This window comes from Pleurodeles waltl, chromosome 8 (genome assembly GCF_031143425.1).
Source record: "Pleurodeles waltl isolate 20211129_DDA chromosome 8, aPleWal1.hap1.20221129, whole genome shotgun sequence".
Lineage (NCBI taxonomy): Eukaryota > Metazoa > Chordata > Amphibia > Caudata > Salamandridae > Pleurodeles > Pleurodeles waltl.
The window spans coordinates 13,782,854-13,927,032 of record NC_090447.1 but is presented as its reverse complement, the minus strand read 5'-3'; the positions used below and the strand labels follow the sequence as shown (position 1 = coordinate 13,927,032).

The following is a 144,179-nucleotide window of genomic DNA, read 5'->3' as shown; positions in this document are numbered from 1 at the left end:
GTACCATAATCCATTTTACCTAGCGACGACTTCTGGCTATGTGTAGCATCTAGCAATCCCAGAGTACACTTTTCTGCCCACTCCCAAGTTGTCTGAACTCTTACTTGGATGTCAGGAGCTTGGTAGCCCACCCTAGAGGTGTGGCCCCCTGTGGGCTACATACCCACTGGAATATCGGTTTGGGCACTTATCTACCCTCTCTGCTTCAAAAGCCAGCATGTCTACTTGAACAAAATGGCAACCCTTCAAGAGCCTGATAACCATTTGCCCAACAAATGCGGTTCGCTTTTGAAGCTCACTCGTTGGACCAACACCCTGAGTGACTTCCTGCAAGGAGGAGGTAACACCTCTTCCTGTAGTAGGGTTCTATTGTTCCTGAGTGTTAGTATTGTTCACACAACTCCCAAGGAGGGCAGAAGGCTGTCTGGTGTTTAATAGTTGTGTGAGGCCACTGGACAAACTGGGTAACAAAGAGACAACTTTCTAAACGTAGCCTTTACTTAAAAGTGACAATAAATTGGGTTTAATGGCAAGATTAATTTGATACCTTGAAGTACTCATTTTAGTAGTCCCATTCAGAAATTAGCTGGGTTGAATGTCAGCCAGTATCTCTGAGCAGGTCGTTGAGATGATAAACTTTTCCACAGCAAAAATGACAATTTGGGTGTTTTGCTGTTAAGGAATTTTAAAATATATGTCCTTCTTACTATTATATCGCTCCCTGCCTTAGCTTTGGTTGGCCTTTATTAGCGGAGAAATATATATTGTTAAGGGAAGTGGGGGCTTTGCCATTGGTTTAAATGGCAAGGTCGAACTAGAAGTCTTATATCTGCTCTTCAGGCTGCAGTGGCAGGCCCGGATCCATTTTGTACTCTGTCACACATGGCGTAGCACAATTCAAGGCTGCAACCCTGTGTAGGCACTTTGCCTTACGTGCCATGGGTACAATAAACTAGGGATTTATAAACAGGGCCACAGGAATTAGGGGGCAGTAGAGGGTCATATTATGCAGCAGGGTTGGGTAAACTATGCGTGAAGAAAAGGCAAATTATACAGCATAATGCGCCACATTTTTTTATTGTCTAACTTCATTATTTCATCATTTTTTAACTTGGGAACACTGTCTGGATATTAGTTGCACCTCATTAGTACCAGTTTAATGCCCAAATATAGCAATAAGCAGCAGAAAATTGACCATCCCGGCTTTGCTGAAGGGCCTTCCATTGCACAGTAACACATGTTGCGGCATTTTTATTAATGTTTGAGCTGTTTCAGCTAGAAATATATATATTTTTTTGTTGTTAAAATCTTCCTATTATGATGCAGAAAATGGATTATGTGACAACTGTGGCAAATCAATGATTCTACGAAAATCGAAAATCGCTGCAGCTGCGCCATCTCATAATTCCAATGGCCCTGCTTATAAGTAAGGCAGTCTGTGCCAACTGGGGTATCCAATTCAACATACCTTTTGTAACGGGTTAGAACACTGGCACTGAGCCTGGTTAGCAGACCTCAGTGCACTCTCAGAATAAAACAAAAAGCACCATCATTCCAAAATTGTGGGAGTGATCATGCAAAAAGCGGATTTTTCCTTATACTATGTAATTAAATATAATGAAAATGCCAAAACATACTGGAGTGGAGGACTAAACCAACACCGCCCTTGAACCATGTAGTCCTCTAACCCTTTTAATGTTGGGAAATACCAATACTTACCGTCTTGTAGCACTTTTTGTGTACCTAGTTTGAGTGTAAATGTAGATTGACCTGTGATACTAATATAATTTTGAACAAGTGCAGTTTTAAAGCATCAAAAAGGTGTCGTAAAGAGTCTTACATTGTTGTGTTACTGCTAAACTAGGAGTAGATGTTGATATAATGCGTTCAATAGTTTGTGTCAGAATATGGTACAAAGAAACATCTTCTGAGAAATATAATGTGGGATTCTACATTTCTTATCCTGCAGTCAGAGTTTCTGATAAGATTTCACAATAAGTATCACTGGTTAGGTGACTGCCTGGTGTGACTTCCCAGGCTGGCCCACTGTGGTACAGAACTGAAGAATGTGTATTGTTCATCACGTGAGTGAAGTAATTTGATCCCTGTATCACTACGCGTGCCTGTTGCAGCCTGTCTGAGCCTCCCATTGGATAAGTACAGCGGGGGCTGGCTCATGGCTGAACTGAGGCGCATGCGCAGGACAGACTTGGTACGGCGGGTGTGCGAGGTATAAATAAAAGCACGCACCATTGCTGCCCAGTACACAGTGCTGGACATAAAACGACTCATAGCCCACTGGACCGCCACTCCTCCTGTTAGCAGCATGTAGGGGCACGAGCTGCATGATTGTGTGGCACCACAGTGGCACCACAATGCCGCAAGCAGGGCAAGCGAGTGGATTGATTAATTACACCAGCAGCACCCGAGTGATCTGCTGTGAGCCGTCATCACTAGGAGCTTCCTGGAGTCATTCTGAAGTCATCCGATGGCTTTGGCTGGATGCTTCCTATAATTATCTAGGGAAGTTATCCCAAGCCCTCCTAAAGTATGTGTAGAGGGAAAAATATTTAGATGAGATGACTCCACTCCAGAGGAGTGTTCTGATTACTTCCTTCGAAAATGTGTGATCATCTTTAACTCGTACAGGGTGACTCTAGTACAACAAAAGGATGGGAGCAGATCATGACTTCATGATGACACGTGAAAACACTGCCTGTGTGTGACACACACACACTACAATACTGCTCAAGACCCAACCACTGAGAGAGCTGAGGCCAGGCGATGCTTGTCCAGTGTCCAGGAGTGACTGACCCTGTCAGATGGCCTGGGACAGGCCACCCAGTCATCGGGTCTTTTCTCTTGAGAGAGCGTAATCTAAAATATTACATATATTAAACATGAAACTGCTTATATTTAACAAACGCTGTGTTAATAATGTTATACATTAAAACGCATAAAGTACGAATTATCATATACGTGTACACTAATACCATACATAAAGGGCTTGCTTATATTTTGATTAATTGAATATGTTAAACATGTACAAACTGCACTTGTTAGAATACGTAGGCCTTAACTTAGCGTGAGTCGAAGAGCTGTCTGTGTAACTTCATTAAAAGCGTATTTTTCCATTTCTGCAGCAAAGCTGACTTTTGCAGAAAACTATGACCCAGCAATTGTTCTTGTTCTTAATTCTGCAACATTCCTAAATCTTCCCATCCGCATGCTAGCTGCTTTTATTATATAAAATTGTACACTTTTGTATCTCGGAATGAAATATTCAAGGACGTTTAACCATGCTCAAGAGAACTTTTGACCCGAAGAAGGTGCCAGAAACTGAAGTAACCCTGGATGCCACCTACGGAAGGCGTCAATCCTGAAGACCAATAACAACTCGAGAAACTATCAAAATGAAGGACAAGCGCATTACTTAATGTATAATTTGATAGGTTATAGATAGTGGGGTGTAGTTATTGTCCAATAGAAATTCGGGGAAGGTATTCTCAGAAGGGGATAAAAACCCATGACACGGAAGACTCGAGAGACCCAGGTAGGGAATGATATTGATTGCATCCAGAAACTCTGTCACTCTGTTTGGTGATTTGAGACTTAATGAACCTTCCTTGTCCCTAGTCGCCCCATCTCACTTTACCTCCATAAAAGGGAAGTGTCCCCGATGTTCTTAGACTAGATAGACTGACGGCGATTCATCTGATGTCCTGAAGACGAAGACTGATCCTGTATGCCGACTCATTCAGAGGAGGGTAACTATACTGTTTACTCACCTATATGCCTTTTCTTCTAGGTACCAACTGCTGTGTATATTTTGATTAGATTCTATAGCTAGATGTTTTCCAAATTGATGTTTAAATTGTTTTGCATGAAGCCCAACATGCTAATGCTAATCAGAGGTTAGATAGAATATTCACTTGACTGATAAACGGACATTGACTGACGATGCACTAATGCTAAACTGACATACATATATTACTGCTTATGAACTTTGCTTGATGTCTTAATGGTTTTGATCTTCACATTATCTAAAGCTTGTCGCCGCTATCATATTATGATTGTGTTCTTATGTTTCTTGGTTTTGAGATTAATACGTTTGATATTAGATTGTAATCAATAGGGAATAAAATTCACTAAACTTCTAACAAAGGTGTGGTTATTCATGACTGAAAGGTCATGTTCGCGTCGAAGATATAACAAATGTCTAAGGTGAAATATATTGTGGTGATTTATGTTGATAATATCATTGATGTATTACTTGACATATTGATCAGTTATCTCGTCTTACAGTGTCTCACCACTGGGTCAAAAGATTCATCGGCCTATAACGAGTCCTAATGTATATAAATTAACATATAAGGACGCGTTAGCAGTTCTGGTAGCAGAGCGACGGTTTGGCCCTTGGGGGCCCTAAGACGGAGTTTCATTGTTTAATTGTTTTTCTGAAATAATGCAATTCGGAGGTATGATGCGTTGCTAAACTTGCCATGGCTTTCCTGGGATCTCGGAGCCTGCCTAAATGAGTTGGGGAATGTTCTCGGCGCCATAGTATGAGTGGTTAGGGTCTTTGCGCTTGCTTAAGGCTTATGCAATTATGCAGGTGACTGTGAAAATGTGTGTGAATTAGGTCAAACTATATGTTGTTTAGCGGGAGTAGGTGTACTCCATGGTATGAAAGTAGGGAAGTCGGCGTACTTCATGTGAGTGTAGCGCTTATTGCTAAAAATTATCCACGTGGTTGGTTATTGGACGGACTTATTGAAGTCTAAGACTTCGGAGTATGAAGATAAATACGGTTTGTATTGTAATCTGTGCGGTTTAGTAGGTCAATCGAGTGCGGTTGACAAATCGAGTTTGAGTTATAAATGCATGAATGAGACCTTCGATGGAGATTTGACGAATTCTAAAGTGCACTAGAACGAGTCATTGACAAGTCGAGAGGAGAATTCGCGGGCCGAACTCTGCTTGCGTATGTGGGAACCAATAAAGAGAGAGTAGCGGCCGAGGCTTCAAGTGAAATCTCTGTAAAGTTCTGAAGCGAATGTGTTACCTTCCCTGTAGTAAACCGGCGGATTTGTGTTATTTTAAGGGCTTGCAATAAATTTGGCATTAGTTTGTGTGAAGTTGTAAGTGTTAGTGAGGAGCGGATGAGCCGCAAGACTTTGTCAGCTGCTGTGTGAGTGAGTGTGACGTTAGAGGTGCCGCGCTGAGATAGGTCAGATGTCGAGAAGGGTCGTGCACTGATTGGCTGCCGTCCGTGGAAGACAACAGGTTGAGAAAATGGCGGGTGAAGAGTGTCCTGGGAATTAAGCCATCTTTCGATCAAAACAAAAAGAAATTGCAAAAATGAATTTTATTAAAGCATTTAAGAGTGCTTTAAAGGGAGACGTGTATATTGTAGCAACAGATGGGGAACCTACACCACCTGAGGGTACACCGGCTTATATAGTTATGGAAGAAAAAGGTGTTGCGCCTTGTTTGTGGATGAAACAATGGCGAAAGCTAACAGAGAAAGAGGGGTGTCTAGTGTTTCCCGAACACGGAACGTTCAATACAAAGGTGTTAGAAAATCTGAGATGGATGCTGAGTACACAGCAACCACCCCCGAGACCGGCACAGTACGAGGCTTTAGCGATTTGGGACTTAATGGCTCTTAAACACAGACAAGAGAGGTTTCAGAGAAGACTGAAAAAAGCAGAAAAATACTATGCAGAGGCAAGGTGGGACAATGAGAATAAAATGTGGAGAAGGGGAATCGTAGATGGGCTGAAATTATTTCCAGCAATAACTTCGGGAGAAGAGACACAGGGAAAGAAAGCCTCTTGCAAAACTGACAAAGATTCAGGCAAACCTAAAGAGAATAAAAGATCCTGGGAAGAAGACAATGAGTCAGATGATGAAGAGTTCATGGATAGATTGTTACATGATCGTCTGCCACCGTATGCGGAGAGCGATAGTGCTCCAAGTACTAGTGTTGATCTTGGGAACCAGACGCAGGAGAAGAGAGCTACTGATACAGTACAGGCTAGTGATACAGATTTGACACAGAAAAATACCAATGTACTCACTGCACCAGACATGCAGATACAGTTACAACCTCCACCACAGATAAAAAGAATCTATCCAGATGTCCCAGTGCTTGAAACTACTAGGAATCTGATTGCACCGCCAGACCCAATATATACAAAGCCAAAACTGATACAGATTGAATCAACTCCGAAACTGGTGTCTCAGCCACCACAGCTGATACCAGGATACAATCCCGTAGCGGGACCACCATTAGTACCTGTTCCGGGAACACTGGAGCAGACCTATGGTGTTGCCGCTCCGAGAAGCCTGGGTCCAGGACAGACACCGGCTGCTATATCGTTACCCATTGCTGTTGGTCCTCCAGTACCGCTATATGCACAGGGTAGGTCAGGGATGTGTGATCAGGGAGTAATGACTCAGGAAGCCATAAGAGGAGGGCCCATGATGACTCCGCAGATAATGGCTTCAGGAGAGCAAGTAAATGTACCACCGAGACCCTAATGGACCTTAGTCCAGTGGGGGCACCGCTCGAAGCAATGCGACAGGCGGGATTAGGAGTTTTAACTCCCCAGACTTTGAGTACGAATACCTCACACTCTCCCATGATACATGCAGGAAACATTTCACTGCAGGGTTTTACCGTGCAACAACTAAATGAGTGGTTAGAAAAAACACACACTTCACAAAAGACTACAGTGACCGCAATTGAACCTGAAAAAGAAAAACAAGATGAATGTCTGAACTGGGTGCGACTAGGAGCAGAAGTTACTGAATTAGTGGAAGGAACAATGGGAGTGAACAGATTAGAATCATATACAGAGGCAGAGTTACGATATCTGTGTCCCAAGATTACTAAGGAGGTAGGAAAGGTACACCAGAGATTAGCCAATCTAGCAGATAAATACAATATCGACATCGGAAACACTAAACACTTGAAGAGAAGCTATAGATTAGATTTTGATTCAAAAGATTTTGAACACATGAGATCTACAGGCATGAAAGCACATTTGAGAGAATTGTTGCAGAGCGCACAAATTTGGGGTGCTTTGGAGAAATGGGAAGGCCGATGGGCAAAGAAAAGAGATAAGGGAAAAGGTAATAGTCCAGGCACAACTCAGACAGGGACTTCACCGGACTTGGAATCAGTACAAATGCTGCCTATGAGAGAGACAGCTGGTGGTGTTTTAGTACATATGCCATGGTCCAGAGGGGATATTCTCTCCTTTACGAACGATTACCCTAGATTAAGAGAGAAACCAATTGAGTGGTATCAACAGACGGATAGGTTTGTGAAGCTTGCAAAGTGTCTTTGGGAAGACTTGAATACCTTGTTTGAGATCATTGTTCCGCCGGACTTGTGGCTTGAGTGCAAAAGAGGCGTAGATTGGCCGACAAAAGAGCCAGCAAGGGACAAGGCAACTGGAGCACCGTCAGAAGAAGTAATGAAATATTATCATAAAGTAATTGAGTTTCTGAAACAAAAGGTGTCGCCGAAGGTGACTGATTGGCAGAAAATAGACCGGACCTCTCAAGAGGTTAAGGAATCAATACATGCCTATTATGAGAGATTGTTGAAAGCATTCAAACATTACAGTGGTACAGAGACAATTGAACCAAAAGATATGAATCACCTTGTGTTCAGATTCGTCGAAGGTTTAAGACCAGAAGTTAGCCAGATGATTAAGAATCATTTGATCTGTTGGCAAGCTAAGTCGATCGACGAGGTGTTGCAGTACGCAAAATATTGGTGCGATGAGATTGAGTTGAAACAGAAAAAGCTGAAAGAAAAGGTCATGGTGATGCAGATAAGGGCTGCACAGGCTGGAATACAGGGAAATGGAGTTCAACAGATGCTACAACAGCAACCGCGAATGAATGGTGTGTTTCAGGCTCAGCCGAGAGGTAGAGGTAGAGGATTTGTAAACCGCGGTTCGGACATGAATAATGTTGTTATTCAAAATGATGTGCAGAGTGCGAAAAAGATGTCACCATGTCACGCGTGCGGGGGCGTAGGGCATTGGAAGCGAGATTGTCCAAATATGGTGCAAGATGGTGCAGTTCAGCAGGGCACAAATGTCGGTGTTTTACAGAATTCACGAGGTCCGCGAATGAGATACCAAAACCCAAATGCTCAGAATAATATGGTTCAAATGCAGGGGGTACAGCCCATGCAGCAGATGCAAATGCCACGTTTTCAGTCAATACAAATGCAACCAGTACAACAGCAGACTTCCATGGTGCCTAGACAGCAAATGCAAATACCGATGGCTCCAATGGGACAGCAACAGGTGATGCTTCCTCAGCAGGTCACAGGTCAAGTAACAAGACAAAATAACACTGTACAACAGTTTCCATTACGGGGAGAAAAGGGCATGAACGAAGACTGGTCAGACGATAGCTCAGACAACGAAGAGTGCTGACTTGCAGCATCCTTAGAAGTAGATCAAAGAGGCCCATATGTAGAGGGAAAGGTGATGGGTTTTAAGGTCTCATTTTTGGTTGACACAGGAGCTACACGCTCTACAGTCCGAAGTATAGAAGTACCAAAATTACCTCTCTCAGGACGTACTATACGAGTAGTCGGAGTAGCAAATCAATACCTGACCAATCCGATCACAGATCCAGTGCAGGTTGAAATTGGCAACTTCCAGGGGCTGCATAGATTTGTAGTGTGCGATTCAAGTCCAGTTTCCTTATTAGGGAGAGACTTGTTGTGCAAGACAAAGTGCATGATTACCTGTTCCATTGATGGAATCGAAGTTCAGACAAACAGTGATGATGAGGGAGATGAGAAGCAGTTTGTTGAGGAAGAAACAGAGACAAATGAGGATTACCCTTTGATTACTTTGTACCCGATGCAAACCCTGATTGAATTGCCCGCTGAATTACAGGGAACTGTGACAGAGAAGGTGTGGGATTTGACCGGAAAAGAAGTAGGGCTAATCAAAGGAGTAGAACCAGTCAAAGTGCAGATTAAGCCAAATGCAGTATTCCCACAAATGTCACAATATCACATGACTCAAGATATCCTTATTGAAGTGACACAAATAATTGCTGACTTCCTCAGACAGGGAGTCCTGAAAGAAGTCCTGAGCAGTCCATGTAACTCGCCCATCATGGGTTTAAAGAAACCATGTGGGAAAGTTTGAATTGTGCAGGATTTACGGAAAGTAAATGACATTGTGGTAAAATGCTGCCCTGTGGTACCTAACCCAGCCATAATCATGTTCCAAGTTCCCTGTGATGCTGAATGGTTTACTGTAGTAGACCTGTCACAAGCCTTCTTTTCAATTCCACTTCATGAGGACAGTCAGTTTTTATTCAGTTTTAAATTTTTGGACAAAGTGTACAGTTGGTGCAGAATTCCTCAAGGGTTCTCAGAATCACCGTCCATTTTCAATCAGATATTGAAAAAGGATTTGGAACACCTTGTGCTACCTTTCAATTCAACTCTTGTACAGTACATAGATGATTTATTAATTGCATCCAAAACCAGAGAAGGCTGTAGATATGATACAATTGCATTACTGAATCATCTGGGAAAGAATGGGCACAAGGTGTCACCTCGAAAACTGCAATATTGTCGGAAGGAAGTGAAATATTTGGGACACTTGATTGAGAAAGGGTCCAGGAGGATATCAAAAGAAAGAATAACAGCTGTTTTGCAAATGAATCCTCCAACAACAAAAAGAGATGTCAGGATGTTTTTAGGAATGGTGGGCTACTGTCGCCAGTGGATACCCAACTTCTCAATCATTTCGAAGCCACTGATAAAATTGACAGGAAAGGAAATCAAAGATGAGCCGTACACAATAACCTAGTCAAAAGAAGAGCTTGAGTCATTCATAGAGCTAAAAGAGTGCATGTGCAGGGCACCAGCACTAGGAATGCCAGACTATGAGAAACCATTTCTGTTGTTTTGTCATGAACGTGATGCTTGTTCTTTGTCTGTCTTAACACAGGTCCACGGAGATGCAAATCGCCCGTAGCATATTTTTCAGCTACCTTGGACCCTGTCGCAGCAGCCTTACCAGGTTGTTTGCGAGCAGTTGCAGCAGTTGGTCAAAGTCTTTTACAATGTGAAGGCATAGTAATGGGATACCCTCTGACAGTAATGCTGCCACATTCAGTTGAAATTCTTCTGACACGAACTAAGACACAGCACATGACGAATGCACGTTTGACTAGATATGAGACAGTCATATTGGGGTCACCAAATGTTATCCTTAAGAGATGCACTGTGCTGAACCCGGCAACTTTGCTTCCCAATGAAAATGCTGAGATTAAAGATGGGGAAGAATTTGAGCATGATTGTCTTGAGGTCACCGAATTGTGCACCAAACCTCGTCCCGATATTCAGGACACACAATTGAAAGAAAATGACTGCGTTATGTTTGTTGATGGGTCCTGTTTAAGAGATTCAACAGGAACCTTAAGAGCTGGATACGCAGTATGTACCATACATGGCATTGTCGAAGCTTCCTGGCTCCAAAGGGTGTTTTCAGCACAAGTGGCAGAATTAATTGCCCTTACCAAAGCATGTCACGCAGCTGTAAATCTGAGAGTCACCATCTATACTGACAGCAGGTATGGATTCGGAATTGTTCATGATTTTGGTCAGCTTTGGTCACAGAGAGGTTTTATGACCTCATCTGGCTCACCTGTGAAAAATGGTGAACAAATCAGAGACTTGTTGCATGCTATTCAGTTACCTCAAGAAATTGCCGTGGTAAAATGCAGTGCTCATCTCAGATCACAAGATTTTGTGTCAATGGGAAACAGCTATGCAGATCAGGTTGCAAGGTTTTGTGCCTTGAATTGCATATCGTTCAAAGAACAATGGGAATTGTTACCACAAACTGAAAACGATGTACAGTTAAACATGGCATTACGAGTAGTTGACACATTGGATGAACTGAAAACATTACAAAGTCGTGCTAGCAAAGAAGAGAAACGCACATGGCAGAGAATGCAGTGTATACAACGAGCTGATGATATATGGGTTTCAGAAGAAGGGAAATTGGTCCTGCCAAATAGTCTATTGTCACAATTTGCTCGACTATAACATGGGCAAGCACACTTGGGCAGGGATGCCATGATCAGGTCCTTCAAAATTGATTGGTTCAATCCAAAATTCAGACATGCCGCAGAAATTACTTGCCACAGATGCGTCATCTGTCAACAGATGAATGCAGGAAAAGGGACTGTGGTAACTTTGAGCCACATTGGAAGAGCTGGCGGTCCGTTCAATAAAATGCAAATGGATTTCATTGAGATGCCTGTTTGTGGAGGATTGAAGTATGTGTTAGTGATTGTATGCGTATTCAGTCAATTGATTGAGGCATACCCCACACGAAGAAATGACAGTCTTACAGTTGCAAAATTACTACTTAGGGAACTGATACCAAGGTTCGGCTTTCCGGTTTCTATAGAATCAGATAGGGGAAGACACTTTGACAACGAGGTGATCAAACTCTTGTGTGTTGCACTCAACATTGAACAGAAGCTGCATTGTAGCTATCGCCCAGAAGCGTCAGGACTTGTTGAACAGATGAATGGTACATTGAAATCAAGAATGGCAAAAATGTGTGCAGCAACAAACATGAAATGGCCAGATGCCTTACCTCTAGTACTGATGTCTATGAGAAACACACCAGATAAGAAAACTGGACTGTCACCACACGAAATACTCATGGGCAGGGCAATGAGATTACCAGCAGTACCTGCAAATGCACTAGTGAATATTACAGATGATATGGTATTGGACTACTGCAAAGGTTTAGCTGACGTCATTCGCTCTTTCTCTCACCAGGTGGAAGCTAACACATTACCACCAATTGGAGATCCAGGTCATTCCTTACAAGCCGGAGACTGGGTGGTTGTCAAAAAGCACGTGAGGAAATCGTGTCTAGAGCCACGTTGGAAAGGACCACATCAAGTAATCCTGACAACTACCACTGCTGTGAAGTGTGCCGGGGTTCCCAACTGGATACACGCAAGCCATACCAAAAGAGTGTCGTGTCCTGTTGAAGAGGAACCTGAAGTTTCCGGTACGCCAACTTCAGGAAGAGAAGTATCAGGGTTAGAAGCAAGTCAAGAAGAAACTGAGACTGAAAGAGAGCCCGCTGAGAACAGCCTCGTCCCTCAAACAGTCAATGAGTTCGAGAGAGGTGATGAAGTGCCTATCTCAGTAGAGGCAGCAGGAGAATTAAGCCAAGGAGAGGTTCTCCCAGAAGTAGACAAATACGGAATAGAGTCTGAACCCAATGGTGAATCAGAAGAAGAAAGAGAAGAAGAGAATCGGAGTATAACAAATTCACCAGAACCTGTTGCGGGTCCATCAAGGGAAAATACCATATCACAAGAGCAGGGTGCTATCCAGGGTTCTGAAAGGAAAACTAGAGAAAAGACGCACAAAGGTGATAAATGGCCAGACAAGTCACATCTCGAATTAAGGAAAATATCAACTGATACTATACTGGAAGAAAGCAATACTACTCAAGCTGATGAATTAAGTGAAGGAGAACACCAAGGAGAACGTCGAATAAAAAGAAAAAGAGTCGCAAACAGAAAATACGCAGGTCCCGAATGGGCATATGCTACAACATCTGAATGGCAACAAGAATTCCTAGCATTCTGTTTTGATCGAGAAGTGCCAGGCCAGTATTACGGTACCTGAATAAATTCAACAAAAGATCGATTAAATTTTGAAAATTAAAAGAAAGAAAAGAGACTATAGAAATTACCGGAAGTGAAATTAAAACTGGATTTGACTTAAAACCTGATTATGCCAAGCTGCTAAACCTGAATTGACGAAAAGAGGTCCTGGAGTGAGTGAAGACGCTATAATTGTGCACACTTGAAAAAAAAAAAAAAAAGAGTTATTGTTATTCTCGCTTGTTAATTTCCTATTCTGATTCTATACAAACATGGCTTATAATAGTAGCAAAGGAAGTAAAGTGTGTGCTTGGTTAGGTCTTACAGTTGGTGTTGTGTGTGCAATAATGATTGTGGGAGTGATTGTGGGAATGCCATGGAAAGAGGGAGAAACTATTAACGCAACTTCTAAACCTGAGACTACTACTGTTAAACTAACTCCGTGGGAAAGATTTGAGCAGGATGCAAGAAACATGCATGAGGGAACTAACGCAAAAGGGGAACTTTCTACTAATGTCTTCTATCGCTTGTTAAATGAGTATGTGCAAACTATGGATGCGAAAGAGTGTTATGTATGTACTAAAATTCCTTCATCTGTTCAGGAGGGGGTTACCTATTATAGCCTTCCTCTCACTTATGGAATAAGTTGTAGTCTGCTATTAACAAGATTTTATAATCAAGAGCATGTACAATACTTTTATTCAAACCTGGATGTTGGGTTTTCTTTTGTGCCTGTGATTGAGTTTTTGAATGAACTAGCTAAAGAGTATAACATAAAAATAGTTAGAGGATTCTTTGAGCCGACTTTCACATTTGGAACTGCTTATGCACACCACAATAATCTGACTTGTTTGCTATCTCCTGTAGAGAAAAGCTTTCTAGATCACACAGATGATAGACGCAAAGCACTGATAGAGAAATTAGAAAAAGGATTAGAAAAACGCACTTATGCAAATGATTATGCTTATACTGCAATCAAAACACAAGGCAAATTAGCTATAGATGCATTACACGTAGGTAGGCTTTGTATATATAGGCCAAAATCCGAGCAGGACAACTTGTTTGTGGGAATGAGTGAATGTAGACATGTGATTTTGTTTCAGAGCAAATGGACCTTTATGTTGAATGGACAAGACCCAGCGATTCCAGGAATCTATTACATCTGTGGGTTAAATGCCTATTATCGTCTTCCTAGAGGATGGTATGGGACATGTTATTTGGGAATAGTTTTCCCAAAGATATACCAAATTGATGACTTAAAACAATTACCTAAAACATCTGAATTACAACATTCTAGACAAAAACGAGAATTAGTGGCGGCTGTCATTGGTGACATATTTGGAGCAATAATTCCTTCAGTAGGAGTTATTTTGAATTCTATGAAAATACAAAAGTTGTCTACTATAGTGGATAACATGTTAACAAATTTCACAGGGGCAATACTCCTGATGGACACTGAACTAGCTGCAGAAAGAGCCATGACTCTTCAAAATCGGCTTGCTTTAGACATTCTTTTAGCAAAGAGTGGAGGGGTCTGCAAGATGCTTAATGAGCGTCATTGCTGCACGTTCATACCTGATAATAGTAAAAAGATTAGAAGCATGTTAACTAACCTTACTAGAGATAGCACAGATTTGAAGGATTTGAAAGAACTCACTGTATGGGAGAAATTTGGAAAGGGAATTGCCCGAGTGGGAAGCTGGTTTACCAACATTTGGAATGGGGTACTTGCAAAAATAATGATGGGTTTATTAATTGTACTAATTTGTTTATTGGGATTGTGGGGAGCATGTAAAATAAATGTCAAAATTAAAAGAAATTGGACCAAAAGATCAAGAAGAAATGAAGAGCATGAAAGAGAGAAAATGTTCAATGAAATATGGGAAAGTTCTCATAAAGGGCAAGATGTTGAAATGCGCATTATGCGCAAGGTGAAAAATTAGAGGGAAAGATTGTGTGATGACGAGCGTCATCAGAGGAGGGACTGAGAGAGCGTAATCTAAAATATTACATATATTAAACATGAAACTGCTTATATTTAACAAACGCTGTGTTAATAATGTTATACATTAAAACGCATAAAGTACGAATTATCATATACGTGTACACTAATACCATACATAAAGGGCTTGCTTATATTTTGATTAATTGAATATGTTAAACATGTACAAACTGCACTTGTTAGAATACGTAGGCCTTAACTTAGCGTGAGTCGAAGAGCTGTCTGTGTAACTTCATTAAAAGCGTATTTTTCCATTTCTGCAGTAAAGCTGACTTTTGCAGAAAACTATGACCCAGCAATTGTTCTTGTTCTTAATTCTGCAACATTCCTAAATCTTCCCATCCGCATGCTAGCTGCTTTTATTATATAAAATTGTACACTTTTGTATCTCGGAATGAAACATTCAAGGACGTTTAACCATGCTCAAGAGAACTTTTGACCCGAAGAAGGTGCCAGAAACTGAAGTAACCCCGGATGCCACCTACGGAAGGCGTCAATCCTGAAGACCAATAACAACTCGAGAAACTATCAAAATGAAGGACAAGCGCATTACTTAATGTATAATTTGATAGGTTATAGATAGTGGAGTGTAGTTATTGTCCAATAGAAATTCGGGGGAAGGTATTCTCAGAAGGGGATAAAAACCCATGACACGGAAGACTCGAGAGACCTAGGTAGGGAATGATATTGATTGCATCCAGAAACTCTGTCACTCTGTTTGGTGATTTGAGACTTAATGAACCTTCCTTGTCCCTAGTCGCCCCATCTCACTTTATTTCCATAAAAGGGAAGTGTCCCCGATGTTCTCAGACTAGATAGACTGACGGCGATTCATCTGATGTCCTGAAGACGAAGACTGATCCTGTATGCTGACTCATTCAGAGGAGGGTAACTATACTGTTTACTCACCTATATGCCTTTTCTTCTAGGTACCAACTGCTGTGTATATTTTGATTAGATTCTATAGCTAGATGTTTTCCAAATTGATGTTTAAATTGTTTTGCATGAAGCCCAACATGCTAATGCTAATCAGAGGTTAGATAGAATATTCACTTGACTGATAAACGGACATTGACTGACGTTGCACTAATGCTAAACTGACACACATATATTACTGCTTATGAACTTTGCTTGATGTCTTAATGGTTTTGATCTTCGCATTATCTAAAGCTTGTCGCCGCTATCATATTATGATTGTGTTCTTATGTTTCTTGGTTTTGAGATTAATAAGTTTGATATTAGATTGTAATCAATAGGGAATAAAATTCACTAAACTTCTAACAAAGGTGTGGTTATTCATGACTGAAAGGTCATGTTCGCGTCGAAGATATAACAAATGTCTAAGGTGAAATATATTGTGGTGATTTATGTTGATAATATCATTGATGTATTACTTGACATATTGATCAGTTATCTCGTCTTACGGTGTCTCACCACTGGGTCAAAAGATTCATCGTCCTAAAATGAGTCCTAATGTATATAAATTAACATATAAGGACGCGTTAGCACTCTGTAAGACTGTGTCACTCCATGCGGGTCCTTCTTCACAGGTCCCACGGCGCTCTCACTCTGGGGTCTGTGTAAATATCTAAAGTAAAGAAGTGTCACATAAGCGGAAGGTCTCACCCAAAGCATGTTTTGTGGTACCCAGTCCTCACTTAATCATATGAAGTTCACGGTTAGTCCATCCCTGATTGACAAAGACTGGTTGCCTTAAAGATGTGCCCTCTGCTCGATAGTAGTTGCCTGACATCCTGCAGGTCACACACAGCCACCACCCAAGCAGGGCGCTCAACCCACCATCACCAATTAAAGAGATATTCGGTGCAGGACAGGCCACCACTGCCTCTTTCTTGTTGTGCTTCCTGCACAGGTTAAGCATTGCAGATCAAGGTCCAGGGTCCAGGGCATCAGTGCACAGTGTTATACCCACCCACCTGATCAGACGTGCTCTGCTCACAGAGTGTGTAGATGCCTCTAGCAGTTCTGTCTGTGGTGATTGGCAACACCTTCATTAGAAGGATGGACAGGGCATGTGTCCACTTGGTAGTTGGGCCTCTGGGATGAATGATATTTGTGAGGCACATCAGTGGAGTCGAGAGAGCACCAGTCTTCAGCTCATAGTAAAGGCGTTGGGTTTCTGTTCAGCCGTTGTCAGTTTGGTAGAAATGTTACCCTTATCTCGTTCAAACACCATTTGTTTTAAAGTGTGTTGTTGTCAAATAAGTGGACAGTTATAGTGTGTGCTGTAATAGTCAAACAATAAAACTTGTTGATTTTGGCTGCGTCCGCGCTCTCCTTCTGGACAGTGGGCGTGAAGTGCACACTTTAGTGGTGCCAGAGTGTAGGCGGCGGAGAACTGAAAGCAGTGGCGCAGACTCTTGAGAAGAGTTATGGGCACTGAGGTGGAGTTTTATACTTTATTTTATGGATTGGGAATGTTTTTTTTGTTACACTCAGGCCCGTATTTATACTCCGTTTGCGCCGAATTAGCGTCGTTTTTTTCGACGCAAATTCGGCGCAAAACTAACGCCATATTTATACTTTGTCGTTAGACGCGTCTAGCGCCAAAGTATGAAGAAAGAGCGTCATTTTTTAGCGTGAACGCCTTCCTTGCGTTAATGAGATGCAAGGAAGGCGTTCCCGTCTAAAAACATGACGGCGACGCAAATGCGTCGTATTTATACTCCCGGGCAAAAATCACGCCCGGGAGGTGGCGGGTCAAAAAAACCCGCATTTGCGCCTGAATTTAACGCCTGGGTCAGGGTAGGCGTTAAGGGACCTGTGGGCTCAGAATGAGCCCACAGGTGCCCTCCCCTGCCCCCAGGGACCCCCCCTGCCACCCCTGCCCACCCCAGGAGGACACCCAAGGATGGAGGGACCCATCCCAGTGAAGTACAGGTAAGTTCAGGTAAGTATAATTTTTTTTATTTTTTTATTTTTTTTGTGGCATAGGGGGGCCTTATTTGTGCCCCCCTACATGCCACTATGCCCAATGACCATGCCCAGGGGACACAAGTCCCCTGGGCATGGCCATTGGGCAAGGGGGCATGACTCCTGTCTTTACTAAGACAGGAGTCATGAAATGGCGTCTGGGCGTCGAAAAAATGGCGCAAATCGGGTTAAGACGATTTTTTAGCGTCAACCTGACTTGCGCCATTTTAAGACGCCCTAACGTCATTTTTTCCCAACGCCGGCGCTGCCTGGTCTACGTGGTTTTTTTCCACGCACACCAGGCAGCGCCGGTCTGATTGCGCCGTCTAACGCCATTCCATAAATACGGCGCCCGCATGGCGCTTCAGAATGGCGTTAGACGGCGCAAAATTTTTTGACGCTAAACTGCGTTAGCGCAGTTTAGCGTCAAAAAGTATAAATATGGGCCTCAGTGTCTGGTAGCTTACTCCTTGCTCAGTCACCAAGGCAGGTGCATGAGAGGGACCAAGACTTGATTCACTGTGATACTGACAGCACACATACAACACACCAAAGAGTCTTGCTTTGGCATTTTCAACCCCCTTCATTAAAACCGCTGCTCCCTGCCCTGCCTCTTGAGAGACCATGAAAAGACAAGTCGTTGTCTTCCCATGATGGTGGCACAAGCCAGTGTCAATGCCAGTTGAGATGATGGCAACACCACCCCTGTTAGAATACCTACCAGTCCCTTGTCCTGAATACAAACCTATCACCTGTATCCTAAATCACAGAGCCAGGGACAGTCCCCCAGGTGACCAGGAAGAGGGGCCTGATCCAATATGAAAAGAATACAGACATACTGCTGTTTCCAGAATATATTCACCTGGCGCAAAAACAGGTGTCCACCTAGATGCTGCAAGAGCTTTTCTTTCCCTTAAACAACAGAGGCAAATCTTTTTTCACTACTTCTGACCGAGCAGGAGACTGGTATAAACCAGTGTGTCAATTAATCTAACGGTTAGGTGTATGAAAAACTGAGTTTGCAGTTCTCTAATTGCAAAATTGTGCTCTTCAAAAATAGGAAATCTTGCACAGCAATATACAAATGTGTCTTAAGCACATTTAGCAATTCCCACTGGGTTGCAAATAGACCTACCTCATTAATATTCATGATGCGGGTCACAATTTGTGATCCACTTGGGAATGGCCAAATATCATAGGGAAGGTGGCCTGCTGGGGTCTGCAGAGCACCATGTCTGTGATTGCTTTTTCAATAAAGCAATCTCTTTTTTTTTAATGCAGCCCATTTTCCTTAAAGGAAAAGTGCTAATGTTTTGCAACTGCATTTCAGTCACAAAACATTCTTACATCCCAATGCGAGTCACTATTAGGGATGACCTTAACATGCCCCTTCCTAATACCGAATCACAGACCCTATTTGCTATTTGGTAATAGGTTACCGAATTGTGAATAGGGTTTTGTACATGCCAAATTGCTTTTTAGTGCTCTCGCAACCCGATTCTGTGGATTGGACTGTTTGTGACCATTTAAAGGTTTCCTACATCTGTCCCTAAATTTGTCACTCTAGAGATAGGAGCACTTCCACTCCAGTAAAAAGAATGGACTCTGCAGGAAGTGTGTGTGGGTGGGGTGGGGGGGAGTGGAAGGCACCACCATGAAGTTGGTACCTGACAACAATGACTGTGGAATATTGGTTGGATGTTTCCTGCGGAATGGGAATGGGGAGCTGTGTTCAGGGATTGTGGGGTTTGAATGGAGCACTCGCAGGCAGGGGCGTATGTATCAGTGGTACAGCTGGTGCAAGGGTGCCAACCCCAGATGTGAAAGGGACCCAACTTCACTGGCTTTTACACTTGAGACCTGCTACTGAGAGTAGAACAGGCACCCCCATGGCTCTCCCTGAAATTGTGAAGTTGATCACACAGTGTCACAAGTGGCATGGCTAATGTGTCATGGACCCTGGTGCAATGAAGGAAATGCCCCTCTTGACTGCAGTTTCAACTGCAAAATGCAGCATTAATCAGATTACTTGGCCCTGGTGCCACTGCACCTGCTGCACCAATAGAAGCTACACCCCTAGCCTGGAGTCTCTGACAGCAAGGAAGACAACCCAGAGGGTCTGCTATCAACAGCGACGGAAACCTGTCACTGGGTAAGAAGGTAACTACAGTGCAGTGGAATCTCCTATAGTGTTGCTTACATTTCTGCACTCCCTGTACCCTACAGAAATGTTTATATGGGGCTCTTTGGTCAAGCGGCTTCTCTGATTTTGTGGGGTTGAGGCAGGTGGAAAAGCCTTCCTGGTTATTCTCGTTTTTGTACTCTAGATCTCTGAAGCTACTGGCCAGAATTACAAGGATGCATGACAAGGCAAGGGCAGGACAGCACCATATCTACTGAGACATGACGCTCTCCTCCCCTCTCACTAGCGCCGGGACACAATCAGGCAGCTGTGCGCCACACACACACCTTTGTGCCATAGTGTAAGGCTGTGTGTGACAGTCCAGCATAGGTCCCTTCCAGTATAATATACAGTGCCTAGACTAACTTTAATACTTTTCTCACTTTTTTATGTGCACTGTACAATGCAACACATATTCAAAGACAGAAAAGAAAAGAGAGAGAAAACTATTTTTGTTTTTAATACCGGCTTTGAATTGGCTTTGTTTTTTGGTGCGAAACCCTGTCTACTATGGTTAATAGACAGAAAACCAGATTTATAAAACTTTCATGCAGTGCAGCACAGTCCCCAAAGTAGCTGCCCTGTATTGGGAGAGAGGAAGACAGTGCCATATCTACAGAGGTATGGAACTATATTCTTCTCTCCCAGCACTGGCGCAGAATTCTGCTACCAAGATCCATACACACCTTTGCCCCATAGTGGACCGGAGTCTGTGTGAGTCTTTGAACTGGAAGTGTACCTTCGCTTGTACTGACTTCATAACTTTTCCTGCTTTGCTTGTGTGCTGTACAGTGTAGCACACATGCAAAGTCGGAAAAAAACAGAGAAATGAAAACTTTTCTCTTTCTACCGCCTACTTTCAAATGGGGTTAACATTTGGTGCACTATTGTTAGTAGATCAGGTTTTCCATCAACAACTATAGTTGGTAGCGCCAGAATGCCCATGTACTACCCATGGAATGCCCCCTAGACAAAGAGTGATGCCAAGCAGAGCTCCTTACTTGTTCGAGTTACTTTTTCTTACAAACCAAAGCAAATACCAAATTGCGTTGGTTTGTAAATCACAATAAAGATTTTCTGTCGGGTCTGCATGAAAAAAGTAAAACAAACCCTAATGCAAAATATTTGTAAATACAACAGCTTTACATCAAGAAGCATGGGTGGAAACTCGGGAATGCGCAATGTCTCATCCGTGGAGCACCCCTCCGTCACAGCTGCTTATCGTTACTTTTTGGCAACTTTTCAACACAGAAAATGTTTTGCGCTGGAAAGTAAATCTATAAAAAAAACTTTTTGCACTGGTTTGCATCACTTTTGAAATGCTAACCCAGCACCGAAGGTTTATAAAGTTGGTCAACAGTCTCCAAGGAGAGGATTATGTCAGCTGTTTGTGTGGAGTGATGCTATTGGAGTCTTGGAAGATGTCTATTATGTAGAGGGTGAGCAAGATTTGTAAGACGGGTGACCCCACTGAAGTCAATGGGATGCATTTGGAATGTTGAAATGATGAACATGTTTCCAAGATTAGTGGCTCCTGGTAAATGAGGGTCTGTGACACAAGGTTTGGAGCTGTGGCTGTATTAATGGGGCAGTGTCAATATCTCTGATGTAAGGAGTATCATTAACACAAGTCCTGGGCATGGTTGGACTATCCTGAGATCACTGGTGTTAAGTGTATAATCAGCACAGGCCCTGTGCATGGCCGGACTATCCTGGGATCACTGGTGTTAGGAGTAGAACCAGCACAAGCCCCAGGTGTGGCCGGACTACCCACAGAATACCTGGTGGGAGGAGTATAATCAGCATAAGTCCTGGGCATGGCTGGACTATCCTGGGATCACTGGTGTTAGCAGTACAATCAGCACAGGCCCTGTGCATGGCTTGACCACCCACAGGATCACTGGTGTTAGGAGTACAACCAGCACAAGCCCTGTGCATGGCTTGACCACCCACAGGATCACTGGTGTTAGGAGTACAAGCAGCACAATCTCATTGCATTGCTGGACTATCCTGGGATCACTGGTGTTAGCAGTACAATCAGCACAAGCCCTGTGCATGGCTTGACCATCAACAGGATCACTGGTGTTAGCAGTACAATCAGCACGGGCCCTGTGCATGGCTTGACCATCGACAGGATCACTGGTGTTAGCAGTACAATCAGCACGGGCCCTGTGCATGGCTTGACCACCACAGGATCACTGGTGTTAGCAGTACAACCAGCACAAGCCCCAGGTGTGGCCGGACTACCCACAGAATACCTGGTGGGAGGAGTATCATCAGCATAAGTCCTGGGCATGGCTGGACTATCCTGGGATCACTGGTGTTAGCAGTACAATCAGCACAGGCCCTGTGCATGGCTTGACCACCCACAGGATCACTGGTGTTAGGAGTACAACCAGCACAAGCCCTGTGCATGGCTTGACCACCCACAGGATCACTGGTGTTAGGAGTACAAGCAGCACAATCTCTTTGCATTGCTGGACTATCCTGGGATCACTGGTGTTAGCAGTACAATCAGCACAAGCCCTGTGCATGGCTTGACCATCAACAGGATCACTGGTGTTAGCAGTACAATCAGCACGGGCCCTGTGCATGGCTTGACCATCGACAGGATCACTGGTGTTAGCAGTACAATCAGCACGGGCCCTGTGCATGGCTTGACCACAACAGGATCACTGGTGTTAGCAGTACAATCAGCACAAGCCCCAGGTGTGGCCGGACTACCCACAGAATACCTGGTGTGAGGAGTATCATCAGCATAAGTCCTGGGCATGGCTGGACTATCCTGGGATCACTGGTGTTAGGAGTACAATCAACACAGGCCCTGTGCTGGGCTGCACTCCCCATAAATGCGACGGACTTAATGGCTCATATTTGTGAGTCCTGCATTAAATTATTGGGGGCTGGTCCCTGACTGGTTCTGCCGACTTCAATGCAGGTTTCTATAATCCTATCTATTCGCATCTCTATGGGTAAATGTGTTTAGAAATCTGTGTATAACTCCCCTCCGGTCTCACACATATTCAGAAACTGGTCACTCAATGCCCTTCTGCAAACAGATACCCATGGATAGTCGCAGAGCGTAGGCCACATGAAGCCACCCCTGACCCTGCAGGATATTCTTGGTCTTATTTACATAATGAACTGATATCTTCTAGAGCTTAGACAGGATGTGCCAGAGAGACTGCAGCTGTGTGTTTATGAGAGAGAGAGAGAGAGAGAGAGAGAGAGAGAGAGAGAGAGAGAGAGAGAGAGAGAGAGAGAGAGAGAGAGAATCTTAAGTCCAGGTATACACATGGAGTGCATGACACTCTGTGAGAAAGAGTGAGGCAAGGTACACATAAGAGAGTAGGGAACGGCTTTTGCAGATGAATGTGTATGGGGAGGTCATGTGTCAAGCTTTGTTCAATAAAGATACTGAGTGAGGCATTTTTACATAAAAGTGTCAATGTATGATCTGGGTTTAATGTCACAAGCTTTTTGCATGTGTAGATTGTACTCACATGCATGGCATGGCTACCCCTTTAACAATGATAAAGCCCTATGCCTATTCAAAGAACTTGCCTTAGGCCACCAAAAGATTTGCTGTCACTTAGTTTTTCATGTGAGTAAATCCCCTATTGGGGAGTAGAGTGCTTGTTTTAAAGGATCAATTCCCTTATAATGTGGAATCATTCAGAATCATGCTTTCAAATTACTTTATTTACCTGGATATTTACTCAGCTGCTCAGCGATTTACGCCTGCCAATGCCATTAGTAAATCTGTGTCTGGGTTTAGAATGGGCTAGGAACACCACCAAAATTAGTGGGGATCAAGGGAAAGGCCTTTGTCCATAGGAAAAATATTTTTCTTGAGGAGGAAACAAAATGGAATTGCACTGAGATACATTGAGATAGGTTTTGAGTCATGGCATTGTTATGACTTAGAGCAAACAAAGTGAAAATATATAAAATAACTGCAGTGTAGGCACTGTTTGGTGCAAATTACCTAAAAACGTTATTCACACCATACCTGGAAGAATGTTGTTAGATCTCAGCCAAGTCAGACCCTTTCTTTCCAATACCTAGCATGCACCTAGAAACAGCTTTTAGTCAGTCTCTTATATGACAAGACAACTTTTTTGTCTATCTGCATTGCCTCCTCTTGATCTAATGGTGTTCCTCCCTATTCTTTTGTTTGTGCATTTTGTTTTCACAGTATTCTGTTTGCGTCAGTTGTATCCTTCCACTGCTAACTTCAGGGGACTCTTTTTGTTTGTTACCATTTAGAAAAAATATGTGGTTCCTTCCCCTCTTCCCTGCTTGTTTATTCTCTACTCTCTTTATTTTCCCCTACCCATTCACCACTTCCTGATGCTCCCATCTCTCTTCCGGTCCCGTTCATCACCCTGCTCATCATTTATAGTTTAAAAAAAAACATATTTATTTCTTAATGAGAGCCTGGTAGCTGCAACGTGCCACTGGGCTGCTCACTTCTGTTTTTTACTTATTTTTTAGTTCTGGTTTACAGATCTGACATGGCTGTCAGCCCTATTAGAACAACCATTTAAAAATACAAAAATGGATTCCATTTGTCGCAATACATAAGCATTCATGTGTCATTAGGCAAGTGCCCAGGTGCCTCAATACGCTTGTCACTTGTTGTAATTCTAATGTGCCTGTGTTTTGTGACAGATGTAAGAGCATCCTGGTGATACAGCACTTTGCACTGTGTAAGTGTTGATGCAAAGTCAAGTTCATTCTACACTTTAGTTTCTACTCAGGATTATATGACCATCAGTGCATTTATATAACGGGAAGCACATTAGGTTCCACAAAATGGACAGAAAGTATTAGAGTTGTAATTCATGAAGGTTTATTAAAGGATTAGCAAAGTTACAAGTCAAATAATCGAATAACTTGAAAATCAGTATCCAGCACATAAACCCATAATAGAAAAGTTGCAAGTCAGCTCATCAGATAACTTGAAAGTGAGTATCATCCAGTACATGAATCCATTTATCAAATATATACTTCAAAGCAATTCAAAATCATAAATCAAAGGCAAACTGTTATGAAGTTGTCTCAAAATAACACAAAGGAGACAACTTCCCAAGAAGGGAAAATCCTTCAAAGCAAAGCTAGGAGAAAGCTGGGGAAAACTGAGGATAAGTCAGGATAAAGGTGGAGCATGAAAGACATCTGAAAGACAGCAAGTATTAATCAAGCAAGGAATAAGAGTTATCTTTAAAAGTAAAGCAAAGCTCTTTTATGCAAGGAAGATAGGCATTTTCAAACTAACTCTGCAATCGTCTAAATCATTCCTTTTCTAAATTTCACTAAACCTTCACAGGGCTCCAACGAATCGGGAACTATCTGGTTACAGCGCATCTCAATTATGCACTTCCATTAACTTCACAAGCTAAAGCACAATGAAATCTCTCTCAGCATTCTTCAAGCTTCGGTTATTTGCAACATAAGAAGATGTTTTTATCGCAAGTGCTCGTCTCTGTATGCTCCAAAGATTGGGTAAAGTTTAACATTCACGTGAGAAAAAATGACCAATGATACATCATTTGAAGTTGTTTGTACATCTTCTTTCTAGAAAATAAAAAAAGGATACAAGACAAGAAAAAACATGGTAGGCAAATATTTGTCATTTTAATATGTGATCTATGTTAACTATATTCAGATAAAATGTGAAAAGTACACAGTACATACATTTGCATGTTATTAATATCCTTATGTATACAAAACTTTTAATTATGAAAACTGTCTTTCAAAGGCCATCTTGGAATAGGTTTTCTTTAACAGAAAACTCTTTGGAAGATTGCAGGACGTACATGCATGGGTCATGATCCATAACTCACACTTTTGGAGGCCAGTCTTATTGACTTTGCAGGGTTGTAGATGACTTATGCACTTTTGTTGGAAGTATTCAAAAACTAGTTGTAACACAGGATAATAGAATGTTCAATAAAGTATACAATTATATTGAGTCCTTCTTTTAATTATAGATCTGATTTTTTATTCACTTTCAGATTTTCAAGCATTAACCCAATGTTGTTAAATTCTAATTTGTAAAGGATTGTTATTGTTTGTATGTGTCTTAAATTGTGAACTTACCTTTTGGTCCAACCCTGAAGAAGTCTTGGGGGAATGTCATGTTGTGTCCCTTGCAGCCCCATGTCCTACAAAGAGTTAACAAATGGTGATTTGCTGCCAGTTCTTTCTCTTCTCCCACAAGAGCAAGCCACAATCTTTGTAATTATAACTTTGAAGTAAACCATTCACTTTAATTGTATATCTTGTTGAGTTGGCGTACGATATGAGTCGCTAGAAGAATTACATTGTAATTAACAGTTTTGTTGAAAATTAGAGCCTGTGTAAGTCCCTACGGCAGTGGGCATCAGGTGGTCCTCATGGACATAGTATAAGAACCGGTGTTTGAGGCACCAGTACTCTGTTTGATGCGAGATACGCCAGCAAGGGTATGACCAGGTGCCTGAATCTACTCATCTGTATAAATATGATCTGTTATATCATAAATTAAACACTTTCTTTGTCACAGCTGATAACCAGAGTTTATATTACATTCTTGAATCCCATTTTCTTTGGAAGACCAAGTGATGCTGAACATATGCCTTCTGTGTCTAGAATAAAAAAGAGAGACTCCACTGTCTTGTCTAACTGTAAGGACTACCAAGGGCTCTTTCCCTGAGCTTTGACTATGGACCTTTTTGTTCCTTTCCTGCTTCTCCTGATTTCTGATGTTGTTGGGGGATCCTTTCAACGTATGTGTAAACTCCCATCCTGGAAGCAGGAGGTGTACACCAGGGAAGGAGATGTCATCATTGGAGGAGTGTTTGTGGTGCACTCAGGGTTCACTGTCCCCAAACTTACATTTGCAGAAGAACCTCTTCCTGTATCCTGTGAGGGGTAAGATGCTGTAGTACGTACACCATGTGTAAAAGTGTATCTCCCATATCCTGTGAGGGTTGAGGTGCTGTAGCAGGTAAATCATGTGTAGAAGTGTCTGTCCTGTATCCTGTGAGGGGTAAGATGCTGTAGCATGTACACCATATATAGAAGTGTCTCTCACGCATCCTGTGAGGGGTGAGATGCTGTAGCCTGCACACCATGTGTAGAAGTGTCTCTCCTGTATCCTGTGAGGGGTAAGATGCTGTAACACGTACACCATGTGTAGAAGTGTCTCTCCCGTATTCTGTGAGAGGAGATGCTGCAGCACATACACCACGTGTAGAAGTGTCTGTCCTGTATCCTTTGAGGGGTAAGATGCTTTAGTATGTACACCATGTGCAGAAGTGTCTCTCTCATATACTGTGAGTGGTGAGATGGTGTAGCATGTATGGCATGTGTAAAAGTGTCTCTCTTGTACCCTGTGAGGGGTAGGATGCTGTAGCACGTACACCGTGTGTAGAAGTGTCTTTCCCGTATCCTGTGAGGGGTGAGATGCTGTAGTATGTACACCATGTGTAGAAGTGTCTCTCCCGTATCCTGTGAGGGGAGATGCTGTAGCACGTACACTATGCGTAGCAGTATCTCTCCTGTATCCTGTTGAGGGGAGATGCTGTAGCACGTACGCCATGTGTAGAAGTGTCTCTCCTGTATCTTTTGATCTTTTGAGGGGTGAGATGCTGCAGCATGTACAATATATGCAGAAGTGTCTGTCCTGTATCCTGTGAGGGATAAGAAAGGTTTGTAATATGACACATAGATGTGTTTTCTGTGAGATGTAGGAACAGTGTATATATACATTTAAAAGAAGTTATTACACCATGCATAGAACTAACATTATTTCATGTGCTTCGATTTTACTGTCGTCCATGGTATTATCTATACGTTTTGAAATAAAACATGTCTACATGTGTTTGCATTGCACCCAGAATTAGCAAGTATCAGTTGGTCTGAATTTCAAGCCCAACACAACAGACATGAACAAAACCTTCATATGAATATAGAATATTTTTATAATACAATTTTGACATTCTTCTGGATCATCAGATGGTTATACTTGCTGCACTCATACTATGCATATGCGTACAGATTCGCATTCCACACTGCATGAATAGTGTACTGTAAGAACCTAAGGGTCTTATTGAGAGATTAGTGGCGAGAGCAGTCCACCCAAAACACAGAAGAGTACCTTGTCTGCCAAACTTTCATTTTTTCTGCTCTATTTAGAGTCATGCAAAGTATCACGTTTGTACCGTCAGGGTCTCTACTGTCTTCGTCATTGAAATCCGTAAACAATATCTCCACTACCTTCAAGCCATCAGCCTAAGCACCTCAGACCTTCTGCCTGATTGAGGGTAAATGTTGCGATGTAATTGTTTTCTCTTTGATACTTCAAGAGGAAGCCTACATGTCCAGGGAAACCTAGAAATTACTCCATTGTGCTAGGAAAAAGGTCCCAGCATGTCAGGGTTAATTATCTTTTGTTTTACATAAATAAACTACTTTGTATTTTCAAAACATTTAAAAGTTTGTATCTTTGAAACAAAAAAATACTTTGTTTTGAAAAAATAAACTACTTTGTATCTTTGGAAGTTTGTATCTTTAAAACAAAACAAACGTTGTTGTGTGGTGCATTGCACATAGTACATACACCACAAAGCTACAGTGCTCTCGGCAGAGCTGGCAGTGGATGTTGCTCCTCTCTAGGCAAAGATATATCTTCCAGGCAAGTGGAGATCTCTAAATATGGTAGGCTGTAGTATGCCAGTGCACTGAAGTACAACACTGATGGTTTGGCAGAACACAGTACGACCCACCAGCATTTAGACACAAACGCCTTGATTTGGTTTTGTGTAGGTAAGCGTTGGTCTGTTTGGGGTCCTGTCGAAGAACATTACATAATGAATCCCACTGGAAGGAACAGTTATGATTGTATATTATGACTGTGTAGTGAGCTGCACAGTCCATTTTTACTTTTCTAAGTATCTTCTTCTGACAAGAAATAAATTAGGGCAAGGAGAGAAACTTGAGTAAAAACTGCATACTTTACTAGAACAGAACAGTTTAAGATACACCAGGTAAAAATAGTTCAAAGACAGACACAGCAAGAAGTATGAATATGCCATGATTTGATGACAAGTCCGACAATATCTAAGAGGAACTGACATTCCTTTCTAAATATCTACTTTTGCTATCGAACTACCACACCTTTCACACTTGCACAGTATGACAAGTAAACTCCTCTTCTGTAACCCACACAAGCACACATCTTCTGCCGCCTCGTCTAAGAGAACTGTCAACATAGTAAAGAAAAGTTGTGCTAAACAACAGGATCCTAGGTTGAAAATACACAGCTATTCTGAGTTGTGTCCTAGCAGAACAGCAGGGCCTTGTATGAACTCCAGTTTACCCTCTTGAAAGAAGTCACTTTTGTCCAGGTCCCGACAACTGAATGGATGTTGGCGGAACCTGCAAAGGTGCGACAAAAATGGCACATTATATGATGCATTTGACCATTCATTGCTCGTTGTAGAGCACTACACATGGTTTGAATGGAGTACAAAAAGGAAAATCCTGCCACGGGCATGCAAGAGTCAAAGATGTGGAATTCACTACAATGAGGACAATTAATAAAAAAATGTTCATATTGCATTTAACAAAATAACAGTTTTAAGTAGGTCAATGAACTAATCACAAACATGTGAGAAGAAAGGTGTAGTTAAATGTGATGCTACAGACGCAAGTTTTATTGACTTGTAATGGAATCACACTGAGGCAAGAACTTGAGGCCAGGTTTAGAGGTGGGCAGTAGAGAAAAGCATCCAAATTGTGAGAAAAGTGCTAAATCTAGATGGGAATCTGCCAATAGAAGGCACGCATCATTGGGCCGTGTGGTGGGGGAGTCTTCAGTGGAGTTTTCAATAGAGCACAGGAACTCAATCCTTGTAACAAGGTGGATCTCATCCTGAGGGCAGAAGCCAACCACCATTCCAGACTTCTCCTGAAAATGATACCACTCAAGTAGTTTTTTCAACTAAGTACCTTCATGAAATGGTGACTTCTGAAGAATACTGGATAGGAGATCTCCTTGCATCACGATTAACTCCAAATACACTGCCTAATTAGAACTATAATGCTGTTAAAAACTTTGTTTGAAATACAACATTTGTAAGTACTTCTGTTTATATATGTATATTGTGGCCTCCAGCTACTTTACTTTTACACTTCGTACTGGAAAGACACAATTAGTTTGGAGGAGACCAAACATTTTGGTTGGTGACCAGTATGGCTTCTCTGTTAGAGTGTCGCCCCACTGCTGAGAGCCAGCAGAGGCAAACCTGAAAAGAAAATGAAAATAAAACCATTTTATTATCATAGCTTTTTTCCAAGATACTAGTGAAGGAAGGTGAGTCCGAGGCACAGGAAACACAGGATACTTGTTTATTGCTGCTAAGTAACAATATAATAAAGCTCAGCCATAACACAGAGCTACCAACTACTGCTCACGCTGCTCTCCACTCCCTGTCCTCAGTATTCCACAGCCACGTCAGGGTTGACATCACCCTGGAATGCAGAGGATCAGAATACCACGCCCCCCCTTTATATACTACACAAATTATATACATAAGGATGATGACAAATGAGGGTACAAAGTAAATAAAAAAACAAGTTACATGTAGTCCTTTAGATAAACAGGTCTTTGCGTTTTCCGATCAGATCTCCTTAAGAAGTCATCAGTGGAGCCGTTGTCTTTTCCCAAACTTGAGTTGTCTTTCTCTTCTGCATCTTCTGCATCACGCATCTCCTTTCTTCTATATGGAACCACACGGTTAAGATTCCATACACGGTGATCGTCCGTTCTGATGGCATTGTTGAAGATTTTAATTACTTTCATTGGTTTCGATAACTTGTTGCCACCAGACTGAAAACCTGGATGCTTAATCATGACCCAATCCCCCACATTTACCTTGGTCACTTTAACAGGATGTTTATGATCAAAATAAATCTTGCGATTATTCGCTTTGACATTTTGGGCCTCATTCTGACCGCGGCGGGCGGCGGTCGCCGCTCGCCATGCGGTCAACTCCAAATGGCCGCTCCGCGGTCAGAAGACCGCGGATGCCATTCTGGCTTTCCCGCTGGGCCGGCGGGCGCCTGCCAAGGGAGCGCCCGCCGGCCCAGCGGGGAAGACCCTGCAACACAGAAGCCGGCTCCGAATGGAGCCGGCGGTGTTGCAGGGGTGCGACGGGTGCAGTTGCACCCGTCGCGATTTTCACTGTCTGCTAAACAGACAGTGAAAATCTTTCTGGGGCCCTGTTAGGGGGCCCCTGCACTGCCCATGCCAGTGGCATGGGCAGTGCAGGGGCCCCCAGGGGCCCCACGACACCCGTTCCCGCCATCCTGTTCCTGGCGGTAAAAACCGCCAGGAACAGGATGGCGGGAAGGGGGTCGGAATCTCCATGGCGGCGCTGCTTGCAGCGCCACCATGGAGATTCAGCCCAAGCAGGGGAAATCCGGCGGGAAACTGCCGGATTCCCTTTTCTGACTCAGAATGGGCATTGAAGCACCGCCAGCCTATTGGCGGTGCTTCCGTGGTCCCCGGCCCTGGCGGTCTTGGACCGCCAGGGTCGGAATGACCCCCTTTGTCTTGCCTTTCTGATATTATCATCAACAGTTAAATTTTCATTTCCCAAGAACACGTTAACCCTCGATGGCACAAGCATAGTATTGGGGTGTCTACCCCTAAACAACTCAAACGGTGAAAAACCTGTGGTAGTATGGGGTGTGAATCTGTATACGCCTACTCTTTTGATAACCTCACCTTGCCAACCCCTACCACTACCCCTCGCCAAGGAAATTGTCTCCTTCAGCACTCTATTGAACCTCTCAATCATTCCATTGGATTCTGGATGATATAGGGTGCACTTCTTGTGCCATATGTCACACTCAGCAAGAAACAACTCAATTTCTTTAGAGATTAGCTGCACCCCATTATCAGTAAGTAATGTCTCAGGAATGCCCTCCCTCATGAACTGATCTTTCAAAAACTTTACAACTTGCCCTGTTTTCAATTCCTCTGGAGAAACAGATTTCTGGCCAACGTGAAAACATGTCTATTACAACAATGACATAGATTTCTTGCTCGCCATTATGTATGGGCCCTAAAACATCCAAAGCAATATCTTCTCATGGTTTGTCTGGGCGATCTCTTATTACCATTGGTTGGACTTTGGGCTTACTTCTCTTCTCACTTATGGCACACTGCATACATTCTCTTACCAGACATTCAATTTGGGCATCCATACCTGGCCACCACTAGCTAGCCCGTAGTCTCTCCTTTGTCTTAGAGATAGCCAAATGACCCTCATGCGCCATATTGAGTACGTCTAATCTTAGCTTAACCGGGGGAAACAGCCTCGTACCACGAAGAAGACCCTCCCTAGAGGCCAGTTGATCTTTAACCATCCAATAATCCTTGCACAGATCTCCTCCCTGACCCTTGTGCGACCCTCCATGACTTATTAGATCAGTGACCTTTTGTATAGTGGCATCACCTCGGACCTCTTTGAGCCATATATCCTTTGAAATAGTTTCAGTACTAAGTTCACACACATCAAACTGGTCAAGTTCACACATATCAAACTGGTTTTCAATAGTGTCATTGCTCTTGCTCTCATCCACTAACCTGGACAAGGTATCAGCAATCACATTTTCCACACCAGGAATGTATCTCACTTCGAAGTTATCCTCTTGCAAGTCAATCACCAATCTGGATATCTTAGAAGATATGGAATAAATGCCTCTCTTATTGAAAACCTCACAAAAAGGTTTGTGATCAGTCTTAATTATGAATTCTGTGCCCCATAGAAATGTTTTGAGTTTCTTAATAGCCCAATGTACCACGAGGGCTTCTCTTTCAATCACTGCATATCTAGATTCAGCACCTTTAAGACTTCTAGACAGAAACATAATGGTGTTGTCTTGACCACACCCATCTTGCTGTAAGACCGCGCCCAGGCCCTTTAGGCTGGCATCCGTAGTAATTATGGATTTCTTCTTTGGATCAAAAATCTTAAGTTTAGGGGCCAAGGCTAACTTGTTCTTGATCACTTTAAATTCCTTCTCACACTCCTCACTCCATAGAAAGTTTGTGCCCTTTCGCAATAAACCCCTCATATTATAAGTGACCTCAGCGAAGTTCTTGACAAATTTATGATAGTATTCCACCATCCCAAGAAAACGCATAAGTTCTTCTTTGCAGGTGGGGGAAACCATGTTTTGAATAGTGTCAACCAAATCTGCTTTGGGTATGACCCCTTCACCCGTTATTGTGTGGCCAAGGTAGTCAATGGTTTCCATGCCAAATTTGCACTTCTCAAATGTAACAGTTAAATTGTGGTCACATAATCTCCTCAAAACCTGCCGAACTATTGCATTGTGTTAATTCCTGTTACTGCCATGTACCAAAATGTCATCTTGGTAAACACAAACCCCTTCTAGGGCTGCTAACACTTTTTCCATGACCCTTTGAAAAACCGAGGCAGCTGAAATTAGGCCAAAAGGGAGGCGAGTGTATCTGAATGTGCCAAAAGGGGTGATGAAGTCAGTGAGATACATAGACTCTTCATCAAGTTGAATCTGATGATAGGCAGATGCCAAGTCAATGGTGCTGAATACCTTGGCATCCCCCAACATCATGAGCAGTTGAGAAATATTGGGTAGAGGGTACTTGTCAACCACTACGCACTTATTGAGCTGTCTAAGGTCAATGCATAATCTAAGAGATCCGTTGGGTTTTCTAGCAGTAACCACGGGGGCCAACCAATTGGTACTTTCCACTTCCTCAATGATACCCTGATCCCTGAGTTTGTGTAGTTCCGTCTGAACCTCCTCTCGTAAGTTCACTGGAACACTCCTTACCTTGCTACAAACCGGCACAGAACCTGGACAAATTTTAATTTTGTGTTTATAACCCTTTAAGCAACCCAGTTCACATTTGAGAACCTTGGGGAATTCAGAACGTAGGGCTTGTTGTAAGTCCAAATCTGTTTGCTGTGTAACTGCGTTAACAGGGGTTAATTCTTTCAACACAATGGGATTATCCAGAGTGGGATCTAACATAATTCCTAAATCTCTTTGGTGCCACCAACTAATAATGCTATCGTCCTTCTTTGACACATAAATCTTACCAGAGATGTGGCGATCCTTATATTCGATTGAGCCTATGAAGTAACCATGCAATGGTATAAGCTCACCTCCATAGGCGTGTGGTTTAATATCAGGCTTTAGTAACACAACCGTGTCTTTTAGCTGAAATAATCGTGATTTTGGCACGAGAATCAAATAAAACTTTGGTTCTTTTGCCCTCAACCTGAATGAAATCCAGGGGACCAACACATTTGCCAGTTTTTATTTGCAAGATAATTTGCCCACAGTCGTAAACCGTAGGGGACACTTCTCCACCATCTTGGGTGTTAATTTCATATACCGATTGCTTAGACTTTCTTAGCTTGCAAACTGAGAAGTGACCCCGTTTCTTACAAAAAGTACATGTCGCATTAATAGCAGGACAGCTCTTATCATTTGCAAAGTGGCCCAATCTGTCACACCTGAAGCATGCATCTCTTATCTTTAGTACGTCCGTTGTTATATCTCTGTTTAACACCCAAAGAGTTACCAGTGTTTTTCGTAACCACACACACCTGATTGGAAACATCACTCTTGATTGCATCTACACATTTTAAGGAATGTTCGATTTTTTTAGCAATAACCAGCACTTCCGCAAGAGGAGGATCATCTCTAAGCCATAGCTCCTCCCGTATTTTTTCAATGTGACACCCCAACATAAATTGATCCCTGATTCTCTTGTCTGAAAGAATTCTAAACTTACAGGAAGAAGCAAGACGACAAAGATCAGTAACATAATTTTCAATGCATTCACCTTCTCTTTGTAAACGCTTCCCAAAGTAGTAACGCTCTAAAATTGTGCTGACCTTGGGAAGATAATGGATATCCAACTTGCCTATACTAGTTTCATATTCATTAAGATCTATTGCCTCACTGTTAGGAATGTCAGGCAAATGGTCAAACACCTCTTGCCCCTCTGAGCCTAGACAGGGAAGCAACAGGGCAGTTCTCCTTTCAGCACTCAAGGAGGTTTCACACACTTTTGCATACCGTTCAAAAACGTTTTTCCACTTAGCCCATTTAATGGGCGGCTCCCCAGGAGATGAGAGGAAAAATGGAGGTGCTGGTACGTTCTGCATAATGAGGAAAATATGTACGAGTTGCAGGAGGTACTAACAACTAAACAGATTACAAAGGTTCACCATGTACATAACAGACGCCAATTGAAGTTAATAGTTCAAGTGCGGCAGTCACATGCTAGAAAGTTTTGCACTTTGGGGAAGAAAAAGGTGCACCTCAGCGAGATCCTTAAAACCAGAGATGGTGACGATCCATGACGAAGCAAGTTAGGACTTGCGCACTCAGGTAGAATCCTTTGTACAGAAACAATGAGGTCAGTATTGAAGCACCGTATGACACCAATAACAAGGAGCAGGCAGAGTTCTTTGTATAATCCAGTGGGACAAAAAACAAACAAAAAAAAAACAGTATTCTAGCAACGTAGAAAATTGGGCAGCGACATGGAAGTTTCATCAACATATGAGGATATTACTCATTGAAGTCTCTCAGTATTTATTTCTCAGTATAGTTTCCCACTGTTTATTTTCGTTCTCTCTTAATGTCGAATAATATCTTTCACCTTTTTGTTGTTGTCCTCCATGCTGCGTGACCGCTTTTAGCTGACAGCAGCTGTCACTGTTGTTGATAACTAGGTGTGGAGAAACAGGGGTACAAAACGTTTTAATGGCTACTTACAAACCATTTAATTAGCTGAATCAGAGAGTTTCTTACAGCTAAAAATGATTGTTGGATTAACAAACCCATTTACTGATCCAAAACATTCTTTCCAAACCAGTAAATGGATTCGGAATCACAACACAGCAAGGTGACGTGCTGGACGTCCCTTCCAAATAGGTATTCAGTGGTTTCCGAGCCACCACCATGGTCTTTGTTGCCAATCGGAGTCAGTCCCTATTTTCAACCTGCCAAATTAATAATCATTAAGCAGGTCATTCTGCGACAACCTCTGATTCCATATTTTATGAATTACCTTATTAGTACATAAGTCAGTTTGCAAAATAAGTTACTGGTAGCAAAAAGTATTCGTGCAATGGACTATTGCTTGCATTCATTAGTACATCTTGTTGGAGTCCGATGAAGCAAAAATGCATGAGCGGCTCACATCAAAGTGACGCACAGTAGGATATTTCATGCACACAGATGCACAGGGGGATTGCGCAGTGAGAGACTATGAAGCTAGTATGCGTGTGTGTGTCTTCAGTGATCCTAAAGGGAGAAATGTGGTGCTGGTGACAAATGAAATTCAAGAGTTCATCTTTTTCACCTTCACTGAAACATAGATGTGGAGGAAGCTGAAATAGAGCTTGTTCAGGCAACTCCTGCAGTCGAATAGTTTCCTTTCTGTACTGCTGGGTTTCTGGACTGGACTAGACACAACCTGAATGTTCAAATAATTAGAATTCATTCAATTCTTCAATATTGAACACACACACATTCTGCTACAAGTAGCAATCTGGGTGATACAATGTTATACATTTGAAATTAAAGGAAGGTGACCTTAGAAATATGCCAACTTTTTAAAGTGAGAGGCAAGGAGGCAGTACATCTGACAGAGCAGATAAAGTGGATGTTGGTGAAGGAGGAAGAGCTGACAGAGCAGATAAAGTGGAGGTGGATACGGGAGGTAGAGCCCACAGGGAAGTGTGTGTGTGTTATAGGTAGATATTTCAAGGCGAGCCAAGCAGGGGTGCTCCAGCAGCATTTAGGTTGGGGAAGGGGTTGCAACATTTTAACTTGAAGTGTGCTGGGCTCAGGTGGAGGTGTGGGCACAGAGAGTGTACACTGGAGGTGTACAGACCTGCCAACTCCCACAGTGCCACATCGGGTCACACAATAGTGACTCCCTTCACACAGGCACCCAGTGAGGAGCCGATATCACACGACGGCAGGGAAAATGAGTTGGAAACCATTTCTTAGAGCGGGTTCCTGACCTATCTTTGGAGGCTTTGATTATCTGATACCCCAGGGCATCGGCACCAGCTTCAGCAACAATATTTTTTAAGGAGCAGCTTTGGTAAGGAGGAAGGAGGAAAATTCACCTTTACGTATTTTTCTGGCAAGGCCCCACCTTCTCTTCCGACAGTGAAATTTAGGGCCTCATTTACAAGAATCTGATGCATGGAATCCGATGCGTCAGATTTCTTGCACTGCCCTGCGACCCCCTAACAATGCCATTGATGGGCTTGTTTACAAGTCCATTGCACCACGTGCAATGACACAAGCAGTACCGTACACTGCGCTACATTTACAAACTAGCGAAATTAGATCATTGCTCCAGTTTTGAAGCCTTGTGCCATGTTTTACCTGCGCCATGTATAATTTTTGCAAGGTAGGCATTCCTGGGCAACAAGCCATGCAAAACTGGTGCAGTGAAATGTACTACTTTTCAGTCCGTTATTCTGTGACTTCACTGTGTCAAAAATGTAATGCCTGCTCAAGACAGGCGTAAAACTGATGCAGGGCTTTTTAACATGGGAGCCTTCCTGGCATTGCGGGAGTAGTGTTGTTTTTTTACGTTAGTCCAGCAATGAGAGGGTTTAGCGCCACAGATGCATCAGAATCTCTGACGCATCTGTGGACACATGTGCCATGGAGCTTTGTATTGTAAATACCGCGCATCCATGGTTCAGGGCCGCGCAAGAAACCTGATTCATCAGAGCCGATGTGTCAGATTCTTGAAAATGAGGCCCTTAGTTCTTTAGTTGACATGTCTAGGGGTAAGTCATAAACCTGTGTTGTAGGTTTTCCCAACAAATAAACTCATTCAGTATCCTTGCATTGTACTATGCTGTATCATATGAGCACTCCTTTTAGTACATGTTATATATGATATAGTCTGTACACACTTTTAAAGTCAAGCAACAAACAGCAATGGATCACAGGTGGAGGCTGAGTCCTTTGAAATATTACCTATCTGTTCGCTTTAATCTTTAAGTAAGTATACAGTGACTCTGGATACCCATAAACTTACCCTCAGAGTCAAAAATTCTACCTTCACCATTAATAGTGCATTCTTTTCCACTGGAAAGTACCTTAAAAGTAAGAGCCAGGGGGCATTACATGGGTGGTATATGGGCATTCCCATGCAACCACGAATGCCCTTTGATGCAAAATCCTATCTACTAACAATAGTAGACTGGGTGTAGCACCAAAAGTTAACACCATTTGAGAGGAGGCGTTGAATGGAGAAATGTTTTTATTTCTCCAATCTTTTCCGACTTTTCATGCGTGCTGCACTGTGCAGCACACATACCATGTAGCTAAAGTTTTAAAGTGTGTTTAAGCATATTTTTTTTACTTGAAGGCTATCCTTCCAGGACAAAACCTATGCTAGACTCACGCAGACACCCTAGCACTGTGGTGCAAAGTTGTGAGCATAGCACTCGGCAGCTGAAATCAGCGCTGACACTAGGGAGAGGGGAGGAGAGTGCCATATCTCTGTAGATATGGTGCTCTCTTGCTCCCTCCTTGACACTCATTGGCATTTGTGGCTGCTGCCCTGCAGTCTGTGACTGTTTTGTAAATCTGAGTCTGAGCCTCCATTTATAAAGAAATGATGTGACCGCTTCACTGTAATAACCTTTTTCAGTTGAGTTCTAACTTCACCATGCCTGGTGCTGGAGCCAGCAGCCGAGGAATGCATGTCAGATCACAGAGCCTAAGTAAAGCAGCTCCTTAAAGAATGAAAATGAAACATTGCTTTCTTTGTTCTGCTCTGCGTGTGGCCATTGACACTTGTTAATGAAATCTCATAACTTCACGCTGCAGGTTCCATATCCGGTACTACCGGGATGTGTTGGCCATGGTCTTTGCGATTGAAGAAATTAACCAAACTCCAGACCTGCTACCAAACATAACCCTGGGATTCTGGATCCTGGATTCCTGCATGTCACAGAGCCGGTCTCTCCGCGGAATCATTGACCTGCTCTCCGGTACGCGAGGCCCAGTTCCTGGTTATAGCTGCCAGCACCGTCTGTTGCCGGCGGGCGTTGTTGGAGAATTGATGTCCTCCATATCTGCCCCAATGGCCAGGATTCTGGGGCTTTATCGTTTCCCACAGGTAGGGTACACACATTTTTATCATTAAAGAATGCAAGGATACATTTATGGACACATTTTTAATACATCACTGTTACTAATTGTTTGAATGATAAATTATGCAATGGAACCCATTGGTTCATAGGATAGTGAGAAAAGGGGAGTAGTAAACACATCTTGTAAGGCATAGCTTCTTGTCTGCCTAAAATACACCACCTGCCAGGGGAATTATGTTGTAAACTTCCCACATAACACCAGACCACCACTAGAAACACTGGTACCCACCACATATAATGACCATGTTTATATCAGCAAACTACTTGCCTTAAACTGGGCAATGTTGGAAACCTCAAGACCATCACTAGGGCAATCTGGTTTGATTGTGAGGAGGGTTTTTTTTTCTCCATGGGGGCCTCACCTTCTGAGCATGTCTGTGAATGGCCCCTGGTGACAACATGGTATGGAGAAGTGGAAGGGGGTTCCTGTCAATGCTGTTGTTTATATGATGGAGAGGTACTCCTTCGGGCAAGGGTGACACCGACAGCTGAAGGGCACAACTGGCCTTTATGGAATGGAGTCCTTAAGATATAGATGTCTTCATTCATTTAATAAGTGACACTTTATATCAATTTGACCTGAAATCTGTATTCACTACATCAGTGGATTTGTGAAAAATCTGCAAAGGATTTATTTTTATTTTTTTCAGATTTTCAATTACTTTTGTAGCAAAATAACTTTCACAAATGGAATGCACGTGAAATGTTGCTTGCATAGGAAAATATATCTATGGGTCCTAGTGCAGTGCAAACAATCAGGAGAACAGAGGACAATTTGCTTTAATAGGCGATGGGGAGGATTCAATACCATGTATATTTGCAATATAGATTACACCACACATAGCTATATTTTGAAGTGTATGAAGATTAAATCATTTATCGGGTGGACCCAAGCCTTCAGTTTCCATGGCCTTATAGTTAGCTACCTGGTCACACCTGCCCCTAGCTGTTTATGTTGCTTTTGTATGTATGTACATATGTATGTGTGTATGCAGGCATTTATGTATGTGATAGTTCTATAGCAGAGACCTAGCCAAAAAGCATCAGAACTCTGCACAAGTCCAAACTCAAGATAAATTCAACAAGTGATAGGAGAGGCAGGTGGGTCTGAGAGAGAAGTGACTGTGACTTCATTGTGATGTAGTGATTGTTAATGAGGCATATCTTAAACTCTATCCTGAATTAGAGCAGCTTTGGGGAGTCCTGATGGATAAAGAGATGTTGCTCCTGATCCTTTTTCCACTTCTTACTCAGCAGTCTGATGGTGACCTGGCTGCGTGTACGCTGAGAACCACCAGAGATGGAGAGTTTCTAAGAGAGATAGGCGGAGGTGCTGGTTGACGGCTTTGTAAATGATGCAGATTGTTTTGAAGGTAGTGCGGGCCACCAAACTTTAACAGAATGGGGGTGATGGGATCATATTTCTTCAGACCCTTTCAGCATATGCGAATTCGCAATCTGAAAATGTGCGCATAGTATTGTCACAATCTGTTGGCAGTGTTTCTAGTTCCACATTTTTCCAAAATAAGATGAAAGAAGTAAGTCAGTTTTTAGATGGATGCCTTGCGTGAGTGCGATAGAGGACAGAAGGAGGGTGGCTTTGGCTTGCACAGCAGTCTGTACAGTGCGGTTCAGAGTTACAGTTTTGAAGTAAGGGCAGATGTTTCAGGAAGGTACACCATGCTTGTGTTTAATTTGGGGGGGTGCTATTGAGTACAAAAGGCAAATGTGGGTGTGATCACACACAGAGATTCTGTCAGAAGAAAGTACTGTGCACATTGATGCTATGTCTATCAATGCCATTACCTAAAACTGAATTTCCGCTGGCTCATAGGCTTCCTTTCTCATCTAGTTTTCGGTGCTAATTTTATGGTTAACAATCGGGAGGAAGCACCCACATACACTGTGTGTAATGCTGCATTATGGCCCTCATTAAGACATTGGTGGTGATGACTGCCTACCGCCACGGCAATGGCCACAAAAAGACCGTCGCCGTAGCTACCTACCAGCCTCCATATTATGAACGGAGCCGCAATTCCACCAGAAGGCTGGCAGAATTCAGGCTACGCCCATGGCCGCGGAAAGCAGTTAGGTGGCGCTGCTGCCAGCAGCAGCGCCACACCAGTAGACCGCCGCAGACTGTATCATGACCCCAGCAGCCCCGTATCTTGTCTCCTGCCAGAGGAGACCCTGCAAGTAGGTAAGTCGGGAGCTCCGACAGAGGAGTGGGTTGGGGGTGTTGTGTGTGTGTGTGGGGGGGGTGTGGGTGTTTGTGTCTGTGTGCGTGCATGCAGTGTGGGGCGTATGTAATGTATGTGTGGAGTGTTTTTTTGCAAGAATGTGATTGCTGGAGGGTTAATATTTCTTGCCAGCAAGCTGTCCTTGCTCTTGTCTATTTGATGTCGCTCAGGCCCACTCAGTGCAAAACATTCCATAACTTCACTGTTACCCAACTAACAATCTATACATAGTTACACACTATACAAAGGTCTCACCTGATTTAGGGTGCAGTGTTCAAACAGATATGTTCTCAATCTGAATTTCTTTTGAATTGGCATGATGCAGGGTTTTGTACTCCATTATTACATCTTGTTATAATCTAATACATTTGGGGCAAGAGTTTTGGTGCTGCTGCCCCCCAATGACCCTGCCAGATAGGCATTGGGGTTGTCTCCTCTCTGGATTCAGCAGCTCAATAATGGGGTTAGTTACGGTCTGCTAACTTCAGTGTCCACCACACAGGCTGAAGAAATCCTGTGTGCCCACGGCAAGGACAAATAATGAACTTCCTAGGGGGCAATGACTAGAAACTCCCTAAGAAAGTCAATTTGCTTCACCGTAATATATATATCTTCTCAGACAAAGAAAGTGCACACAGGTGTGCAAATCAAGCTGATTGCCCACAATCTAGCAAACAAAGTACAGACAAATATGCACATTAAGCTGAGTGCATACAATCCGAGTCAGAGACTTAATTTAAACTGAGGTTTTATTGTGAAAGAGTAGTAACTTTTCCCTGATTCCTAGGAATTTTATTGAATTTGATTTTTATGTGTTTTTACTGATCACTTGTGTTATTTATATGAATTTTTATCTTGTGTGATGTGTTATTTGCCGAAATAAAGTTGTGACTGACTGACTGATTAATTAAATAAGCTTCTAGTGATGTTACTAATTAATTTTTCAACATCAGGCTGCTACACAGTCTAAGTGTATTGTTCTGTTACTGTTTTTATATTGCACAGATGCTGCCTTTGGGTCGCATCAGAGCACCTTGCATGTGTGACCATTGAGAAAGCAGGAACTGCATCGAAGAGTCTGCAAGTTTACAAGCTAGCTGCTGCATTTGCCTTAGAGTGATTTCTAGGATATGCCGACTAAGGGCATTGCTTTTTGTGGCCTTTCTGGAATTTCAAAAAGGATGTTTAAGGCAAGGGGTTCAAGAAAGTAGTGTTTTGCCCTCAAAACATTCATATTTCTCTCTGCCAGTGGACAAATAGTTTATTATATGAAGCTTCCCTGCCATGCCTTGTTCACCTGTTAGGTTTGAGCTGGTTAGCGAGGTCCGGTGGTACATAGTATCTCAGGATTCTTTTCATATTTAATATTTTTTGTAGAAAATGTGCTGTCATTCCATCAAAGATCTCTGCTGGAGATTGTATTTACATTTTTTGCCATAGGCTCTTGGAGCAATTTGCAGGAGTAATATCCCCTACAGTAACATGTTTTATCTTAAATGAGTGTGTTCATCTTCAATTTTTTTGTGCAGATCAGCTATGGCTCCTCGCTCTCCACACTCAGCGACAAGCTTCAGTTTCCTTCCTTCATGCGCACCGTTCCTGCCAACTCATTACAAATAATTGCCCTGGCTCGGTTAATGAAACATTTTGGTTGGACGTGGATTGCAGTGGTCGCTTCAGATGATGATGTTGGTGTGCAGGGAGGCCAGGACATAAAGAAAGAAATTGAGAAAAATGGTGGCTGTGTGGCATTCATGGAAAAAATACATCTGAGCTACTCCACAGAGAAGATTCACAGAGTGGTTGAAATGATCCGTGGCTTTCAGGTTAAGGTAGTAATTATTAACAGCTCTGAAGTTCACACCAAGATGTTTCTCGAGACCCTTGCTTTTCAGAATGTAACAGACAAAGTGTTGGTGTTCTCAGAATCCTTCACACTGACCCCTGGCCTCTTCAGAAAGGAAGCCTGGAGGATATTCAATGGATCCATCGCACTCTCCCCCCATGCCATGGACATGCCAGGATTTGTTGGTACTCTCCACTTGCTCCATCCCTCCAGGCTTCCGGATGATGTTTTCATGAAGAGCTTCTGGGAGAAGCTATTTAATTGCAGATGGCGAGGTATCAATGAGACCGGACCCACCAACAGTGCAAATCTTCATAAGAAGACAGTATTTTGTGCGGAGAATCAGACCTCAGATGGTCTTGACATGTCCTTTTTTGAGCTGGATGATATGAGTTACACTTACCACACATACCTGGCAGTGCACGCCTTTGCTCATGCCTTACACACTATGGTATCATGCCAGCAAGGGAAAGGACCTTTCATTAAAGGCACCTGTGGAAACATTGAGCATCTTCGGCCATGGCAAGTGAGTAGGCTACTCTGTTCTTTCTGTGAATGTGACAAGTTAACTTATCGCTGTTGGCTGATGAAGGATATATGAAACAAATACTTTAATAATTGCGGTGTTTTTTTAAGTCTCAGGAAATGTCTACTCAGAAAGGAAAAAAAGAATGTTGTTCCTAGATTAGAGATTAGAATAATTGGATTTTATGCAAGGCACAGAGGTGGGAATGTTGAGTCTGAGATGAGAAACGCATTCAATATCATGATCTCTTTGTCTCCAACACAAATCCAAATTCTGGGGTCTAGAATAAATTAGTTAAGGAACAGCAGGTGAAGAAAGTGTTCAATAATGGTGACCACACTTCAAAGCTGACAATATCCTATGTTATTCCCAACAATCTTCAAATCAATTGTTCTGTCTTAAAACAATGAGGTGGCAATACATGCCAGGGGAGTCTTGTGCTCTTTGACAGGTTCCTTTCTGCAGGGTTGGTGATCAACGCCTGGAAGGATATTTGAAATAAATTGAGCATACCCCCAAAACAACATTTAAAAGATCATTGATTATTCACTTTTCACATTTGCATAGGGTGTGAATGATTCATCCGGTTGTGTTCTTCAGTGATGCACATATTTACTATATCTAGGGTTCAGCACCATAATTCTGGAAGTAGCTATCCAGTAGCTTTGTTTGTTATGTAAATGAAACAAATACAATGAACTCATTGTAGCACTCCTGGAAAACTAACGACCAAACCCAACTGTAGACTCTTTTTAAAAAAGTGATATACCTTCTGCAGAGTGGCTGGAAACGGACTACGCCTTTATGCAGCTGAGCCCTATTGGGACCTGTCAATCATAGTTGAGTTATTTCTTTGAAGACAGGTAACCATAAAATATACAGACATTTTTTGCCATAGGCTATAATGGAGTCAGAGCTTGCTCGTATAGCCTATCCATGTCCTTTTGTGAAAGGACCCAAACCTGCCTGCTGTCCAATCAGGCACCAGCACCCTCTAGAACCTTCTCCAGAGAAGCTCCCTTCCTCAGATTTTCCAGCACGGGAGTGAAAAATTAAAAACCTGAGAGGAATGCGAGGGATACCTGTTGCAGGGATGCGTATTAACACCTTCAGACTCCACCAAGAAGATATGACTGGATCCTTGAGAGAATGTGGACAAGACATTGACCAGTATCTGTCTTGTTGGACAGAATAAAGAACCTCATGCATATTCACTGCATCAAATTCAGCGGATCAGATAAAAGAGAGGGATGGTTCCCTTTCAATCAGCAATGAAGGTGCTGAGGTGGCAGCAGGGCCGGCTTTAGCGCTGGTGGTGCTCGGTGTGACAAATCTTGTTGCCGCCCCCCAGTGACCTTCTTCGCCACGTATTCCCTCACTACCACCCTCCAACAGCGCCACTCAAGTCTCCATAACCACTCTCTCTAAATTGTATTTAATTTGTTTTACAGCACTACTCAACCAGCGTAGGGTGTCAGAGACCTTAACACCGCACACTCATTACACAGAGGCCATCAATCCTACGGGTGTAAATCAGTGCACAGGAACTGTGACATAAGACAAAGAGGACCACAAGGTGCAAGCGCCACGTGTCATCCATACTTGTAGGCAGTATAGTTTAGGAGTGCTGAGTATGGAGAAGCACAAACTCCAGGTTTAAAACTTAACACAGTGGTTGGGGTAGGGTTTTACTATTAAGAATTGATTTCTAGCCAAACAAACCCATTTTAACAACAGTAGGATAATGAAATCTAAGGGTTGTCTACACCTAGGGACACCAACATTTTTCGATTGTGCTGCCACAGCATTTTTCAATTTATTATAGATTTGCAGCATTTGCCACATAATTCGTTAATTACTGCATAATCTGCAGATTGTACCAAAATGATTCTTATTAGCTCAAACAGATCAAACGATGCTGGAAATGTAGCAATACGTATTGCCGCACAGTAGAAGACCCTTTGAAGATGTTGAGTGGTCACCTTTCTGTTGCTTATTGCTATATTTGGCTGGTATACTGGTTCTACTGAGGTGAAGACAATGCCCAGACCATGTTAACAAGTGCAGAATGACAGAATAAAGAAATAATAACCCCAATGTGTGCTGATTTATGCCACATGATTGCTGCAAAATTTACTCAACCCTGCTGCATAATTAGTCGCTCCTCTGCCGCATAATTCCAGTGGCCCTGCCTATACCTTGAAGTTTACATGCAGTTCTTTGATGAAATGTTAGAGGTTTAATATGATATTATAGGACTGAAATGTATAAACTGGAGGTAACAAAAGCATCTCTCTCACAAAAGCAGTAATCCACCGACCTAGCAACATAAAATACAGTTCTGTGATCTGCATACTACAAGCTCTTTACAGCAGGCACATTACCCCTCTGCGCTTCTTGACGAGTCAAAACTGCAACTAGATATCTCAACATTTTTATTCTTGCCTTAAAATTGCTGAAGGCAAAAAACTCTGCAGCAGGTGCTTTTAATAAATCCTATATATATATTTGAAAGCTCTGTGCCTCCTGCACTCAGCGCCCAGATCGGTGACACCGGTCACTCCACCCGAAAGCTGGCCCTGGGTGGCAGATCAAGGATTGCCATTGCTTCTGTTTGCAGTGACATCTGTACTAACCGTCCAATAAGCAGCTGAAATCAACAGTTAATGTAAATGTAAAATTACAAAAAAAATAAAACTAAATTGAGTCTTGGTCTATGTTCCATTGACAAGAGGCAAACACAGATTCTCTAAATATCAGATTGCTGCAAAAAGGAGTAAAGTTGAGTAAATCTCAGCTACAATCAAACAATCTTTAAAAGCTACATTTACTCCAATCATAGCATCCATGACTTCCCCTGATCTGGGTGATTCTGCCAGAAGTATACCTGTAATCAGATTTAGGTTTTCATCCACCACCCTCCCTACTACTTGCTGGATATTTACCTGTCGGCAACTAAGTCTCCTACCCTGATCTTTAGTCCTCACTGAAGCTGGCCCTACCCACCCTTGTTTGCGTAAAATTTCAGGAAAATTAAAGAAAACCGTGAGGGGGTTATGATCACTAAAGTGCTTCACTACCACCTCAACATGCATGACCACGTTTTTTAAAGATGGGGACACAAAGATGTAATCAATTGTTGTTCCAGCCCCTCTGCCTACAAAAGTTGGGGCCTGATGCGAACTTACAACTTCCTTGTCACAAGTATGCAGAAGACCCAAGCTCCGTAGGCCCTTAATCAGGTCCCTGCCCCTGGGGTCCTGTAATCCCCCAGCTATATATACCTCGTGATCCAACTCAAAAGGATTCACCACTGTACTATGCAGCCCTATCTTGGCATTAAAATCCCCTGACACAACAGCACAGAACTCCAAATCAAACCCTCCAATCTACACTTCAAAATCTGACGAACTGAAAAAAGGACACTAATATGACATCCGGAGTACCAGACAGCATTGCAAAAGAAAAGTTTACCAACAGGACATTACATTTGTTTGGAAAGACTACCCATGCAATCAATATACCCTGATGATTGCAGATAATTTGATACGTTCTCGCTATTTTAGAGAATCGGATTAGAGTAACTAGAACCCCTTTAGGACGACCTCCTTGAGGCCGAGCGGCTGGGACTGCAAACCTTTGATATCCACCCCAGGCTGCCAGCCAATCCGACAAGGTCTTTTGAAGTAGAATGAAATCATACTGTACCAGAAACCTTATCCATTCACGATCTGATAGCTTAGTGTCATACCTTGCTATTTCCACCCTGATCTTCCATGTTCATAATAGCATTAGGGGGTTCTACCATGCACACTAAAGATCTCCATGCATAGCGTCAATCCACCCCCTCCAGGTCAGGAATAAAAAAGGGATCATTCCTCATACTAGTTGGCTGTTGAACACCCTGCCCTAGATTGGGATTCCTAGAATTCCTAATTGGAAAATCAACAGTCTGCTGAGTATGATTATAAAAGAAACCCAAGGGGACCATACCGATCTTTCCCTTCCTCTGGGAAGCTAAACTTTGTGTCAATAGGAGCCGCTGGGCCAGACCTGGATATCTGCAATTTACAATAATGCAATTCCTGTTTCCCACGTTTTCTCGAGGCCCAACCCAAACAATTCTTCTGACAAACAGAATATCTCCAAGGTCCTTGCAAGCAAAATCACAGCTTTTACTCAGCCAGTGAAATAGTTAGGATCAAGGTCCCATAGGAAATGCATTTTTTAGGTTTGCTTATATCTTTGGTGTTGTTTTACGAACCTTCTCAAAACTTTCCCAAAAAATGTTTTCACCTCAGAACCTTCCTGAAATGTTTTGGGGTGGTCCCTCAAGCAGGAGCTGAGAAAAAGGGGTGGTCTCAAAATGCTTTTTCCCAATTCGTTTTTTTCATAGGAAATTTAAACACAGCTATAGCCCAAACCACTGAACTGATTTACAATAGGGCTGGCGGAGCTCGCAGAGTTTCACGCCACGGAATTCAGCAGAATTACCTAAAAACTCTGAGATTCTGAGGAGTTACATGAGTGGTGGAATTCCGGTCAGTTGCACTGATTTTTAGCACCAGGAGCTTGTCATGTGCTGTAAAATCAGCATGAACGGCACCACACAGAGCGCCAGAGGGCACTGCCTCTTTCTGCTGCTCGAGTACATTTTCTACTCAAGCAACAGCTTTTGAAACATGGGCATCTTTCTCAACTTGAACCGTAGGACCTGCTACAACTGGCTGCATTGAAAAATCTCACCAGGAGGCGGACTAACACTAATTTTTTCTTGCTCGCGTCTGCCAGCTTCACGTTGGTAAGCAGCATGTGAGAAAAAACTCTGCGGCATTTGGTGTAGTTTTTGCCAAAGTCCGGGCAAAACTCTGTGAACACCCCTAATTTACACCACATTTGGCAGAAAGATCTTGGGCCACAAAGAGTGGTTTTCATGATTTTGTGAAAATCTGTTCAATAATTTTGGAGCAATTAATGTTCAAAAACTTTATATTTCACACCGCAGAAGATCCGCAGCCCAGCGATCCCATGGAGAGATCTGATTGGCTGCCACTACAGCCCGAGCCTTTAATGGCTCAGGGACCCAATCCCCTAGGGCCAAACATAACTTTAAGTGGAGGGGAGCCACATGCTCCCCCCTGAGCATCTTAGGTCCCCGGGGGTCCCGTGTCCCAGGGCAGGCTCACAGACTGTGTCCCGGGCAGCTCACTCTCAGGACACAGTAGTTTCCCTGCCCATATAAGCATGGCAGAGAAACATACATTTGCTCCTCTCTGGTGGGAGAATTTTAAAACCTCCCACATGACTGTAGAAAGCATGCCTTCCCTGCCTGGCATGACTGCATCCCTCCAATGTGCGATTTAAAAATGCTCCCACCATGTGGAGAAGACTTTGTTTCACTACCTTCACTCTTGTGGGCTGGGAAACACACATTGATTCCCCCTTGGCCTGAGCAAGCCTAAACGGCTGCTCCCTCTATATAGGAGCAATGCCGGCTCCTACAGCATGCAGGGAGCATTCTGTGGCTGCAGAGGCCATGGGGCTGCACACACATCACTATAGGAGCCCCAGGCACATAGCTTCTGGCAGGCAGGGAAAGACAAGCCAACCCCTCCCTCACAAGTAGAATATATCTCGAGTGGTGGACTGTCTGAAGTGTTACACCTAGGACACCTTCCTCATAAAGAACACAGCCTAGGGGCTGACCTTCAACTACCATCACACCTACAGATAATAAAAAGAGGGCCCAGAACTTCCTTTGGTGCCTGGCCCACCAGGCACAGTGGTGGCACCAATAATTCAGAAGTGTGCAGGTTGATAAGAACCTTAGGAGGAGGCATCTTGGGGCTTCAGTGGGTGGCTGGACTGGCTGATTGATCATGGACCATGTGGTAGTACGGCTAACAGGGGCCAGTCCACCACCAGCATCTGCTGTCTACCAAAGTTCCAAAAGACAATGCTAAATAAAGCAGGAAACAGATAGGGATATCCTCCAGTGATAGAGGCAAGGAGACCCAAATGCAAAACAGCAATCACGCACCTTCTTCAGGCTCCGCAAGCAAAAAGGGGAAGATGGGTACTACATTCTTCAAATAAACTGAGAATGTTCAAGAGTACAGATCACCCCTCCCCCAGACAATAACAAGACAATCACCAAAAACTTTATGCTGCAATTTTATGCAGATTGGGTAGATGAGACAGAGAACCTAGGCCACAGGGCCAATTCCCAAGATGAACAATGTCTGAAACTGGAGTAATATCACTCAGATCTCACAACAGTGACACTCATCAAACTCTAGGCATTTCAATATGTCACCTCCTTCTTTAATCACAATAAGATCCAATATAGATGGGGTTATCCCTCTCAGCTTCTTTTTGAGTGGCAGGCCGAACATTGACCTGTCAAATTGATACAGAAGACGTGTCAGGTACTAAACTTGCCCCACACCCGACACAGACACCAAGCTGCACCCTGAGCTGCTGAGACCAAAGTGTCCCAAATTGAAGAAGACTAGGGGCCAAGTAAGGCAGAATTCTCCAAAATAAGAGAAGATATTAATAGGATTCTCTGAAACAGGTCCAGAAAGTGACTGATGTGCTGGACTCTGATCCAGCTGGATGATTATCCCCAGTGCTAACATCAGAGAATTCGGGGGACTGAAATCCCTGACATTAGGGCAGGCAAAGTGGTGAACTGGACTAGTACATTCAGACATAGTGCTTCCTTTTCCAGCCTATATTGTTTGCGGAGTTGTGAAGAATGTAGCGATGGCTTACCTGCTGCTTAATTGCTGTTCACAGCATTCATACCAAACTCAAAGAGGATGAACACAAAATCAAGCCACCCTGCACACTTATGGCAAGTGATATACTGACTGTATCATATATAATGTTGACAGTTTTAACAACCCACTTAAACACTGCTCTAGTCTTCATGAACTAATGACATTAGATAGAGATGCAAGCTCATACATAAGGTCCACCTTTGATGCTTGCTCAAACCTGTGTGAAATCATGGGATTTCCCTGGCCAATATTTTTCCTCAGGATGGACGAAAACTGCAGGTGTGGGGATCTTGTTCCATCACAAATGTTTCCCTGACAGTAAAAGAGACTCTCAGCCACAAAACAGGGTGATGTATAACAATAAGAGGAACTCTAACAGATGAAGCAATAGCAGTGGCCTCCATTTTTAGCCCTAATAAGAGGCAGGAATAATCCCTGACAGAGATAGTCCGTTCCATTACAACCTGGTCCTCAGTGCCAATTATAATGGGGGGATTAGTTTATGGCCCAGAGATAGGCACAGATCAATCGGGCAGAGTCGGTTTGGCAACCCTGGCCTGTCCTGGATTCTACTAGGGACCTCGGCTTAGTGAATGCCTAGAGTGTTCACCACCCCCTGGGACGAGATTACTCACATTACTCAGGGGCAAACAGAACATACTCCAGACTACACTACCTCCTCTTAGATAAACAACTGACCTCTAAACGTAGCTGAGGCAATCAAGCACCTCTCAGAACATGGACAAATTTATTCTGCACTTTAACATTCAGACGGACTAAGCCCCAGGGGAATAGATGTATGTGGAGACTGCAAGATTTGGTTTTGAAAAAACAGTAACCATTTCCAACATAAACACTTCATTATTTCAGACTACATTTCACACATTAACACATGGGGAATAAAGGTATGTACCCCTTGGGATGCATTAAAAGCAGTATTTGGGGTAATTTCATAGTAGAGGGGCCTGCATGCATAAAATGCAAGCTGAATTGTAAGTAGAGCACAGTCAGGAGCTCAGTGAACTGGAGCTTGTTCAGAAACATATTCACTCAAAAAAACGTGGAGGAAAATTCTCATGGTAGGTGGCCAATCAGAACTCTGGAAATAGATTGGACAGCATACCTGCTGGCCATACTTGACATAAAATGGTATACAATGGCAAATTAATCAGGCAACTTGTTGGCCAACCTGTTAAAGGCACAACAAGCCTAAAGCACAATAACTGAAGTTAAATTCACAAATGGGAAAGTACGCCCTGTTGCGTATGTTCTCATTATCCTAATGAGGCTACTGGATTTGGGCTGCAGAATTGCATAGATTTGTGGGGTACTAAGTACAAGTCCACGCCATGTGACGCCTGTTGGCCTAATCTGAGTTTTACGGCTAAGTAGCAGTACCTCATCTCTGCCAGAGAGCAGGGATGATTGCGGCAACCGGCATGACAAGAAAGACTCCTCAGGAGAATCATGGTCAATCAGATCTCATCCCTTTCTCTCAGTTACATTAGTCTCACACAGTCAAAGACAACAGAGGTGGAATATAGTTCAATAAGGGTTTATTGAAGTAACTGTATCTTGGATAAAATGGCATGTACTGCAATAACTACGATGATAAAACACAATAGACACCCAATTGTGACAAGGAGAGTGAAACTAAAAAGCAACCCTATCATACTGTCACTAGGAGTGATATAGATATCTTTCCTACCTAAACTATGTTAGAGCACAGCATAATAAACCTAATCCACCCTTCAGACTTCCACCCTGGGAAGGCATAATCCCCCATACCTGAGCAAGGAAGCTTGTAGTCTATGGAGACACCGTCCCCATGTAGGCCAGGGGTTCAGCAGTCTAAGCAGGCTGCTGTAGAGAAGGCAATCAGCAATCTGCATGCAGTGGTGGTCAGCGGGCTGGAATCTCCCTCTACATGTATGGGACAAAAGAGTATTTTAATAATAAAACAGTTGACGTTCTAAGAAAGGGTCCCCACGTAGGAATGTGTATGTTTCTGCAAATGTTGGAGACACAGTGTACCACTTTCACCGGCAACCCTATCTGACTGCAGCCTTGAGGAAAGCACAAAATGAAATGAATGTCCTGTTAAGAACATAGGGGGTCATTCTGACTCCAGCGGGCGGCTGTCGCCGCCCGCCTGGCAGGAACCGCCATTTGGCCGCACTGCGGTCAGAAGACCGCTGGGGCCATTCTGACTTTCCCGCTGGGCCGGCGGGCGCTTGCCAAGGGAGCGCCCGCCGGCCCAGCGGGAAAGAGGCCTGCAACACTGAAGCCGGCTCCGAATGGAGCCGGCGGTGTTGCAGGTGTGCGACAGGTGCAGTTGCACCCGTCGCGCTTTTCACTGTCTGCTAGGCAGACAGTGAAAAGCATGCTGGGGCCCTGTTAGCATGCTGGGGCCCAGTGGCATGGGCAGTGCAGGGGCCCCCAGGGGCCCCAGGACACCCGTTACCGCCAGCCTCTTCCTGGCGGTGTCAACCGCCAGGAACAGGCTGGCGGTAAGGGGGTCGGAATCCCCATGGCGGCGCTGCTTGCAGCGCCGCCATGGAGGATTTGCCCAGCTGGGGGAAATCCATCGGGAAACCGCCAGACCCCGTTCTAAAGCCGCGGTCAGAATGGCCAGGGAAGCACCTGTTGGCGGTGCTTCCGTCATTCGCGGCCCTGGCGGTCTTGGACCGCCAGGGTCGGAATGACCCCCATAATGCTTTCCTAGGTGAAAGAACAACTAGCTAGAGAAAAATAAAACAATACCGCAAATGTGGCTAATGCTACAAAATAAAGAGATGCTGAATAAAATGGAACTGGGCTAAAGTACACAACGGAAGGTATAGTTTTGCTAAAATAACATGTCTAAAATGTGGCTAAAATAGCTATACAACAACCCATGATATCAAGAAGGTTTGATACACCATGAAAGAAACCACAAACCAGCAAGCCTGAGCCACCTACTTAGCGGGAGCTACATTACCCAGGGTACAACAAGACAATAGGGGATGCCTTGTCAAGCCCAAAATGAAAGAAGAGATTCCTATGATTATATCAATATTTTATTGTGCACTTCCAGAATCCCAGGGCCAGATGGCTTTACAGTTGTCTTCCATAAATTCTTTGTACCATTGCTCCTCCCGTTACTTTACAGGGTCTATTGTGGCCATCATTAAATGATCTAGGAAGGCCAGATGACCCCCACTATCACTAAATCAACCATCACCCTGATCCTCAAGCCACGCAAGGAATCAAGTGAATATGGATCATTTCGCCTGATCTTCCTCCTTGATGTCAATGTTAAGATCTTTACCAAAGTAGCAAAACTCAGCTTAAAGATGTTGATGGGGGAGTTGGTGCATCCCAACCAATCAAGCTTCATTCTGGAGTGACAGGTCATGCCTTCTAGATAGAGGGACCAAAGAGCCCAAACAATCTATCCTGATCACCCTGGATGCTGGAAAATCACTTGATGGGGATTACTGAGACTTCATGACAGTCATTTTTGGGGCAGTGGTATGTGGGAGGGATTTGTGAACTGGCTTTTGCCAGGATGCTATAGCCTGAGAGCTTGGATTCATAGAGAAGCCGAGAAGCAGGAGGGTCATGGGCACACACTACAGGAATATATTTGGCATATAAATCTCAGAAAGCATCTGAACTAATGACTGATGGAGAAGAGAAGCAGCCAGAGTAGGATATGCAGAGGCAGCCAGGGAAGGTAAGTAAAAATAGACCTTGAATGGCCAATGTGCATGTTAGTGGATTTCTGACTGTATGGTGTGTGCTTGTTTATGTCAGTGTATATGTGTGCCTACATGTTTATGTGCAGACATGTTTGTGTGTGTGCCTGTATGTTGGTGGTAATTCTTGGCATATTTGGAAAATCTACAATCATTATGTCTTGGTGCTCACTCACTGGCCAAATTCTGAGCATGGCATTTGGGAGATCATTTTTAATCTACTGAAACTATCCAGAGTATGGAGGTGCCCACCCCTGCTGTGGCTGGTATATATGTGGTACTTTGTGGCCTGTTAAGGCCACCCATGACATGGTAGTGCCCATTCTTTAGCAAAACTCTGGGCCAGGGATAAGGGTGTGGATTGTGTACCCATTGGAGCAATTAATGACATGATGGTTCCCACCCAAACATGATTGTATTTCTTGGCTAATTAAGGCCATCTCTGACATGATGTTGTGTTGCTCACCAATTGGTAAAACAATGACTTCGGCATAATATTAATTATTCTGGCCTAATGTGGGCATGCTTAGTATGATGGAACACACCCCAAGTATATTCCTGGTCCCTTCATAATGTTGGCAAATCCTGGCCTCTTTTGGTTATCCATGGCAATTGGTGCCATCATTTAGTGCGCACCCTTTACTGTTAGGCGGAGCATAATGGTGGCAATTCCTGGCATAATTTGAGTAGCCATGGAATTAAGTTATGAAATAGGGACAGGTGTAGCAGTAGTACATGTGAATACTCCTAGACTTGGCATAATGGTGGGAGGTCCTAGCATACTGTGTGTATCCTTGTATCAGGATCCCTTTCAGAGGGCCTCGGGGCACGCCATGCTTACTAGGCCCAACCATAGTGGTTGAGGCCTTTTACTCTTTGTTAAAAATGGGGTCTGTAGTTGGCATTCAGTTTACACCCTGTTGAAGTAGGGACACTCACACTAGTCAGGGTAAGGGAGTAACACACCTAAGATAACCCCTGCCCACCCCCTTGGTAGATTGGCACGAGGAGTCAGCCTTATCTCAGAGGCAATTTGTTAAGTATTTGTAACCACACAGAGTAACACAGTGAAAACACCACAAATGGATACCACACCAGTTGTGAAAAATAGCAACTATCTATCTTAGTAACACAAGTACAAAACAACAAAAATCCAACATACACAGGCAAAGATATGAATTTTAAAATATTAAATCCCAATAAAAATACTTAGGCCCATATTTTTACTTTTTTTGTGCTGCATTTGTGTCTTTTTGTGACGCAAAATCTGCGCAAACTTACAAAATACAATTGTATTTTGTACGTTTGCACTGCTTTTGTGTAAAAAAATGATGCAAAAAAAGTATAAATATGGGCCTTAAAAACACAATAGCTCTAACTGGGGCTATCACAACTTTGTTGACCGATTCGTTCCCAACAGTCTGACGCCACTCACAAGAGAGTGCAGCGCTGGACACAGAGTTGCACGGATCCCAGGTACAGTACCTTTGGTAAATGAGGAAACAAGCCGGTGCACAGAGTCGGGGAGGTGAGGCGTTGCTTGATCCAGGCAGCGTCAGTTCCTTACTGTCACTGGGGAGAAGAAGCATCAGTTCCTTACTGCAGAGCAGCAGAGGTGAGACATCAGTTCCTTATCGTTGCAGGGGAAGTGATGTGTTGGTGGAAGGTGTTGGTTCCTTACAACCCAGTGGGTCAATTAATCTGGCAAGTCAAAATGAGATGGAGCGATCTCTCAAGGTTGAAGTCTTGCCAAAGGGCCACAGGTGCCACGGCAGATTCGGGTGCACGGATGTCGTGACATCACTCGGGACTCACCATGTCACAGGACTTCAGCGGTGCTGCGCCAGCATCAGTCATGGTCATCACACTTCAGCGGAGACCACAGCCTTAGGTGCAGGCAGCCATGCGGAGTCAGGCAGCGGCACAGGTTTTGGAGTCGTCCAGAGTTGGTGTGCCTGGTTTTTAGGCCAGCTTTCACTCCCAAGGTCCAGGAACTGGAGTGGGCACAACCTGGTGAGCCAGGGTGCTCAGCAATAGAACACAGGGGCTGGTAGGTTAAGTCCCTGAGACTTCCTAACAGGAGACAAGCTCAATGCAAGCCCTTGGAGAAATGTCAGAAGCAGGATACACAGCAGAGTTCAGTCTTTGTTTGTCCTCTCCAAAGCAGAAGCAGCAACTGCAGGCCAAACCGGCACAGCACACACAGCATAGGGTCAGTATTACTCCTCACAGCTCTTCAACTCTTCTCCTTGGCAGAGGTTCCTCTTGATCCAGAAGTGTTCTGAAGTAGTGGAAGTGAGCAGTCCAATACTTATACTCAATTCTCCCTTTGAAGTAGGCAAGCTTCAAAGGAAAGTCTTTGTAGTGCCCTGCCTCTCCCTGTTCTGGCCCCTGACATACCCCAGGGGTAAGGAGGCTGTATTGTGCAAGGACAGGCACAGCCCTTTTCAGGTGAAAGTGTTGCTCTTCCCTCCACTATAGCCCAGGAAGACCCATCAGGATATGCAGGCTACATTGTGTCATTGTCTAGAGTGAATTCAGAAACAGTCCAACTGTCAGTGTGATTCGGACGTGCATTCAGCAGCCAGGGAGAAGAACAGAATGGTTAAACAACAAAATGCCCACTTTCTAAAAGTGGCATTTTCAAACTTACAATATCAAACCAACTTTACCAAAATATGTATTTTTAAAATGTAAGTTCAGAGACACCAAATTCCAAATCACTATCTGCTCCCATTGGGAAATTATTTTAAAAGATATTTAAAGGTAATCACCATATTAACCTATGGGAGAGGTAGGCCTTGCAATAGTGAAAACCAAGGCCCAGATATTAGAGAAGTGGCGCTTCATTACATGAAGCACCACTTTGCACGAACCCCATTGTGCACCCCTAACGCCACCGTGTATTCCGTATTAAGGATATGGAGCACCATGACACACGTTAGGCTCAATACAGTCCTAATTTATGATGCTATTGTGGACCTTTGCAGGATTACCACCAAAAAGGTTGGTGGTAATCCGGCAAAGTACATAGAGGCCCATTATAAACAATGGTGTGACTCTATTTAATGCCTGCACTGAGCAAGTGTTAAAAATGACAAGAAAATGGTGCAGTGCAATCTCATGAATTTTGCCCTGCGCTTTTGCTAACCTAACGCCACATTAGCATAAATTGTGGTGCTAGGTGACTCTAGGCCCTTCTTAACTTTGTTCCCACATATGGCAGCATTTCACTTTCGGGACATGTAAAACACACCAGTACGTGTCCTACCTTTTAAATACACGCGCCCCGCCTGTGGGGCTACCTAGGGCCTACCTACATGCTTTACATGTACTAAAAGGGAAGATTTGGCCCAGGCAAGTGGGTGCACTTGCCAGATGGATGGCAGTTTAAAACTGCATACACAGACACTACTATGGTAGGTCTGAGACATGTTTACAGGGCCACTCATGTGGGTGGCACAATCAGTTCTGCAGGCCCACTAGTAGCATTTGATTTACAGGCCTTGGCCACACATGGTGCACAATACTAGGGACTTACTAGTAAATCAAACATGCCAATCATGGATAACCAATCATAATCACCATTTACACATGGAGCACTTGCACTTTAGAACTGGTCAGCAGTGGTAACGTGCCCAGAGTAACAAAAGCCAGCAAAAAAGAAATCCAGCGCATAGTCAAAAAGACAGGAGGTGGAGTCACAAAGACAGGGTAAACCATACCAAGGATGCCAGGCCTAACACTCCTGCTGTCCCTAGGCACACCATACTATGGATCCTGAGCAACTGGGAAAGTATTCTTTCTAAACTTGACTCTCAGTTGTAGCTGCGGTTGAGCAGTCAAGGCTCCCTCAGTGGGAGGGGGGTGGAGTGTAGATATAGGCCAGCGAACATAAGGATACACCACTTTTCTTGCACCCCATTGCACCCTCCTAACAACACCATGGCTCTCATTATGACACTGGTGGTAAATACCTCTTACCGTAACGCTGACGGCTGCCAACTTACCGCCACAATGGCGGATATATGTTCACCTTTTATGACACACACATACCAATCCGACAGAATTCAGCCACATTCACAAATCCGCCAGACCAAAGGTCCGTGCAAAACTGGTGATGCCAAAAACCATACCTTTACACCAACAAAACAACACCCATCACATTATTATCCACGAATCACCACAGCGGACATTCAACGGCAGTAAACCATTGGCGATACATACCGCCGCACTCAGAATAGGCACTGTAGGAGGCTGGACTGGCTTGTAGTGAGTACCAAGGGGTACTTGCACCTTGCACCAGGCCCAGTTATCCCTTATTAGTGTATAGGGTGTCTAGCAGCTTAGGCTGATAGATAATGGTAGCCTAGCAGAGCAGCTCAGGCTGAACTAGGAGACGTGTGAAGCTACTACAGTACCACTTAGTGTCATATGCACAATATCATAAGAAAACACAATACACAGTTATACTAAAAATAAAGGTACTTTATTTTTATGACAATATGCCAAAGTATCTTAGAGTGTACCCTCAGTGAGAGGATAGGAAATATACACAAGATATATATACACAATAGCAAAAATATGCAGTATAGTCTTAGAAAACAGTGCAAACAATGTATAGTTACAATAGGATGCAATGGGGAAACATAGGGATAGGGGCAACACAAACCATATACTCCAAAAGTGGAATGCGAACCACGAATGGACCCCAAACCTATGTGACCTTGTAGAGGGTCGCTGGGACTATTGGACAATAGTGAGAGTTAGCAAAATAACCCTCCCCAAGACCCTGAAAAGTGAGTGCAAAGTGCACCAAAGTTCCCCTAAGGACAAAAGAGTCGTGTTAGAGGAATAATGCAGAAAAGACACAAACCAGCAATGCAACAACTGTGGATTTTCAATCTAGGGTACCTGTGGAACAAGGGGACCAAGTCCAAAAGTCACAAGCAAGTCGGAGATGGGCAGATGCCCAGGAAATGCCAGCTGCGGGTGCAAAGAAGCTTCGACTGGACAGAAGAAGCTGAGGTTTCTGCAGGAACGAAAAGAGCTAGAGACTTCCTCTTTGGTGGACGGATCTGCCTCGCCTTGGAGAGTCGTGCAGAAGTGTTTTCCCGCCGGAAGGACGCCAACAAGCCTTGCTACACGCAAATCGTGCGTTTGGCGTTTTTGGACGCTGCTGGGGCCCAGGAGGAACCAGGAGGTCGCAAATTGGACCTGCAGAGAGAAGGGACGTCGAGCAAGACAAAGAGCCCTCACTAAAGCAGGTAGCACCTGGAGAAGTGCCAGAAACAGGCACTACGAGGATGCGTGGAACGGTGCTCGCCGAAGTTGCACAAAGGAGTCCCACGTCGCCGGAGACCAACTTAGAAAGTCGTGCAATGCAGGTTAGAGTGCCGTGGACCCAGGCTTGGCTGTGCACAAAGGATTTCCACCGGAAGTGCACAGGGGCCGAAGTAGCTGCAAAGTCGCGGTTCCCAGCAATGCAGCCCAGCGAGGTGAGGCAAGGACTTACCTCCACCAAACTTGGGCTGAAGAGTCACTGGACTGTGGGGGTCACTTGGACAGAGTCGCTGGATTCGAGGGACCTCGCTCGTCGTGCTGAGAGGAGACCCAAGGGACCAGTGATGCAGCTTTTTGGTGCCTGCGGTTGCAGGGGGAAGATTCCGTCGACCCACGGGAGATTTCTTCGGAGCTTCTGGTGCAGAGAGGAGGCAGGCTACCCCCACAGCATGCACAAGCAGGAAAACAGTCGAGAAGGCGGCAGGATCAGCGTTACAGAGTTGCAGTAGTCGTCTTTGCTACTATGTTGCAGGTTTGCAGGCTTCCAGCGCGGTCAGCGGTCGTTTCCTTATCAGAAGGTGAAGAGAGAGATGCAGAGGAACTCGGCTGAGCTCATGCATTCGTTATCTCAAGTTTCCCCAGAGACAGAGACCCTAAATAGCCAGAAAAGAGGGTTTGGCTACCTAGGAGAGAGGAAAGGCTACTAACACCTGAAGGAGCCTATCAGCAGGAGTCTCTGACGTCACCTGGTGGCACTGGCCACTCAGAGCAGTCCAGTGTGCCAGCAGCACCTCTGTTTCCAAGATGGCAGAGGTCTGGAGCACACTGGAGGAGCTCTGGGCACCTCCTCTGGGAGATGCAGGTCAGGGGAGTGGTCACTCCCCTTTCCTTTGTCCAGTTTCGCGCCAGAGCAGGGGCTAAGGGGTCCCTGAACCGGTGTAGACTGGCTTATGCAGAATTGGGCACATCTGTGCCCAACAAAGCATTTCCAGAGGCTGGGGGAGGCTACTCCTCCCCTGCCTTCACACCATTTTCCAAAGGGAGAGGGTGTCACACCCTCTCTCAGAGGAAGTTCTTTGTTCTGCCATCCTGGGCCAGGCCTGGCTGGACCCCAGGAGGGCAGCTGCCTGTCTGAGGGGTTGGCAGCAGCAGCAGCTGCAGTGAAACCCCAGGAAGGGCAGTCTGGCAGTACCAGGGTCTGTGCTACAGACCACTGGGATCATGGAATTGTACCAACAATGCCAGGATGGCATAGAGGGGGCAATTCCATGATCATAGACATGTTACATGGCCATATTCGGAGTTACCATGGTGAAGCTACATATAGGTAGTGACCTATATGTAGTGCACGCGTGTAATGGTGTCCCCGCACTCACAAAGTTCAGTGAATTGGCTCTGAACAATGTGGGGGCACCTTGGCTAGTGCCAGGGTGCCCTCACACTAAGTAACTTTGCACCTAACCTTTACCAGGTAAAGGTTAGACATATAGGTGACTTATAAGTTACTTAAGTGCAGTGTAAAATGGCTGTGAAATAACGTGGACGTTATTTCACTCAGGCTGCAGTGGCAGGCCTGTGTAAGAATTGTCAGAGCTCCCTATGGGTGGCAAAAGAATGCTGCAGCCCATAGGGATCTCCTGGAACCCCAATACCCTGGGTACCTCAGTACCATATACTAGGGAATTATAAGGGTGTTCCAGTAAGCCAATGTAAATTGGTAAAAATGGTCACTAGCCTGTCAGTGACAATTTGGAAGTAATGAGAGAGCATAACCACTGAGGTTCTGGTTAGCAGAGCCTCAGTGAGACAGTTAGGCACCACACAGGGAACATATACATGCACACCTATGAGCACTGGGGCCCTGTGTGACAGGGTCCCAGTGCCACATACATATAGGCCACAAACTTATGAGCACTGGGGTCCTGACCAGCAGGATCCCAGTGACACATAACAAACATACTGAAAACATAGTGTTTTCACTATGAGCACTGAGGCCTGGCTATCAGGATCCCAGTGAGACAGTGAAAACAGTGACAAACACCCTGACATACACTCACAAACAGGCCAAAAGTGGGGGTAACAAGGCTAGAAAGAGGCTACCTTCTCACACAACCCCCCCCCCAAACGAAGGACAATAAGGCTAACCTTGGCCAGTTGAGACTTTATTGTCTAAGTGGTGATAAGTAGAGAGTAGCTCTGCAATAGACTGGTTACTCCCTTTATCATCCACTATATGGTTACTTCCCTGTGGGGATGTAAACCACCCTGTTTGAAGTTTTTTAGCTAAGCAACAATGTGAAGATGTATTTTCAGAGTTTCTATCAGTAAGTTTTAGTTTAGAGCAGTGGGAATTGTCCAGTGAACCTATTTGTAGTGATGGAAATGCCAGACAGGGATGCTGTCTCAGAAAAGCAATAGCTGGGCAAAAACGTTGTCCATTTGGCTGGAAGAGAGAACAGGGATGCTGTTTCTCTTGAGTTGGAGCAGGGCAGGGATGCTGTCCTATGAGCTCCACACTAGGGCAGGGATGCTGTCCTAAGTGTTGTGAGGCAGTACAGGGTTTCTGCACTAAAGTTTCTCTGGGAGGGTTGGAGGGATGCTCCATGTTAACTAAAATGGTGCTCTTTTTGTCACCAATGTTAGTTATCCCACAGAGATGTACTTCTACCTCAGGGAGTCCAGCTATGCCAGCTGATGATTCCCTTGGAACAGGTGCCACCCCAGGAGAGGTTTCTCCCACCACAGGAATGGTATCCTGAATGGTAGGGTGGTTAGGGGATACTGTGATACCCTTTTTACCTGTTGATGGAGAGGGATCCTGAGTTTTCAGGCCTTCTCTCCTTTGCTTTTTCATTTCACTTGAAATGAGAGGGAACAATTCCTCAGGGATGCCCAGCATGGCTGCATGGGCATAAAACTCTACATCAGCCCAACCTGAGGCCTCTAGGTCATTACCTAAGAGACAGTCTACAGGTAAGCTAGGTGATACCACCACCTGCTTAGGGCCAGTAACTCCACCCCAACTAAACTGAATTATAGCTAAGGGAAGAAACTTAGTGGAGTTATGGACATCAATAATCTTATACTGTTGTCCAATGATGTGTTGTTCAGGAGGCACTAGGTTTTCAGTCACCAAAGTGAAACTGGCACCTGTGTCCCTGTAGGCCAAGGCCTCAACACCATTTATTGAAACTGTCTGCCTGTACTTATCCATTGTAAGGGGACAAGCAGCCAGTGTGGCAAGGCCAATGCCACTAGGTGTGACAGAAACTGTCTTGGGACTGATTACATCAGTTTCCACTATGGACCCATAAGTGAACCCAACTACACCCTTTGCTTGACTGTTGCCAGCAGTCCCACCACTAGTACCACTACTGCTAGGGGCACTAGAGCTTGATGTATTAGTGGTGGTAGGCTCAGGGGGTTTACCTGGACAGGACTTATCCCCTGGCCTATGGCCTCTATTTTTACACACAAAGCACCAAGGCTTTTTAATGTGTGCAGGTTGGGAAGAAGAGGAAGAATTTGTTTTATCCCCACCCTCTGAAGAGTGTTTAAGATTTGAAGTGTGATCTTTGGTTTTACCCTTATCCCCATGCTTATCTTGAGATTTTTCACCATCTTTCTTCTTATTGCCATCTTTGTCACCCCCTGTATGAACTTTTCTGTTCACCCTTGTTCTGACCCATTTGTCTGCCTTCTTTCCCAATTCTTGGGGAGAGGTCAGATCAGAGTCTACCAGGTACTGGTGCAACAAATCAGACACACAATTATTAAGTATATGCTCTCTCAGGATTGTGTTATACAGGCTTTCATAATCAGTAACTTTACTGCCATGTAACCACCCCTCCAAGGCCTTCACTGAATGGTCAATGAAATCAACCCAGTCTTGTGAAGACTCCTTTTTGGTCTCTCTGAACTTTATCCTGTATTGTTCAGTGGTTAAGCCATAACCATCCAGGAGTGCATTCTTAAGAACTGTAAAATTATTGGCATCATTTTCTTTCACAGTAAGGAGTCTATCCCTACCCTTTCCACTAAATGATAGCCATAGGATAGCAGCCCACTGCTTTTGAGGGACATCCTGTACAGCACAGGCCCTCTCAAGTGCAGCAAACCACTTGTTAATGTCATCCCCCTCCTTATAAGGGGGAACTATCTTGTGCAGATTCCTGGAATCATGCTCTTTTGCAGGATGACTATGGGGAATACTGCTGCTGCCACCATGGGTATCTAAACCCAACTTCTGTCTTTCCTTCTCTAATTCTAAAGACTGTCTATCCAAATCCAGCTGTTGCTTCTTGAGCTTCAGTCTGGTTTGTTCCACTCTCAATCTATTGAGCTCCCTTTCTAACAATCTGTCATCAGGGTGGGTGGGAGGGACATTTCTAGATACAGAGGTATGATGGGAATGAACAGAAGGAGACCTGTCCCTTACAGAGGGCACCCTAACAGCTTGGCTACCAGTATAATGTGAGAGCACACAATCAGTATGGTGTGATTCAACCTCTGTACCAACTATGCTAGACTGTCTAGTAATGGGCAGGCTGAGAAGTTTCTTTCCTGATCCTTTTCCTGGGGGAGTCCCTGGATCAGATTGAGAACCATTAGCTACTTTTTCTACAGATTGGGCACTTATGGCCTTATCCTGTACTCTAAGCATATTAATTAACAGTTCTAAGGAAGGATTCTTCCCTACACTCAAACCTCTCTCTATGCAGAGACTCCTTGCTCCTTTCCAGCTAAGGTGATCATATGCAAGTTTGGACAGTTCAACATTTTTTCCTGTGCCAGACATTTTTTAGAGAGAGTTAAAGTGATAGAAAAAGAGAAAAAAGTTTTCAGAACTTTTTGGAAAGACAGAAAAAACCTTTTAAACTTTTAAGAACTTTTTTGAAAGTTTTAGAAGTACTTTTCAGCACTTAGAAAAGAGTGAAAAGAGGAAATGCAAAACTTTTTGGCTATGTGTATATACACTGACCTTGTTTTGTATATTTTTCTCTTATGAAAAGTACAATGACAAGAGTGGTAAGTAGTCTCAAGCACTTATCCCACCACTGCACAACCAATGTAGGAGGCTGGACTGGCTTGTAGTGAGTACCAAGGGGTACTTGCACCTTGCACCAGGCCCAGTTATCCCTTATTAGTGTATAGGGTGTCTAGCAGCTTAGGCTGATAGATAATGGTAGCTTAGCAGAGCAGCTCAGGCTGAACTAGGAGACGTGTGAAGCTACTACAGTAACACTTAGTGTCATATGCACAATATCATAAGAAAACACAATACACAGTTATACTAAAAATAAAGGTACTTTATTTTTATGACAATATGCCAAAGTATCTTAGAGTGTACCCTCAGTGAGAGGATAGGAAATATACACAAGATATATATACACAATAGCAAAAATATGCAGTATAGTCTTAGAAAACAGTGCAAACAATGTATAGTTACAATAGGATGCAATGGGGAAACATAGGGATAGGGGCAACACAAACCATATACTCCAAAAGTGGAATGCGAACCACGAATGGACCCCAAACCTATGTGACCTTGTAGAGGGTCGCTGGGACTATTAGACAATAGTGAGAGTTAGCAAAATAACCCTCCCCAAGACCCTGAAAAGTGAGTGCAAAGTGCACCAAAGTTCCCCTAAGGACAAAAGAGTCGTGTTAGAGGAATAATGCAGGAAAGACACAAACCAGCAATGCAACAACTGTGGATTTCCAATCTAGGGTACCTGTGGAACAAGGGGACCAAGTCCAAAAGTCACAAGCAAGTCGGAGATGGGCAGATGCCCAGGAAATGCCAGCTGCGGGTGCAAAGAAGCTTCGACTGGACAGAAGAAGCTGAGGTTTCTGCAGGAACGAAAAAGGCTAGAGACTTTCCCTTTGGTGGACGGATCCCTCTCGCCTTGGAGAGTCGTGCAGAAGTGTTTTGCCGCCAGAAGGACGCCAACAAGCCTTGCTACACGCAAATCGTGCATTTGGCGTTTTTGGACGCTGCTGGGGCCCAGGAGGGACCAGAAGGTCGCAAATTGGACCTGCAGAGAGAAGGGACGTCGAGCAAGACAAAGAGCCCTCACTGAAGCAGGTAGCACCCGGAGAAGTGCCAGAAACAGGCACTATGAGGATGCATGGATTGGTGCTCGCCGAAGTTGCACAAAGGAGTCCCACGTCGCCGGAGACCAACTTAGAAAGTCGTGCAATGCAGGTTAGAGTGCCGTGGACCCAGGCTTGGCTGTGCACAAAGGATTTTTGCCGGAAGTGCACAGGGGCCGGAGTAGCTGCAAAGTCGCGGTTCCCAGCAATGCAGCCCAGCGAGGTGAGGCAAGGACTTACCTCCACCAAACTTGGGTTGAAGAGTCACTGGACTGTGGGGGTCACTTGGACAGAGTCGCTGGATTCGAGGGACCTCGCTCGTCGTGCTGAGAGGAGACCCAAGGGACCGGTGATGCAGCTTTTTGGTGCCTGCGGTTGCAGGGGGAAGATTCCGTCGACCCACGGGAGATTTCTTCGGAGCTTCTGGTGCAGAGAGGAGGCAGGCTACCCCCACAGCATGCACAAGCAGGAAAACAGTCGAGAAGGCGGCAGGATCAGCGTTACAGAGTTGCAGTAGTCGTCTTTGCTACTATGTTGCAGGTTTGCAGGCTTCCAGCGCGGTCAGCGGTCGTTTCCTTATCAGAAGGTGAAGAGAGAGATGCAGAGGAACTCGGCTGAGCTCATGCATTCGTTATCTCAAGTTTCCCCAGAGACAGAGACCCTAAATAGCCAGAAAAGAGGGTTTGGCTACCTAGGAGAGAGGAAAGGCTACTAACACCTGAAGGAGCCTATCAGCAGGAGTCTCTGACGTCACCTGGTGGCACTGGCCACTCAGAGCAGTCCAGTGTGCCAGCAGCACCTCTGTTTCCAAGATGGCAGAGGTCTGGAGCACACTGGAGGAGCTCTGGACACCTCCCAGGGGAGGTGCAGGTCAGGGGAGTGGTCACTCCCCTTTCCTTTGTCCAGTTTCGCGCCAGAGCAGGGGCTAAGGGGTCCCTGAACCGGTGTAGACTGGCTTATGCAGAATTGGGCACATCTGTGCCCAACAAAGCATTTCCAGAGGCTGGGGGAGGCTACTCCTCCCCTGCCTTCACACCATTTTCCAAAGGGAGAGGGTGTCACACCCTCTCTCAGAGGAAGTTCTTTGTTCTGCCATCCTGGGCCAGGCCTGGCTGGACCCCAGGAGGGCAGCTGCCTGTCTGAGGGGTTGGCAGCAGCAGCAGCTGCAGTGAAACCCCAGGAAGGGCAGTCTGGCAGTACCAGGGTCTGTGCTACAGACCACTGGGATCATGGAATTGTACCAACAATGCCAGGATGGCATAGAGGGGGCAATTCCATGATCATAGACATGTTACATGGCCATATTCGGAGTTACCATGGTGAAGCTACATATAGGTAGTGACCTATATGTAGTGCACGCGTGTAATGGTGTCCCCGCACTCACAACGTTCAGTGAATTGGCTCTGAACAATGTGGGGGCACCTTGGCTAGTGCCAGGGTGCCCTCACACTAAGTAACTTTGCACCTAACCTTTACCAGGTAAAGGTTAGACATATAGGTGACTTATAAGTTACTTAAGTGCAGTGTAAAATGGCTGTGAAATAACGTGGACGTTATTTCACTCAGGCTGCAGTGGCAGGCCTGTGTAAGAATTGTCAGAGCTCCCTATGGGTGGCAAAAGAATGCCGCAGCCCATAGGGATCTCCTGGAACCCCAATACCCTGGGTACCTCAGTACCATATACTAGGGAATTATAAGGGTGTTCCAGTAAGCCAATGTAAATTGGTAAAAATGGTCACTAGCCTGTCAGTGACAATTTGGAAGTAATGAGAGAGCATAACCACTGAGGTTCTGGTTAGCAGAGCCTCAGTGAGACAGTTAGGCACCACACAGGGAACATATACATGCACACCTATGAGCACTGGGGCCCTGTGTGACAGGGTCCCAGTGCCACATACATATAGGCCACAAACTTATGAGCACTGGGGTCCTGACCAGCAGGATCCCAGTGACACATAACAAACATACTGAAAACATAGTGTTTTCACTATGAGCACTGAGGCCTGGCTATCAGGATCCCAGTGAGACAGTGAAAACAGTGACAAACACCCTGACATACACTCACAAACAGGCCAAAAGTGGGGGTAACAAGGCTAGAAAGAGGCTACCTTCTCACAGGCACCCACATACAAAACAACACTACGTTGTCCAAAATGAAAAATACACTCCTGACATTCATACACACACCCCACACACACATCCACAGCACTATAAAACACACACCCACAATATCCACAACCCTTTACAAACAACAGTTACTGCCAGGAGATTGACACAAACGGCACAGAGACAACTAGAGAGACACACCACGTACACCTATATATCCCTCACATACCTCACCACATTACCCAACACACCCTCACCAACACACATCACACAACACCAATGGCACCACAAAAGCACCCCTGTTTCACTGAGGAGGGGTAAGGGTCATGGTGGAGGAAATTGTCAGGGTAGAGCCACAGCTGTTTGGAACACAGGTACAGCAAATATCTATAGCAAGGAAAATGGAGCTATGGTGGAGAATCGAGGACAGGGTCAGTGCCATGGGACAACTCCCAAGAACAAGGGACAAGATCAGGAAGAGGTGGAACGACATATGGGTGAAGGTACGTTCCATAGTAGCAGTACACCAGCTCGCCATACAGAGGACTGGCGGTGGACCTCCACCTCCCCCTCCATAGCCCACAGCATGGGAGGAGCATGTACTGGCAATACTCCATCCTGAGGGACTCGTGGAGTAGCCGGAGGACTGGACACTGGTAATTCAACATTTACTAATTATCACCCCCCATACCTGCATGCCATCACATCCACTCACACTCACTCCCATCACTCCACACCAACCCACACACTGCACCTACACATATGACTAGCCACAATGCCAAGCCCTACATGCAATACGAAAGCATGGACACTCCTCCCAGACCTGCATGGACACCCATCACCAAAGCATGCGCACCATAGGGAAACTAACAATCCCACAATACATCACCATACACAAGCAAAAGCTGGCAGGGTAACACCAACCACAGAGGTGAAGCCAGGGAAGTACAAATGTCATACACTTGAAGCATAATACACAATTTACATCCCCACAGGTACCCCAGCCAATGTCAGTGGAGAGGATGTGCCACCACTATCCAGTCCCCCAACAGAAGAGGCCCCCAGTGATGACAGTAACTCTGGACTTAAGGATCTGGAGGACCTTCCTGGCCCATCAGGGACCACTGGACAGTTGGTTACACAAGCCCACTCACAGACCACCACAGAGCCTCCCCCATCAGGAACCAGCACCACATCACCTGCTCAGAGTACACACACCTCTGTCCCGTGGACACATCAATCAGCAGTGTGCCCATCTGTACAGGGACCCCAGCCCACACCTCGCTCACAAGACAATCAGGGACCTGGGGTTAGTGGCAGTGGGCACATCGTTCAGGGGACAGAGGCACAGGCCAACAGGAACACTGGGAGGACTGCTGTGCACCAGGGGGAGGACAGGAGCAGGGAACTGACTCTCAAGGAGGCACTCTCCGAGATCTTGAAAGCCTATCAACATTCCCAGGCCACGATAGGCCAGATCCTTGACAACGTGCAGGAGAACAGGCTGCTGCAGGAGGGACAGTATCACGGGATCAGGGAGGACTTGCAGACCATTAACACAACCCTGATCTCTGTAGCAGAGGTGCTGGCAGACATGGCCAGCATCATGAGGGAGGCAACAACACACCAGCGGGCCCCTACCACTAGCCAGTCAACTGAACAGCCCTTCACTTCTGCTGCCACTAGTGGCCAAGAGGCCCCGCCACAGGACCCAAAGGCCACCAGCATCCCTCCCCCTGCAGAAAGTGAACCACCTCCCAAATGTTACCTGCAAACCAGACAGAAGCCAGAGACACTTGTCCCCCTTGTGTCCCACTCAGTCACCTTGTCCACCTTGAACTGCCAGTGCTCCCCTTCCTATGTCCCCCTGGACACTGTACCTGTGCTACAAACAGACTGGAACAATACCCTGGACTTTCCTCCATCATCACCCCATTCCATTGCACTTTCCCCTCAAATGTTTAGCCCTACAATAAACACCCTTGGACAAAACTCGACTGCTAATATTTCATGTATTGCAAATTTGTATTGATTGAAACAGCTACATATATTGCAAATGAACTGTACATAGTGAGAGCATAGAATGAATGACCTGTTGCTGGCTGTTGTGATCACATCACAACATTGTTGTCATATCACCAACATCCGTAAAATAATAATCCATAGGTGACAGTAAGTAGGGGAAACAAGTGGATAATGCCAGCATGCCATTGCCACACAGAATACAATAGTCATAGAAATATGAAGTTGGACTGTCTCACCTGTGTGTCATTGGAAGTACTGACGGATCACTAATGTTCTGTTCACATCCTCATGACCTTTGGACTGGGCAGTGTCCCTTTGTGTACAAGTGTACATATCTGTTTCATTGACAAATCGAATTATTAATTTTGATGTTGATCTGATTACAATCACTTTAGTAATTCCTGTTGTCCTTGCAATATTCTGCCATTTTTCAGGGACAAATTGTTTTTCTTGTGCAGCTGGTTGTGTGTATGGTGTGTGTGTGTTGGGTGCGTGCGGTGCATGTGTGTGTCACTCTCGTTTTCCTCCCACCCTCCCTTGTGTGCTAGCTGGCTGTTCCCACCGTCGTCGTCTTTGTCGGTGGTGGTGTTCCAGGTGGAGCATGACGTAGAAGATCATCGGGAAAGCATGCAGGTCGGGTTCCATGGCAGCATGGTTTTTCCCCGTGTCTCCAATGGTTAGTTCTTTCACTTCTGAGCTCTGTTTCCGCCAGGCTTTTGTTGGCGTTGGTACTGCCCCAGAAAAGGTGGCAGTTTGCAGGGTCAAAATATGGTGGCCGGTACTTTGTCTTCCACCTGGCTGTTGACTGCTACCTCCGTGGTGGCTGTTGTTTCCGTGGTGGTGGTTGGTGTGGTACATTTACTGTCTATGGGAGTTATCACCACCATGGTCATAATTTGGCGGTACTTACCGCCAGCCTGTTGGCGGTATTACTGCCACTTTATCACCTACCACCAGGGTCGTAATGCGAGCCCATGTGTGCCGTATTTACAGTATAGCCCACCATGGCACACGTTAGGCCAATAGCATCAAAAAAGGGATGCTATTGTGTCGCTTTGAGGGATTAGTGCCAAAAATGACAGCGCTAATCCACCAAAGTCAATGGAGTCCCATTGAATACAATGCAAGTGTTACTTTAAGGCCCACCTAGGACAGGCATTAAAAATAATGCTAAAAATGGCACAGTGAAACCTTGTAGATTTCACTGTGTCATTATTCTGAGCCTGCTAACAGGGCAGGACCTTGTTGCATATATTATGGATGGTGCAGGCATAATGTGGCGCAAGGGGTTACAAAGAGGAGAAATTCTTGCATTGCGCCACTTTGTAAACATGGCTCAGCGAAAATGCCTCCTTAATGTCACATTAGTGTAAAAAAATATATGCTAATGTGACTCAAAGAGGCGCATGGGGCTTGTAACTATGCCCCTAAGCATTTTATTTCTAACTCCACATATTCAGAGTATACAACATTCAGAAGTAACAACACAAGCCCCTTTGAGGTCATGGCCGTAGTAGTTGTGAAGCAAATCTCTGCCTCACCCTCCTTCCTGTAACATATTTGGGGTTATTCCCCATTCACTGGCTGACTCAAGAGAATGCAAACTATTAGGCCATTCTCAAGTGTTTCCCTTAGACTATTCAGGATTTAGACAAAAGTGTCTAAGATACCCACAACACTGTTATCAGTGAGTCTCCAGGGCTCCCACTGGCCCAGTTCACGTCTTACCCGCTCACGTACCATGGAAGAGTTCAGAGATGTTGCGGGTGCCTTCTGTGTGAGTATCCGCAAGTCCTGCTTGGTTTGGAGAAGTCAGGTTGCTTGTGGCTCACACAGGAGCACCTGGTGGCGCAGGGTCTCTCTCTTGAGTGCCACTGCCAAAATCCTTCACAGTTGTCAGAGCAGCTCACAAAGAATCTGTAAGTCAGCTTTACAAAGGTGGGGGGAGACTATCCTCTCTCCACATCCCAACTAAAGTGCAGTGAGGATGTGATGTAATCCAAAACATCCTTGGCAATCCTCAGTGGTCAGTCAGATCGCATTTCCTTGCAGTGTGGAGCCAATCCACTGAACGTAGCCTCAGTCTCTTCTTTGGGTACCTACCCCAGTCCTTTGGCATGTTGGTGCAGGCAGCTTTTTCTAGCATACAGGGTTGTATTGGACAGCGTGGGTGCAGACTATCTTGATGCAAATGACCATGCCAAGATGGATACGAATCTCACCAATTCAGCAGTAGTAACTTTATCAGTGGCCCCATCTAGCATCACTGCAGCACAGCAGTATGGGTTTGTCCAGTCCCACACAGGGCTTTTTTCATGACTTAGAGGGTCATTCTGACCCTGGCCCGCCGGCCCAGTAGGAAAGACTCAGCAATGATGAAGCCGGCTCCGAATGGAGCCGGCGGAGTTGCTGGGGTGCGACGGGTGCAGTTGCACCCGTCGCGATTTTCACTGTCTGCAAAGCAGACAGTGAAAATCTGTATGGGGCCCTGTTAGGGGGCCCCTGCACTGCCCATGCCAGTGGCATGGGCAGTGCAGGGGCCCCACAACACCCTTTCCCGCCATCCTGTTCCTGGCGGGTTTTACCGCCAGGAACAGGATGGCGGGAAGGGGGTCAGAATCTCCATGGCGGCGCTGCTTGCAGCGCCGCCATGGAGATTCAGCCCATGCAGGGGAAATCCGGCGGGAAACCGCCAGATTCCCTTTTCTGACCGCGGCTTTAACGCCGCGGTCAGAATGGGCTTGGAAGCATCGCCAGCCTCTTGGCGGTGCTTCCGTGGTCGTCGACCCTGGCGGTTGATGACCGCCAGGGTCAGAATGACCCCCTTAGTCTCCAGTGGCCTTATCCTGGCAGACCGGGGTTTGCAGAGCCGAAACTTCACACAGGCAATGATCCAATCGGTGTACAGTCTCTCACCTTCCTCAGAGAATCCTCTTGCAGGGCTCCTCCCGGACCTCACTTCCTCCAACACTCTCCTCTTCTTCACAGGGCTCACTGGTATTGGCAAGAAGACAGGCGCTGGTGCTCCACAGGGCAGCTGATCTTGGTGTTCCCTCACCCAGCAGGAAGACTAGCAGGCCTTTTCCCTTGCTGCACCTCCCTGCCCACAGGCCTTGTAAATGAGACCCAGAGTTTCCTAACCACTGTGGCATTCTAAGCAAAGACCAGCCATATGCAAAACAGCTTTGGTCTGGTTATATTGGGGACAGTCCAGGTCACCTCTGAATTGGAATACAAGCAACACCAGACTTGAATTGGCCTACCTCGGTCTCATTGAGGTCCATGCTGCACATTTGATGTATGTATGTGCTCACTGCACCGCAGAGGGACAACTAATTCCCTGGTTATAGCACAGTAACTGAGGTTGCATATGGCTTCCAAATCCTGGGCTTTGCCAATGATAAAGCATGATTTGGTATAAGAAGTTAGGGGTATATTTACAAGCCCCTTCCACTGCTGTTGCATCACTTTTTGTGATGCAACATGGGCGCAAACATTTCAATCATATCTATGAGGCCAGGCAAAACCAGTTTGCGTGGCTTTAATGGCCTCATAATTATGGAGTAAGGCAAGGCAGTGCAAACCGCTGCGTTGGCTTACTCTGTCATAGGGAGGCATTCCATTGGCATTGTGGTGGGTGTTCCTATGCAACCCCTTGTATTTTGACACATACCCAGATTTACAAGTCTTGTAAACCTGGGGATGCACTAAAACCTTACACCTCACCAGGAGAGGTGCAACAAGGGGAAATCTCCCTCTTTCTCCTCCTTCTTTCCTCTTCCTATGTGTGCTGAATTATGCAACACACATAGAAAGAGGAAAAAGCCTTACAGGATTTTGTTGTGCATGAAGGTGCCCCTTTCTGCACAAAAACAATCCTGCATGCCATGGAGGCAACCCTGCACCATGGTGCAGGGGTGCCTGCATTGGGGCTAGGCTGCAAACCAGTGCCAGTGCAGGGGGAAAGGACAGGATTGCACATTCGCGCCCTTGACACATGGCAGTACAACAAGGTGACTCATAATCCCATAAATATGTGCCTTGCTCTATTTTGCACATCGTTCTGCACTCAGGTTTCTATTCCTGTTTACCTATTGTTTGTCTTCAAAATCCCCAGGTCTTCCATTATGTAAGAAGGAACATATTTCAGACAAAAAATGGAGAAAGAATATTTTTTGACGTGAATGGGGATGCACCTGGAGCCTACGATATCCGCAATGCTCGGATGGACACTGCTGAGGACCTGCGATTGGTAAAGGTTGGATACTTCGATCCTAGACAAGGAGAAAGAGTCACTATCAATATGAGCGCCATCGTATGGGGCGGAGGCTCCCAGGTGAGAGAGAAATCACTTTCAACTGTTAATTTTAAGTAACCCATGCATCCTTACAGGACCAATGTGCAGATGGGATGCACCACTGTTGTATATATCAACTCTACAAGTCTTGAGTATTTCTTTAGGAGACATTGAAGAGCTGTAGACTAGACCTTCAGACATGTGGTAACATGACTGGGGTGGGGGGACCTCTTCATTTTAGTACTAGATTGGCAGATCTCTGTTAACCTCTAGAAAGTTTGAGTTTAGGTCACAATTCACAACTCCGATGAGCTAAATGTGAATAAAGATTAAATTGATGAAGGGAAGAGCTGACTTTTAGCTAAAAGAAAATCCTACATCTGGAGGCAAAAATAAGTAAAAGGGTTTGACATTTCTAAAATATTGGTCATGGGTAGAATAAGAGCTAGAGAGAATATCAAGGGAAGATAAAACAAACCAAGAGAGGTAGAAGGATGAGGGAAAAGAAGAAAATAAGCAATAGCAAAACTAATTGGTGTGTTATTTTTGGTGAAACTACTTGGTAATGGAGTATGGAGTTTCTGTGCATTTGTGGAGGTTTGTAAGGAAAATCCATCTAAGGTATTCATCTAGTCCACTTCTTTTTGTTTGATTTTGCTGGCACTACTGTACTACCAATTAGTGTCACAATATATGCATTTTCCCCTAAAATATACACTTTTAAATTGGATACACCCAGTGGCGTAGCGTGGGTTGTCAGCACCCGGGGCAAGGCAAGTAATTTGCGCCCCCTAACACGTGGATTTTAGCACTCGAGTCCCCCCCCCCAGATGTTGCGCCCGGTGCGGCCGACCCCCCCTGCACCCACCACGCTACGCCACTGGATACACCCAATTTGCTTATTCACCTCCAGCAATGCCATTGTGAGCTTGCGCCACAACTGTGCCAGTGATGAGGAGTTGAAATATAATTTTTATGTCTTCGTGTTTGTACGTATGGATGTCTGAATATATGTACGTATTATTCGAAAACAGAAGCCTGATGAGTTAGTGAGCGGAGAGGGAGCTCGGTGATCGCAATGGTCGCTCATGCGCCTGGTCGAGAAATGATGAGCGGCATAGTTGCCTCTTTGTGAATGATCCCTCTGCCCTAAACACTTTAGGCCCGAGTCACAAAGGTACACTTATATTTTTGTGTAAGTTCACTATTTTTTCAGTATTTACAAAATATAATTTAATAGTAAGGTTAGGACTGTGGAAACTCCACACATACAAAGTTAGGCCTGTCCTATCTCCACGGTAACAACGGAGCCTCCCCATGGTAATGTACAAAGGAATGTAACAAGCGTTCGCAGTGCAATCGGTCTTGTATTTGGTAGCATTAGAGCTATTGGCCTCTTAAACGACAATGTCTTTTATGTACGTGTTTTGGTTTGGAGTGGTCTAGCCTAATAGGCCCAGTGCCTTATCATGGAACGAATACCCTAATAGTGCTCCTTTAATAAGATTATATTAAAAAATATGCTACATGCAAAACACATAAAAGAGCGCAAAGCCACGCATACTGTATCAAAGTGAAGGAACACAGCATGGATTACTGCTTTAAAATGTAGGTACTTCCAGTTTTAAAGAAAGAAAGCCTTGGTAGGGGGGATGAGCACAGGTCCCCCGAGGGGGCAGCCATTTTACAAACATCTGTAGCTGACGGACAGACTGCCAGGCCTCGCCGACCCTCCCGGCAGAGCCCCCGATGCTAGGGGCCACAGCCCTTGTGTCAGTGTGAGGCACCAGGGGATAGGTCTAGGTGCCGGTTAAACCGAGGACCCATCTCTGGGCAGCTGCGACCCGTGACTGAGTCGTACGCGGGCGGTCCCTGGACCAGCGATCATGCGGCTTTATTTGTTTTGCTCTCCTGGCAGTCCTGAGAGATTGCAATCAGAGAAAGCTGCAGACCTGGGTGGCGACGTATGACGTGCGCTGCCTTGTGCTGCGCACCCAAAGAGAAGGGCGGACGCCTAGGATAGCAACACGAGGGTGGGGGGGCTCTGATAGCATGGCATGACAAGTGGATCTTGTGACAACAGCATATTTGGGGGGATGCAGGTGATAACGCGTCCCTTGATAACCAATTTACTCACTTTGGGATTTGTTTTAGGCCAATGAATCTTTTGACCCTGATTGGAGACTCCTTAGGACGAGATAGCTAATCAACATGTCAATTAATACGTCAATAATGTCATCAATATTTATTACAACAATGCAATTCACCTTAGTCAATGACATTTAACAAAACTCAGAAACCACCATGACCTTTCAGTCATGAATAACCACACCAGTTTAGTATGATTTTGTGATATTTATTCCCTATTGATTACAATTCTATCAGTAAGTGTATTAGTCTCAAAACCAAGAAACACATTAGCATAGTCATAATATGACAACTCTGATAAGATTTCATCAAAGCAAGAATCACGAACGTCAGAATATAGCAAGGCGTGAACATAGGTTATCCTTAGCAGAGTATCATTAGCACACTATTCAGCAAAGCATAGATTCAGTCATTTGTCTATTTGCGTCAGTTTAGTGAACCCCTTAACTAACCTCGAATTAGCATTGGCATGTTAAGCTTCACGCAAAACAATTTAGTAACGCCGATTTAGAAAACATCTAGCTATGGTCTCTGTCAAAAGAAAAGCAGTTGGTACCTAGAAAGGAAAAGCAAACAGACAATAACAATTTCATTGTCATATAGTTACCCTCCAAGTTTGGGTCACCACTCAGGTTCGGTCTTCGTCTTCAGGACATCAGTTGATTCGCCATCAGTCAGGAACTCAGCTCAAGTAAAAGGGGCACTTCCCTCATAAGGAGGTAAAGTGTAAATGGGCAATCTAAGGACAAGGATGGTTCTAAGTAAAATCAGCAAGTCACTAGTCAAAGTGACAGAATTTCTGAATCATGGCAAGTCGCATCAGCATCTCCCTAACTAACTCATTTCCGTGTGTCAAGGGGTTTTATCCCTTTTTCATTGTCCATTCCCCTCAAATCTAATTGGCTAAGGGGTTGCACCCCACTATCTCCCTCCAATAAGGATTAAATTAGCTCATCGAATTTGTGACCCCATAACAGTTCTCATGCATTTTATAGGTCCTTATGATTGACGTCTTTAGAGGCAGAATGTCCGGTATGATTTCATCTTCTTGTGATTCAGTGCGATCTTCGGTCAGTGGCTCCATTGTCTGTACCGGTTCACGCGACCTTGTACCTACGAGTAATCTACAGTGTTGCATCCAGCTAAAATGTTTCTACTAGCAAAATGAATTTCATGAGAACGGATCTACTACAGTTATATTCAGCATCTAGTTTGAAGAACAACAAGTGTTCATGCCCTTTAACAAGTCAGCACACTGCACGTTAGAAAAACACATTTAATATGGTCAGGTAGTCAGGCAGCTAGGCCTCAACTCATGCTAACTAAGGCCGAATGATTTATGAGCAAAACTTTAGAAACTTAACCATTAATAATTAGTATAAAACCATCTCTTAATATAATATTTCATCAACATTAGCCATTTTCATTAGTCCCCGTATTCATTGTTGGCCACTCCCCGTGGGCACATTTCAAGCGCACGTTTTAGCAAAACATATTAATACATTTTCTATGCGGCATTATTTATACATTAGTTCATAAACATTTCATGTTAATATAGATTATATAAGTTACGCTCTCTCGCAGGTAACCATTGCGAGAGCAGGAGCTCACAGTAGTAATACAAGGTGAGAAGAGGAATGAAGCGCTTGCAGCAGGATGAAGGGACCCAGGCAGTGCAGCTGAAGTCTGTCCCACGGAAGTCTGCCTCACCACCACCTTGTGGTGAACCCTCAGCGCTTCCTCCACTTCTTTGAATACCGTCCCTGTTGGCACAGACACTCCAGGCTCCCAGACACACACAGAGATGGACAATGGACAACAATACTGTTGCCGTATCGTTATACACACAAAAGGAAGACGCAGTCTGGGAACCGCGGGAGGGTTCCACTTAGCTCAGTCCCTCGTTCTTCTACCAAGCCCAAAGCGGCATTACATAAATGTCCTTCATGAATATGCGATGGGGAAAAGTAATGTTCCACTGCCAGCTTTTGTTCTCCTCAACTCAAAATACCTGTGAGGAGGTCCTCGGCCGCTCGTTCGCGCTCTTTGTGTCTCTTTCTCTCTGGTACCTCTAACATTGCTGCCCATTGTGTATCCTCCAGGTGCCACGGTCTGTCTGCAGCGAGAGCTGTCCCCCTGGGCACAGGAAGGCTGCCAGAGAGGGGGAGCCCAGGTGCTGCTTCGACTGTGTCCTCTGCTCACAGGGGGAGATCTCCTCCAATGGTAGGTCTGGGAGGAGAGGTTCTCAAAGCATCCTCAAAGAGACTATGGTGATGGAGCTCAGGGAGGGGGCAGGGGTGCTGCAGCACCCCAAACATAATCCTGCTGGAGTTCAGAAGATGAAAGAAAACAAGGATGCCTTTATGGTTTAATCTTTTCACATGTGCAGTGGGTACAACAATAGAGGTCAAATGTGAGGCTGTGTCTTCGGTCAAATCACTGCTTATTTTTTAATTTTGGAGAGTTTTTTTTTCTCTGACAGCAAATTGTGTCCATTTTGTATAGTGAGTGGTGTGACAATCTTGCTGGGGTTTAGCAAATGTGAAAGGAAGTCTATAGGATGTCAACCTTTTAACACACAAGATTTAAATGCCTGTAAATGAACTGTACACATTTTTGAATATATATCAGCAATTAAGTACAAATTAGGCATTTTTTGGTAATTCTTAATTTTGATGGAAATGTAGAATTTTTTATGATTAAAACAAATCAAGAGACCTTACTCCGTGATGAACACATTCCAAATATTTGTGAATGTGGATTTTCAGTCATTACTATTTGTGTGACATGTAGGCCCAGATTTATGAAAAGTAGCTCGGCACCTAGTGCAGCGCCACTTTTCTTGGGCCCCTTAGCGCCCGCTAATGCCACCATGTGTGCCTGTATTTAAAATACAGCGCACCATGGTGGTATTCAGGGGGACTAGCGTCAGAATTTTTTACGCTACTCCGGGGCTCTGCAAGACTAGCGTAAAAAATGTTGACGCTAATCCTGCAAAGCACCCAGAGTCCCATTGATCACAATGAGAGCCTCTTTTTAACGCCTGCTATGAGCAGATAAAAATGGAGCAAAGGAATCTCAGAGACTACTTTGCACCATTTTTATGGCCCCACTAGTGCTGGAGCGCCCCCCCCCCTGCATACGTTATACCTGGCACAGGCATAATGTGGCACAAGGGGTTACAAAGTGGCGCAATGCAAGCATTGCACCAGTTTCTAAATATGTTCCCTGCCAACACCACATTAGCGCCAAAAAATGATGCAAATGTGGCGTTGGAATGGCGCTAGGCCACTATAAATCGGGGCCATGGTTTTATCAGTAGGACTGTAAGCCCCTCAAAACTCAGTGGCCCTTTGGATGTAAAATGTGCTGTGTGTAAGTAATGGGGTGCTATCACACTACGATGTCCTAGATTATGGGTGAAAGCGGTCAGCACCATCTGTGTACCACACCCGCCCCCTGCTGAATGGGCGTGGCTCATCTCTCGCACCTGTAGGAAAGCCTGCCCCTTCAGTGACGTAACTCTGATGACAGCACCCCCTCTGGACATTGTTCCACACCTCTGCATCATACTTCTATGACAAATGTCAGACACTCAGGTCGTAATTAGCATCATTAGGTGTTTGGTGGAAGAAGATGAAAAGTGCCACATGCTTCCCAGGATATAACGCTTTTCTCTCACCGATGCAATCTTCCTTCTGAGTTGGTCATTCACCAGGACATGCTGCATGTTACTGCAAAGCATGTTTGTTTTCTTCCTGCATCATGCAGCATCTCTGGTCCTGCTTTGAACCCCACGCTTGCATCTATCAATAGATTTAATGGTGTCTGACCTTATATTACGTGCCCTGGGACTTGGCCACAGTACCTTCTACAGGCATCAGCATACCTCAGTGGTCTATGTTAAGATTATTGGTAATGCACCATACGGACTGCAGCATTGGCTGGAACAGGGATTCTGGTTGCAGCTGGTGTGTTTTGATAAAAAACATGTCTGCAATATTGTCAGGATCCTGCAACTCCGGAGATTTCCCTCGGGCCCCTTTTGAAATCTTGGAATTCCCAATATGAAGATGAAGATGTAGAAATGCACTATTCTAGATGAGATGTGTAGGTGATGTAGGCGCTATTCTAGATGAGATGTGTAGGTGATGTAGGCGCTATTCTAGATGAGATGTGTAGGTGATCTAGCCGCTATTCTAGATGAGATGTGTAGGTGATCTAGGCGCTATTGTAGATGAGATGTGTAGGTGATCTAGGCGCTATTCTAGATGCGATGTGTGGGTAATCTAGGCGCTATTCTAGATGAGATGTGTACTGATCTAACAGTACACATATGTAAAGATATTTACAAGGACGGGAGTCTATATTTCAATCATAAATTCACTTGCGTTATTCGTTTACTTACAGGCTACTCCTAGGGGAGCTTTATCGTTATTGGCATCAATAAAGTCAGAATTAAATTGTATAATTAATTGACACCAATGAGTTGTTTGCTACAGGAGAGAAGGCCACATCTCACTGCAAACAACTTGAATAAATCCATTGGGAGTCAAAAGAAAATGCGTGACTTCTGCAGGCCCTGGAGCTGAAGCACAGCAATCCTGTGCAAGGCATGAATAGGTTATTGAAGAATCGACTAGACTAGTGATCACAATAACACACTCCTTATGCAGCAGTGGTAACGAGCGAGCTTGTGTTTGTCCTCCCGGGAGCTTGTCAGTCTCGGCGTTTGATTGAATGATGCATTATTTCATCATGACGTCAGACCTTGCTACTTATGTGACTTTTGTGTCTGAATCAGATAGCACGAGCGGCCGAGTGGGTGCCTTGACCACTCTGACCAGCAGGGGGAACTATCTGGTCCTACAATGATTGTGTGAGTAAAAAATGCTGCAGTGAGGTTGCCCGACACAGACCGATTGCAAGTTTCCCATTTCAGCAGGAGACAGTGGCCCTGAGGCAGTGACAGGTGATTATTAGAGCAGGCAGGGGTGGGCAGGCCGTACCCACACATGTAAATGCTTGCATGCACACTCACATCCATACATTCACACAGAGGTGGCCGGCCGTTTGAGCAGCTGCGCCCACGCACACACACACATACATACTCACATTCACCCATCACAATGCACACTCACTCACACCCATGCATTCACAAGCATGCACCCATACACCCATCATTCACCAGCACATGTGTACACCCATTCACAGCATACGTGCAGTACATTCATACATACGCACCAAACATTAAACAAAACAAACAATTACTGGGCCGCAGCTGTGATCCCAGGTGGTGGAAGGGAAGACTTTGAGGTTCCTGATAGAGTGGCATAAGGTCAGTGACAGGTGCTGACCCCACCCACTCTGTAATGATGTGTCACTGATTGATACTCGGCCCTGGGAACTTCAGGGCTAAAAACTAAAGCACCCTGGTCAGAGTCTATCTGTGACGTGCCACCTTGTCATGAGTGAGAAGACCTCGAGGTGCTGTGCGGGCTGAAGGGTCACGCTCAAAGAGCTGTGAAGTCCTCAACCCAATAAAGTTCAGCTCAGACAGCCAGGTGCCTGCACATGTAGCACATGTATAGGGGCTGGCTTCCTAACCTGAACATAAAGTGTCTCAGGCTGACTCTTGCTCAGCCTGACAGACACTCTAATTACTTGGATTTGGAGAGTGTGACTAATCACCCGTGAGGGTATTCAGGCACTGGTATCCTGCTGCAATCAGTCAAAAAGCCAGGTCTTGAACCCCTTTCTGAACTCTGTGAGACAGAATGCTGTTCGAGGCGGGGGGAAGTTGCTCCAGGACTTGGCAGTGAGGTAGGAGAAGGAGAGCCCTCTGCAGTGGCTTTGCAGTGGCTTCATGTCTACAAAAAGGTGGACCATGCCCCTCCACCCTTAAGGACGGGTCACGCCTTCTCTAAGCCCTGGTTGGGCGCTAATTTATAAGTAATTAAATTGTCTACAAGGTTGTTTATCAGTGTAAGAAATTGGGAGTAGAACTTGAGGGCATTGAGACCCTACCTCATATAATATTCCTAATCCTTTTTAAGGTGAGCCACAAAAGTCACAAAATAAGCCTGTGCTTCTTGGCACACAAGATTTCAAGCGTAACTTGGAGGCACTGTGTAAAGTATTTATGCAATACTCAAACAGTAACAGAGTGGAAAAACAACACAAGAAAAATCCTAAACTAATCTAAAATAATCGATTGAATTTTAATAAATAAAATCACACCAAAACAACATAAATCACTCAATAGAACCAGAATTATGAATTTTTAAAGTGTAAGGTTCAAAAGAATGCCAAAAACAACAAAGCACACACTGTGGTCATCTTGTTGCTCCTGACAGGGTAAAAGTTAAAAGTTAAAACCAACCAGGTTCATCCCAGTGAAAAGTTTTACCTTTGCACTTTGTTCCTGGAAGGAAGTCAAAAGTTCTCAATAGAGCAAGGTTGCGGGCTGTGGCCAAAGAGTAGTTCACGTCATCAAATAGCTGCTGGATGAGGTCTCAGTGACGCTGTTGACTTGTAGCAGGAACCTCTGAGCAGGACAAATTTAAATTTGACACCCAGAAAAGGGCCTTGTGACCGGATACTTTTCACACCTTCCCCTGGTGAAGATTTTTCCATTTGGACATAGTCACTCTTTTGGAAGCTTGAATTCTTCAAGAGGGTCAATGCTGTAGGAGGGCTCCACCACAACAGGTTCTATGTGAGGTCATGATGAATTGGATTTGATGCTATGGGTAAAACATAGCTGGAGAAACATATATCTTTGACCATGTGGAGATGCTACTTCGTCAGATCAGTTTTCAGATCGGTCCCAATGCCCCACCAGTTCTCAGAGCAAAAGTTTGGGAAAAAGCTTTTCAAGTCCCAGGCTTTAGTAGACATCAGGATAAGTACACTCTAACACCAGCTAAGGGTCCAGGACCTGAGAGGCACCACTTGGAGGTTAGGTTGCACTCCAACAGATTCACTCCAACAGAGGCCAGCAGCAGGGTCCAGAGTAGGTCTATTTGGAAATGGTGAATTGGGCAGTTGCAAGGATAGAGGCTGCTGGAAGGTTGTTTTGTCCATCTAGCTCAAAAAGGTTAGCCGCCTCTGGATTCCTGGGTTCAAGGCCAACAGGTCCAGTCTTTCTTCAGGTTCTTCAGTTAGCATGGCAGTCATTCTTCTGATCCACACATGTCCAAGAGTGTTTCAGGTTTTGGGGATGCTGCTTTTATGCCTACTGCCAGCCTGTGGGTAGGAGGCACTCCTTTATCTAACCCTAATACTGGTTCTGATCAAGTTATACTACCTTCTGGGTCTGGCTCCAGCCTGGCTGGTGAAACAAAGGCAAAGGCAGCCCTATTGTCTTAGTCTTCTGTGTGGGCCACAGCAGGCCCTTTTGAAGTGCAACCTGGGTAGGGGCACAGCTCCTTTCCAGCCATCCTGCTAGGAAGACCCACACCTCCCCAAACCCAGGTCCTCTTACACTGTCTGGGCGCAATACACGTTACACCACAGGAAAGCCATTACCAGTCAGGTCACCATGGGCACTGGCAGAATGACAAACTTGGCTTAGGTAGGAAAATGCCAACATTCTAAAATTGGCATTTTCAAACTAATACTGGACCATTAGGCTGGGTTTTAAATTGCTATTATGAGTGCTTGAATCGCTTGTCTAGCAAGTTACAAACTGCATTATGATGAGTTGTAAAGTGACCCAGTGCTTTTCTACGGGGGCGCCAGCCTTGACGCAGTGAAAAGTGACTATGTAGGTTTTTCATTTCCAGAACATGAAACACTTTAAATATACATGCACTGCTCTTTAAATACCACGCACCCTGCCCAAATGGTTTTAAAACTTGCCTTATGGTTGACTTACAAGTACTAATTAGAAAGGTCTAGGCCTGGCAAATGGGCTATTCTCCCAAGTTGAAATGGCACTTTAAGGGGCTCACTTTAGTGGGTGACAGAATGAGTGCTGAAGCCCACTTGTAGCATTTAATTTACAGTCCCTGGGAACCTGTGATACTATAGTTTAGACACCTGTATGTAAATTAAATGTGGCAATTAGATGTATATCTATTTTACCAAAGGGACAACACAAGCACATTACCAATCTTTAGCAAGAGTAAAGAGAAGAGGTTCAGCTACAGAAGAAAACATTGGTGGATACCACTCAGCATATCCAGCAGTCGGTTTAATAAACATTGTTTGTAATACATCCAGGACTTATTGGCAAATCTCTACTCAAGATGAGCACACTAATTATAGGGCATGAACTAATGTTATCCATTTTTGGATGGCACAAAGATATTTACTAAATCACTGTACATGTCAAATATTTATTGCAAATTACATGATGTTGCCACCTTAACATGTTTAAACGTCCGAATGTTTTCAGATTCCTTACAATGCCAACCATGTCGGGATGATCAGTGGTCCAATGAGAGGCATGATCAGTGCATTCCAAAGGTGATGGAACTCCTGTCCTATGAAGAGATGTTGGGTTTAATGCTTACAATCTCAGCGATCTTCCTGACCGTCTTCGCTGCTTCTGTCTTGGGTGTCTTCATAAGGTACAGGAACACCGCTATCGTAAAAGCCAACAACCGCGGGCTCAGTTACCTGCTCCTTGTGTCTCTCATGCTCTGCTTCCTCTGTTCCTTTATATTCATTGCTCATCCAGGGAAGCTCACCTGCATGCTGCGGCAGACATTTTTTGGGATAATCTTTTCCATCAGTGTTTCCTCAGTCCTAGCTAAAACAATCATAGTTGTCATTGCTTTTAAGGCGACCAATCCGTACAGTCCTGCCAGGAAATGGCTGGGATCAAAGACACCATGGTCGATTGTTTTGTCCTGCTCACTGCTACAAGTCCTTATATGTATTGTCTGGTTAATAAAGGCTCCCCCAATTCCAGACCTGAATATGAAGTCATATAAAGAGAAGATGATACTTGCATGTAATGAAGGGGACACCGTCTTCTTCTACTGCATGCTGGGGTACATGGGCCTCCTAGCCACAGTCAGTTTTATTGTGGCCTTTCTCTCAAGGAATCTGCCTGGAAGCTTCAACGAGGCCAAGCTGATCACCTTCAGTATGTTGGTGTTTGTCAGTGTGTGGATCTCCTTCATCCCTGCGTACCTGAGCACACGGGGAAAATACATGGTTGCCGTGGAGGTGTTTGCCATTCAATGCTCCAGCGCTGGACTGCTCGGGTGTATATTCTTCCCCAAGTGCTATATCATTTTGTTGAGACCTGAAAACAACACCAAAGGGTATTTAGTTGGTAAAGTGTCTTTAGCAAGTGAAAATAGGAAATGAAATGAGGTTGCAGTTAAAATATATAATGAATATGTCAAAACAAAACTGAGCGTTTGGATGAGGAAACTACATCTGAGATGCACAGTTTTTGAAGGAATAATTTCTCACTTCTTTATTCGGTCTGTTTATATCACGAACAACAGAACTTGATGGATCTCTAGAGAACTTTGCAAATTTAACAAGCAAAATATTCAGCAAATATAGACATATTTTTAGTGCCTCATTTGTTTTGAGTGTGCCCATTTGTTGTACACACTTAACATTCCTTTGTGCCACTGCAATAGAAAGGCAGAGCCACGATCTATGATTGTAACCTTTTCCACCTTTTACATGGGTACCTTTGAAACATGCTATATGGACGTTTCTCAGGGACTTCATGCGATTATGCTTCCCATTACTGCATAGTAACTGAGCCAAGACAAAACCCAGGTTAGAGAAGGCTTGTTGTTGATTCTTCCAGGCTTTTGGTGTGTTCACAGCCTCCCAGCCTGGGCTGATTTCAGCCAAAGGGACCCCATCCCTCAGAGACACACTGTATTAATTATGGGGGGAGCCACACAACCAGACCCCGGGGACTCCATCCCCTTGGGCCCAGCCAGAATATCAAAGGAGAGGGGGGCCATGCCAACCCCCCCCGGAATCCATTCATAGCCCTATGAACCCTATCTCCGGCTATGTCCTGGGGTGCCCAACCCTGGGACTTAGCGATTTCCGTGCCCGCACTGGCAGGGACACCTATGTTTTCTCTTTTTTTGTCAGGATCAATCTCAACACTCTTGCCAAGGGAGAGCAAACATGAAGTCCTCTTCCAGCTGGCGGGAACTTTAAAAATGCTCCCACCAGCTAGGACCACACTTCACATCTGTTTCCCTGCAAGTAGTGATGCAGGCAGGGAAACTGTTCTGAATAATGCTCCCACCCGCAGGGAGGAGCATTTTTACCAATGCTGGTTCCTGCTGGATGCAGTCGGGGATGTGGAGGCCTTGGGGCTCCCGAGGCCCGCAGACAGGATTTGGTGGGTGCCCTGAGTGGGCACCAGTGCACTCACCCTTTGGACCCCGTGAATGGGGCCCCCATGGTTGATATCAGCCTGGGTAGGGGGTCTTAATAATGGCAGGGCCCTCAGGGATTGGATCCCTGGGCCAATATTGGCCAGAAGAGGGAGGCTGTGTGCCCCACTCCCCATTTAAAAAGGTGTTAGGCCCCAGGGGATGGATTCCCGGGTCCAAATCAGCCTGGGGAAGGGGTTGCATGCCCTCTTACCCTTTAGAATATGGTTGGGCCGCAGGAGATGGGGTCCCCCGGGCCAAAATTGGCACAGGGATGGGGGCTGTGTGCTTCCCTGTTCCTTGAATATAGTGGTGGGCCCTGGGGTATGGGACCAAAAATGTCCAGCGGAGGAGCCCACATACCCCATCCTCTAAAAACAAGATGTGCCTAGACCTGGGGTTGAGGTCTCCATGGGCCAAATCAGCCCAGGGAGGGGGACTTGCCCTCCCTGCCCCACAAAATGTACAGGGCTCCAGAGGATGGAGCCCTCAGTGTCAAACTGTGCCTGGGAAAGGGGGCTGCATGCCATCCTCCACATTAAAGTGCTGGACCCGGGAGGTATAATTCCTGGGGCCAAAATCGGCCTGGGGAGGGGAGCCTCTTGCTCCCTGTAATATGTTCCCAGACCCCAGGGTGTGGTGTCCTTGGGGCCAAAAGTGGTGTGGAGACGGTGACCTGTGACTCCCTCCATCTAAAAAATACACCAGGTCCTGGGGATGGAGGCTGGTGCCAAAGCAGCCCAGGGAGGGGGCCCAAGGGTTGGCTGGCTTTGGGAGGGTATGTACAGGGCCTGGCCACAGGCGAGACCCCGTGGCCAATCCACGCCAGGCCCTGCAGCCAACCCTAATTAGATATTCCTTTGTGTTGAAAAACCCTATAAATTCAGTGAAAAAACAAGGTTACTGGGACGTTATAGTTAGAAAACAACATCTGAAATGCAGACATTGAAAAGCCTTAGACATTCACTGAAAAAAACAAAGTTTACGGGGACGTTATAGTTAGGTACAGATTTTGCACACTTAAAACCATAGAGATTCAACGAAGTTATCTCAAGTAACTATAACTCATGCCTTAATGTAATTATAAATCACGCTGTTGCAAAGTACTGCTAATTACCCACTTATTACATCACTCATAACATCTTCTATGACATCATCAATAACATCACTGCAGCATTTGCTGTAAAATTATTGATGAGAAAACTGTGCATGGCAGGGGAGTGAGTTATAGTTTTCTCAGGGCATGAGCTATAGTTAACTGAGATAACTAACTCTAACTTCTAAATTTCTATGTTTTTTGTGTGTAAAATATATATACATATACACCAGTGGGACTGGCACTCACCTGAAGGCACAGGTACCTATAATAAATTCTAGAGGTCTCCTCCACAGCCTAAAATGCAGGCACAAATCCTTATTTAAAAATTAAAACTTACCTTTTATCTACTTTATTATAAACATGCAGTACAGCATCCATGGATTCTGGAAGTAGTGGGTCATTCCTTGTGTAGTTTTAGTTTTTATCTTAAAAGTAATTGCAACATGCAATATGTGAGGAAATAAACAGTGTTTTAATGTAAGAAAAAGTGGAGAGAAATCTAGCACATAAAGACTCGCAGTGCTACAATCTTGCAGTCATAAAAATTGTAAATGTTTTCCATCCTTAAGAATAGCATAATTGTTTTATTGATTCTGAGTCTCATCTTTGCACAGGTTGAGTGTCAGTTACTTTATTGTATAGTATAATTGAACAGCATCAACCAGTGAGATTAAAAAGAAACCACAAACACTTGTTTCGTCCCACTAGCGTATGTGCCTTTTGTCTTTCTCAAGGCTGCTGTACAACAATAACAGTTTGAGGATTCTTGAGATAGATAATATTGTGGTACAAAGCTTTCGGTGAAATAAATGGTGTCCTATGTGCTGGGGATGGTATTGTCAGTTTCCTTATGGAATTTGTGGTCCAAGAGGTCTTTTTATAAGTGTTCTATATGGTCTGGTTCACTGGAAACTCTGTAATGTCGAGTTGAGGTGTGAACCAATATATATTTTACTCGAGGAAACCCAGCAATTTGTGGTGCCTGGAGCAGTACATAACAGGGGTTAGCGTTAGCTCACCTAACCATACCCAGATAATTTCAGTGTTTTTTGTAACAATAACTTTATTTAGTTGTGTTTTTCAGTCAATATCAGAGATTTTTTAATGTAAGGTATAAAAATGTACATGAGTTCTACTCATAACCTCTGGTTAACTGTGTTTTTAGGTGAATATGTATTAAATTGAAAATGTACTTTTTGGATTGGCAAATACTTTGTCACCATATGTTGAATCATCAGAAAATGTTCTGTTTTTGTATGACAAATGTCATGCAGAATCATGTAGGGGAAATAATATTAAAAGAGAAATAAACAAAAACATGCCATTTCCAGTTGTGCTCAACACCTCTTAAAAAGAATTACACCAAACTTTGCAAGAAAATATAACTTTACCCACAGCGTAGACCTAACTTGATTTTGTATAAATCTGTGTAAAAGTTTTTGTGTCATTAGCATTTGAAAAATCTGAACTAGTGAAACGTAAAAATATTTTGACTGCTTTAAAGCATTTTTTTGATTTGTCTGAAAGTTTAAAGCCTGGAGCATTTGGCAAATTTGCATGTTTATCTTACTCTTTGTATTTTTAAAACCATTCAAATCTCTCAATCGACGGAGCAGGTAAATAGAGCAAGGCAATAAGTGTTCAGTTTCTAATAACTAGAACATGCTTTGAAAATTCAAATTTTGGTCTCTTTTCACAAGTTCAGCTTCCTTTTGACTTCTCACATTTCATATATATGAGAAATTGAGTTGTTGGTTGACTGGGGTGTGGGTCCTGGGCAAGCAGAAGCCACAATCCTTTGGAGGATGAACCACAAAAAGCCAAAAAATTAACCTGTGCTTAACCCTGGGTAGCTTGGCACAAAACCAGTCAGGCTTAACTTAGAGGCTATGTGGAAAGTATTTATGCAGCACACAGACATCAATAAAATGACAACACACCGCAAGAAAAATCCCAAACCAACTTAGAAAAATGGAGTACATTTTATTGAATTATTTGACCAGAACCATTGTCGGATGGCCTTGATTCAAAGCTGTGGTGAAGATTTATGCTTTCAGGTTTAGTCAGTGAAATGGAAGTAAAAAAACTCCAGCGGGACGAGGCAGAAGACTGTAGTCCAAGACTGTTCTACGAGGTTTGATACCCCTTTGGATAAAGAAATGCTGAAAATTTTTTACTGCTGCAGTGAAGAATGTACCAGGAGAAGCCATGGTCAATCAGACCGGTAATTCCCCTCGGGTGGATAGGCAAGTAGGCTGGTCTTGGTATCGGCTTGGTTCTCAGAGCAAAATTTTGTCTAAGTCCTCAGTTTTTTAAAATGAAAATTTGGAAACATTTACCACTGCAATTAAGGGTCTTGAACTGGTGGGACACATCTTTGGGGTTCAGGAGTGGCTGAGGCTGGGTCCTGCTGTGGATTCAAGATGGTGAGAGCTTGTTATGTCCCTATGGATCTGAACAGGAGGACAGCAAACTAGCCCTTGGAGTCACTTCTGAAAATCCTAGGTGCAGGTGAAGATGCAAGGCTCAACAGCAGGGTTGGCCTCTCAGGGTTCAAAGTAGGCTCCAGACATCAACGCAGTCCCTCCAGGAACAGCAGCAGTCTGGCAGACTGCATAGCAGGTCACAGCAGCAGACGGTCCTCTGATAGTCCTTCCTCAAGAACTGTAATGAATTGAAGAGGGGGCCTGACTGTCATATTTTTACACCCCAGTCCCCTTCTTCTGAAAGGTGGGAGAAGTTAAGTTTCTGGAAAGTTTCTTTGAAGTTTATGCGCTTCCTGGTCTCTCTTGTCTCGGCTCCAACCTCCTGCAGTGACAATACAGGGTAATTGGGCACTTTGTATGAAGGCTAAGCACAGGGGATTCAGGGTAAGTGAGGCTCTGCTCAGCACCGCCCTCCATCCTGTCATCAGATGGCCCATTCAGGCACACCTAATCCCTCTAATTTGTGACTGTATGGGAAGAATTCACAAGGTCACCCACCCAATCATGCTACACCCAGTCATGTGACCCAAGACAGGCTGCAGGAACAAAGGGCTAAGGGCCGGAAAATATACATTTTATAAATTTGGCATTTTCAAAATTGTAATGAAAAATTTACCATTACAGAAGGCTTATCTTTACTATTTCATAGGTACTGAATGTAAAATTTCTACCTCCTCTCAATTATGAAGGGCCAATGATAAGGAACCCCATAAGCTCGGTCCCCATGGTTGTACAGGAAGGTATATTTAGAAAAATAAAATAACAGCCATTGGAGCCTAGGGAGAATTTAAAAAACGCTTAGCTGGTATCAAACTATTTATCTGGGATTTTGTCTTACACAAGTCACTGTATGGTACTGCACAAACACAAGTCCCAATCCACACCGCTGATCACCAATCAGAGAAATTGGGTTGTTGGTTCACTGGGGTGTGAGTCCTTGTGAAGGCACAACCACTGTCCCTCTTGATGTGAACCACAAAAAGTCACTAAATTGACAAGTGCTCATTCCTCAGTAGTTTGGTACAAAAAGCAGTCAGGCTTCACTTAGAGACAATGTGTAAAGTATTTATGCAGCACAAAAACAGTGATAAAGTAAAAACACAACACAAGAAAAATCTCACAACAATTTAGACAAATAGAGCAAAATATAATAAATTATTTGACACCAAAACGATAAAAATCCAATCAGTATAGCCAGAGTTATGAATTTTTCAATATTCAAGGTGAAATAGTTTCTAAAATCACAAAGGATCACTTGCAGACGGGAGAAGTCACAAATTCATGCTGACCACAATAGAGTGTGAGTCAGATACAGGGACCAGGTTAGTCCCACTGAAAGTGCTACCTTTACTGTCCTGTGCAAAGTGTTCCATTTGGGGTAGATGAGGTTGTGTGGAGCAGGAAGAGAGTCACAACTGTCTTATGATATAGTGTGAAGAGCCGGTCGGGCATCCCCGATGGCCACTGCTGTAGCAGAAAAATACTTCTGCCATCATGGATGGTCGGGCTGGAGATTCGAGGCAGCGGTCAATGTGGTGGTCGGTGCTGTGTCACAAAGAGATGGTTTGACGAAACTTCGTGTTGGTGGTTTGCATGAGTATCAAGGTTTTGGTGCCAATGGGCCCATTTGTGTGTGCAAAGAGTCCAAAAACTTCAGAGGAGCTCAACGGAGGCCACACCAAGGGTCCAGGACTTGAAGGATGCCACTTGGGGGTCATGAACTCACTTTAGCTGGGTCCAGGTACTAGTTCAATATGGTTGGAGCCCTTTGTGTCCTGTGTCTCCGAAAAAGAAGTCAGCAACCTAGCCCTTGGGTAGTCCTGGATTCAGGTGAAGATGTAGGATTGTAGGAGGCTGGCCTGGCTTATAGTAGGTGCCTGATGGTACTTACACCTTGTGCAAGGTCCAGTTATCCCTTATCAGTAGATTAGTAGTGTTCTAGCAGCTTAGGTTGGTAGAGATAGCTATAGCAGAGCAGCTGAGGCTGAACTAGAAGACATGCAGAGCTCCTACTATACCACCTATGTCATATAGCACTATATCATAAGAATCACAATACTCACAGTTACTAAAAATAAAGGTACTTTAGTTTAGTGACAATGTGTCAGAAATATCTCAGAGGATATACTCCCTTAGGAGGTAAGTAAAATATACAAAATATACACACAAACCAAAATTAGGTAAGTAAACCGTTAGAAAAGTAGTGCAAACACTGTAGAATACAATAGGAAGAAATAGGCCTAGGGGCAACACAAACCATATACTGATAAAGTGGATTGCGAACCACGAATGGACCCCAGGTTTAGTGTAGTGCGTAGAGGGTCACTGGGAGTGTAAGAAAACACTAAGGGTGTCCAAGATACCCCACCCCAAGACCCTGAAAAGTAGGAGTAAAGTTACCCTACTTCCCCAGAAACACACTAAGGTCGTGATGGGAGATTCTGCAAAGACAACGACTGACTGCAAATCACTGAAGACGGATTCCTGGACCTGACGACCTGCAAAGGAAGGGGACCAAGTCCAAGAGTCACGAAAGTGACCGGGGGGGCAGGAGCCCACTAAACCCTGGATGAAGGTGCAAAATGGCTGCCTCTGGGTGGAAGAAGCTGAAGATTCTGCAACAACGGAAAGATGCCAGAAACTTCTCCTTTGCACAGAAGATGTCCCACGGTGTTCTGGAGGATGCAGAGAAAAACCCGCAAACAAGCCATGCTAGCTGCAAAGGTCCCGGTTGAAGAAAACCGGTGCTGCCCGGGCCCAGGAAGGACCAGAAGGTCGCCCCTTGGAAGAGGAGATAGAGGGGGCGCTCAGCAGCACAGAGAGCCCATGCAGAAGCAGGCAGCACCCACAGAAGCACTTGAACAGGGGTACAAGAAATCTGAGCATGGCGGTCGTCTCACCACTACAAAGGAGGGTCCCATGAAGACGGTTGTCAACTCAGCGAGTTGAGCAATGCAGGACGGAGTGCTAGGGACCTGGGCTATGCTGTGCACGAAGGGTTCCTTGCAAAAGTGCACAGAAGCCCTAGAAGCTGCAGTTCACGCAGAACACAGGATAACTGTCTTGCTTGGGAAGGCAAGGACTTACTTCCACCAAATTTGGACAGAAGGACCACTGGACTGTTGGGGTCACTTGGATCCAGCTCCTGTGTTCCAGGGACCATGCTCGTCAAGATGAGAGGGGACCCAGAGGACCGGTGAAGCAGAAGTTTGGTGCCTGCGTTAGCAGGGGGAAGATTCCGTCGACCCACGGGAGATTTCTTCTTGCCATTCAGTGCTGGGTGAAGGCAGACAGCCCTCGGAGCATGCACCACCAGGAAACAGTCAAGAAAGCCGGCAGGATTAGGCGCTACAATGTTGCTGGTAGTCATCTTGCTACTTTGTTGTGGTTTTGCAGGTGTCCTGGAGAAGTACAGCAGTCGATCTTAGGCAGAAGTCAAAGAGAGAGAAGCAGAGGTATTCTGGTGAGCTCTTGCATTCGTTAACTGAAGAGAAACCCACAGGAGAGACCCTAAATAGCCCTCAGAGGAGGATTGGCCCCCTAACCAGGTAAGCACCTATCAGGAGGGGTCTCTGACATCACCTGCTGGCACTGGCCACTCAGAGGCCTCCATTGTGCCCTCACAGCTCTGCATTCAAGATGGCAGAGGTCTGAGACACTCTGGGCACTACCCCTGGGGTGGTGATGTACCGGGGAGTGGTCACTCCCCTTTTCTTTCTCCAGTTTCGCTCCAGAGCAGGGGCTGGGGGATCCCTGAACCTGTGTAGACTGGCTTATGCAAGGAGGGCACCTTATGTGCCCTTCAAAGCATTTCCAGAGGCTGGGGGAGGCTACTCCTCCCCAGCCCTTAACACCTATTTCCAAAGGGAGAGGGTGTAACACACTCTTTCAGAGGAAATTCTTTGTTCTGCCTTCCTGGGACTGGTCTGCCCAGACCCCAGGAGGGCAGAAACCTGTCTGAGGGTTGGCAGCAGCGGTAGCTGCAGTGAAAACCCCAGAGAGCTAGTTTGGCAGTACCTGGGGTCAATGCTGGAGCCCCGGGGATGCATGGGATTGGCACCCCAATACCAGATTTGGCATGGGGGGACAATTTCATGATCTTAGACATGTTACATGGCCATATTCTGAGTTACCATTGTGAAGCCACATATAGGTATTGACCTATATGTAGTGCACGCGTGTAATGGTGTCCTCGCACTCACAAAGTCCGGGGAAATTGCCCTGAACAATGTGGGGGCACCTTGGCTAGTGCAGGGTGCCCTCACACTTAGTACTTTTGCACCTAACCTTCACTAGGTGAGGGTTAGACACATAGGTGACTTATAAGTTACTTAAGTGCAGTGTAAAATGGCTGTGAAATAACATGGATGTTATTTCACTCAGGATGCATTGGCAGTCCTGTGTAAGAATTGTCTGAGCTCCCTATGGGTGGCAAAAGAAATGCTGCAGCCCATAGGGATCTCCTGGAACCCCTATACCCTGGGTACCTATGTACCATATACTAGGGGATTATAAGGGTGTTCCACTGTGCCAATCAGAGTTGGTGAAAATGGTGACTAGCCTGCAGTGACAATTTAAAAAGCAGAGAGAGCATAAGCACTGAGGTTCTGGTTAGCAGAGCCTCAGTGACACAGTTAGGCACCACACAGGGAACACATTTAGGCCACAAACTATGAGCACTGGGGTCTTGGCTAGCAGGATCCCAGTGAGACAAGCAAAACCAAACTGACATATAAGTAAAAATGGGGGTAACATGCCAGGCAAGGTGGTACTTTCCTACAGTGACTAAACAGCAGGCTTGGAATCTGAGGGTTCAAGACAGTCTTCCGGCAGCAAAGCAGCTCTTCCAGGTACAGCAAATCAGTCTTGTTAAGTACACTGCAGGCCACAGCACCTGGCAGACCTCTGAGAGTCTTTCCATAGGTCCAGAAAGTGAACTGAATAGTGGATCTGGGGGCCCTATTTTCATAGCTGGTGCCTTCTTTGAAGTAGATGTTTTTAGAGGGTTCTCTATGAAGTGCTTGGAATTTCCTGAGTCCCCTGCCTTGGCTCCAAGCTGGCTGCAGGATCAATGCAGTGGTGGCGGGCCCTTTGAAGACGGAGCACAGCTTATTCAGTTGCGAGTGGGGTTGTGCCCAGCTTTGTTCCCCATCCTGCAAGCAGATGGCCCATTCAGGCACTCTTAATCCCTCTATTTTTTGACTGTCTGTGATAAATTCTGAAAGTCTAACCAGTTATCAGTTATACCAAGTCATGGACGTAGGACAGGCTGCAGACACCAAAAAGCCAAGGTCAAGAAAATGTAAACTTTTTGAAAGTGATATTTTCAAAATAGTAATTATAAATGACTTTACCATTAAAGAGGAATTTTGATTACAATTTCACAGCTACCAAACTTGAAATGCTCACCCTGACTGAATCAAAAGTTGGCACTTATTAACTATAATAAAGCAAACCAATGTTACTCTATGGGGCAGGTAGACCTCACAGTAGTGAAAAACAGTTTAGTAGTTTTTCCCTACCAGGAAGTGTAAAACTTAAAAGTACAGGTCCAACCTTTCCATTACAACAAACCCTGCCCTATGGGCTACCAATGGCCTATCTTAGGGTGACATATGCAATAAAAGGGGACTTTAAAGGTTGCCATGGGGGTTATAGAACCCTGTCAAATTGACAGTTTAAAACGGCATTCATGTTGCAGTGGCGGGACTGGGACATGTGTAAGATCCTACCTACATGGGTGGCACCATAACTGCTGCGGGCCCATTGGTTGTGTTTAATTTACAGGCCCTTGGTATATGGAATACCACCCCACAAGGGGATTATAGATAAGTTAAATATGTCAATTAGGTGGAAACCAATTTAACCATGTGAGTATAATCACTTCAGCAATGGTTAGCAGGTGCACCAAGTTCTAAGGCCATTGAAAACAAATTTCAGCAGAAAAAGGGAGGTAAGTTGGCAAAATGTTTAGAGGGAAGACCACTCTAAAGCTGAGAGGTCTAACAGGCTTGCGTAGTAAAGAATCCATGCGCAGCCTTTGAAAGGTATACACTAAGACGGCTCCACCTTAGTCAATTTCCCAGTACTTCACTGTTGTTTGTTTTAGACCTGGCATCCTTAGCATGGTTTCCCTTTGACCTTTTGTCTTCAGACCTCCTGTTTCTGCTGATTTCATTTTTGCTAGACTTAGGATTCTCCATGGCCTCAACACCAGAGGATCCACTGCTTGCTCCCTCACCTAAAAACACACAGGTCCCCATCTCCTGCTGCAATTGCAAATTCACCTGCCTCCCCACACCAGACCCACCCAGCAAGTGCTCACCAGGACATCTCAGCTGCATGCTCCTCAACACCCGCACTCTTGTCAGACACGCTGTAGAGATATGGGACCTGCTTAACACTATTTCCCTAGGCATCACTTCTTCACAGAAACCTGGACAACCCCCAACTCAGCCCCGGAATTTGCCACCGCCATCCCAGACAGCTACAAAGTCATCCGCAAAGACCTCATCAACCGACCAGGAAGAGGCATCATCCACAAAAACACCCTCCGCCTCACGACCACCTCCAACGACCACTCTCCCAGAGTGGAACACCTTCACTTCCAGATTCAGAACACCCAAAATACCATTCTCTGCAGCACCCTTATCTACAGACCCCCCGGACCACACCCACCATTAAGTGAATCCATAGTCGACTTCATCCCACTCCACACCCTCACCTCAAAGGATTACATCCTCCTTGGGGACCTCAAATCCCACCCGGACAACCTCAGGGACCGGAACATCTCATACCTACTAAAGAACCTTGCCACCCTCAGACTCAAACAACTGGTCAACTCCCCAACCCACTCAGCAGGATACACCCTTGGCCCCATCTTCTCCGCCGACAACATCTCTGTCTCACACACCTCTGAACTACACTGGACCGACCAGCACTGTGTCCACTTCTCCTTCACCAAGAACACCAAACACCACACGCCTACCGCCACCCCTGCAGAAACTGGAGCAAGATCTCTGAAGCCCAGCTCTCCGAAGCCCTCCGCTACACCCCACCGCCAGACACCACGGACGCTAAAGCCTCAGCCAACAGCCTCCACCAATGGATCTCTGACTGCATCAACACTCTGGCCCCCTGTGGGAATCCTCCAAAAATCAACACAACAAGAAAACTAACTGGTTCTCCTTGACCTCCAAGAATCCGAGCGCACCTGTAGACAACTTGAGAGAAAATGAAGATGCAGTAATAACACGGCATACCACAAAGCCTTCAAAACCTCCATTACCGTACACCACCTCCTTATCTGAACAGCAAGGAAATCGGCCATTCACGAATGCATAAACGCCAACGCCCACAACAGCAAGGAATTCTTCACCTTGGTCAAAGAATTTACCAAACCCAGCACGGACACACAGACATCCCACCCTTCCAAGACCTCTGCAACAACCTTGCCACTTTCTTCCACCACAAGATCCAGGGCATCTATGACAGATTCACCACCCAATACCCACCCAGCCTGACCACTGCCACCGCACCCAAAGACTCCACCCGACAACTCTCCACCATTGGATCCCCCTAAACTCGGAAGACACCATCAAAATCATGAAATTAATCCACTCTGGGGCTCCCTCGGACCCATTCCCCCACCACATCTTCAACCGAGCCGGTGCCACCATCGCCCCCGAACTCTAGAAGCATGCAGAGATCAACCCTCTATTGACCCGATGGACCTGAAAAACTACAGACTCATCTCACTGCTCCCCTACCCAGCCATCAAGAAGGCCATCAACACCCAGCTCACCGAATTCATTGACACCAACCACTTACTTGACCCCTCCCAATCCGGATTCAGGAGCAACCACAGTACCAAGACTGCACTCCACACAGCTATGGATGACATCCACACCCTCCTTGACTGCGGTAAAACAGACGCCTTCATCCTCCAGGACCTCTCCTCTGCCTCTGACACCGTCTCCCACACCACCCTCTGCATCAGACTGCATCAGTCTCCATGACGCCGGCATCAGCAGAAAAGCCCTTGAGTGAATACGCTAGTTTCTCACCTGCCAAACCTAGAGAGTCCGTCTCCCACCATTCACTTCAAAACCAACAGAAACCAGCTACAGTGTACCCCAGGCCTCCTCTCTTAGCCCCACCTTCTTCAATATCTACATGAGCCCGCTCACTAACATCTTCAGACTCCATGGTCTCAACATCTTCTCCTGTGCCGACAACACTTAGCTGATTTTCTCCCTCACAGACAAACCAATAATGGCCAAGACAACTTCCACAATGGAATGAAGGCAGTCACCGCCTGGATGAAAGACAACTGTCTCAAGCTCAACTCCGACAAGACTGAGGTCCTCAATCTGGGCTACACCCTCTCAGCCTAGGATAACTCCTGATGGCCTGCATCTCTCTGGCTCCCCTCACCCACCGGCCATGCACGCAACCTTGGCATCATCCTCAACTCCTCACTCTAAATTGCCCAGCAAGTCAATGCCATCTCATTATTGTTCTTCCACGTGCTTCACCTGCTCCGAAGGATCTTCAAATGGATTCCCATCAAGGCAAGAAGAACAGTCACCCAGGCCCTCGTCAGCGCAACTCGACTATGGCAATGCACTCTATGCCGACATCACCAAGAAACTCCAAACAAGACTTCGGAGAATCCAGAACGCCACGGCCAGACTCCTCCTGGACATCCCCCACCACAACCACATCATCACACACCTGAGAGATCTCCACTGGCAACCAGTCAACAAAAGAATCACCTTCAAGCTCCTCACACACGCATGCAAGGCCCTACACAACATCAGACCCACCTACCTCAACCACTGCCACTCCTTCTACACTTCCACCAGACAGCTCCTCTCCGCCCAGCTACCACCTCTAGGATCTGCAAGAACTTAGTTTAAGGAAGATCTTTCTTCTACCTCACGGTGCAGACCTGGAACCCGCTGCCCTCCATCACAGACAATCCCCCTCCTGATCCAGGTCAGGAAGGACCTCAAGACCTGGCTCTTTGACTGATCTCCATCCTCCCTCCAGCGCCTTGAGTTCCCCCGGGTGATAATTTGTGCTTTATAAATACCTGATTGATTGATTATGCACTTTACCACTGCTAACCAGCGCCAAAGTATCTGTGTTCTTTTCCTATAACATGGTAACTTTGGCTTATCCAAGATGCATATTTAGTTTACCTATAGTCCCTAGTAAAGTGCACTACATATGGTCAGGACCTGTAAATTAAATGCTACTGCATCACTAATTGTGCCATCCACTTTATTAGTCTTTTTTATAAGTCTCATACTTTGCAAAGCCTGTGTGTGCAGTTTTGAGCTGCCCTTTCGACATGGCAAAATAAACCCTTTGACAGCCCAAACCTCCCTTTTTAATACATATAAGTCAGTTCTAGGGTAGGGCCTGGACAGCTCAGAGGGTAAGGTGCCATGTATTAAAAAAAGCAGGACATGTTCTTTTTAGTTTTATATGTCCTGGTGGTGAAAAACTCTTAAATTCGTTTTTCAAAATGGCAAGGCCTCTCTCTCCAATAGGTTAACATTGGTTTTGCCTTATGACATCCTAGAGATGACCCCTTCATGTTTAGTGTCTCTGGAATCACAATCTAAAATCATAACTTATTGTGTTGTTGGATTGTAAATTGCAATTCTGAAAATGCAACTTTTAGAAAGTTGGCATTTTTTTGCCAAGACATTTAGGGCCAGATGTAGCAACCCTTTTGTGAGTCGCAAACGGCGAAAATCGTCGTTTGCGACTCGCAAACGTGGGTTTGCAATGCACAAATGCATATTGCGAGTCGTTACCGACTCGCAATATGCATGTGCGACTCGCAAATAGGAAGGGGTGTTCCCTTCCTATTTGCGACTCGCAATGGTATGCAATACCATTTGCGACCACATATGCGGTCGCAAATGGCATCGCAGTTACCATCCACTTCAAGTGGATGGTAACACAATCGCAAATTGGAAGGGGTCCCCATGGGACCCCTTCCAGTTTGTGAGTGCACCCCAAAATATTTTTTCAGGGCAGGGAGTGGTCCAAGGGACCACTCCCTGCCCTGAAAAAACCGAAACAAAAGGTTTCGGATTTTTTTGAAATGCAGCTCGTTTTCCCTTAGGGAAAACGGGCTACATTTCAAAAAAAAAAAAACTGCTTTATTTAAAAGCAGGTCGCTAACATGGAGGCCTGCTGACTACAGCAGGCCTCCATGTTAGCGAGTGCCTATACTCGCTATGGGGCCGCAATTTGCGACCCACCTCATGAATATTAATGAGGTGGGTCTTTGCGACCCCATAGCGAGTCGCAGACGGTGTCTGAGACACCGTTCTGCATCCGAATTTGCGATTCGGAAATTGCGAGTCGCACCGACTCTCAATTTCCGAATCGCAAATTAGGACTTTGCTACATCTGGCCCTTAGTGCCTACAGCCTCTCTCTGGTCACATGACTGGGTGTAGTTGGCAGGCTGGCTTTGTTTTATTCCTCCTAGATAGCCACACACAATTGGAGATTAGGTGTGACTTAATGGCTCAGCTTTGGCAGGATGGGAGGGAGGAGATAGACACAGCCTAACTTACACCTGCATTGGCTGTGTCCTGTCCACACACAAAGGGCTTAACAGCCTTGTATTGTCATTCTAGCCAGCATGGAGTAAGGGCAAGGGTGGTGGGGATCCCCTTGCACTTCAAAGTCACTGTCTAGAAGTGTATTTCTCCTTCCAGAGTCAGGACACTATGGAAATACTTGACCTCAGGCACCACCACATCAGTCCACTTCTGGACCTGTGAATGTTCTGCCACAAAAAATGACTTAAAAAGACTACCACTCTGCTGGACTGCATACTGATGGAATCCTGCTTTGCTGTGGTTACCTGTTGCCTGCTGCTCTCTTGCCTGGGAGAGAGAAGGACTAGACCTGCATCTCTCCAACCCAGAACCCATAGTGACTCCAAGGGTTAGTTGAGGGCCCTCCTAACCTGAATTATAAGTGACAAAAAGATTACCAATCACCCTGCCCCTGCACCTGGACTTTGCCATCTCGTAGTCTACCATGCCAAGTGGTACCATCCCAGTCCTGGGCCCCTGGAAGTGGCCCTAAGGTGCATCGCAAAGGAACCGGTGTATCTTCTCTGTTGAGTGGTGTATCCCCGAGGAGGAGAGATGCATCTCCTTGACTACTTATGGAGGCCGCAGTGCAGCTCCTGTGAGCAACCCCAATCTCTGGTCAATATGTCGCTCCCCCGCTGCTGCTGATTGTTCTCTCATAAACTGGGAATGCCGTACTATACTTATGCTCTGTTATGCTTGTGTACTGCACTATATTTTGTTTTGCCTGCTTTCTCCTCATTATTGTATTGTATTGTGTTTGCTGTTTTTCCCCACTCAGTTTGCCGCTTCCGCCATTTTTCCCCCTGCCTCTCGCTAGCCTCTCCCACCTCCCAAGTCTAATTATGGAGGCCACAGCGCGGACGCACAGTGGACGTGCACAGAGGACACGTGCAGCAGATGCACCGCAGGCATGCCAAAGGTGCACCAAATGCAAGCCTGTTTGCACCTTTCCGCGGCTGGACCGTGCTCAGCCCCAGGACCCCTGGCCTGACCACATCCGAAGATACACCGCAACCGAGCTCCAAGCCCTGGACCCCGGACGCCTCAACAACAATTGCTGCTGCCTTTCTCTCTGTTCCACAGCTCAACCTTTCACCTGCCGACACTGCCTCTTCTCCTGCAGCACCAAAGCTTCAGCACACACTGAAACTATCACTGCTGACATCTGATCATCTCAGACCACCTCAACTACCTCCTGCTCAATATACAATCTCTGTGCAAGCATGGCATCGAAATTTGGAACACATCACGTTTCTCAACCCCAATGTAATTTTTATCACCAAGACCTGCCTCAACCCCTGTTCAGCACCTGCCATCGCTGCATCACAGCTAAAACATCATACACCGACTGCATCAAACAGCATAGTGAAGAAAACACCATTATTCACAAAGAGACCATCCACTGCACAACCACCGCAGACGATGTCACCCTGATCATGGAACACCTCAACTTCCAACTCTGAAATGACAGCAAAACCACCCTCATAGGCACCCTTGCCTACAGACCCCTAGGACCTCATCCCAACTTCTGCAAAGCCATTACCTTTTTCATAGCACCTCTTGCTTTAGACTCTGGAAACTACATCTTCCTTGGCGACCTCGACTTTCACCTTGACGACTCCACCAGTACCAACACTGACAACCTCCTTGAAAGCATGAGCAACATAGGTCTCACTTAAATGGTCACCAACCCTACCCGCTTCGCAGAACACACACTAGACCCGATCGTCACAGCCAGCCACAGAATCAAGTACAGCCGTGTCACCGAGTTTACCTAAACCTACCATGCTATTGTCCATTTTACCATCTCAGGATTCCCCAGCACCGCTCTCAAGACACCCAGCACGTCACACCATAGCTGGACCAATATCTCAGAGACTCAATGGACAGATGCACTCAACACCTCCTGTCCTCACACTGCAACCAAACTCGAAAAGGCAAGCAAGAACTTCTCCATCGGATCACAGACTGCCCCAATAGTTAACGCTTGCAAACCAAAAAAGTTCAAAAGATCCTCCAAGCAAACCAGTGGGTACTCAATGAATCTAAGAACCTTAAAGTGCATGGTTTTGATGGTCTCGGGCAATACAGTAGAAGAGTCATTGAAATGCAGCATGCGCTGCAACAGCAAAAACTGATCTCTGCTCATGACTAGTGTGATTGTGGATGTTTCTTAAAGTGTGCAACCACTAGGGATGTATGCTTAGTTATAAATGTCTGCAGCCACTGAATTGAATTAGGAGACAACTGGAGAGACCTAGAATAATGCCCAAGAGTGCCGTCATGATCCTTCAGAAATTATTCTGCATGCCAATGTGCTTGGTATGCAATTTCCTTGAAGAAGTCAACATCCAAAAACAGGTGGAGGTAATCAATCTGCAAAACATTTGCTGTATTTGTTTAACAAAGCAATACAAGTAGCCATCTTTGTTGCTTAGTATAGTCCCAACTAGGGTGTTGCGTTGGGAATGTATAAAAAAATCATGAAAACAGGATGCAAAATCTTGCAAAGTCTGGCCCTTATTTATTCTAGTAAAACGAAAGGTAGGCCATGTTTCAACATGGGAGTAGTTTTCAAAATGAAAACAAGAGCGTAGTAGGTGTTTTGCACGTTATAGAATACAGCATGCATTCATTTGTGCTTTTGCCCCATCCTTAGAGGTGCAGTTTGACAAAGGTCACACTAGGGAGGTAGCACAGGCATCGGCTTGTGGCACTAAAAGGGTTAAATCCTAATATACTACACTGTGTTCCAAAAAATAAACCTGAGCTGGTAGATTGTGTACTCAACTCCATCCATCTATTAGAATGTATTAGTGGAGACCAGCCCAAACCACCCCCCCACCCCACCACCACCACCATCCCACCACCACTCTCGCATCCACAGGCCTGGCCCATGAAACCATTCCCACCATAAAATATAACAGGGAAGAAGCATCTTTTTACAGAAAATATGATACACACAGTGGTTTTTTTATGCATTCGATTATTATTCAAACAGCGCCCACAATGAAAGTGTAACAAGCTCCAGGCGCAAAGGCAGCTTCTTCAGAAAACAAATGTAATGCTAACCAAACTTTAATGGGGTCTGGCATGAAAGCCTAAACTGGCTCAGTGCACTGTTGAGCACCTGTGTTTCCTAATGTGATTAATATAACTCAGAAGTTCTCTGAGCGACTCAATGAGATTCAGATACCACAAGTTGGAAACGGTGAGCAGGGATTGCCTCTCTGTGTCATTGACTTGGGCTTGTCTAAATAACATGCAGTAACTGAGAAGTTCAGAATTACAGGACAGATTTACTACTGTTTCAGGCATCTCAGCACGTCAACTTGCTGCATTGCACTAAAGGGAGACAGCAGAAAGTCTCCATATTTACAAAGATATGGAGTATTTCTGCTCTCTCCCTCCCTTGACGCACTGCGTGTAGCCTAGTGCCAACCAGCCACCCTTACACTATAGGTCAAGGCCGTCTGTGTTTTGAATCATATTGGCTTTCAGCTTCAATGAACACCATCTATTTCTGTGTGTTCTGCTGAATGGTGCACATGTAGAAAGAGGAAATAACGAGGAGACATAAAGATATTTTTCTTTGTTACACATCTGTCAGGCAGCTGTACCATTTTTGGGCACACCCAGGTTTACAGTTCTTTATAAATCTGGGTTTTCCTCAAAGTACATGGATGGATGCCTGGGAACACCCATGTTCTACTCATGTAACGCTTATCCAATGAAAAGTAATGTTAGGCATCGCTGTGGGCCATGTGCTGGGATGCAGGAATCAAAATTGATTTTGCAACTGGACTGCACTACAGAAGTGAAGCAACTCTAATGAGAAATTATGGAAAATCTGCATGAACGTTAGCTGTACTCATGTTTGATGTAGCACAGCTCAACAACCAAAATCGTGACGCTTTAGTCTGCCAAAGGGAAGGGCTGATATTGGATATCTCTCCCTGTGTGCTGGCACACTTTCAGCCTCCTTGTGCCAAGCACACATCTGTGCACCTCATTGTGCAAGGGTGTGTGCTTGATGTATAGTATACTTTTTACAGGGTTTTTTTCAATACAAAATTCTAGGCCAAGACACAGTTTAAACCTTTTAAGGACTAGAGCACACATGCAAACTTGGATCTTGGGGGAAAGAAAACCGAACTCCAGCATTATTCCTGACTCAACATTCCTTGGTGTAAAGTTTATGTTCCCTTTTTAGGTTGAGCATGTATGTATCTGGGCTTTTAACCATGCCCACCGCATGCCCATTGCTATCACTCATTCATGGGCTTGCCTTTCAAAAATCCTTTCTTTTCATTGGTAACTGCTTTACGTTTGTCCCTCCTTAGGGCGGTTTTGTTACCGCCATCAGAACCGACCCTGTTACATGGATAATTACACTTTGCTGATAACTTTGACTGGAATCCAACTTCTTTTTCCTTTTGTGTGTCTGCTTTGTGCTCATGGTGGCTGCGGTGCTTTACAACGGCTTGCTTATGTCAACTGTTTTACTTTTTAGTTTCAGTTTGTGTAGCAAGAAAAGTCCAGTTATAGGAATTTACAACACTAATAGCTCTAACTCTTTTTTTTTTTTTTTGCTTCTACATCCTAGCGAAGTTGTTAGAGATCTTTGGACCTGGGATACTTTGTGGAGTGCTGTATTCATTTCGGATATCTGGCCCTGTTTTAGGATTTTGTTAGTTCTTTCTGAACCATAGCTGTGCGGTATTAGACCTGCCATGCAATTAAGCCATCACCTTGGTAGGGCACGTTCCTAATCCTACTCCTCATTTCTTGATGTTCTTATACTTCTAAAAACGGGAAATCACTTTAAATCATTGCAGTTTCCTATGGGAAAATAAACCAACTTAAAGTGAGGCAAGAAAGCAGTAACATTCTTTGCCTTTAATTGGGGTAAACTTGGGGTCACTCCAGCTGCTGCCAATTTTTGCTGTCAGAATTGGAGACAAGGAAAACATCACAGAGTCCTTGGTTGGAGGATGGGTTTCAATACCAGTATTAATTTCAGAACTTCAGTTTCCTCTCTGCTGGTCACCAGGTTCACCACGAGTGTCAGTCTGTACCCTATATCACTGTCCCTTTGGCATATAGTGCCTAGTTGGAAACGGGGCACATTTTTAGGGTTTGCCTTGGGCTATAGCCTTCCGCCTCTGATATTTCCACTGAAGTGCAGGCAGTTCCCACAGCTATGAGAACAACCACTTTTGATAACCTGTTCAAGTGTTCTGTGTAAAATCGTCAGGGGCTCAAGTTAGAAAGTTTAGCTTCCTAAGTGACTCTGCGGGTTCTTTCATACTCATGAGTATCAAACCACCCGGGTGACGGAAACCTGTGGCCATATGAGGCGTCCTTGCAGAGGGAAGGTTATCTTCAGTTTCTCTACTCCTTACCAGCTCTGTCTACCTGTGCTTCTCAGTGTGGAGCTACTAACCATGCTGATGCCCTGCCGATTAATAATAGGGTTGATACTGGGTTCTTGTCCAATACTTATTGAATGGGTCATTACCTATATCGTACAGCCCAGTGATGGTTCACGGTACATAGTTCACATAATCCAATTTTCTTTTTTTCAGAGAGATTCTACATTTTATTTGTTAGACAAACTACAGTACATGTAGAGAGCTCCGTTCCTTTCAAGCATTGGCTGATTTTGACCAGCCCCTTTCAGCCATTGGCTTGAGTCTTTGTCAGTCATGTTTTGTCTCTGCCCAGTGGAGCATTTATCACTCACCTAATGCTGTTGGCTCTTTAAGTGTATCCTTGCCCCTTCACTCAAGAGCTTGCATTCAGTGGAATGGGTAACTACTTTAAAACTATAGCCCTCTCTGCTAGTACCTCTGGTTCTGCCCAGTGTGCCTTGCTCTGATCTGCTAATGCTGTATATGTTAATACATTAAACCCTGACCTATTTTTCTCCACATGTGCCCCTCTCGGCGTACCTCTTTATGCGTGCACTCATTTTGTTTCACCCATAAAATGCTCATGGCTCATCTTATCTTTGTTGGGACTGAGAGAATGAGGTATTTAGTCTTTCAGTCTGCCATCAGTGCTACTGCTATTCCGTGTGTGTGGCACTCAGTGGGATAGTTGGGGAAAGGTACAGCTAGTTTCTCGAGAACCTTTATCTGCAGACGGTCATTTAATAGCTTTTTACAAATCCGGCTCTGTCTTCTAGTATCGAGAGGGCTGCGGTGGATATTGGTTTACATCAGGGTTCAACTTTCCAGTTAATTTTGCTTAGTAAGTTTGGCAAAAAAAAACAGTTACTGATTTATGTTAGAAATTATATTCACAAAGTCATTAAGAGTATCACCTCCCAATTATGTCTAATATCTCTGATTACATCTCTCACCCATCTTAGAGCAGTATTCAGATCCACACACTAGTTTTCCAGCATGAACTCCACTAAACATCTCGCTCAACCCCCATCTAAATCCTCTCCTCACTCCACCGCTTAATATTAAGCACCACCCCTCAAAAAACATTTTCATTGTCACTCAAAAACTCTCAGTAGACTTAAACAACAAAAGCAGTGGATGTCTGATGTAGGCAATCGGCTCAGAGAATAAAGATGTATCAGTCCCCATCTACCTTGCATCTCATTCACGCAAGGAGGTTTCGCGCATCCTAAAAATGGCGCTAACTCCAATATTTTGATACTAGACAGGTTAAGCGCCAAAATATAAATATGCAGTTAAGTTTGTGCCGCATTTGTAAAAAAAAAAAATGATGCAAATGCGGCGCATCCAGAGTATAAATATGCCCCTATATTTTCACCAGGGACCCCAAGCTGGGGGATGTGTTATATCGCCTTACATATAGCCATCTGATTATTCCTAAGGACGAGGTATAGTTTAGGTCTCTTAAAGCTCTTCTGGTGGCTTACCAACTGTGAGATATTCAGATTCCAGGGGTGCTGCTCAGCCATTTGTTTTATGAAAGCTGCAAACATAAGACCACCTAAAGACTGACCTTGTAGTAGGCCACGTACACGGAGGAGGAATAAAGCACAGTAAGTTAGTTGCCTACTATAAGGATGCAGGCATATGATGCATTCTCTGAAAATACACAGTTCAGCAGCTTGAGGGTAGGTATGTTGTTTTTAAGCCTCGCCTACACAGCGCAGGCTTTTTCTTCAAGCCATTTTGTTTACAGTTTAGTGGGCTTACAATCTGCCCATAAAATACCCCGAATTGATCTTGTTGGCACTCTCATTTGCATTTTTTCTACTGCTTTTTTCCCATGGGCTTCCCTTCCTTTTTAGGTCGAACGTAAGCATTCAACCTTATGAATACTTTTAAGTATACTTATACCTGTGGGCTTAAAGCGATTTCATTTGTTGGTTGCAGTGTCCTTTAAACATCCTTGCTCGGTATTGGTCAGTTCTGCCTCTTTGTCCCCCCTTTGTCTGTTTGGGATCAGTGTCCAATTACTGTTTAATTAGGCTTTGTTGTGTTTGTTTGGTCTTTGTGGGGCTTTTTTTTTCCTTGGCTATCTGCTTGTGTTTGGTAAAGCCACCCTATTTGTTTGCAGAGCATTTTTTCCCCTCAGCTTCCCTTCACTGTAACATTGCTCCTGAAAACAGGTGTGTATATTATATTGTCTGTTGTTAGTTTGGTTACTTTTGCTAATTCTTGGAATTGTGAGCTTAAGCTTTTTGTGGCGTACAACGATTTTATAATGTTTAACTTTTTCTGTGTGAGATGTGTTGGCTTTACTGTAGACCACTGCCTTTTCTTCCAAATGAAAATGTTGTCTTTTTGGTTTAATGGTTTTTGTTGAAAGAAACTTTCGTGATGACATATAAAAACATTTGAAAAGAAACAAAACAATGCCCAATCTACAAAAAATCAGTGCTTAATTTCTGCTGGTGGTTTTCGGTGCGGGGTAGTAGTACTTTTTTTTGGAGGGCCGGTACTTATTTTTCTGCATCAATTATTTACTGTGAGCAAAAGACATGTACGGGAAAGACAAAGGAAGAGAAAAAAGAAAAAACGCCACAAACGGAGAAAGCAGAAAGCTGCAATAGTGAGCTGGTGTCAAGGAGTAGCTGTAAATGGATTACAGAGGACCGAGATCGCATCAGGATTACACTTGTGTCTTTTGCTCAAAGACATGCCTCATGCAAAAAAATAAGTGACAGCCCCCAAAATTAAGTGCTGGTTCCCCCCACCGGCACAAATTAAGCACTGAATTTTGAATGTAGCCTTGTATATAGAGCTGTCTATATAGGTTTGTATGGGTGACAACAAGGGGGGCCCACGTAATTGCTCCAATAAATGGAGTTGTTCAAACCTTTCCCTCTTTTCCAGTAAGCACCACTCCCATCTAATACATTTAAATACAGCACTCTTGGTGTATTTGGAATCATTTTGGTGGTCATTTTGGGTAGGGATGTGTGCCTTGTTAAATCTCACACCCCTAGTCCAATGGTGCTAAAGTGCTCGCTGTTTCACACATACCCATACGTTTTCAGAATGCATGCAGACACAATTGCTCTCGCATAGTCACGCACACTGTTGCACACGCACTCAGGATAACACAGCATCTCATGTATTCCAAGGGCAAATTGCTTCTAGAGAAGATGAGGCATAACAGCCAGAGCTACCGACTAAGGAACTTTCAAATCAGGTTTGAGTCTCGGCATCCACTTACTATCCTGTGATTCCAAGCAAAACACTTTAATCTCCCTCTGCCTAAAATCAACAAGCATTGGCAAAGTCAAAAAGTTTCACCTATGAATAATCTGTAGTACAATTATTTATTTGGTGCGCTTGGGTAATGTCACCTGTACCAACTGCCAAGGAAATACTTTTTGCACCTGGGAGTAGTTTGTGTTTTAAGGGCCTTGTTTAAAAAACATATTCCACAAGGCCTACTAGCTCTTTAGTTATATGCAGGGCCAATGGAATCATGTGGCAGAAAGGACTAAAATATGCGGCCGGGTTGACCAATTAATGTGGCAAAAAAGTCCAGTTATGCATTTAGAATGCCAATAGCTCCAACTCGAGTAAATGCAAGACCTATTGCATTTCAAATGCTTGTTTAGTATCTAGGGCTTTTCGTCAAACACCATGAGTGGTATCATGTGAATGCCTTTCTTTGAGGATCAAAATGTAAACAGAGGGGTTGTAACAGTGATTGATTTTCAAAGAAACACTGAAGACTTTTCAAAACATTACCAAGTTTTGATAACCTTTGGCAGGAATGTGTGGTTTTCCTTTTGTACATTACACACATCTTTCAGTTATATAAACTTTTGTCTGTTGTGTGTGTGCAAATATAACACACAGCGGATGACAGCAATGGAGGAGTTATGCTTATCTCAGAGTTTGCATTGAAACAGCAGTTTCATTTCTGGAAGAATCTGCATGCCAAGCCCTGGTAGGGTTGGTGCTGACCCGTCCGGGGAGGGGGCTGAGAGGGATGTGTAAAAAGTTACTTTTCCTCTTTCCCAAGTATGTGGCAAATGTGAAACTCCTTACATAAGTAGAGAACACTGCAGGTCTAGTGGCACATGAGGCCACTGCACTTCGGCATCACACATTTGTTTCATGAAAGGTAAATAGAACCCAAGCTTTCTGATCCTAATCAGTGCTCATTGTTAGCTGCCCTCTGAAGAAAACACCTTTTCTTGCTAAGTACCCCAAACTAAACATTTGATTGAAATACTGCAAAAGTGTAAGTTGTACCAAGGTCCTTGTTTGTTATCTAGGGCATCGGTGACCTTTACAATCCACTGGCCTTTTGATCTACTGGGTAAAATTGACTCATGGTGTTAGCCTATGTTGTATGCATCCTCTAAATGTCATATAATTTGCCTGTTTTTTTTCATATTTCACACAAACGCGGCTCCTCCGATAACAAACGATAATAAACTATGGGGCATAATTAAGAAATGTGGAGCTGCACACAGTGCAGTGCCACTGTTCTTGAACCCTTTAGCGCCCCCCCACCACCATCATGTGTGCGTCATATTTAAAATACGCCGCACCCTGCCACAGGGAAGGGGGCAATAGTGATATTTTTTTACACTATTGATGTACTCTTCAGGAGATTGACCAAAATTTTGGATGTACTCTTGCAGAGTACATAACAGCCCATTCTATTCAATGGAAGCCTCCTTTTAACTCCTGCTCCGAGCAGGCATTAAAAGTGACCAAAAAAAATGAAGCAAGGAAATCTTTTAGATTTCCTTGCACCATTTTTTGGCTCCTCTAACGGGGATATGCCCCCCTTGCATACATTATGCCTGGCGCAAGTGTGATGTAGCACAAAGAGTTATAAAGTGGCACAATGCATGCATTGCGCCACTTTGTAAATATGGTGTGGCGATTTTGGACTTCTAATGCCACATTAGCATAGAAAATGACCCAAATATGGCATTAGAATGGCGCTAGGGGCTCTTAAATATGCCTCTATGTTTATTATCATTTTTTTGTTAAAGGGGCGGCCCACGGGGCATGACAGGGATGGAGGGGGAGTGCACAGCACTCCCCTCAGTGCGCATGTGTGTTTGCCTGACCTAACACACATGCGCACTGGGCTCTCTCCCACCCAGCACTGTACAGCCGGGTTGGAGAGAGCAGGCAGAGCTCCAAGTCTGCGCCAAGCCAGGGCACTCCGTACAATCCGAATGCTGCTTTCATGCTGCCAGCAGCATTTGGATTGGCCGCAGGGCAGGCTGGGAGGTTGTGCCTGCAGGGGAGGTTGAAGAGTGGCGCAGCCGCGGACAGGAATCAGGTAAGTGTTTTTTTTTACAATTTTCTTTCTGTTCTCCCCCCACCCAACCTGCAGCCCACAACCCCACCCCTTTTCTGTGCCGCAAGCTGCTCCTGATTTCACAGTGGTTTCATATCCCTTATTTCACAGAGAGGAAGTCTTCTCTGTGAACTAGCGAAACAGCTTTTCAAAAGAATTAGAACATGAAAAGGAGTGTAGAAGCAAAATTAGTGCCTGCTGTCATATCACATATATTTTATACTTTTTTTATTTTTTTATTTTTTTATTTTTTTATTTATGGTTTTATGTAAACAACATACAACATAAGGTGAAATGCCACCTTGGTCTTACAATAATAAATCAGTCAGCTACTTTAGTCTATCTTCGGCTCTCCAACTCGCCACGTCTCAGTAACTCTTATGAATCAGGCAGAAGGAGACCAAAAAACATTGCCGAATGTCCATGTAGTAGTATGCCCCTGCTGGAGGGACCCAACGTGTCATCAAGTCCAAGGGCAGGATCAAACAGATGTGGCAGAAAAAAAATAAAAAGGGAAAAGAGGAAGCATAAACTTCAAAAATAAAGAAAGAGGGAGTGAAGGTCGGGAGGAGCAAGCACAATCCTCAGCAGCCATTCTGTACATCCCTATCCCATTGTAGAGTAAACAGTACTCATCATCTCAACTTACCCATCCACAGCAGGTTCTTCAGACAGACGCAGATTCAAGATAGGATCGAAGTGATGCCCATATATATCGCGTCCTGGAGCCAACCGGAGTCAACTCCCAGTAATTTGTCAATTGTTCCTGGCAAAAAGCGGCATCTCGCAGCCAATCCGATATCTGGGGAGACCGGGCCCGTCCCCAACAGATTGCCACCCTGCGCTTAGCTAACAACAACATCATGCCAACCAGACGCAGCACTGTAGTCTGCACCTCATTCACCCCTCCCAGCAGCGCCATCAAGGGAGACGGAGGGATCTCCAGCCCAATCATCTCAGAGAGTACACAAAAGACCCTCACCCAGTAGGCACATACTGCCGGACAGGTCCACGTCAAGTGCATAAAATCAGCAGCAGGGGCTCGGCATCTTACACAGGTATCATCCGTCCGTAGCCCCATAGCACACAAACTTCTGGGGGTGTAGTACAGACGATGCAAAAACTTAAAATGTATAAGGCGTAATCCATAGTTTGGTGGCAACTCCTTCATATGCGTGCAGCACATCCTCCAAACATCTTCTGTAATGTTCTCACCCACATCTTCCGCCCATTTCATCCTTACAGACAGCCCCGTCCCCTCTCCCTGCCCCTGCGTACTGCCATACAGCTTAGTGATTAGCCTCTCAGGCGTCCGCACACTCCACAGCACTTCCAACGTGCGGCAAGAAGTTGGGGTCGCGGGCAAACAGAGGTATTGAGCGCGTAGCATAGCGCATATTCTCAGCACGTAGAACCGGTGGAGAGCAGTGGCCGGTCTATCCCCCAGGATCTCTTCCGGGGACATCAATCTATCATCAACAAACCAATCATCGAGAGTTATCAGATCAAAGTCCAGTAGGAAGCTCCGCAGCCGCGAGTCCTGAAACATCACCGCATCTCCGGCTGCCACCACCTGCATAGACGGAGCAAACGGCGCACCTATCTCAGAACGCTTCAGCAAACCCGACCAAGCCCGGACCATGGAGGCCACTGTATCAATGCCCCGAGGGCGAGCTCTGTCCAAATTGCCCAACACTCGCTCGAGCCTATCCGGCCACACCGCATGGCTTTCGGGAGCCAGATGTGGCAGATAGCATATCGGGTTGATCCAGTAATAAGCAAACAGACCCTGCGCGCAGAGATAATAGAGCTCTAGGTCAGGGGCCGCAAGACCACCCAGCTCAAATGGCAGCACTAGTGTCTTCCAGGCTATGCGAGGCTGACCACCTGCCCACACCAATCGGATCAGCGTGGAGCGCATGCGCTGCAAAAAACTGCCCGTAAGCACCAATGGAATGTTGAGAAACAAATACAAAAATTTGGGCAGCACAAGCATCTTAGCCGCCGCAATCCATCCAGACATATATTTTATACTTTGGGGCAAAACTCTTTAAAGCAGCTCCATTACGCAGACCATTCTTCCGGTATCTATCATGCCTCTTTGTTACCCGTATAATGCTGTGCAGCACCAGGTAAGCAGAGTTTGTCATTGATAATACCTGCGGATAACACTAGGGCTCGATTTCCAACACTGCAGGCTCGGTCTCAATCGTCAACAAACATGACACATGTTCCAAGCACAAGCACAATGTTTTTTCAAGGACACACCAAATCATAGCTACTACAGTTAGAGCTCTGAATGAAACTTCAGATTCTTGTGCTGGCAACAACCAGGTATGTGTCATGCATAATTATTAAACAGCAGCAAGGGTATGGCACCACAAAAACATTTTTGCCTCTTCCTTTTATGTTTCCCATGAGATGGATTGCCATACCCATGGAGGACTAAACATGCTAAATGCCTGGCAAATTGCATGACGCCATAGTAAACAGCAAAATAAAACATGTTGTTTCCCCTTTTGACTGACCCCATTTAGGAATATGCACAAATTTACAAATGTCAAGAGAAAGCTTTGTATGCTAACCATCTCCCAGATGTCCTGCCCAAAAAACTCTGTTTTATCTTTCATGATCTCTAATTATTGAATCCGATCAAGCCCACCCAACACATTTGCAACACTTACTTATTGAACATGAATGAACAGATTTACCTGGTGTGCGCTGTGGTTAGCCTATGGTGTACCATGGCGGTAGTTAGGAAACTAGAGAAATATTTTTTTATGCTAGTTTGCCGCTTTGCAGGATTAGCGTAAAAAATGTTGACACTAATCCTGCTAAACACCTTGAGGCTCATTGGAAACAATGGAAGGCTCATGTTAATGCCTGCTCTATGCAGCCATTGAAAATGCTGAAATAAATGGTGTAAAGAAATCTTTTAGAATTCTTTACACCATTTTTTCAACCCCTCCAATGGGGGGAGCACCCTCCTTGCATACATTATGCCTGGCGCAGCCTTAATGTGGCGCAAGGGGTTACAAAGTGTCGCAATGCATGGATTGCACCAATTTGTAAATATGGCGCATGGAAAAAGTCACTTTAGTGCCGCCTTAGCGTAAAACAAAATTACCCTATGACTACGCTGAGGTGGCACAAGGAGCTCTTAGATGGGCCTCTTGGTGTTTTCCTCTTCAGAGGTATTTCTGTAGTGGCATGTGTAGGAGGCTGGCCTGGCTTATACTGGGTACCTTGTGGTACTTACACCCTGACCTAGGTCCAGTTATCACTTATTTGTAGAATAGAGGTGTTTCTAGCAGCTTAGGCTGATAGAAGGTAGCTATGGCAAAGCTTAGGCTGAACTAGGAGACATGCAAAGCTCCTACTATACCACTTATATCATATAGCACAATATCATAAGAAAACACAATACTCCGAGTTACTAAAAATAAAGGTACTTTTTTATGACAATATGCCACAAGTATCTCATTGACTACCCTCAGTTAGAAGGTAAGTAATATACACAAGTTATATGTACAAAAACCCAAAACAGGTAAGTAACAGCAGCTGCAGTGGAAACCCCAGAAAGGCAGGTTGGCAGTACCCGGGTTCTGTGCTAGAGACCCGGGGGATCATGGAATTGTCCCCCCAATACCGGAATGGTATTGGGGTGACATTTGCATGATCTTAGACATGTTACATGGCCATGTTCGGAATTACCATTGTAACGCTACACATAGGTAGTGACCTATGTGCAGTGCACAAGTGTAATGGTGTCCCCGCACTCACAAAGTTCGGGGAATTTGCCCTGAACGATGTGAGGGCACCTTGGCTAGTGCCAGGGTGCCCACACACTAAGTAACTTGACACCCAACCTTCACCAGGTGAGGGTTAGACATATAGGTGACTTATAAGTTACTTATGTGCAGTGAAAAATGGCTGTGAAATAACGTGGACGTTGTTTTACTCAGGCTGCAGTGGCAGGCCTGTGTGAGAATCGTCTGAGCTCCCTATGGGTGGCAAAAGAAATGCTGCAGCCCCTAGGGATCTCCTGGGACCCCCAATACCCTGGGTACCTAAGTACCATATACAAGGGAATCATATGGGTGTACCAGTGTGCCAATGAGAATTGGTAAAATTAGTCACTAGCCTGCAGTGACAATTTTAAAGCAAAGAGAGAGCATAAACACTGAGGTTCTGGTTAGCAGAGCCACAGTGATACAGTTAGGCACCACACAGGGAACACATATAGGCCACAAACATATGAGCACTCGGGTCCTGGCTAGCAGGATCCCAGTGACACATATCAAACACACTGACAACATAGGGTTTTCACTATGAGCACTGGGCCCTGGCTAACAGGATCCCAGTGAGACAGTAAAAAAACAGGCCAAAAGTGGGGGTAACAAGGCTAGAAAGGGACTACTTTCCTATAGCATGCTATATTGTTTAGTTACGCATCTTTATTTAGCACACTAATCACCCATGAGGGTAACCAGGAGATTCGCTGGTGGGTAGGTGGAGTAGTTCCAGGAGTTCTTTTGAAGATCCTGTCTTCAGTTTTGTGTGGAACATAGGAAGCTATGAGGTGGCTGTGATATTCTGTGGGAGGTTATTCCAAAAAGGTGTGGTCTCCTACACTGGTTTTGTGTATGCAGGATACATGTGCCAGCAAGACTCTGAACAAGTGGAGAAGCCTGAAGGGATGTTGAAAGTATGTGAGGCTGCTGACATATGCAGACCAGAGTTGTGTAGTGCCTTTTATATGTGCGTGTTCATTTTGAATTGGGGGTGCTTGTGTATGGTGAGCCAGTGGAGTTCTCTGAGAAGTGTGATGTGAGAGGGGTGTGGTAGGGTGGCCTGGTGACTTTCTGGGTTTTTTTCAGTTAGGAAGGATCAAACCCATTTGAGGGCGGGAGTGTTTGCGTGTTGCATAAATACTTTACGCATTGACCCTAAGTTAAGCCTATTACTTTGTGCCAAGCCACCAGAGGGTTGAGCAAAGGTTAGTTTAGTGATGTTTGTGGTTCATCTTGGCAGGGATTGTGTTTATAATTTGAGTAGAACTTTCATCCTTCCCCACTAATAGCTTAATTTCTTAGTCAGTCCCTGTGTTTCCAACAAACTGAAAGACAGAGGAGGTGGTCCTAATTCTAGTCTTTGAAAAAGAGACATCAAGCATCCTTAAGGGCACTCAGAAAGATGGAGCCCCTGAACTGAACGGTCTACCTGGGTGTAACTTCAATGAAGATTGATAATTTTGGACACCCTATATGCATAGTTTGTTTAATTGATGTATTTCAGTATCAGTCACTCCAGATTCATGGAAAGGTTCCATCCTGCACCCCATCCATAAAACAACTCCTGATCAGATAATTACAGGCTGATAGCCTTACTGGATGTGGATGGTAAGGCCTTCACCAAAGTGCTTTTACTCGAACTGGAGGCTTGCATTAAAGAGAACAATATAATTCCACAGTATCAGATGGGATTCAGGCCAAACTCTTCCACCATGGACAACGTTATTGCCCTTTATTATCTGGGTGCCAAGGCAATTGAAAAACAATGCCCCTTCTTTATGCTTGCATCATTGAATATAGTGCCACATTTGATGGTATAGATCAAGCAAAATTCACTGAGTGGGGTATCCCTAGGAAATCACTTGCAGCCATAATAGCACTGTATGTGTGTTCAACCTCACTACCACGTGAAAGTCAAACAGAAAATGAGTGGCACATGGAACTTCAGTGAGTTCACACTGGTGCCTGACTCAGTGGGTTCAGCTAACCTTGAGTTCCACAGGCCCCAAAGAACTCGCCAGATTTTCGCTCTCTCACTAGTCTACCGTGGACATGACATTTTATATTGCAACTGATATCCTGGTGGATAAATTTGGCACACTAAGGGGCATATTTAACAAAACATCCTGCAGTGCAGCAAGTCACCTTGCAGTGCTACGCTGCATGATAGGGAAATAGGCAAAAAGAAGGAATGTACTTAAAATTGTATGGCACATTTCTGTCTTATCCTTGTGCTGCCTAGGGCCAATGCAGGCTCCCTTGCAACATGGTGCAAGGGTACCTGTGTTGCAGACAGGATTGCTTTAGTGAGGGAAACCTTCCTGCACAAAAATAATCCTGTGCGGCATTTTCTTCTTTCTATTTCTGCTGCAGAATGCAGATCACATAGGAAGAGGAAGTAATGAGGAGAAATACAAATCTTTCCCCTTGAGAAGCCTCACCGTGGGGGTGTAGGATTTTGATGCATTTCCGGCCTACGACTAATAGTAAATCTGGGAATGCGCAAAAAACTATTGGTGGATGCGTTGGACTATTGTGTCTGACCCATTCTCCTCCCATGGAGTGCTGTCTTGCCATGCACAGTGGCCTTGTGTGGCTTTATAAATTTTACCTGAGCACCGTTGTGCGGCGGAAGAGTGACACAACTCTTTGTTAAATGTGCCCCTAGTTCTAAAAGAGATTAAACAAAGGAGCGACAGGATAATTTTGAATTATAAACTTTAAACACATTTACAGAGGCCTGCCACTAAACATCACTTTGACATAAAATAGAAGTACACACTCCAATTATCAGAAGGTAAGTCCAATAGGGATTAATTGCCATGGTCATTCAATGCAGGCGTTTGTAGCTGTTTCTTGTTTTAACTACGGATACTACTATTCTTTTGAATCTACTTGACGATTACAACTAGACATATGGGTCTACGTCACTATTGGAAGTAATGCTCTGATTCCAGTCCACTGTGTTTTCTTCTCCGTAGAGACCAAACAAACCATGTGTTTAAGCATAATTGTGAGTCGCACCCTTTCATTATATGAATTACATGTGTGCATTTGGGATATTCACTCAGGAGCTAGGAAAGGCCTGGTGTAGTTGAAAATTATAGTTCAGTGGATCTTGCTTCAGCAGATAGAATATATAAGTAACTGGTGCTTAAATGCACAAATCACTGTTACTTACCTGCAGAGAGTGAATCCAACAGACCATGTGTTCCAGATCTCACTTGATTACTGCTACTGAAGATGGATTTCAGTCATAAGCTAGTCAGTGTGTTTTGATCACTGGTGGTCTCACTGTTGGGACCCATATTTACTATCAGGGCATGAGCCTAAATGATGGATGTCACTCTATGCCTCATATTTCTCTTGTTGTCTCATGGTGTAGAGGCATACCTTCAGTCAGCCTGTAAATTCAAGCCCTGGAAGCAACAGGTGTACACCAGGGACGGAGACATTCTTATTGGAGGAGTATTTGTCGTTCACTCAGAAATTACTTTCACCAAACTAACTTTTACTGAAGAACCATTGCCCGTATCTTGTGAGGGGTAAGAATAGTTTATTGCAGTCTGTATAGATGTATAATAGCTGAAATCCTGTGCGCGTGTGTGTGAGAACAGTTTATTACAGCATGTTTAGAAGTGTCACAGGAGACATTCTGTGAGGAGTAAGATCTGTTTATTACAGTCTATATAGAAGTGTGACAGCTGGTATCCTATGAGAGGTAAGAACAGTGTATTACAGTATGTATAGAAATTCGCAGCTCATGTCCTGCGAGGTGTAAGAACGACTTATTGAAGGAGGTGTAGAAGTGCAAATATTGATATCCTGTCAGTAGTAAGAACAGTTTATTACAGTGCAGTTTATTACAGTATGTTTAGAAGTGTCACAGCTGATGCCCTGTGAGCGTAAGAAGAGTTTAATATAGTATGTATAGAAGTGTCACAACTGATATCCTGTGAGCGGTAAGAACAGTTTATCACAGTATGTATGGAAGGCTCACACCTGATATCCTGTGAGAGGCAAGAAGAGTTTATGACAGTATGTATACAAGTGTCACAGCTGATATCATGTGAGTGGTAAGAACTGTTTATCACAGTATGTATGGAAGTCTCACACCTGATATCCTGTGAGGGGGAAAAAGAGTTTTTGACGGTATGTATAGAACTGTCACAGCTGATATTCTGTGAGCGTAAGAAGAGTTTAATATAGTATGTATAGAAGTGTCACAACTGATATCCTGTGAGCGGTAAGAACAGTTTATCACAGTATGTATAGAAGTCTCACACCTGATATCCTGTGAGGGGCAAGAAGAGTTTATGACAGAATGCATAGGAGTACAGTATGTATAGAAATGTCAAAGCTCATATCCTGCGCGGTGTAAGAACAACTTATTGAAGTAGGTGTAGAAGTGTCAGCAGTAAGAACAGTTTATTACAGTGCAGTTTATAACAGTATGTTTAGAAGTGTCACAGCTGATGCCCTGTGAGTGTAAGAAGAGTTTATTATAGTACATATAGAAGTGTCACAACTGATATCCTGTGAATGGTAGGCACAGTGTGTTACAGTATGTATAGAAGTGTCACAACTGGTATCCTGTGAGAGGTAAGAAGAGTTTATTATAGTACATATAAAAGTGTCACAGCAAATATCATGTGAGTGTAAGAAGAGTTTATTATAGTACATATACAAATGTCACAACTGATATCCTGTGAGCGGTAAGAACAGTTTATAACAGTATGTATAGAACTGTCACAGCTGATATCCCATGAGGGTAAGAAAACGTGATTACAGTATGTATAGGAGTGTCAAGGCAGAAAACCTGTGAGAGGTAACAACAGTTTATTACAGTATGCATAGGAGTACAGTATGTATAGAAATGTGGCAGCTCATATCCTGTGCAGTGTAAGAACAACTTATTGAAGTAGGTCTAGAAGTGCAACTATTGAAATCCTGTCAGTAGTAAGAACAGTTTATTACAGTGCAGTTTATTACAGTATGTTTAGAAGTGTCACAACGGATGCCCTGTGAGCATAAGAAGACTTTATTATAGTACATATAGAAGTGTCACAACTGATATCCTGTGAGCTGTGAGAAGAGTTTATCACAGTATGTATGGAAGTCTCACACCTGATATCCTGTGAGCGGTAAGAACACTTGATTACAGTATGTATATGAGTATCAAGTCTGAAAACATGTGAGAGGTAACAACAGTTTATTACAGTATGTATAGGAGTACAGTATGTATAGAAATGTCACAGCTCATATCCTGCGCGGTGTAAGAACGACTTATTGAAGTAGGTCTAGAAGTGTCAGTAGTAAGAACAGTTTATTACAGTGCAGTTTATTACAGTATGTTTAGAAGTATCACAGCTGATATCCTGTGAGCTAAAAGAAATGTTTATTATAGTATATATAGAAGTGTCACAACTGATATCCTGTGGTGGGCAAGAATAATTTATTACGGTACAAAGAGAAGTCTCACAGCTGATATCCTGTGAGGGGTAAGAATAGTTTATAACTGTATGTATAGAAGTGTCACAGCCGAAATCCTGTGAGTGGTAAGAACAGTTTCTCACAATACGTATAGAGGTGTCACAGCTGATACCCTGAGAGTGGGAGGAAGAGTGTATTATAGTATGTATAGAAGTATCACAACTGATATCCTGTGGGTGGTAAGACCAGTTTATTACAGTATGTACAGAAGACTCACACCTGATATCCTGTGACGGGCAGGAACATTTTATTACAGTATGTATAGAAGTGTCACAGCTGATATCATGAGAGTGGTAAGAAGAGTTTATTACAGTATGTATAGATGTGTCACAGATGATATCTTGTGAGGTGTAAGAATAGTGTATTACAGTATATATAGAAGTGTCATTGCTGATATCGTGTGAGGGGCAAGAACAGTTTATTACAGTATGTATAGAAGTTTCACTGCTGATATCCTAAGATTGGTAATAACAGTTTATTCTAGCTTGTATAGAAGTGTCACAACTGATATCCTGTGAGTTGTAAGAACAGTGTTCTATAGTATGTATAGATGTGTCATAACTGATATCCTGTGAGTGGTAGGAACAGTTTATTGAGGTATGTATAGAAGTGTCACGGCTGATGTCCTGTGAGGAGTAAGAACAGTTGATTACAGTAAATATAGAAGTGTCACAACTGATATCCTGTGGGAGGTGAAAACTGTTTATTACAGTCTGTATAGAAGTGTCACAACGGATACCTTGTGAGGGTAAGACCAGTATGTTACAGTATGTGTGGCAGTGTCACAGCTGATATTCTGTGAGCACTAAGAACAGTTAATTACAGTATGTATAGCAGTGTCACTGTTGATATCCTGTGAGGGGTAAAACAGTTTATTAAAGTAGATAGATGTGTCATGGCTGATATCCAGTGAGGGGTAAAAACAGTTTATTACAGTGCATATAGACGTGTTGCATCCGATATCCTGTGAGGGGTAAGAACAGTTATCACAGTATGTATAGACGTGTCACTGCTGATATCTTGTGAGGGGTAAAACAGTTTATTACAGTATGTATAAATGTGTCACTGCTGATATCCTGTAAGTGGTAAAAACAGTGTATTACAGTATGTATGGAAGTGTCACAACTGATATCCTGTGAGTGGTAAGAACAGTTTATTACAGTATGTATAGGAGTGTCACAACTGATATCCTGTGAGGGGCAAGAACAGTTTATTACAGTATGCATAGAAGTGTCACAGCTGACATCTTGTGAAGGTAACAACACTTTATCACACTATGTATAGGAGTGTCACAGCTGAAAACCTGTGAGAGATCAGGAGAGTTTATTACAGTACATATAGAAATTTCAGTGCTGATATCCTGTGAGGGGTAAGAATAGTTTATTACAGTATGTATAGAAGTGTCACTGCTGCTATCCTTTGAGGAGTAAGAACAGTTAATTGCAGTACATTTAGAAGTGTCACATCTGATATCCTGTGGGAGGATACAACTGTTTATTACAGTATGTATAGAATTGTCACAACTGATACCTTGTGAGGGGTAAAAACCGTTTATTACAGTATATATAGAAGTGTAACTGCTGTTATACTGTGAGGGGTAAGAACAGTTTATTACAGTAGATAGAGTGTCACAGCTGATATCATGAGAGGGGTAAGAAAAGTTTATTACAGTATGTATAGAAGTGTCACAAGTGATATCCTGTAAGCGGTAAGAACAGTTTATTACAGTATGTATAGAGGTTTCACAGCTGATATCCTGTGAGCTGTAAGAACAGTGTGCTATAGTATGTATAGAAGTGTCATAACTGATATCCTATGAGTGGCAGGAACAGTTTATTGAGGTATGTATAGAAGTGTCACGGCTGATATCCTGTGAGGAGTAAGAACAGTTGATTACAGAATGTATAGAAGTGCCACAACTGATATCCTGTGAGTGGTAAGAACAGTGTATTACAGTATGCATAGGATTGTCACAATTGATATCCTGTTAGGGGCAAGAACAGTTTATTACAGTATGTATAGAAGTGTCACAGCTGACATCCTGTGAAGGTAACAACATAAAGGGGATGAGGGTAGGGAAATGGGTGTTTTAAATCATGGTTTGCTTTAGAGGTTTGGGATATGTCTCAAATAAAGCTATTTGTGGGCATTCCCAAACTCTATTCTGACCATTCCTCACCATTGAAATGGCTGGGCATTGTTGGACTTGACATCCTCGGCATGGTATATAAAAGGTAGGACATATGTACTTGAATTTTAAATGTCCTGGCAGTGAAAAACTCCTAAACTCATTTCATTCTCATTTTAGTAAAGTCCATCTCTCCCACTGACTAACAATGGGTTACTTTATTATATTCAAAAAGTGTTAACTTTGTATTAAGAGCAGCTAAAGATATGCTGTTTAGGCTCAAGTAAATTGTAATTTAACATCTTCCTGGCACTGCACCTTGCGTGAAATAACATCCATGTTATTTCAAAGCCATTTTACACTGCACATAAATAACCTATATGTCTAACCTTCACCTGGTGAAGGTTGGGATCCAAGTTACTTAGTGTGTGGGCACCCTGGCACTAGCCAAGGTGCCCCCACATCGTTCAGGACAAATTCCCCAGACTTTGTGAGTGCGGGACACCATTACACGCGTGCACTGTACATAGGTCACTACCTATGTATAGCGTCACAATGGTAACTCCGAACATGGCCATGCTCCTCCAGTGTGTCCCAGACCTCTGCCATCTTGGAAACAGAGGTGTTGGGGGCACACTGGACTGCTCTGAGTGGCCAGTGCCAGCAGGTGACGCAAGAGACACCCTCTGATAGGCTCTTACCTTTCTTGGTAGCCAATCCTCCTTTCTTGGTAGCCAAACCTCCTTTTCTGGCTATTTAGGGTCTCTTCTTTTGGGAATTCTTCAGATAACGAATGCAAGAGCTGACCAGAGTTCCTCTGTATCTCCCTTTGACTTCTACCAAGGATCGACCGCTGACTGCTCTAGGACGCCTGCAAAACCGCAACAAAGAAGCAAGACGACTACCAGCAACATTGTAGCGCCTTATCCTGCCTGCTTTCTCGACTATTTCCTGGTGATGCATGCTCTGGGGTCACCTGCCTTCACCCTGCACCAGAAGCCAAGAAGAAATCTCCAGTGGGTCGACTGAATCTTCCCCCTGCTAACGCAGGCACCAAAAGACTGCATCACCGGTCCTCTGGGTCCCCTCTCATCCTGACGAGTGTGGTCCCTGGAACACAGGAACTCTATCCAAGTGACTCCCACAGTCCAGTGATCCTTCAGTCTAAGTTTGGTGGAGGTAAGTCCTTGCCTCCCCACGCTAGACTGCACACCTGTGTACTGCGTGATTTGCAGCTGCTCCGGCTTTTGTTCACTCTTCCAGGATTTCCTTCATGCACAGCCTAACCTGGGTCCCCAGCACTCTGTCCTGCAGTGCTCAACCCGCTGAGTTGGCCTTCGACGTCGAGGGACCCTCTTTTGTAACTCTGCGTGGACTCCGGTTCATAAATCATCCAAGGGCCTGTCCAGGTACTTCTGCGGGTGCTGCCTGCTTCTGTGAGGGCTCTCTGAGTTGCTGAGCACCCCCTCTGTTTCCTCCTCCAAAGGGCAACATCCTGGTCCTTCCTGGTCCTCAGCAGCACCCAAAAACCTCTGAAGCTAGCAAGGCTTGTTTGCGGTATTTCTGCGTGGAAACACTTCTGCAACCTTCATGGCAACGTGGGACATCTTCCATCCAAAGGAGAAGTTCCTAGTCCTCTTCGTTGTTGCAGAACTCCAAGCTTCTTCCATCCGGAGGCAGCTTCCTTGCACCTTCATCCGGGGATTTCTGGGCTCCTGCCCCCCCTGGACACTGTTGCGACTCTTGGGCTTGGTCCCCTTGCTTTGCAGGTCCTCAGGTCCAGGAATCCGTTTTCAGTGCACTGCTGGTGTTTGTTGTTCTTGCAGAATCCCCCTATCAAGTCTATTGTGTCCTTTTGGGGGTAGTAGGTGTACTTTACTCCTACTTTTCAGGGTCTTGGGGCGGGGTATCTTGGACACCCTGACTGTTTTCCTACAGTCCCAGCGAACCCTCTACAAGCTCCCATAGGTCTGGGGTCCCTTCGTGATTCGCATTCCACTTTTGGAGTATATGGTTTGTGTTGCCCCTAGACCGATGCTTGCCTATTGCAACCTATTGTAATTCTACACTGTTTGCATTACTTTTCTGACTCTTACCTGTTTTGGGTTTGTGTACATATAAATTGTGTATATATTACTTACCTTCTTACTGAGGGTACTCACTGAGATAATTGTGGTATATTGTCATAAAAATAAAGTACTTTGATTTTTAGTAACTCTGAGTATTGTGTTTTCTTATGATATTGTGCACATGATATAAGTGGTATGTTAGGAGCTTTGCATGTCTTCTAGTTCAGCCTAAGCTGCTTTGCCATAGCTACCTTCTATCAGCCTAAGCTGCTAGAAACACCTCTTCTACACTAATAAGGGATAACTGGACCTGGTACAGAGTGTAAGTACCCCTTGGTACCCACTACAAGCCAGGCCAGCCTCCTACATTGGTGGTGCAGCGGTGGGATAATTACTTGCAACTGCTTTACCACTTTGTCATTTTTGCACTTTTCTTAAGAGAATCATATACCAAATAGTTCAGTGTGTGCACACTTAACCCAAAAAGTTTGCTTTTCTATCCTAAAACCTTTTACAAAGTTCTGAAAAGTTTCTTAAAACTTCTAAAAGTTTTCAAAAAGTTAGAAAAAGTTTTTTTTCTCTGTGCTTTCTTACTATCCTTAAACCTTTTCTATTATGTCTGTTGTAGATTCCACTCTCAAAACTGTTAATGCAACGTATGAGAGTTTGAACTATAAAAGATTGTGGGATCTCTGCCTGGATAGAGGTTTGACTATAGGAAAGAACCCTACAAAAGAGTTTCTTTTTAATATGCTTGTTGTAGATGACCAGAACCAGTCTGGATCATCAAATGAGAGGTTAGAAAAGGGAGAAGCTTCCCAGTCTGATTCAGAGGAGTTCCCTGGAGAAGCTGGAGAGGGTTGTGACAAGGGTCTGCCCCCTAGCAGGGCACCTAGTGATCCTGGAAGTGATAGAGGTTCCCATAACAGTAGGGCATCCTTTATCCCTAGAGGCCAGGTTACCAGGGTCCAGACAGTTAGGGACAGGCCCCCCTCTGAAACTTCCCATATTTCCTCTGTGTCAAAGCATTCCCAACCCACCCACCCTGGGGATACCTTGTTAGAAAGGGAACTCAAAAGGTTGAGGGTTGAAGAGACCAGACTGAAGCTTAAACAGCAACAGCTGGCCTTAGATAGGGAATCCCTAGACATAGAGAAGGAAAGACAGAGGTTGGGGTTGGTTCCCCATGGTGGCAGCAGCAGTATTCATGATAGCAATCCTGTTAAAGAGCAAGATTTCAGGAATCAGCACAAGATAGTCCCCCCTTACAAGGTGGGGGATGACATTAATAAGTTGTTTGCTGCACTTGAGAGGGCCTGTATGGTAAAGTTGGTCTCTCTCACTCGAAAGGGTAGGGATAGACTTCTTACTGTTAGAGAAAGTGAAGCTAACAACTACACAGTATTGAAAGATGCACTCTTAGATGGATTTGGCTTAACCACTGAACAATACAGGATTAAGTTCAGAGACACCAGAAAAGAGTCTTCTCAAGACTGGACAGATTTTGTAGACTGTTCAGTGAAGGCCTTGGAAGGGTGGTTACATGGCAGTAAGGTATCTGACTATGAAAGCCTGTATAATCTTATTCTTATTCTGAGAGACCATATTCTGAACAACTGTCTGTCTGACTTGTTGCACCAATACCTAGTGGACTCGGATCTGACCTCTCCCCAAGAATTGGGAAAGAAGGCAGACAAGTGGGTCAGAACAAGGGTGAACAGAAAGGTCATACAGGGGGTGACAAGGATGGCAAGAAGAAGGATGGTAAGTCTTCTGACAAGGGTGGGGACAAAAGTAAACATTCTGAGTCTTCATCAGGCCCACAAAAATCCTCTGGGGGTGGTGGGTCCAAATCCTCTTCCAATAATTAACCTAAAAAGCCTTAGTGTTATTTGTGTGAAGTCAAAGGCCATTGGGCAACTGATTCCAGTTGTCCAAAGAAAAACACCAAACCTCCCACCACCACAACCCCTGCTGAAAATTCTAGTGCCCCTAGAAATAGCAGTGGTGGTAGGAAATCTACTACTAATAGCCAATCCAAGGGTGTAGCTGGGCTCACTATTGGCAATGTAGTTTGGGTTGGTCTTGTTAGGGAGACCACAGAGGCTGTTTTAGTCTCTGAAGGTGCCATTGATTTGGCCACCTTGGTTGCTTGTCCCCTTAATATGGATAAGTACAAGCAACTTCCCCTAATAAATGGTGTTGAGGATCAGGCCTACAGGGTCACAGGAGCCAGTGTAACTATGGTGATAGAAAAACTGGTCCACCCTGAACAACACCTTCTTGGTCAGCAGTACCAAGTGACAGACGCTCATAACAACACTCTTAGCCACCCCATGGCTGTTGTGAATCTCAACTGGGGGGGGGTTACTGGTCCAAAGAAAGTTGTGGTTGCCTCTGATTTACCTGCAGACTGTCTACTAGGGAATGATTTAGAGACACCAGCTGGGGCAGAAGTGGAGTTGGAGGTCCATGCAGCAATGGTGGGCATTCCTGGGCATATTTTTGCTTCAACCAGGGCTCAGGCCAAAAAGCAAAAAGGACAGGGTAACTTGGATCCTGGAACAAAGGACCGAGTGCTCCCTAAAACTAGCGGTAGCAAGGGTAAATCCCTACCCACTATCCCTCCCTCTACAGATGATTCCCCTCCTGAGGAAGAGGAATTTCCTCCTTGTGCAGAACCTACACCAGAGGAGCTGGCAGCAGACACTGCTGAGCTTTTGGGTGGAGGGGGGCCTGCCAGGGAAGAGCTGAGTGTGGCACAGCAAACCTGTCCCACATTAGAGGGTCTCAGACAGCAAGCTGTCAAACAGCAAAATGGGGATGTCAGTGACAACCATAGAGTATACTGGGAAGATAACCTCTTGTACACAGAGTCAAGGGACCCAAAACCTGGAGCAGCCAGGAGATTGGTCATTCCCCTGCAGTACAGAGAGTTTCTTCTCACTGTAGCACATGACATTCCTTTGGCTGGGCATTTGGGCCAGATAAAAACTTGGGAAAGACTTGTCCCCTTGTTTCACTGGCCTCGTATGTCAGAGGACACCAAAGATTTGTGCAAGTCTTGTGTGACCTGCCAAGCCAGTGGCAAGACTGGTGGCACTCCAAAGGCCCCTCTAATCCCACTTCCAGTGGTTGGGGTGCCCTTTAAAAGAGTAGGGGTTGACATAGTTGCCCCCCTTGACCCTCCTACTGCTTCAGACAATAGATTTATCTTGGTGGTTGTGGACCATGCCACAAGATATCCTGAAGCTATACCTTTAAGGACCACTACAGCTCCTAGTGGCAAAGGCCCTCCTGGGAATCTTTTCCAGGGTGGGTTTTAATAAAGAGGTAGTATCAGACAGAGGTAGCAACTTCATGTCTGCATACTTGAAAGCAATGTGGAAAGAGTGTGGTGTTACCTACAAGTTCACCACCCCTTACTATCCACATACAAATGGACTGGTAGAGAGGTTTAATAAAACCCTCAAAGGTATGATAATGGGACTCCCTGAAAAACTCAGGAGGAGATGGGATGTCCTGTTACCTTGCCTCCATTTTGCTTACAGGGAGGTACCCCAGAAAGGAGTGGGCTTCAGCCCCTTTGAACTCCTCTTTGGACACCCTGTAAGAGGTCCACTCACTCTTGTGAAGGAGGGTTGGGAACAACCTTTAAAAGCTCCTAAACAGGACATAGTGGATTATAAACTTGACCTAAGATCCAGAATGGCTGCGTACATGAAAAAGGCCAGTAAAAACCTTCAGGCCAGCCAGGAGCTTCAAAAGCAATGGCATGACCAGAAGGCTGTTCTGATCCAGTACCAACCAGGACAGAAGGTGTGGGTATTGGAGCCTGTGGCCCCAAGAGCACTCCAAGACAAATGGAGTGGACCCCATCTAATTGTTGAAAAGAAGGCGGAGGTTACCTATTTGGTAGACCTGGGACCTGCCAGGAGTCCCCTTAGGGTGATTCATGTTAACCGTCTAAAACCCTACTATGACAGGGCTGATCTCACCCTGCTCATGGCAACAGACGAGGGACAGGAAGAAGAGAGTGACCATCTCCCTGATCTCTTTTCCGCCACTGAAGCAGATGCCTTTGTGGAGGGAGTAGTTTTAGCAGATTGTCTGACTGCAGAACAGAAAGACAACTGCATCAAGCTCCTCAGCCAGTTTTCTGACCTCTTTTCACTGGTACCAGGTACAACATCCTGGTGTGAACACACAATTGACACTGGAGACAGCCTGGCTGTAAAAAGTAAAATTTATAGGCAGCCTGACCATGTCAGAGACTACATTAAACAAGAGGTGCAGAAAATGTTGGATTTGGGGGTGATTGAACCTTCTGAAAGCCCATGGGCTAGCCCAGTGGTGCTTGTACCAAAACCTCACACCAAAGATGGAAAGAGGGAGATGAGGTTTTGTGTAGACTACAGAGGGCTCAATCAGGTAACAAAAACTGATGCTCACCCTATACCCAGGGCAGATGAGCTCATTGATACACTGGCTTCTGCCAAGTATCTTAGCACTTTTGATCTGACTGCAGGGTATTGGAAGATCAGATTGGCAGAAGATGCTAAACCAAAGACTGCATTTTCAACTATAGGAGGGCACTACCAATTCACAGTGATGCCCTTTGGTTTGAAAAATGCACCTGCCACTTTTCAGAGGTTGGTGAACACAGTCCTGCAATGGTTGGGGGCTTTTAGTGCAGCATCTAGATGATATTGCTGTCTTTAGCTCAACCTGGGATGAGCACCTGGCCCACCTTTGGAAAGTTTTGGAGGCCCTGCAAAAGGCAGGGCTCACTATCAAGGCCTCAAAGTGCCAGATAGGGCAGGGGAAAATGGTTTATCTGGGCCACCTGGTAGGTGGAGAACAGATTGCACCACTACAGGGGGAAATCCAGACAATCATGGATTGGGTTCCCCCTACAACTCAGACCCAGATGAGAGCCTTTTTAGGCCTCACAGGGTACTACAGGAGATTCATTAAAAATTATGGCTCCATAGCAGCCCCTTGTAATGATCTCGCAAGCAAGAAAATGCCTAAGAAGGTATTATGGACAGCTAGATGTCAGAAAGCTTTTGAGGAGCTCAAACAGGCCATGTGCTCTGCACCTGTCCTAAAAAGCCTATGTTACTCCAAGAAATTCATTGTTCAAACTGATGCATCTGAATTAGGGGTAGGGGCAGTCTTATCACAACTGAATTCTGAGGGCCAGGATCAACCAGTTGCTTTTATCAGCAGAAGGTTGACCCCTGGAGAAAAGCGTTGGTCTGCCATAGAGAGGGAGGCCTTTGCTGTGGTCTGGGCACTGAAAAAGTTGAGGCCATACCTGTTTGGCACTCACTTTATTGTTCAGAAAGACCACAAACCTCTACTTTGGCTAAAGCAAATGAAAGCTGAAAACCCTAAATTGTTGAGGTGGTCCATATCACTACAGGGAATGGACTATACAGTGAACATAGACCTGGGAGTACCCACTCCAATGCAGATGGACTTTCCAGATATTTCCACTTAGACAATGAAGACTCATCAGGTCATGGCTAGTCTTATTGTCCTTAGTTTGGTGGGGAGGGGGGGTTGTGTAGGAAAGTACCATCTTGCCTGCCATGTTACCCCCATATTTCACTGTATGTATGTTGTTTTAGCCCTTGTGTCACTGGGATCCTGCCAGGCAGGACCCCGTGCTCATAGTATGTGCCCTGTATGTGTTCCCTGTGTGGTGCCTAACTGTATCACTGAGGCTCTGCTAACCAGAACCTCAGAGTTTAGGCTCTCTCTGCTTTCTAAATTTGTCACTGCAGGCTAGTGACTACATTTACCAATTCTCATTGGCACACTGGTACACCCATATAATTCCCTTGTATATGGGACTTAGGTACCCAGGGTGTTAGGGCTCCAGGACATCCCTATGGGCTGCAGCATTACTTTTGCCACCCATAGGGAGCTCAGACAATTCTTACACAGGTCTGCCACTGCACCTTGCGTGAAATAACGTCCATGTTATTTCAAAGCCATTTTACACTGCACATAAGTAACTTTTAAGTCACCTATATGTCTAACCTTCACCTGGTGAAGGTTGGGATCCAAGTTACTTAGTGTGTGGGCACCCTGGCACTAGGATTGACCGCTGACTGCTCCAGGATGCCTGCAAAACCGCAACAAAGTAGCAAGACGACTACCAGCAACATTGTAGCGCCTCATCCTGCCGACTCCGGTTCACAAATCTTCCAAGTGCCTGTTCAGGTACTTCTGCGGGTGCTGACTGCTTCTGTGAGGGCTCTCTGAGTTGCTGAGCGCCCCCTCTGTCTCCTCCTCCAAGGGGCGACATCCTGGTCCTTCCTGGTCCTCAGCAGCACCCAAAAACCTCTACCGCAACCCTTGCAGCTAGCAAGGCTTGTTTGCGGTATTTCTGCGTGGGAACACTTCTGCAACCTGCTTCGCGATGTGGGACATCTTCCATCCAAAGGAGAAGTTCCTAGTCCTCTTTGTTGTTGCAGAACTCCAAGCTTCTTCCATTTGGAGGCAGCTTCCTTGCACCTTCATCCGGGGTTTTCGGGGCTCCTGCCCCCCAGACACTGTTGCGACTATTGGACTTGGTCCTCTTGCTTTGTAGGTCCTCAGGTCCAGGAATAAGTTTTCAGTGCACTGTTGGTGTATGTTGTTCTTGCAGAATCCCCCTATCACGACTAGTGTGTCCTTTTGGGGTAGTAGGTGTACTTTACTCCTACTTTTCAGGGTCTTGGGGTGGGGTATCTTGGACACCCTGACTGTTTTCTTACAGTCCCAGTGACCCTCTACAAGCTCCCATAGGCCTGGGCTCCCTTCGTGATTCGCATTCCACTTTTGGAGTATATGGTTTATGTTGCCCCTAGACCTATGCTTGCCTATTGCAACCTATTGTGATTCTACACTGTTTGCATTACTTTTCTGACTCTTACTTACTTTTGGGTTTGTGTACATATAACTTTTGTACATTACTTACCTTCTTACTGAGGGTACTCACTGAGATACTTGTGGCATATAGTCATAAAAATAAAGTACCTTTATTTTTAGTAACTCTGAGTATTGCGTTTTCTTATGATATTGTGCATAAGATATAAGTGGTATGGTAGGAGCTTTGCATGTCTCCTATTTCAGCCTAAGCTGCTTTGCCATAGCTACCTTCTATCAGCCTAAGCTGCTAGAAACACCTCTATTCTAATAATAAGGGATAACTGAACCTGGCACAAGGTGTAACTATCACAGGGTACCCACTATAAGCCAGGCCAGCCTCCTACATTTAGTAACTCTGCGCTACTCATGTAATGTGGAATTACTAATACATATTGCTGTTCCACTGGTAGAAGTAATCAGCACTGTTTGGTTTTTCAACAGGACTGGAATGGGGAGCAGTCCCTCTATGTTTAAAAAACACTACAGATCAAACTTTAATGCAGTCATTGCAGTCATTTTTAAACATAGGGGGACTGCTCCCTCTTCCAGCTCTGTTTAAATATCACTGACTCCACTGCTGCCAATACCCATTGTGCATTACATACTCAGAGTATATAAGGCTTGAATACTCTGAGTATGTAAGGGTGCCGAGGAGTATGTGCAGCAGTGTGTATCCATCAACGCCCTTATAAACTCTGCAGTGATTACTGCAGAGTATGTAAGGGCACCAAGGTAGTACGCACAGCAGTGGCAAACACCAAATGCACTCAGAGTGCATACACCTCATTGCCCTTACATACTCCTATGTAATCACTGCAGAGTATGTCACAGCGGTGGCCACCGCAAATCTCAAGGGAGGGGTGGGTGGCGCTGAAGGACGGGGTGCTTGAATAAAAAAAGTACCTCTTCTTGTCTTCCATCGCCACCTCTATCTCCTACTGCCCTGCTCCTCATCCTTTAATGTGGTGTCCCACCATTCACTAGGAATTGGTCTGAGCAGTTTGGACTGCAGCTCAGACACAACCCTGGGATCTGTGCAGTTTCTCTGGCCCAGCTGTTCAACACAGCCGGGCTGGAGAAACCTAAATGCAAGTGTATGTTTTGTTTGCCTGAGACGGCCGGCCAAACACACATGCGTACTTAGGTGCACTCGCTCCTCCTCCACCCTCCCACCTCACGTGGCCCAGCCCGCCCCTCCCTTTACATGCTGCTGAGCCAGCAGCTGAAAGATACAGTGAAAAACAAATATGATTTTGTCTTTCAGCTCCTGGCTTAGCCAGAGGGGTGACGCTCCTTTGCCATTGCAAAGGAGATACCCCTGGTATGTAAAGGGGTAGAGGGGTATGCACAGCAGTGCTTACTTCAGTCGTGTAATCTAGCATGGACCTCCAGATGGTTCTGGCTGTGAAGCAAAGTCCTCATTCCTTTCAGTGAATGTCATGATCCAGCATAAGTTGAGTGAGATGCAGAAGTTACTTCTCCAGAAGGCAGAAATAAACCATTGCTTTGGGTCTGGTATCTTTCCTATCTCCAACAGACACTTTTGGATAGGGTAGAAGTAAATATGAAGTTTCAGCTAACGAAAACCACAAAATAGTCTTTAACTTGTCAAAAGTCTAAAGGACCTGATTCTCAAAGATACACTTTTGTGTAAGTTTACATTTGTTTGCTATTCATAAAGTTATTTATGGAGGAGTATGTTTACGACCACAAAGTTTCTGCACATAAAATGATTCGACTGCCCTATTGTTTATGTGCGGAGACTCCAAAGTCGTAAATTTGTGGATAACAGCCATAAACCTCCACAAAAGTCTAAGCTTACCTTTGTGAATCAGGCCCTGTGGTCTCTAATATAATCACCAATCGTTATAGGAAGTCCTGCCTGTGTTGCACCCCTACAACACAATCTGACCCCACTCCACTCCTAAACCAGTCCAAATATGGGAAAAGTAAGCTTTTTATATTTTTAACGGTGGTCAACGTTATAGATGGCCTGCAGGATCGTGTCTAAAAGCAACAAAAACATTTTTTTTTAATTTTGCACCTGGTGGGTAGCCTTTGGGACCCCCCACCCTCATAAGATTTAGGGGAGTCAGGGCATCCCTACCATGTACCCATATATTTTTTTCTTAAAACCTTTTGAGAACAGGAGTTCCTGTGTCCAGTAATGGCTGCTGCAACATTTCCTATCATGTTGTAGCCAGCCAGTCAGATCCTCAGTCAAAAAATGTCTTGAATTTTAAAATTTGGACTGAGTACCTGATATACACATATTTTTTAACCTTACTTTCTCAAAAGCTACTGAATGGATTTACACTAAATCAAAAAAAACATGTTTTGGACCAATATCTAGCTTCCTTCTAAATGTGTTGTAATTCCATTCAACTTTTTATGTGTAGCGTGTTCATAAAATCCCTATGGAAATTGAATGTGGAAATTCCATTTTAGGACCCCCTTTTCTCGGTGTCTGCTTTGACAGATCACCTGAAACTTTCCAGGAAGGAGCAATACAAAAAGATGACTTTTTTGGAAAGTTTTGTGACTAGTTCTCAACTGACCCCAGAGTTATTAGCAAATCAAAAAAGCAGTTTTTTATGGAAACCCAATTCTAACTAAAACTCCATAGTGGCAACTGCCACTATGTAGTTATAGCTAGGACCTAGTTACTAATGTGTTTGCTTTGCTAATAACTTTGGCATTGTTAGATGCATTTCCATGAGACTTTCTAATAAAGCAATTCATCCACCTCAGCTCCTTCCTAGAAAGTTACGGGGTGATCTGTCAAGAGAGGCTAATCCAAAAGTGGTTTTCCAAAATTTAATACCCCCATTCACTTTTCCATAGAAAAATTGAACAGTGATACAGTGAAGATAGCTAAACAGAGTTACACCAAATGTGGCGTAACGTTGAATTTTAGTCCAGAAAGTGTGTTTTTTGTGATTTGCTGTCAAGCTTTTTGGAGAAATTAAGATTTAAAAACTTTGTTTATCTAGACATTTGAGTTCACAACTTCAAATCATAGAGTGATCTGATTGGCAGCAGGGTTTCTTTCCCCATGAGCCATCTATCTCCTGCGGGAGTGAGGGCTTGTGTGAGCGCTTGAGCTTTCATTGGTTGGCCGCAACATGACCCTGTGTCTAAAAGTTTTTTAAAATGTTTTTTCTATTTCCTGCAATCCTGTAGAGTACTCCCACAGGACAGCAGTAAACAAATGGTGGCCATTCTGTTTTTAAATAATTGACCCCCTGGTTGGGCCAGGGTCTATTTCGGTCCTAGAGACCCCACACTTGGGTTGTTTTCTTTATAAGGAGAGGGATCACACAGCCCTCTCCATGAACCTCAAAAAAACCTCGGGTTCCCTATCCCCTGGAAATGTTTTATTTTACGTCTGAAGGAGGTCCCAAGAACGCCACCACCTAGGGCAGTTTTAGTGTATGAGGAGAAGGGCCTGTGGCCCCCTCTGCTGAGCCTGTGGGAGGGACCAAGGACCCTATCCTCAAGGACAAGTGCACTTTTTGTTGGAGATTGTGACATGCATTGGGCCCTCCTCCCCCATGATCGGCTCCAGGGACCCGATCTCTTGGAGCTCAAGCGCACTGTCCCTGCCACCCCGTGCCCTGGGACACTGCAAGCAGGGAACACAACTTTGCTCCCACCCATCAGGAGCATTGAAAGATGATGCTCCTGTCTCAGGGTTAATGTACAGCCACTCTACCAGGTGGAATAGTGACTAAATAACTACCTTCAGGTTCTACTCTGCCTAGGTCCCCAGGGAGAAGATTTCAACCCAAGGATTATCCTCACTCACCAAACATGAAAACTACAACACTACAGTTAGGAAAGGCCACCAGATGTGAAGTGTACCTAACGTATCACTCTGCCAGCCACACAAAACCAATTAGTGCCCTAGAAACATGGGCGCCACACATGCAGAGGTGAGTTAAATCTCTCTATGATTCCTACCACCTTCTTTCCTGGATGAATACCCCAACAGTCAGAGGCCTCAGGTGTGAAAGTAAACAATTACAGCCTGCAGAATAATCCATTTTATCACATGGCTCTGATATAGCCTATATGGGCATAACCATTACAGGCCTACCCTATAATCCATTATCCTTTTTAACATAAGCAATGTAGCATCAGGGATGACCTTTCCAAGAGATATGCTGCTCATGGCTGACCACTGAAGGACGTTAACTTAGACTGCACCTGCAGGTCCTGGATAACCACATACTATGACCACACAGCAGTCTATCCTGGCATATCTCTGACCCTCTCCCTTTTGACTCATGTCTACAAAGGTCCAGAAGCCTCAGAATGGAAAATCCTATTAGTAATACATCAAAGTAGACCGCAACAAACACCATAAAGGAACATGCACAGCAGGCCAAAGTTGCCAGCTTCCAACTAACCATAAACTGCATGGCATGATTGTTCTTATGCTTGGGTCATCTGGAGAATTGGAAAATATCTTTAGAAGTTGTATACTTATGGCCTATTGACTGTTGTTGCCTTCATACCTAGGTTTCACATTCGGTACTACCGAGATGTCCTGGCGATGGAGTTTGCGATTGAAGAAATTAACAGGAATCCAGAGCTGTTGCCAAACACCACCCTTGGGTTTTGGATTCTTGACACATGCATGTCACAGACCAGAGCGCTCCGCGGGGTCTTGGACCTGCTCTCAGGGATGCACGGAGCAGTGCCCGGATACAAGTGTCATGCCTGTTCAATGGCAGCAGGTGTGATCGGAGAGCTGGAGTCATCCATATCTGGCCCGATGGCCAGAATTCTGGGACGCTATCACTTCCCCCAGGTAAGCCACATGGATCCTCTAGTGTGACAATGGAAAGGAAATGCAAGAATGGATGATGCAGTGGGTGGCTGGAGCACATTAATGAACAGGTGAGACCACTCACCCTATGTGGCTGCAGGAAACACCATGGAAAACCCCCCAAGGGTGATCTCTTGTAGAAAGGACTTTGCAAGCTCGGCTTGGGACCCCCAATAATACCATAGACCTGTTGGTGTGTGGTTGAGAGTGTGTTCCGTTGGCTTTTCTCATCAGTATATAATGCAGCCATCTCCAGGTGGTGGGCTGCAGGTTTAGACCCTGGCAGATAGTTAACCATTGTCCAAGGACTTGGACTTCACTCAAACTCTGTCTAGGAGTGTGTGTTATTTATCATGTCACTGTTTGTCACCATTGTCTTCCAAAGTTTCTCTCTTTTCCTACATCTAAGCAGTGGAGTCATTTTTCTCCAAAAAAAGCAATATTTTATGCACGTTTATTATTCGGTTGTTACCTTGAGTGATAAATTGTGGTCTCTCTCCTGCAGCTTGTGAGTCACTAAGGCTGGATACATCAGGGCATATTTATAAGGCCTGTACACCACTGGAGCATCACCTTTTTTAATGCTCTACTGGCGCAGACTATACAATCATATCTATGAGGCCACGCAAAGCCACTTTTTGTGGCTTTGAATGGCCTCATAGATATGGAGTTAGGCAAGCAGCGCAAGTCAATGTGTTGCCATACTTTGTGCTAGGGAGGCATTCCATGGGCTTTGAGGGGGTTTTCCCATGCAACACCTATGGATTTTGAAGCTGCCCTAGATTTACAAAATCACGTAAACCTGGAGAAGCGCAAAAGCCTTAGGCCTCCCGAGATGTGGTGCAATGAGGAGAATTTTTTTTATTTCTCCTTCTTTTGTCCTCTTTCCCTGAGTGCTACATTCTGCATCACACATGGAAAACGGTGTAGGAGGCTGGCCTCGTTTGTAGTGGGTACCTTGAGTACTTACACCTTATACCAGGTCCAGTTATCCCTTATTAGTGAAATGTAGTAGTGTTCTAGCAGCTTAGGCTGATAGAGGTAGTTATAGCAGAGCAGCTTAGGCTGAACTAGGAGACATGCAAAGCTCATGCAATACGACTTATAGTTACACAGTACTTAGACACAAGTAAAGACAATACTCAGTGTTACCAAAAATAAAGGTATTTATTTGGGTGACACAGTACCAAAAACATCTTAGAGACAATACTCCCTCTGGAGGTAAGTATTATACACAATGTCTGCACTAGCCACCAAAATTAGATAAGTAAATAGTTATAAAACAATGCAAACAGTAGGAAATCCTATAGAATGCAATGGGAGAAAATATGTCTAGGGGCAACACAAACCATATACTAAGAAAGTGGAATGTGAATCACAAATTCACCCTAGACAAGTCTAGTGTGTGCAAAATAGCTGGGAGAATAAGAATACAGTAAAGGTAAGTAAATTACCCCACCCCAGAGCCCAGAAAAGCAGGAGTAAAGTACTGCAAGTTTCCTTAGGACACACTAAACCTCGTTTTGGGGATTTTGCAGCAGCCAACCAAGTCTGCAAAGAACAACTGCTGGATTATTGGACCTGAAGACCTGCAAAGGAACAAGACCAAGTCCAGAAGTCGAAAGAAGTTCCAGGAAGGACAGGAGCCCCTGCCAACCCAGAAGAGGGTGCAAAAGAAGAGTCCCCAGTTAGTCGAAGACTGCAGAAATGCACCCTAGGAAGATGCCAGGAGGTTCCTGCATGATGCAAAAAATGTCCCACGGCGTGAAGATCGTTGAAGATGAGATTTTGTGTTGGAAGGCGTCAACAAGCCTTGGCTACGACAAAAGTGCATTTTAAGTCAAAATGGTGCTGGATGGACCCAGGAGGAACCTAGGGGCCTCAACCCTGTGTGAGGAGGAAGAGAGGGCTCTCAGCACTTTAGAGAGCCCTCAGGATGGCAGCCAGCACCCCCAGAAGCCACAGGATCTGGGTTCAAAGTAGGTGCAAAACGCAGTTGATGCAGCACAACAAAAGAAGGTCCCACGCTGCCGGAGAACAACTCAGCGAGTTGAGCATCGCAGAATGGAGCACTGGGGACCTGGGCCAGGCTGTGCACGGAGGGATTTTGCAAAGAGTGCACAGAGGCCTCAGGAAGTGAGGAAGACGCAGTACACAGGGGTACCGTCGCTCTTGGGATAGGCAAGGACTTGTCTCCTCCAAATTGCGTCAGCAGGACCTCAGGACAATCTATATTGATGATGTCCACCCTCTGTGTCCTTAGGTGCATGCTCGTTGCTGTGAGAGGAGTCCCAGGGTACCGGTCGTCACCTTGGAAGGTGCCTGCTTGAAGCAGGGGAGTGACTCCGTCACTCTATGGGAGATTTCTTCGGTCCTTCTCGTGCAGGATGAAGACAGGGAGTCCCCAGAGCATGCACACCGTGGAAACTGTTGCAGTTGCTGACTTGGAGCTGAGGTTGCTGAAGAAAAGTGTCTCTTGTAGACACTTTGTTGCAGTTACAGTGCTTCTTGGAGCAGGCTGCGGTTGATCCGAGGTCAGAAGAGTCTGAAGTTGTTGCAGAGGATTCCTGAAGGAAACTTTCAAGCAGAATCTACAGAGAACCCACAGGAGAGACCCTAAATAGCCCTGAGTTGGGGATTGGCTACCTTATCAGCTAAGGACCGATCAGGAGGGGTCTCTTACGTCACCAGCTGGCACTGGCCACTCAGAGGCCTCTAGAGTGCCCCCACACCTTGCAAAGCAAGATGGCTGAAGTCTGGGACACAGAGGAGGAGCTCTGGGCACCACCCCTAGGGTGGTGATGGACAGGGGAGTGGTCTCTCCCCTTTCCTTTGTCCAGTTTCACGCCATAGCAGGGGAGAAGGGGTCCCTGAACCGGTGTATACTGGTTTAGGCAAAGAGGGCACCACCTGTTCCCTTCAAAGCATTGCACGCATGTAATGGTGTCCCTGCACGCACAAAGTCTAGGGAAATGGCCCGGAACTATGTGGGGGCACCTTTGCTAGTGCAAGGGTGTCCTCACACTTAGTAACTTTGCACCTAACCTTCAGCAAGTGAAGGTTAGACATATAGGTGACTTATAAGTTTCTTACGTGTAGTGAAAATGGCTGTGAAATAGTGTATGCACTATTTCAAGCAGGCTGCAATGGCAGTCCTGTGTAAGGGTTTGTTTGAGCTCCCTATGGGTGGCAAAATAAATGCTGCATCCCATACGGATCTCCTAGAACCCCAATGCCCTAGGTACCTAGGTACCATATTCTAGGGACTTATAAGGGGTGTTCAGTGTGCCAATTGAAATTGGTAAATGAAGTCACTATCCTACAGTGACATTTAAAAGCAGAGAGAGCATAAGCACTGAGGTTCTGGTTAGAAGAGCCTCAGTGACATAGTTAGGCACTACACAGGTATACACATTAGGCCATAAACTATGAGCATTGGGGTCCTGGCTAGCAGGATCCCAGTGACACAGTAAAAACACACTGACGTATAGGTTTTCATCTATCTTACTGCATAAAAACAATCCTGCCTACAAGGCAGACACCCTTGAACCATGGTGCAAGGGTGCCTGTGTTGGTGCTAAGCTGCCAAAACTGCGCCAAGGCAATGGAAAAGGATAGGAATACACCATATTGCATAGATGCAGAACATTTCTGCCCTTTTCCTCTGACGCAGGGCAGGGCAGTGAAGCAAAGAGACTCGCTGCACTGCCCTGCGGCAAATGGCCATAAATATAGGCCTGTTATTCTGGAAGTAAAACACAAGTGGGGTTAGATTTACCAAATTCTCAATAAACACAGTAGCCAGAAATGCTGCGCTGCATGGGAGGGAGGGAGCGGGAGAGTGCCAAATCTACAGAGGTGCAGGTCCCCAAATAAGAGTCCTGGATAGACGCGCTGTATGCACTTAGAGCTCACAGAGGATATCCTTTAGGAGAGCCCCTGGATGTTTCCAATGGCCCCCATGCCTCTCATCTCAGTGGTACCCATGGACGGACATCAGTAGTGCAACGGGTTTGGCATTATCCATATTTCCACAGAAGTATCTTGCACTGCTTTCATCCCACTGCTTGCTAGATTTTCTGTTGTTTTTGTTATTAACATTTCTTTTGTTATTCCTATTATTTTAGCAAAACTGTATTACTAAGATGAATAACAATACTGTGACATTATAATTAATACTATAACTATTACTACTACTGGCAATAATAATAATAATATTAGTAATATGTTTTTTTTTTACATAGCACCTGTTATGTAATATGTATTTGTAAAACACACTATCACCAATGAGGCTCTCCTGCTGCTCAGAAGGTGATGATTTCTTGAGGAGTGGCGTGATGGAGGCATGTTTGCAGGCATCCAGGAATGTGGCTGGGTCAATGGAGGCGCTCTGGATGGGTGTTAGTGTTTGAGTATGAGTCCTTTGGTGTAAGCGTGGTGGGACAGGGGTCACATGGAGCCCCTGAATGGATAGTCATTATGGTAGCATTGATTTCAGTGGTGGTGATGGCAGGCCACAAGGTCAGGGTTCATCCTGCAGCTGTGATGGAAAGTTGAGTTGTCACGGTGACAGGGTCTGGTTGTGCTCTATATGGTGGTGATTTTGTTAAAGAAGTCTTAGAGCTTGTTGCAATGGTCTTGTGAGGGGGTGATGCTGTTGGAGGCAGAAGGACGCACAATGAAACCTTTGATTACGATGAAGATTTCTTTGCTACTGTTAGTGGCATTGTCAATGAAATCTGCAAGAGCTGTGTGCTTTATTTTCAGTATCTGCTAGTGGCAGCGTCTTAGGGCGAATTTGAAGATTTATTTTTCTGTGGTGTCTTGACTTGTTATCCTTTTGAGCTTCAGTTGCTTGCAGTGGTGTTTTGTCAGCCTGGGTTTCTCTGCGTACCACGTGGCCAGGTTTTTGCTATTGAGTCATACTTGATGGAAACCAGGACGTCGGTGTATGGAGTGAACCAGCTGTTGAGGTTTTTGATGGCTTTTGGCATGTCACTATAGAGCTCGGGCCAGTGTGGTGCTTTTCCTGATGTGGCGGGTGATTCCTCTGGTGGTAGATCTCTTGTGGTGTGGGATAAGTAAGCTGATACTGTTGAGGGCGTGGTCTGACCAGGTCATAGTTGTTGGCTTTTCGACTGTGATGTTGCTGATTGAGGAGTAAATCGGGTTCACTATTTGTCTGGCAGTGTTGGTGGGTTCGGTAATATGCCAACATTTCCTAGGTTTTCTAGAAGGGCAGTAGAGTTTTGGGCAGCGTGGTCTTCCAAGTGAAATTAAGGTCTCCAGGGAGGACGAATGTGCTGGCATGGATGATGAGAGGGTCGACAAAGTCCTTGATGTCAGTGATGAAATTGGTGCTGTTCCTGTTGCCCAGAGGGAAGTAGGTTGTAATGTGTCTCCTGAACATGGAGAGTTCTGTCTAGCTGGTAGGGATGTCCCTATAGGTGGTGCAGCTGTGGTATCTTTGAACATGCTGACAACTCCTCTTCTGTGCTTATCACCAGTGATGGGGGGTAGGAGGAGATAGCGCTAGCACTATCCAGTGCAGAAATTAGGCTTAGCCGTTTTTCCATGAGGAAGAGCTGGTCAGGAGCATGGTCATGCAGTAGGTCCTATATCTCTGCTGTGTGTATGGTGAGAGAGAGCAGGTGTTGAAGGGCATGCATGCAAGCATAGCCTGTTGTGTGGGTGGTGTTTGGCCTGTGTGAACATGTGTGAGTGGCTTTAGAATGCACGTTTGACATTTCTAAGCTTTATAGGTAATAGATATTACTATTATTCAAATCATGGTACTGGATTAGAGGGGATATTGCAAGATATAAGTGGAAAAACATTTTAAAACATGGTTTTGTAATTCTCTACCCATGTTCCAGACATTAGTTAGCAAAACCTACAAAGGGCTTTATTGGCTTTCATTAGTTTATCAATCTATACTGCATTATATATTTTTCGTAGATCTCACTTTCAATATCCACCTTAAGACAGTGGTATTAACACATTTACAGATGAGTCATCCATGTACTAACAGAGGATTTCTAAGCACCTTATCCTTGCGATAACCTTAGCATGAGTATTTCAGTGGCTGAGCTCCTCATGGAACACAGTGCAATATTTAAATCATATCCTGAGGATCTGGAAATCTGCCTCACCTCGGAGAACTGTATAAGCCAAGCTCTTTTCTGTTTCATGGACAAACACCAAGGACAGGGTTCATCTACTGCATGTAGTGTTGAACTTGCCATTTTCAACCTAAAAGAAAAGGCTAGCAATTGATAGATGCTGACAGGCACAATGAGTAAATCTGATAAAAAATGTTTCTTTTGTAGTATATCAACAGAAATTAAAGCACTAGAAAAACATTTGGAGATATCACTAACAGCCACCACTGTGTGAAAACACTGAGAAGAAGGAACATTTCTAAAACTAGCTCACTTAATTAACCCTTCAGAAGGTATGGTTCTGGATAGATAAACAGGTTGTGTGCAACCAGTCAACACTGCCAGGCTATGTTACACTGTATCATCAAGGCTAAATCATTAACTCTAATCACGGGCTGAAAATCCTCATCAAAGTGAGTTGCAGGGTCCATTTGATGATCTGGTGAATGTGCATTTGAATACTATTTTGTTAAGTTTACTATTCACAATCCTAACCTCACATGTATAGTTTAATTTGATGACACTAGTTACCTGAAGTACATGGGTCTTTGAGACCATAGATAGAATACACACAAACACATCCATTGTTCACTGCACATATCTTCACAGCTCTTGTTGCAGATATACCTTTCTCCTTTATCCTGAGGGATTGAGTCAGATTAAAGAGTATCTGGTCTTTAGCTGTCACAGTCCTGCAGGGGTATGGGGGCTATCATCATCTCCATGAAGTTCAGAAATGATAATGTGCATCGAGTCTTGATGACAATACAACACATACCAGCCAAATGATGAGACCCGGTACACATTGGCCCTCATTATGACAACAGCGGTATTGACTGCCTACCGCCATGGCGACGGCTACCAAAATACCATCGCCGCGGCTACCTGCCATCCGTCGTATTATTACAGTAGCCGGATTTCAGCCAGAAGGATGGCGGAATTCCGGCTGTAGCCATGGTGTCGGATGGCGGTAAGGTGGCGCTGCTGCCAGCAGCAGCGCCCCACCAGTAGAGCACCGCAGACCGTATCATGACACATGATACGGCCTGGCGGTGTTCTGCTGGCGGACGCTGCTGCTGACAGCAGCGCCTCATCCCATCTCCTGCCGGAGGACCCCCTGACAACAGGTAAGTCAGGTGCTCCGACAGGGGAGGGGGGTGTTGTGTGTGTGGGTGTATGTGTGTGCGTGCATGCGGGTGTGTGGCATGTGGAAAGCGTGTGTGCATGCATGGTTGTGA

General features: G+C 44.7%; 1 protein-coding gene across 1 annotated transcript; it reads left to right on the top strand.

Moving 5' to 3' along the window:
• Nucleotides 1–38,787: 38,787 nt before the first annotated feature.
• Nucleotides 38,788–97,307, top strand: LOC138249285 (vomeronasal type-2 receptor 26-like). The gene is made up of 6 exons (XM_069203240.1): nt 38,788–39,045; nt 42,849–43,691; nt 73,844–74,062; nt 78,274–78,394; nt 84,573–85,460; nt 96,562–97,307. Exons 1-6 carry the CDS (start codon nt 38,788–38,790, stop codon nt 97,305–97,307), a joined length of 3,075 nt encoding a protein of 1,024 aa, XP_069059341.1.
• Nucleotides 97,308–144,179: the final 46,872 nt, after the last annotated feature.

Excerpts from the sequence above, each read along its gene's own strand:
- LOC138249285 (XM_069203240.1), top strand. The coding sequence starts at position 38,788 with ATGGTCTTTGCGATTGAAGAAATTAACCAAACTCCAGACCTGCTACCA. Across the intron at positions 39,046-42,848 it reads GGCTTTATCGTTTCCCACAG|ATCAGCTATGGCTCCTCGCT; the intron begins GTAGGGTACACA and ends TTTTTTGTGCAG. Across the intron at positions 43,692-73,843 it reads AGCATCTTCGGCCATGGCAA|GTCTTCCATTATGTAAGAAG; the intron begins GTGAGTAGGCTA and ends CAAAATCCCCAG.